Source organism: Mesoplodon mirus (assembly GCF_964341445.2).
Source record: "Mesoplodon mirus genome assembly, chromosome: 8".
Classification (NCBI taxonomy): domain Eukaryota; kingdom Metazoa; phylum Chordata; class Mammalia; order Artiodactyla; family Ziphiidae; genus Mesoplodon; species Mesoplodon mirus.
In genome coordinates, this window is record NC_138984.1 from 28,283,211 (window position 1) to 28,405,106 (window position 121,896).

Genomic DNA, 121,896 nt, shown 5'->3' on the forward strand with positions numbered 1-121,896 from the left:
CAGCTACGTAGTTGCTGCCTCTTCCACATAGACCCAAGATTTAACATATGTGCAATGAAGTTCCCCAAGCCAAGCCCAGCTGGACAGACAGCTTGAAACAGCACCACACTTCTTAGTCACACACAGATTAGGTCAGCCAACCATAAAAAAATGGCAGATTTATGAGAACAGGGGATTGTTGTTTTAAGCCCCTGGACTTGGGGGTGGCCATATTAAGCAGTATTTGTGAAGAAATAGCTAACTGGTACAGGTCTGAATGTAGAAATTAAATGCTTACAAGTATTTTGGAAGAACTGGGAAATCACTAAACCTTTAAGAAATGCTCAGAGAAGATGCAATCCAAACACTAGGGAACTGGTACAAATATCCAGATAACAGAAAACTTCAGGAAACCACTTCTCCACAGTGCCCCAACCAGGGAAATGGGGAGTTTTGTTGCCACATAAAATCCATGTCTGCTAAAACTTACTAGTGTCAGAGGAAAAATGACTGCTACCTCCCTTCTGCTTTCCATATCTTCTACTTTCAACTGGCACAACCCTTCTGACAAAGGAGTCAGGAAAACATAGTTATTGGATATTAGTCTTTAAACCATAGCCATTAGAAGAGACTGGGGATAAATGTGGACAGCCTGTGTAAATTTTCCAGTAGAAGTGTTATAATTATCTTGTCTACAGTGTTCTTGTAAAAACTTAGTAAACAGTATATACAAACCAATTTTAATTTACAATGATGTAACTATGATAAGAGGTTCAAAAGAAAATAGCACCATTAAAAATGGAACCTACCTTCAAACTGATTTCCTCATTTCAACTAATAATGCTTCTAGTTTGGAAAGGCCTACTTAAGGGCATTCTGTTTGAGAGTGAAATCCTGGGACAACTGTGGAACTAAGCAATGAATTGACAAAAGGGAGTTAAATTGCTTATTTGGATAAAAAAAACAAATTTGTAATTTGCTTCATGGGGGCTCAAGAAGGAAGTCGTGGTTGCTTGGGGATTTGGAGAAGAAAATGTGTGAGAAAGGTTGAGAGTGAAAAAAAAGACTGAAACTGAGGAAAGGAGTCCCAGTAATGGAGTAGCAGCCAGTGCTTGAAAAAGAAAACTGATTTTCTGGGAAGGAACTGAATAGCAAAATTCAGGATATTTGATATTGTTTTCATTTGTTTATTTCTTTAATATTTTTATTTTTTTTTTTTGCTTAAGTCCTTGCATTGTGTACAAACTTTCAGCAAAAGATGTTTACACAACAGCCCTGTGTCAGTGGTACTATAAGTCATGAAGGTAAAGAGGCCACTTGAAGAACAAGGCAAAGTGGGACAGCAACCTAGAAAGGTATCTATCATGACAGACAGGAATCAATAACTGAGTTAGGAAGAGAAAATTAAAGACAAGAAGTGATGGAAAACCACCAGGAAAAGATAAGTGCCATCTTTAGAATCTTGAAAAAAAAATAGACTAGGGGTTTGTGCTTTCCATTTTTATATGACATGAAGTTTGAGTTATGTCATTTAGACGTTGAAAGACAGAGAGATATCAGAATACTGGAAGACTTAGGGACTATTGGACAACATAAACTAGTACTCTAAAAGAGTATAGCAGAGCAGTCCCACTCCCTGCACCCAGAATGGAGTCCGTATTTCTGCAGAGCTGGAATTCCTGGCTCAGGGTCTCTTCCCTCCGCCATCACTGAACTACCCCGGAGCCCAATGGGAGGGGGGCCTTACTGAGGCTGCCAGCTCTGGAGGGGCCCCAGCAGCCAAAGCCGTGACAGTCCTGGGGACCACGGACCTGTAAGTCCCCTACATATGAACAAGTTATGTTCCAACTGTACATTTGACAAAGTAAGTTAAGCAAAATGAGAAGACAAAAAAAAAAAAAAAAAAAAAAAAAAAAAACCACAGCAGATGAAGGAGCAAGGCAAAAACCTACCAGACCAAACAAATGAAGAGGAAATAGGCAGTCTACCTGAAAAAGAATTCAGAATAATGATAGTAAAGATGATCCAAAATCATGGAAATAGAATAGAGAAAATACAAGAAACGTTTAACAAGGAACTAGAAGAAATAAAGAGCAAACAAACAGTGATGAACAACACAATAAATGAAATTTACAATTCTCTAGAAGCAATCAATAGCAGAATAACTGAGGCAGAAGAACGGATAAGTGACCTGGAAGACAAAATAGTGGAAATAACTACTGCAGGGCAGAATAAAGAAAAAAGAGTGAAAAGAATTGAGGACAGTCTCAGAGACCTCTAGGACAACATTAAACGCACCAACATTCGAATAATAGGGGTTCCAGAAGAAGAGAAAAAGAAAGGGACTTAGAAAATATTTGAAGAGATTATAGTTGAAAATTTCCAAAATATGGGAAAGGAAATAGTTAATCAAGTCCAGGAAGCACAGAGAGTCCAATATAGGATAAATGCAAGGAGAAACACGCCAAGACACATATTAATCAAACTATCAAAAATTAAATACAAAGAACAAATATTAAAAGCAACAGGGGAAAAACAACAAATAACACACAAGGGAATCCCCATAAGGTTAACAGCTGATCTTTCAGCAAAAACTCTGCAATCCAGAAGGGAGTGGCAGGACATATTTAAAGTGATGAAGGAGAAAAACCTACAACCAAGATGACTCTACCCAGCAAGGATCTCATTCAGATCTGACAGAGAAATTAAAGCTTTACAGGCAAGCAAAGGCTAAGAGAATTCAGCACCACCAAACCAGCTTTACAACAAATGCTAAAGGAACTTCTCTAGGCAGGAAACACAAGAGGAGGAAAACACCTACAATAACAAACCCAAAACAATTAAGAAAATGGTAATAGGAACATACATATTGATAATTACCTTAAATGTAAATGGATTAAATGCTCCAACAAAAAGATATAGATTGGCTGAATGGATACAAAAACAAGACCCGTATATATGCTGTCTACAAAAGACTCACTTCAGACCCAGGGACACATACAGACTGAAAGTGAGGGGATGGAAAAATATATACCATGCAAATGGAAATCAAAAGAAAGCTGCAGTAGCAATTCTCATATCAGACAAAATAGACTTTAAAACAAAGACTATTACAAGAGACAAAGAAGGACACTACCTAATGATCAAGGGATTAATCCAAGAAGAACATATCACAGTTGTAAATATTTATGCACCCAACATAGGAGCACCTCAATACATAAGGCAAATATTAACAACCATAAAAGGGGAAATTGACTGTAACATAATCATAGTAGAGGACTTTAACACCACACTTTCATCAATGTACAGATCATCCAAAATGAAAATAAATAATGAAAACACAAGCTTTAAATGATACATTAGACAACATGGGCTTAATTGATATTTATAGGACATTCCATCTAAAAACAACAGACTACACATTCTTCTCAAGTGCTCATGGAAGATTCTCTAGGATAGACTTTATCTTGGGTCACAAATCAAGCTTTGGTAAATTTAAAACAATTGAAATCATATCAAGTATCTTTTCTGACCACAACGCTACGAGACTATATATCAATTACAGGAAAAAATCTGTAAAAAATACAAACACATGGAGGCTAAACAATACATTACTAAATAACCAAGAGGTCACTGAAGAAATCAAAGAGGAAATCAAAAAATACCTAGAAACAAATGACAATGAAAACACGATGACCCAAAACCTTTGTGATGCAGCAAAAGCAGTTCTAAGAGGGAAGTTTATAGCAATACAATCCTACCTTAAGAAACAAGAAACATCTCAAATAAACAACCTAACCTTACACCTAAAGTAATTAGAGAAAGAAGAACAAAAAAACCACACAGTTAGCAGAAAGAAAGAAAACATAAAAATCAGATCAGAAATAAATGAAAAAGAAATGAAGAAAACAATAGCAAAGATCAAAACAACTAAAAGCTGGTTCTTTGAGAAGATAAATAAAATTGATAAACCATTAGCCAGACTCATCAAGAGAAAAAGGGAGACGACTCAAATCAATAGAATTAGAAATGAAAAAGGAGAAGTAACAACTGACACTGCAGAAATACAAAGGATCATCAGAGATTACTACAAGTAACTCTTTGCCAATAAAATGGACAACCTGGAAGAAATGGACAAATTCTTACAAATACACAACTTTTCAAGACTGAACCAGGAAGAAATAGAAAATATGAACAGTCCAAAGACAAGCACTGAAATTGAAACTGTGATTAAAAATCTTCCAACAAGCAAAAGCCCAGGACCAGATGGATTCACAGGTGAATTCTATCAAACATTTAGAGAAGAGCTAACACCTATCCTTCTCAAACTCTTCCAAAGTATAGCAGAGGGAGGAACACTCCCAAACTCATTCTACATGGCCACTATCACCCTGATACCAAAACCACACAAAGATGTCACAAAGAAAGAAAACTACAGGCCAATATTGCTGATGAACAGAGGCGCAAAAATCCTCAACAAAATACTAGCAAACTAGCATCCAACAGCACATTAAAAGGATCATACACCATGATCAAGTGGGGTTTATTCCAGGAATGCAAGTATTCTTCAATATATGCAAATCAATCAATGTGATACACCATAAAAAACTGAAGGAGGGCTTCCCTGGTGGCATAGTGGTTGAGAGTCCGCCTGCTGATGCAGGGGACACGGGTTCGTGCCCTGGTCTGGGAAGACCCCACATGCCGTGAAGCGGCTAGGCCCGTGAGCCATGGCCGCTGAGCCTTCACGTCCGGAGCCTGTGCTCGGCAACGGGAGAGGCCACAACAGTGAGGGGCCCGCATACCGCAAAAAAAAAAAAAAAAACTGAAGGAGAAAAACCATATGATCATCTCAATAGATGCAGAAAAAGCTTTCAACAAAACTCAACAATCATTTATGATAAAAGCCCTCCAGAAAGTGGGCACAGTCAGAACTTTCTTCAATATAATAAAGGCCATATATGACAAAGCCACAGCCATCATCATCCTCAATGGTGAAAAACTGAAAGCATTTCCACTACGATCAGGAACGAGACAAGGTTGCCCACTCTCACCACTATTATTCAATATAGTTTTGGAAGTTTTAGCCACAGCAGTCAGAGAAGAAAAAGAAATAAAAGGAATCCAAATCAGAAAAGAAGAAGTAAAGTTGTCACTGTTTGCAGATGACATGATACTATAGAGAGAGAATGCTAAAGATGCTACCAGAAAACTACTAGAGCTAATCAATGAATTTCGTGAAGTAGCAGGATACAAAATTAATGCACAAAAATCTCTAGCATTCCTATACGCTAATGATGAAAAATCTGAAAGTGAAATTAAGGAAACACTCCCATTTACCATTGCAACAAAAAGAATAAAATATCTAGGAATAAACCTACCTAAGGAGACAAAAGAACTGTATGCAGAAAATTATAAGACACTGATGATAGAAATTAAAGATGATACAAAGAGATGGAGAGATATACCATGTTCTTGGATTGGAAGAAGCAACATAGTGAAAATGAGTCTACTACCCAAAGCAATCTACAGATTCAATGCAATCCCTATCAAACTACCACTGGCATTTTTCACATAACTAGAGCAAAAAATTTCACAATTCGTATGGACATACAAAAGACCCCGAATATCCAAAGCAATCTTGAGAAAGAAAAACGGAGCTGGAGGAATCAGGCTCCCTGACTTCAGACTATACTACAAAGCTACAGTAATCAAGACAGTATTGTGCTGGCACAAAAAATAGAAGTATAGATCAACAGAACAGGATAGAAAGCCCAGAGTTAAACCCACGCACATATGGTCACCTTTTCTTTGATAAACGAGGCAAGAATATATAGTGGAGAAAAGATAGCCTCTTCAGTAAGTGGTGCTGGGAAAACTGGACAGCTACATGTAAAAGTATGATATTAGAACACTCCCTAATACCATACCAAAAAATAAACTCAAAATGGATTAAAGACCTAAATGTAAGGCCAGACATCATCAAACTCTTACTGGAAAACATATGCAGAACACTCTATGACATGAATAAAACCAGATACTTTTTGACCCACTTACTAGAGAAATGGAAATAAAAACAAAAATAAACAAATGGGATGTAATGAAACTTAAAAGCTTTTGCACAGCAAAGGAAACCATAAACAAGACCAAAAGAGAACCCTCAGAATGGGAGGAAATATTTGCAAATGAAGCAACTGACAAAGGATTAATCTCCAAAATTTACAACCAGCTCATGCAGTTCAATATCAAAAAAACAAAGAACCCAATCCAAAAATGGGCAGAAAATCTAAATAGACATTTCTCCAAAGAAGATATAGATTGCCAACAAACACATGAAAGGATGCTCAACATCATTAATCATTAGAGAAATGCAAATCAAAACTACAATGAGATATCATCTCACACCAGTTGGAATGGCCATCATCAAAAAATCTACAAACAATAAATGCTGGAGAGGGTGTGGAGAAAAGGGAACACTCTTGCACTGCTGGTGGGAATGTGAATTAGTACAGCCACTATGGAGAACGGTATGGAGGTTCCTTAAAAAACTACAAATAGAACTATCATACAACCGAGCAATCCCACTACTGGGCATATACCCTGAGAAAACCACAATTCAAGAAGAGTCATGTACCGAAATGTTCATTGCAGCACTATTTACAATAGCCAGGACATGGAAGCAACCTTAGTGTCCATCAACAGATGAATGACTAAAGAAGATGTGGCACATATATACAATGGAAGTTTACTCATCCATAAAAAGAAAGGAAATTGAATTATTTGTAGTGAGATGGATGGACCTAGAGTCTGTCTTACAGAGTGAAGTAAGTCAGAAAGAGACAAACAAATACCATATGCTAACACATATATATGGAATCTAAGAACAACAACAACAAAAAGTCATGAAGAACCTAGAGACAAGATGGGAATAAAGAAACAGACCTACTAGAGAATGAACTTGAGGATATGTAGAGGGGGAAGGGTAAGCTGTGACAATGTTAGAGAGTGGCATGGACATATATACACTACCAAACGTAAAATAGATAGCTAGTGGGAAGCAGCCACATAGCACAGGGAGATCAGCTTGGTGCTTTGTGACCACCTAGAGGGGTGGATAGGGAGGGTGGGAGGGAGGGAGACGCAAGAGGGAAGAGATATGGGCATATATATATATATGTATAGCTGATTGACACTGTTATAAAGCAGAAACTAACACACCATTGTAAAGCAATTATACTCAAATAAAGATGTTTTTTTAAAAAGCATTATATTTAAAGGGTAGTCTTTCAAAGGGCTATATTAACTATCAGTTGCTGTGTAAGAAATTAACCAAAATTTAGCAGCTTTTAACAACAAACATTTATCATCTCGTATTTTCTGTGGATGGGGAATCTTTTTTTTTTTTTTTTTTTTTTTTCTTTTTGCGGTATGCGGGCCTCTCACTGTTGTGGCCTCCCCCGTTGCGGAGCACAGGCTCCGGATGCGCAGGCCCAGCGGCCATGGCTCACGGGCCCAGCCGCTCCGCGGCATATGGGATCCTCCCAGACCGGGGCACGAACCCGTATCCCCTGCATCGGCAGGCGGACTCTCAACCACTGCGCCACCAGGGAGGCCCGGATGGGGAATCTTGACATGACTCATCTGGGTTCTCTGGCTTTGGGCTTTTCACAAGGCTGCCATCAAGATATTGGCAAGGAGATGCAAGAGGGATGAGATATGGGAACATATGTATATGTATAACTGATTCACTTTGTTGTGGGGCAGAAACTAACACATCATTGTAAAGCCATTATACTCCAATAAAGAAGTTATAACCCATAGACTAAAAAATATATATTAAAATTTTTTTTAAATAAAAAGAGTATAAGTAATAAAAAAAAGATAGATTCCAATAGGTCAGAAGTGCTGGAGTATGAGGCACAGACTATTTCTTATTTTTTGTTTCCTATTATTAAATTATATAAAAGGGAAATGGGCACATAATTAATATGCAAGTAATATTTATTTTATTGATGATTTAGGCATGAAAAGTACCAGAGATATCAGATGATATTTTAAATTTGTCCCATGACGCATCCTGGACTAATCTAAGAAGTAACATTACAGATCCCCTCTCTTTTAGATTATTGCCATAATTTTATCTCATTTGATATATTTTTTTAAAGTCCTAATTGCATTAAATAAGGCTTACACTGGAAAGATAGATCTTAAAAGGTTTCAGGTCTTGAACAACTAAACAAATGTGTCTTTGTACGTGGAACAAGGGGAAGATGGAAGGGCATTTTTAGCCTTCATTAAAAAGTTAGGAAATATAGTCAGAGGGATGTGCTACTAAGAATACAGTATGTGAATTATGACCCCATATCTTTAGATAACACACTATAAAGGTCACAGCTCATTCAACCCAAAGTGAAAAGAATAATTCTTCATCCCAGTTTTTAATTTAAAAATGTCTTGTTTGCTCTTTCCTGAAAGAATGACTTCTTGGAAGTAGATAAAGCAGTTGGGTGACAGCTAATTTTTCCTCCGGCTTCCACTCATTGGTATTAAAATTATATTTGGCTGTTGAGTGTACTTTGGGGTTCAAGAAATACTGGTCATAAATAAAAGGACAAAAAGCCAGTGTGCTCTCAAAACAGACAATAGGAGCTCAATGGAGAAGGGACCTTTCTGGAGAGATCCTTGTCCCATTCATAGTCCTTTCAATCATTCCTTGCACCTCAGTTCCAAATAAGTGTTTTAATGCCATCGTTTTTCTGCAGAGGAGATGAAACTTTCTTTGGTTAAACAAAGAAAAGGAAAGGAAAATGCTCTGTTTAGTCTTCATCTAACATTTACCACACACTGATTTCTCATCTTAGACATCCTCATTGTCTTCTACTTATATTTCTGTTATTATCACCCCTTAAAGGCACAGAGTTTTATTTTAAATCTTTTACCTCTTTGTCAGTGTTCTCTATACAGTAGGAACTCCAAAAATTTCTGTTGTTCAAGATGATGATCTTTGTTCTATTGTGTCATGGCTTCTTTCTGTCTTTTCCTACTCTCACCCTACTAGCCAAGAAAATCTTAAAATTTTCCACATCTGACATCTTGAACTCCTTCGTTTCTCTTTTTTTTTTAATCTTTATTGAAGTATAATTGCTTTATAATTGTGTGTTAGTTTCTGCTTTATAAAAAAGTGAATCAGTTATACATATAAATATGTTCCCATATCTCTTCCCTCTTGCGTCTCCCTCCCTCCCACCCTCCCTATCTCACCCCTCTAGGTGGTCACAAAGCACCCAGCTGGTCTCCCTGTGCTATGCGGCTGCTTCCCACCTTCGTTTCTCTTAATAGATCTTTGTACATCTGTATTTTTTAAAAGATACAATTCTATTTCAGTTCCATAGTTTGGTTTTATCAAAATATTCTAAAAAGTAAGTATATGATATAGTTGTGTGTTTTTTTGTAGTTGAAATCACATGTATTCATGGCAGAAGGAGTAAAAAATCAGTTCATTAACAGAGGGGGAGAAAAAATGCTGAATGTGTTCTTGTATTTTTTTTCAAAGATTTTTTTTCAGCTGTCTGCTATGTACTTATCTCAACCAATTTGGCAGGTAGTGATACCAAGTTCTTTACTGTAAATATCAGTGGCCTCTGGTGATAAGAAGAAAGAGGAATCTGTGCATCTCCTTCCCCAATAATCTTTCTGCTGTATTATAGTGAAAGTAAGTGTCAGAGCAAAGTCTGACAAACTTATAAACATTTACTAGCAAGAAGACCCAAAACAGTCATACAACTTATCATTTCATGCTCAGATGCTAAGTAATGTCTATCCATATACACTCCAACAAGCCCCCAACAGGAGATCCTTATTCTAAGGCACATAGAATAATACCTAACCATATCATCCAAATTCTTTGGGGACAAGAAACAAACAAAATGCAGTATACACACTACCGAATGAATCTCTGAGATCTACAACACTGCACACCATAAATGCTAGGCATCTAGGCTTAATGGACTCTTACATCTGGATCATGAAATGTGATGGCACCTACATCAGTGTTTTATAGGCAATCATGTGTCTTGAACTTCACTCATTTCACCAAAGGAAAGTTTTTTCTAACATTGCTGATGCTAATTAGTGATTCCTTTGGAGTAGACTACTATACTATTTAAAGAACGTATGCAAACACAATTGGAGTAAGAATTTCTAATCAAGGTCTTCGAAATGCTACTATCATACTATAGTTTATACAATACATAAAAGGTTACACATTAAAGTTAAAATACCCACTTACATCACACAATTCAAATGAAGTATTTTGAGGTAAATTACCACATAAACAATGTAATAGTCTAAACCCCAATTTGATATTGATCATCTTGAAGATAATAAGCATGTTTTCTATTTGTTCAGTATTCTGAGTTCAGCACCACGTTAATATATGAATGACAAACTATTACTGACTTAACATTTACTTAGGAATAGAATAACAATAAGGAAGAAGGAAGTGAAGAACAAGGATGTAAAACTTGGGCTGGGGAAAGATCTAGAGCCTCTCAAGGGGCCACAACAAAGCTTCTCATTGCAGCAATGTTTGTTCAAAAAAAGTTTCTCTTGGTAGCAAATATGGTCAAATGCCTCTCCTCTGGATTCTCTCTTACATCACTTTATGCTTATTTTTATTTTGCTTTATAATATCTGTGTTTTTTCAGCATTCACTGTTTTAAATAATTTTTGGAAATAAGGAATAAATGAATTTTAAAACTGATTTTGTGTGAGGTATCCTACAGTCAGAAACTGTACCTCTGGTTCCTCTGATCAAATCTTTGAGCTAGTTCACCTGCTGTTCTTCCTATGTAGAACGTTCTTCTTCTTTCATGTTGACAAACTGTGTACTTTTCTTCTTTCAGTTTCCACCCTCTATGAACATTTTACAAATTAACACTTCTCAAATATTTTGATTTTCTACTCTTGAATCCCAACACCATACTGCTCTCTTCTATCTTCATTTAGCTGTCTTCTTCAATAAATAATAAACTCCTCAAGGAAGGTGCAAATTTATTACTTTGGTTTTAAATTTCATCATAGCAACAATACATACTTGCAAAAACTGGTATTGAACGGCATGATCTAAAAGCAAGTTATTTGATTTTTTGGCTTTTTCACCAAAATATCTGAAAATCATCTTCACATATATTAAGGGTTAACACTAGGCATACTGATTGAGTGATATAATAATGGCTCATATAATTTTATATTTTACCATAAAAATAAAAGCAATAGTTTGACTTATTATCTTTGGATAAGCTAAAGCTTTTAAAGGTTAGATAATTTCCCTAAATCACAAAGATAGTCAGTGATGGGGCCTTGATGCTAACTCAGGTCAGATTCACTGCAAAGTTTATACTTTTAACAAACACTGGACACTACATCCCTAAGGAAACAGAAGGTTGCATCCTTGGAAAAGTATAATTTCTTTCTTAAATGAGAGAAATCCAAAAGCACCAAATATAGTTAAGAGAATACTTAGAAAGAACAAAATTAAATGCACTTGAGAGAAAGAGGTCAGACATAAACAAATTTAATGAAATTGGAGGTCAGAAGCCTATGACCAGCTATTTCTAAACAATTATGTAACCATGGAAAAGTTGCTCAGTCTTTGAGTTTCAATAATTTTATCTGGTAAATGAGGTAGCTTAACTAGATGAACTCTAAAACTTTCTATAACTGAAAGTCTATAGACTTTTTAAAGACCCAGCTGAGATATAGGAAGTGAAGATGTTTCCTCAGTGATTATTGTCAATTACTATATATATTCACCAAAACTATAAATCAGACTATCTCAGGAATTCTGTATATCTTTGTGTGATGTCAAAACTTGATGTTATTTTCCAACACAGATTTATGATTTTTATAGCTTAGTTCCTTACATTGCTCTCCTGCATCATTGAAACAATCATTTCTTTCTTCTTGCTTGCATTTTAGCTGAGAGACAAGCAAAATAAAGCTGAAGTTTAAAACACATAAATATTTGTCTTTTGGTAACACTGACTTTTGAAAATAAGATGGTGTTCTTTGGAATTTCTCTGACGATGTTATTAAAAATATGATTTCCGCTAAGAATGCTTTATCACACTGATGTAGGTGTTGACAGCTGAAGGTGAATTTAAATATACATACATATTGTATCAGAAAGGATAAAAAAACCCACCATATCTCTATCCACATTCTGGAAAGAGACAACTTATTCAGACATGGTTAAAGGACTAATGTATATTGTAAAGTTTTGAACTACAATGACAAATGAAACAATAACCCTATTCTTTCTATCTGAAATGATTATAACTACAATCGCAGTAAGTCAGCTTCATAAAAAAAAAATTAACCTAAGTTTTAATCAGTAGCATGTCCTGAAAATGCTATCTTTTAAGTGGATTACTATTTAAACCTTTAACTCTGACGTTCCTTGTTGAAGAATTTTTTTCCCAGTGACCATGGAAGTATCAATAATATTTTGAAAATAATGCTGACTTTCTTCTTGAATTTAATTCCAGATTTATGTAACAAATCAGTGATCACTTGTACTCTCAACATCCAGCTCACCAACCAGAAATACCCACTATTGACATTTTAACATATAGTCCAACCTCTCTCTGTGTTTTAGTTCTTTTCTCTGTGTAAAACAATATTTTATCCTGTGTGTTAAACTTAACGTGAGAGCATTTAAACTAATAAAGATAGGCTAGATTGTGCTGTGGAAACAACCTCCAAATCCCACGGAGTTATGACAACAAATCTTTATCTCTCCATCATGCTAGATCCACCATACTGGTCAGCAGGGGCTCTTCTCCCAAGGCATCTCCAGGACACGGGCTGAGGGAAGCTTTCATCATCTTTAGCTGTGCCATCTGGAACATGTGGCCACAGCAGTTGTCATTGCAAGGAAAAAAGGAATTGACATCATTCAGAGGCTTTCCACTTCCCCAATCCAGAAGTGAACACATCATTTCTGCTCATATGTAAATGGCACGGAATAGTCACATGGCCCTTGACGGGGATGAAAAATCTGGAGAAACACATCTGATGTTTGGTGAGCAGCACCAGTTTTTTGCCACAGGCATTTTCTTAGGTCAGTGAATGAATATTGACCTTTAGTGCTCAAGAATGTGTCATTGTTTGTGTAAAATTAAGTTTAAATTTCCAATGTAACACCTACCATTCCTATCTACATGGGAAAACAAAACAGAGTACCACCAGGAACCACTCTATGCCTCTGGTGAAGGACAAATACGGGGCTATCTACTGAAGTAAGGTCAAGTATTTCATGGTGATACAAGGATTTGGGCGGAGGGAGGGTAAGTTTTCTATTGATGTGTAACAAACTACTGCACATGTAATGGCTTAAAACAACACACATTTATTATCTCATAGGTTTCCTTGAGTCAGGAGTCTGCGTACCCTTAGCTGGATTCTCTGCTTCAGGGTCTCACTACCTGAAGTCAAGGTGTGAGCTAGGGTTGCATTCTCATCTGGGGCACTGCTGGAAAAGAGCTACCTCCAGGCTTCCCCAGATGGTTAGCAGAATTCATCTCTTTGCAGCTTTAGGACTGAGGCCCCTGCTTTTTTTTTTTTTTTTTTTTTTTCTGTCTGTTTTCTAGGAGCCACTCTCGATTCTTTCCACAGGCCCTCAGAACATGGCAGCTTACTTACTCAAAGCAAGCAAGGGGAGTCTCTCTACCCAGTCCGCTAAGAGGAAGTCTTATATAATGTAACTCAATCCAGGGGATGACATCTAATCACCTTTGCCATGTTCTATTGGTTAGAAGCAAGTCACAGGACTTACCCACACTCAAGTAGAGTAGCTCATATGAGGCTATGACTCACTGGGGGTCAATTTAGGTGTGTCTGCCACAAGAAGCAATGGACACACTGATAGAACCAAAAGATGTGCATCGTGCTCCCATGGAAAGTGAATGGACACATAGATATGGTGACTCTTTTCCCTTTTAGAGAACACCACCCAAGTCATGTTTCCTCTAATACTTTACCCATCTGAATGTCTCTGTGAACAGCTTCTCTCTTAATCTCTGTTCTCTAATTGCAGACAATGACTCAGAAGCTTAACTGTAAATTAATTGTGCCAGATGGCAGGTGCTCCCTACCAGCTGCTGTTGTATTGTTGTAGCAATACCAAATACCCAACTGCACTGTGAGAAACCATTTCTCTCTATGCTAGATAGACTTCATTTATAGTTTGAAACATTTCCAAACCCCAATAGCCACCCTTAGAAAAAAAACTTAAGTACAGCATATGTATAAATAGAAGTCTGAAATTTGTCATTTTAAGAGGATGAAATTTGTTACCTTATCTTGGGTGCCCACTACATAAGATCAGCCTTTCTATCCAAATGTGTTATTGATTTCTGAGAAGAGATTTAAATTCTCTTCATTAAGGCTGTGGCTGGGGAGATACCTTGTGTTGAGAAATCATTTGGTTTCATCAGAAGATTCTCTGTTCTATCACCAGTGTATCTTCAGTATCTAAAAGGTCAATAAATATTTCTGTGACCTATCAATGTGAAGTAATGAAATCCTATTCAGGATTTTGAAATGTACCTTCAATGCTATGTTTAAATGTAATTGTGAATAATCAAAAGAGTTCATTCTTATCTTTGAGGACTTTAAAATAATTAAAAATCAGGGGAAAAAAGCTCAGAGAAAGAATTTTTAAATGACATAAGAAGGGAGAATTAATATTTGAATCTTACTGCCAAATCACTGGGCTATGATGGCTTGGTTATAATACTGCCTAAGGCCATGAGGGTAACACACAACTTTTCAAAATTACCTCTAATCCACTCCCTCACAGAATTGGAAGTGTTTAACTTGCAAATCAATGCAGAAAAAAAGTTTTCTCTGGTGGTTTGCATCTATAGCATGACTTTGTTTTTACTTTTGTTTTTGTTTGAATGTTTTTAACTTTCACATTGAAAAAAATTCAGACAGAAAAATGTTGAAAAAATAGTACAAAGAATTCCTGCATACACTCCATCAAGATTACTCAAATATTAATATCTTATATAATCATAGGATAGTTATCAAAATTAGGAAATTAATATTGATTCAATAATATTAGCTGATCTAGAGACTTCATTCAAAGTTTTCCAACAGTTCCACTAATGTGCTATTTCTGGTCTAAGATCTAATCTAGGTCCACCATTGCATCTATGTGTCATGTCTCATTTGTCTCTTTTAATCAGGAACAATTCTTCATCCTTTCCTTGTCTTTCATGATATGCCTTTCATACTCATATATGAAGGATACTAGCCAGGTTTTTAAAAAAAATAGAATGTCCCTCAATATGAATTTATCTGTCACTTCATCATTATAAAATTCAGGTTTTTCATTTTTGGCAAAATCTCACAGAAGTGATATTGTGTCTTTCTTGGTACATTCTATAAGGAGAGCATAATGTCCATTTGTTCTATTACTGGTCATGCTAACTATGATCACTTAGAGTTTTGTATTAGTTTGCTAGGGCTGCTGTGACAAAATATAGCAAATTGATTGGCTTAAACAACAGAAATTGATTGTCTCAGAATCCTGAAAGCTAGCAGTCTGAGCTCAAGCTGTTGGCAGAGTCAGTGTCTTTGAGGGCTGTGAGGAAGGACCTGTCCCATGCCTCTCCCCTAGCTTCTGGCAGTCTGCTGGCAACGTTTGGTGTTCCTTGGCATATAGAAGCATCACCTTGATTTCTGCATTCATCTTCATGTGGCATTCTCCTTGTATACATCTATGTTTGTCCAACTTTCTCCATTTTATAAGAACACCAGTTATATTGGATCATGTACTGCCATCCTGCTCCAATATGACCTCCCCTTAATTATATCTGTAATGACTCTATTTCCAAATAAGGTCACATTCTGAGGTACTGAGACTTCAACTTATGAGTTTGCAGAGAGAGAATGCAATTCAACCCACAACAGGTGGTGTCTGTTTGATTTCTCCATCATAAAATTACTCCTTCCCTTTGTAATTACTATGTATCTTATGGGGAGATAAGTTAACACTACACAGTCTCAATATTTTGTTTTCTATCACACTTTCAGCGACTAATTTTAGCATCCATTGATGATTCTTGCCTGAAGCAATTATTACTGTATTTGACAAATGGAATTTTCTATTTTCATCATTCTCTACATTTAATCTTTGGAATTTTTTTTGGTTATTCTTCTTGTTACTCCTTTTCTAAGCTATCTTTTTTTCCAGAAGAGCAGCATGGTACTTTCTTTGCACAACACTGGAAGCCTCTCACTCTAAATTTTGATTCAGTAAATACCATCAAAATATGTGACATTAGGACAATGCCTCCCTCTTTAAAATAAGATCAATATTTACTTATTTGTTTGGCAAATATGCATATTGTAATCATGGGTCAAGTATGAAACAGTAAAAAGGAAATTATTTTAATCTCTCTTCACCCTGTCTATGTAACTCTAGAATCATGTTTGGCTTCATAAATGAAGTCTTAGGTACAATTCAAAAGGAGAAAATATAATTTGACTGTCACAGCCACTAAAAGGCAAATGGATAATATCCTATCAACACACAAGAACAAGATTAGCCACTCCTTTTTTAGAAGCTCTTCATCTATCCATTACACTATATTCACCTTCAACTTCATTACATCTAATTATCCATAGCTAGTAAGCATCAACATTAGATCTTAGTTGACAATCAAGACTTCTGGGCTGGTAGCCCTGTTAAATTTGAAATACTGATCCACTTTCCCAGACGTTTGGAAAGTATCATGTCTTGCTGCTTTCTAGTATACACTGGCTGTAATGGCCTATTTAATGGCTCTCCCAAGCTTTGATGAGCAGATTGCTTCTGCAAGAGCTCTACAGAGTTAAAGGATAGAAGCTGGCTTGAGAACTTAAACTTCCACAACTTATGAGAGAAGTTTAAGTTTTCCTCCATTAATCACAAGTGCTTTCTGATTCTGAATCTAGTTTTTACCATACTAGAAATTAATACTGTGGCATTTAAAAATATTTATTTAAACTCATTGAAAATAATAGTAGTATACATATTCTCTATAGTATGCATAATAGTAAACATTTTAATGAAAAATAACTATATTTTCCAAAAACAAAAAAAAAAGAGTGAGAGTAGCATTGTCTTACATTTTTGTAAAATGTATTCAATGTCTGGTTTAACAGAAGACAGCTGGATTTTCATATCTGCTTTTACATCCAATTTGCTGTGGTGTGCTATTTTTGATTGCGGTACACAAAGAAACTATGGCCTCACTCAGATACGTAATTGGAAAAAGAAGAACCTCATGGGCCCTGAGAAAAGTCGTGGGGATGCTCTGGTGGTCCTGGAAACACACCTTGAGAAGAGCCATTCTAAAGCAGACCAAACACTTGAAATGGAGGAGTTACTGTGATACAAAAATAAAGAATGTTTTCCGTACCTGGAGTTCTGACTAACCATTTCAAATTCTCATTTCAGTGGTAAATTGTGTTACTGACAGCAAAATTAGAAGGCCTGTATTTGCCCACATTGTAGTGGTAGGTGGGAGCAATGTTTGCATAATTCCTGCCCTTTTAGTAAAATGCCTGCTGAAAGAGGGGTGTAGCTGACTAAAACATATGCTTTTTTGTTTCATTAACTTTCACAGTAATGGGAAGCAATGTTGTCGCACCTATATGAAGAGAAATTGATGAAGAGAAAGCGCACAGAAACAAAACAACCCACAGACAGGTAAATATAATCTAAAAATTGAATTATTGGGCAATTTTACTCGTTAGGGAAAGTGCATTTAGGAGCATGGTAAAATATTGTAGTAGGTGTATGCTGAAACATAGATATTTCCAGCCTTCATACTATCACAGCTTCACCTTTGTAATGCAGTTTCTGCTGAGAGGGTTATAATGAACTCTCCCTAAGAGTTCTTTAGCTGATTCATAGTAAGAAGAAAAATTAAAATATTGACAGATGCTTAGAAAAAGTGCACTAAAAACCTATATCCACATGCCCTAATTTCCTGAGGGACTTTCCATTTTCCCTCACACTTTAAAATCACTTTCTTCCTTGATTTAACAAGCTTTTAAAACATGAGGCTTTTAAAAAATAGAGACTAGGGGCTTCCCTGGTGGCGCAGTGATTGAGAGTCCACCTGCCAATGCAGGGGGCATGGGTTTGTGCCCCGGTCCGGGTAGATCCCACATGCCGCAGAGCGGCTAGGCCCGTGAGCCATGGCTGCTGAGCCTGCGCGTCCGGAGCCTGTGCCCCGCAACGGGAGAGGCCACAACAGTGAGAGGCCCAAGTACCACAAAAAAAAAAAAAAAAAAGTGATATAAAAATATAGAGACCACGTTTAGCTTTCCTTAATTTTTACAATAAAATATTACTGAGGAGGGCAACACCAAAAGACAAATGGCTTTATGATAGAGAACACATATAATTATACACACCTATAATTTGGTCTTATTAATCCATTTACAAAATACTAAGCTTTTTTTTTTTCACCAAGGACCAAATAAAGAGCTAATCAAAGGTATAACTAAAATTTACAGCAAAGATAAGGGAAACCAACCTTATCTTCACCCCGTTGAACCTAGTATTAAACATGACCACTTTGCTTTGAAATGGAATCTTGACAGCCCCGTTTTCTAGGAAGTGGTGTCAGAGGTTTTCTCAGTGAGTTTTCAAAAGGAAATCACTTTTTTGACATGTTAGTATCAAAAGAAGAGATTCACTGCTTCAATAGAAAACGTATCAATTCTATGCACTAATATCACATTCATACCTTAAACATTATCACTGATCTTTGTATCAAGAAATGTTCTGATTATATTTGCATTTTATTAATTTTTAAATTAAGGCAACCAACTATATCTGACAAAGAGTTTAATTATTACTTATATATGGAGCACTGGGGTAATCTAAAAACTAGACTAATGACTACAGGGGAGCAAACCAAATATTTCAAACCTCCCGGGCTATTGTGTGATTGCCACTGCCTGACAGAGTCAAAGTGCCCTTGGTTGCTGCCCAGGTGTGCAGCAGACTGTGCTGCATGGGAATGCCTGCTCTAGGCTCCTGGAGGACCCTGATTTCACCCAGCAGTTCCCCACTGTGGTAACCAGTAGTGAAAAATCAGGGCGGGGAGCGGGACTAGTCTAACAGGGGTCATGACATAACACCATAACAGTGCTGACAAAAAAACACACTGCTATATTTGGGATTTTCTCAAATTGTTTTCTAAACGGAAAGATTAAGTATTATCCAGATAGAATAGTTTTAGACATGAAAGATTTCAGATGGGAAGTTGGAGTATTTGCCCACCTGTTTTAAAACAGAATATCTTGCAATCTTATGGGGGCTGCAGGGCCGGATTGCTCCAGGACTGAATTAGAACAAGTCCTGTGAATCCCAGCCCTGAATAACTTCCACTTAAATGAGGTTAGTTCTTTCTTTTCTGGTTGAATTCCCATTGAAAAAGGAATTAGCAATTACAGCAAATCAATGATCAATGTGAACGTTATTAATAACCTGTGGATAATGAACTTTAAATCCTGCCTGGTTACTCTGTGGGCACCAATTTCATTACGGTAAAGCAGGGCTGTGGTGAGGATTAACATGGGTAAAACACAAAGCACCTGGCACAAGGTAATTTCTCCATAAGTGGTATTTATTGTTTACAAAAGAAATATTTTATTCAAGCTATAGATAAGATCCAGTGGTAACTCATGTAAACAATGATGTTAAAGAAGGCAATATTTCATGTCTCAGCAGCTGCTCCTTAAAATCTTGAGCTTTTATGTCTAGTGTAGAACTCTGAACCCACTGAGGATCCAATAAGGGCAGATTAAAGAAAGATGATAAAAATATTATGTTCCCTTTCCATATAGACATACTGTCTGATTTAGGGACTTTCTGCATGAGGCACTCATTGGTCATATCTCTTATATTTAAATATATTTTATATTTTATTCCCTATTCACGTTCAGGCACTTCATTTCACCAAGGTTTCATCGTTTTCTGGAATGAATGGGCAACATGAAAAGAAGTAGCTGACCAGCTCTTACTATATCCTCATTATTCTGAAATGTCTTGATTAAATCCCATTACTATTATTCAGGGATAATGACTCCATTTTTTTATAGATTCTTAACGTCCCTGAGTATGAACCTGAACATATATTCTTGTATTCTACTTTAATTCCCTTTTTATATTTTAATGGTATCTTTCAGTAAGCCATTAATTTACCATCATGCACATTATTTGGTGAGGACATTTCATTTTCCAATCTAGTATCATTGTAATATGTTCCAGGTGCTTCAGATGTTTAAATCTAAGCAGAAATTTTAAAACTAATCACACTTACTATGGAAATATTCTCTCTGAGTGTGACAGCTCATAAATTAATTCAAATATATTTTTGTGTTAATTGAGCTTTCTTTGGTTATTTTTCAATTTTCAACTTTTAATAAAATCACTATGTAAATTATGTCAATGTTATTATCTGTACCCATATCTCTCCCACCACCTTTATTCAAAAGCATACAAATACAGACACACACTCTGATATCTACACACACACACACACACACAGTTAAAACGAGGAAGAGGGAAATGTTTTATGCCTGTTTCCTTAGTATCTGAGTTTAGTTTTTATTAATTTTGGGTCATGGCTTCTTTCCACTACTATAATGATTATGTGTTCTTTTTCTATTACTCACAAATAAGTGCATGGATTTTGAATATGCGACATCACTAGATATGGAGAATGAAGTGGTGCTCCTTGACATTTCCCAAAACCTCTTCATCACCCAGGTTCCTAGTTGATATTGAAATCACCATTCAGTTTTAATATATGATATACCTACTCTAATATGAATTATACATCGTTTGAATGTAATTATATATCCATGTTCATCTTCAAATTCTAAAGGCACCTGTACAAATTTTAATTCTTCACTTTAATGTAGCTCAGGACACCTAACTTACTAGTAATCAATCACCGTGACAGTATATTTGAAGAAAAAAATAAAACTTGTCTTATCTTGTTTATTATCTCTGAGTGAAGGTTGTGTGAGAGATTAGTATGAACCGTATAATCATGTATTTTCTTGATTTGCAATTCCATGCCTCACTAACATTCAATTCCTCTCTTCAACTAGTTTTCATTTGAATGTTTAAAAGAGATATTTTACTGGTTACATCGCCATTTTTGCTACTTCCTTTTCAGGAAAATTATGCTTTTAAAAAGGTAACTATGGTTACACATGAGTCAGTAGCCAGGCTGTTTTTTTTAACTTGATATAAACCAAATAGGACTGAAATTTACAAAGTGGATGGATCCTCACAATTTAGAATTTTTAGGCAACGACTCTTTCTCTGCAAAATGGGTATAACTGCTTGCTGTTTACTTAACTCTTTCTATTCTACAGTGCCTAAGTCCTACTCTCAGAAAGTTCTTCCCAACTACTAGAAACATAGTATGTCTTTCCCTGGAACCCTCTTTGGAATTTTTTCTGTCCATTATTTCTCAAAGGGTGTCACTTTCTCATAAGAAGCACCTGGTATGGTTGCTAATTATGCCAATTCTTAAGTTGCACCCTAGGCCTAATTAACTAGAACCTCTGCTGTGGAATATGGTAATCTAAATAAAATATTTAACAAATGTCCAGAAAATTAATATGCACACTAAGGGTTTTTTAAAAACAAATTTTTATGGATTTTTTGAAGTAAAATTCCACATATGTCATAAATCTCACAATATATTATTTTGTGCTTTAACCATCAAATAGGATTTAAAGAAATCTTATGTGTACAATTTCAACAAGTATATACACCTGTGTAACCTATACCCTTATCATGCACTAAAACATTTCCATGACCCCCGAAAATTCCTTCATATCCACTTCCTGTCAGTCTCCCCTCCCCCAGAGCACTGCTCTGATTCTGTTGTTTTTTTATATATTTTATGTGATTTATATTAATGCATTTGCCACCTGAGATTGTTTATCCTATTGATGCATAAGATAAAAGCCACTCACACAACTTCCAAGCATATGGTCCTGGCTTTTCCCTGACTGGTGGGAAAAACTGCTCCCATTCAAAATAAAAATTTAATTAAGAACTGAACGATTTTTAGCAGCTATGGAAGATTCAGGTGCAAACTGAGTATGACTATACTGTTCTTCAAAAATTCTACCACACCTACTTCCTTAATCATTTCCATATGAATATCACATAGATTATTAATTAAGGGATGGGTGTATTTTAACGTTAAAAAGTATTTTCCTGTGAGATCCTCAAAACTCCTATCAACAGTGTTAATGTGTGCCTCAGTGACTAATATTACTATATTCTATGACTATTGATACAAATTTTGATATAACTCTATAATCCCTGTAATTGACTTTTTAAAAACAGACTATACATTCTTTTCAAGTGGATGTGGAGCATTAACAAATATAGGCCATTTAATGCTCCATAAAATAAGTCTCCATAACCTGTGGTGGTAGTACACAGGTATATGCTTTTATCAAAACTCACTGCACAGTCTACTTAAAATAGGTATTTAAAATAGGTACATTAATAGGTACATAAAATAGGCAAATGATAAGATTGATAAGGGATTAATATTCAACATATATAAACAGCTCATATAATTCAACATCAAAAAAGCAACCTTATTAAAAAATGGGCAGGGCTTCCCTGGTGGCGCAGTGGTTGAGAGTCCGCCTGCCGATGCAGGGGACACGGGTTCGTGCCCCGGTCCGTGAAGATTCCACATGCCGCAGAGCGGCTGGGCCCGTGAGCCACGGCCGCTGAGCCTGCGCGTCCAGAGCCTGTGCTCCGCAACGGGAGAGGCCACAACAGTGAGAGGCCCGCGTACCACACACACAAAAAAAAAAAAAAAAAAAAAATGGGCAGAAGAACTGAATATATATTTTTCCAAAGAGGAAATACAGATGGCCAACAGGCACATGAAAAGATGCTCAACATCGCTAATAATCAGGGAAATGCAAATCAAAACCACAAAGAAGCATCACCTCACACCTATCAGATGGCTCATTGAAAAGAACACAAATAACAAATGTTGGCAAGGATGTGGAGAAAAGGGAACCCTTGTACACTGTTGGTGGGAATGTAAGTTGGTGCAGCCACTGTGGAAAACAGTATGGAAGTTTCTTAAAAAACTAAAAATAGAACTACCATATGACCCAGCCATTCCACTCTGTGGTAGAATATGTGGTGGGAATATATCCAAGAAAAGCAAAAACACTAATTCAAAAAGATACATGCATTCATAGCAGCATTATTTACAATTGCTAAGATATGGAAGCAACCTAAGTGTCCATCAACAGATGAATGTAAAGAAGATGTAGGGGACCTCCCTGGTGGTCCAGTGGTTAAGACTTCACCTTCCAATGCAGGGAGTATGGGTTTGATCCCTGGTCAAAGAGTTAAGACCCCACATGCCTCGGGGCCAAAAAACCAAAACATAAAACAGAAGCAGTATTGCAACAAATTCAATAAAGACTGTAAAAATGGTCCACATCAATAAATAAATAAATACAATCTTGTTTAAAAAAAAAAGATGTGCTATATATAGAGAGAATGGAATACTACTCAACCATAAAAAAGAATGAAATTTTGCCATTTGCAGCAACATGGATGGACTTGGAGGGCATTATGCTAAGTGAAATGTTAGACAGAGAAAGACAAATACTGTATGATATTGCAAAAATTCTGTAAATTTCTGTAATAATGTCTGCTTTTGTTTACGATAATACGGAGACAAATGCTTTTAAGTAAAATGATGTTTCAATCACAATGGTATCCTTTGGGGAGAATAACAATTTGATCATAAAGAAAATAGACTGTAGTATCTCATTAATAGTGGGGGGTTCAGATCACCAAGTTCTTCCCTCATCCTATTAGCATATGTCCCATCCCCAACCAACCAAGCAAGTCTATCATCATAGAGGCATAGACCACATATCTGAAGCAGTATTGATAGGTCATGCTATGAGTTGGCATATTTTGATTTATCTTTCTTTTTTCTTTCTAACTTGACACACATTTTTAATGGACACACAAATTCAGTAGCTATCCAACTTTAGCTTTTGTTTCATGATTTACGTGATTCATTTTATATTCAGTATTTCATGCTTAATCACCTTTTGGAGAGTTACATGTTATTTCTTTCTTTTGAACATCACTATTTTTCATTGTGATGTGCCTGTTTGTGATATGCCTTTCATTTTCTCACACTTTCTACAAGAAAAAAACAATAAAAGAGGTGGCATTTAAGTTAAAAAAACTATTAATTAAATATATCTATCTACACACATAAAACTCATAGTTATATATCTATATGCATACTACTACTTGATGACAGTTTCTTAGAAACCTAAGGAAAATTAAATAATAAAGGAGGGAAAGTAAGGTGAAGCTAATTAAATTTATATTCATTTTCCCACTAGGACAGTGATTAGAGGTTGGTGTGAAATACTTGTCTTAGTATTCTGAATGACTGCCTGAAATAAAATTTGGTATGTCTAAGCTTTCAAACTTTTCAATATTTGAAACTGTCTTATGATTCCTCATCATTTTGCCTTCAAATATTATTTTCATAGTTACAAAATTATGTCCACTGAATAGTCCAATGTCAACCTTGCTTCAGTGCTTTGTATAAAATAACTTGATAAATATTTGCCAATGAAAATTATCTTGTTTGCCTTTATCATTGCTTTTCTGGTATTCTCTTTGTTATTAATATATGAAGTATCTTCTGGATGATAAATATTTAAGCCTGCTTCTCCTGAGTCTCCTAATTTAGATGGCAGATTTTTGTGTGTGTGCCAACTTCTCTAGTTATTTTTCATCACCTATCTGCCAGTCTGGCTTTACGTTTCTTAAGAAAATTTATAGAAAACCTCATAAACATATAGTCTTCATTAACATCATTAGAATAGTCATAGATTCTGTACAGAATTCCTGAATTTATTATTGCAAATGAGGCTGTCTTAAAAAGATATACTATAAAAATTTACATTAACAAGCATGCATGTAGTAAGACCACAGTAACTACAACAAATTATATACCAAATTTGATGACATTTGTGCTATTTAATAGCACATAAGGCTTTGCTTTAGAAAACTACTTACAGCCCAGCAAGTGGGGAGCTCAGAGGTAAGCAAAGACATTTAGGTCTGAGACAGTAACATGAAAGATAGTGTGGGATACAGGGCAAGAAGACAGTGCTTGGTTGAACTGGTGACGAATGTGAGGAGGTAGACTTCAAGCTCAGGACACTGTGATGTCAACACAGAACCAGGAAAGTGCATGAGATTCTAGAGGCTGTGAGTGAAAAGAACTCTCAAAGACTTTGAGATCCTCTGGAATAGGAATTCTGAGGTTTTCATCCCTTTATTTGCTGTATCTACCATAGAGCCTGGCACATAAAAGGCCTAAGTGTTAGTTGAATGAATAATATGTGAATGAAGTAGAAATCCATTTGGGTTAAAATAAGGGGTAGGATTTGTTTTTTTTTGGGGGGGGGAGGACACCAAGCTCACCTCTCTAGTCACATCTTTCTTTCTTACTCATTATCTTCAAATAATACTGATTTTCATTGCATTTTTAGAATACTCAAAGGTCTTCCTTGCTGAAAAATTTGATCTTTCTGTGCCATCTTCCTCAAACATATTTCCATAGCTGGCTTTTTGGTCTCAACTCAGAAGCCACATCCTCAGAAAAAGACCTTCCCTGACCTACTGTATCTTAAGCATCTTCCCCAGTATTACTCTCTGCCACATCACTCTATTAATTTTCTTCACAGCAGCTAACTTAATCTGAAATTACCTCATCTATGTAAGACTTCATTTGTTTACTGTCTATGCTCTTTTCCCAAAGAATATAATCACCTTGAGAATAAAGACCCTGTCAATCTTGTTCACTGCTTTAATCCCAACTCCTTGAACACATGGCACATGTGAAATATTTGTTGAACGAATAAACTTCTGAATAAAGTGTGACTTTTTATATCAATATACTTTGGGCTGAAAAGGCAGGAAAACCGCAAGTGGCAAAAAAAAATAAGGAATTTATTGCTTTCATCATTAAAGAGCTCATACATGAAGTGAAGGGATTCTTACCACAAAACAATGTCACCAGGATGCATGCGTCAGCTTTGCCTCTTTGGGGCCAGCTCCATTGTCAAGCTCTGTACGATGGCGGCTTCAATAAGGGGGTGAGCTTCTTTTCCCCAAGAGCCCAACCTATTTCTTCTTCGTTACACCCTTGTCACCAACCCAATAACCTGCCAGAAGAAAGAGGCTGCTTAATTGAAACCTAACAGGTGGCTCTTGGAAGTCACAAGTGGCATCAATCCCACCCAAACCACATGCCTGAGAATGGCAGAGGGGTGGTTTCCCAAAGGAAATTTGGAGTATTATTACCAGAGTGAAAGAGAACAGATGCTGGGCAGCAAACACAAGATGCTCTGTACAGTACCTTTCTTTGAATCCTTTAATTGACATCAATGATAGCTAGAGTCAAACCTAGCATTTTATTTGAATGTTATTTAGTTTTACACAGTGCTGCTATTTCTGATCGGAATAAGGAAAATGGAAAGGAGGGCAGAGGCTATGTTACTTAATAGTCCTTTCATTGTTCATGAATATTTCTACAGCTCCTAACAGCTGGTTACCACTCTGCCTTAACACCTCCACAGGGAGGGAGATCACCATCCCCAAAGAGGCTCATTCCATCCTTTATCAGCCTTAAATTATGGGACCATGACCCTTTTCTTTTAGCTGAAACCCGACATATAATACTTAGGAAGGTCTCAGTGGTACAGCCTGCCAAGCTCTGGTTGCTAGAGCCATGGCAGACAGTAATTCCTTTGCCTCGGAGGACATTTCCTCTGCCTTTCTTTCTGCTCTCATCCTCAGGCTACCTTGACTTAAAGAGCTCTCAAATTCAGCATGTCCAACACTAGAACTACCAGCTTCTCTCAGTAGTACTTCTGCCTGCCTTCTATGTTCTAAATACAGGTTTTCCCCCCGCTATCCAAAAGTAGAGTGTTTTTATGATAACTTTCGTAAAATGGTAGAAAGCAAGGAAGCACGTACCTTAGGACACATCTTGCTAAGTAAGGGATGCACACAATGAATTGAGATAAAACACAGACTCTCAAACCCAGTTCAAAGCTCTGGTGACTTTATGCTGTGATGCTGAGTGTAGTTCCAGGTAAGCAGCTTGGAGGTCCCACTTTCATTGCTTAGGGTGTGTGCTGCCTCTGGCTGGAAAACAAAAGCTGAACGTTATTTTTGCTTTTCGCCTTTTTCCATAAAAGCAAAAATTCTCTTTAAATTTCTTTCAGTTAACGAAAACAGTTAATGTAGGTCTTTCCTGATAACGAAATGGCCTATAGCGAACTTTCGAAGGGGGTGGGGGAATACCTGTACCTTCTCTCCATTTTCACTGCCCTTGTCATACTTTAGACTTATGTTGTATCTCATCTGTGTCATTGAGTCACCTCCTAACTGCTTTCTTTTCTCCTACTTAACCTTTTGTAGCTCATTCTCAGACAGTTTGAGAGTTATTTCAAAAATACACACCTGCTTCTTTCCTGCTTACTATCTGTTAGAGATGCCTTATTCCCTTTAGATTATAGTAAAGGATAAAAGCCCTTCCAAGTATCTGCCCAGCCTCTCTCTCCAGCCTCAGCTCCTACAGCTACTCCTTCACAGTTCACACTTGATCATGAAACCCTGGAATCTCCCTGGAGGTATCGCATTCTCCCACACTTTTGTGGCTTTTCACCTGCGGTTTCAACTGCCTAGGACACCTTCCTTCCTTCTCTGACTGCTCACTTCTGCTCTTCTTTAGAGATTCTACTTTACTTCCCAGAAAGCCTTCTCTTCACTCTGTGTCTGAACCAAGTGCCTCCTCTTTGTGGCCCCATAACTATCTTCTCTCATAACAGTCTTTACATTTGACTGTGAGCTTCCTGAGGGTAGGAATAGAGCCTGTTATTTCTGTATCTTACACTTAGGGTTTTTAATCAGAGTTCAATAGATGTTGGTTAAACAAAAGAGTTGACAATCACTGTTGCTCAGTTGGAAATTTCCAAGATTGTAGGGGCACAGCCTAAAACTTGACAAAGAAGAAATTCCACACATTACTTAACTCCAACTCTAGTCAATCAATGTATATATGTATAACAATTATGGTGAAAGGAAAACATGGAATTATTGTGATTATTTCATTACAAAGGGGAATATGTAATCTAGATTGCATTATAGAAACTGATACTTTCATAAAAGGGAACTTGCCAAAAGGAAACATACAGAAGAGTACATATTAAGTGCTCAATGGTGTCAGAGCTAATATAATAAAACTACCGGATTTGAGCTCCAAGTCTGACCTTTTAGCAACTCTCTTCAGTGTAACAGAAATTCAACTAGAATAAAAACAGCATTCAAAAGATGGGAGGAGAAGCTTTACCAGAGAGAGAATGGTGATAAAATAACAACTCCAAAAGCTAAGGCCTCCAGACCACACTTTCACAATTTACTGTTTTTTTCCAAAGCTTTCAAAAACCTTAAGGTTCGATTGTAACTAGAAATTTTACATTGTAATTACTGAATGTGAAAGAGGTAAAAGGTTTGAGATGGGAACAGTTAAAAACAAACATTTAACATTTTAAGATAAAGGCATTCAGTAATTATTAATTATTCACAAAAGCGGGATTAATATTAGATATATATTTATAAGCCAAAGGACCCTGGTGTGTGATTTTTGTTATATGTCAACTTATATTAAAAATTCAAGGAGGAGCTTCAAGATGGCGGAAGAGTAAGACGCGGAGATCACCTTCCTCCCCACAGATACATCAGAAATACATCTACACGTGGAACAACTCCTACAGAACACCTACTGAACGCTGGCAGAAGACCTCAGACCCCCCAAAAGGCAAGAAACTCCCCACGTACCTGGGTAGCGCAAAAGAAAAAAGAAAAAACAGAGACAAAAGGATAGGGACGGGACCTGCACCAGTGGGAGGAAGCTGTGAAGGAGGAAAGGTTTCCACACGCTAGGAAGGCCCTTCGTGGGCGGAGACTGCGGGTGGTGGAGGGGGAAGCTTCGGAGCCGCGGAGGAGAGCGCAGAAACAGGGGTGCGGAGGGCAAAGCGGAGAGATTCCCGCACAGAGGATCTGTGCTGACCGGCACTCACCTGCCCGAGAGGCTTGTCTGCTCACCCACCGGGGCGGGCGGGGCTGGGAGCTGAGGCTCGGGCTTCGGTCGGATCCCAGGGAGAGGACTGGGGTTGGCGGCGTGAACACAGCCTGAAGGGGTTAGTACACCACGGCTGGCCGGGAAGGAGTCCGGGAAAATGTCTGGAGCTGCCGAAGAGGCAAGAGACTTTTTCTTCCCTCTTTGTTTCCTGGTGTGTGAGGAGAGGGGATTAAGAGTGCTGCTTAAAGGAGCTCCAGAGACGGGCGCGAGCCGCGGCTAAAAGCGTGGACCCCAGAGACGGGCATGAGATGCTAAGGTTGCTGCTGCCGCCACCAAGAAGCCTGTGTGCGAGCACAGGTCACTATCCACACCTCCCTTCCGGGGAACCTGTGCAGCCTGTCACTGCCGGGGTCCCGGGATCCAGGGACAACTTCCCCGGGAGAACGCACGGCGCAACTCAGGCTGGTGCAACGTCACGCCGGCGTCTGACGCCGCAGGCTTGCCCCACATCCGTACCCCTCCTTCCCACCGGCCTGAGTGAGCCAGAGTCCCCAAATCAGTGGCTCCTTTAACCCCGTCCTGTCTGAGCGAAGAACACACACCCTCAGGCGACCTACACGCAGAGGTGGATCCAAATCCAAATCTGAACCCCGGGAGCTGTGCGAACAAAGAAGAGAAAGGGAAATCTCTCCCAGCAGCCTCAGGAGCAGCGGATTAAATCTCCACAATCAACTTGATGTACCCTGCATCTGTGGAATACTTGAATAGACAATGAATCATCGCAAATTGAGGAGGTGGACTTTGGGAGCAATGATATATATTTTCCCCCCTATTCTCTTTTTGTGAGTGTGTATGTGTATGCTTCTGTGTGAGATTTTGTCTGTATAGCATTGCATTTACCATTTGTCCTAGGGTTCTGTCTGTCCGTTTTTTTGTTTCCTTTTTTTTTACTTAAAAATTTTTTTCTTAATAATTATTTTTTATTTTAATAACTTTATTTTATTTTACTTTATTTTATTTTATTTTATCTTCTTTCTTTCTTTTTTTTTCTCCCTTTTATTCTCAGCCAAGTGGAGGACAGGCTCTTGGTGCTCCAGCCAGACATCAGGGCTGTGCCACTGAGGTGGGAGAGCCAACATCAGGACAATGGTCCACAAGAGACCTCCCAGCTCGACGTAATATCAAATGGTGAAAATCTCCCAGAGATCTCCATCTCAACACCAGCACCCAGCTCCACTCAACGACTAGCAAGCTACAGTGCTGGACACCCTATGCCACACAACTACCAAGACAGAAACACAACCCCATACATTACCAGGGAGGCTGCCTAAAATCATAATAAGGCCACAGACACCCCAAAACACACCACCAGACGTGGACCTGCCCACCAGAAAGACAAGATCCAGCCTCATCCACCAGAACACAGGCACTAGTCCCCTCCACCAGGAAGCCTACACAACTGACTGATCCAACCTTAGCCACTGGGGAGAGACACCAAAAACAACGGGAACTACAAGCATGCACCCTGCGAAAAAAAGACCCCAAACACAATAAGTTAAGTAAAATGAGAAGACAGAGAAACACACAGCAGATGAAGGAGCAAGATAAAACCCCACCAGACCTAACAAATGAAGAGGAAATAGGGAGTCTACCTGAAAAAGAATTCAGAATAATGATAGTAAAGATGATCCAAAATCTTGGAAATAGAATGGAGAAAATACAAGAAACGTTTAACAAGGACCTAGGGGAACTAAAGAGCAAACAAACAGTGGTGAACAACACTGTTCACTAAATGAAATTAAAAATTCTCTAGAAGGGATCAATAGCAGAATAACTTAGGAAGAAGAACAGATAAGTGACCTGGAGGATAAAATAGTGGAAATAATTACTGCAGAGCGGAATAAAGAAAAAAGAATGAAAAGAACTGAGCACAGTCTCAGAGACCTCTGGAACAACATTAAATGCACCAACATTCAAATTATAGGGGTCCCAGAAAAAGAAGAGCAAAAGAAAGGGATGGAGAAAATATTTGAAGAGATTATAGTTGAAAACTTACCTAATTTGGGAAAGGAAACAGTTAATCAAGTCGAGAAAGCACAGAGAGTCCCATACAGGATAAATCCAAGGAGAAACACGCCAAGACACATATTAATCAAACTATCAAAAATTAAATACAAAGAAAAAATATTAAAATCAGTGAGGGAAAAACAACACATAACACATAAGGGAATCCCCAAAAGGTAAACAGCTGATCTTTCAGCAGAAACTCTGCAAGCCAGAAGGGAGTGGCAGGACATATTTAAAGTGATGAAGGAGAAAAACCTACAACCAAGATTACTCTACCCAGTAAGGATCTCATTCAGATTTGATGAAGAAATTAAAACCTTTACAGACAAGCAAAAGCTAAGAGAATTCAGCAGCACCACCAAACCAGTTTTACAACAAATGCTAAAGGTACTTCTCTAGGCAAGAAACACAAGAGAAGGAAAACACCTACAATAATAAACCCAAAACAATGAAGAAAATGGTAATAGGAACATACATATCAATAATTACCTTAAATGTAAATGGATTAAATGTTCCAACCAAAAGACATAGATTGGCTCAATGGATACAAAAACAAGACCTGTATATATGCTGTCTACAGGAGACCCACTTCAGACCTAGGGACACATACAGACTGAGAGTGAGGGAATGGAAAAAGATATTCCATGCAAATGGAAATCAAAACAAAGCTGGAGTAGCAATTCTCATATCAGACAAAATAGACTTTAAAACAAAGACTATTACAAGAGACAAAGAAGGACACTACATAATGATCAAGGGATCAATCCAAGAAGAAGATATAAAAATTGTAAATATTTATGGACCCAACATAGCAGCACCTCAATACATAAGGCAAATACTAACAACCATAAAAGGGGAAATCGACAGTAACACAATCATAGGAGGGGACTTGAACACCCCACTTTCAACAATGGACACATCATCCAAAATGAAAATATATAAGGAAACACAAGCTTTAAGTGATACATTAAACAACATGGACTTAATTGATATTTATAGGACATCCCATCCAAAAACAACAGAATACACATTCTTCTCAAGTGCTCATGGAACATTCTGCAGGATAGATCATATCTTTTTTTTTTTTTTTTTTTTTTTTTTGGTAAGGTTATACACACCTTACTTCTTTTTTTTTTTTTTTTTTTTTTTTGCGGTACGCGGGCCTCTCACTGTTGTGGCCTCTCCCGCTGCGGAGCACAGGCCCCGGACGCTCAGGCTCAGCGGCCATGGCTCACGGGCCCAGCCGCTCCACGGCACGTGGGATCCTCCCGGACCAGGGCACGAACCCGTGTCCCCTGCATCGGCAGGCGGACTCCCAACCACTGCGCCACCAGGGAAGCCCCAGGATAGATCATATCTTGAGTGACAAATCAAGCCTTGGTAAATTTAAGAAAATTGAAATTGTATCAAGTGTCTTTTCTGACCACAATACTATGAGACTAGATATCAATTACAGGAAAAAATCTGTAAGAAATACAAACACATGGAGGCTAAACAACACACTACTTAATAACCAAGAGACCACTGAAGAAATCAAAGAGGGAATCAAAAAATCCCCAGAAACAAATGACAATGAAAACACAACGACCAAAAACCTATGGGATGCAGCAAAAGCAGTTCTAAAAGGGAAGGTTATAGCAATACAATCCTACCTTAAGAAACAAGAAGCATCTCAAATAAACAACATCACCTTAGACCTAAAGCAATTAGAGAAAGAAGAACAAAAAACCCCCAAAGTTAGCAGAAGGAAAGAAATCATAAAGATCAGATCAGAAATAAATGAAAACGAAATGAAGGAAATGATAGCAAAGATCAATAAAACTAAGGGATTGTTCTTCATCTACTAAGTTTGTTTTCCTATTTAGCCATTTAAATCATTAATCAAATGAGCCACTTAAGCCACCCAAATGAAATGTGGTTTTGGAAGAGATTAAGGGTCTAAGTGGGGGCTGAATTTAAAAGCTAAAAGCATTAAATTAAGAGTCGGTGAAATAAGGACATTTACCATTTTGCCTGGCTCTACACCATTTACAGATACTTCCATTGCTGTGAGTGATTTTTATAATAGTGAATAAATAGAAGCTCTACATAAAAGTTCTTTTTAAGTGCCAGAGAGATGAGTAATCTAAAGGTAAACTTGTTCAAAGTCATTTTTGCAACAATATGGGGGCAAATTTTCCATGGTCTCATGAGGCAGCTTAATAGGACTTAGCTATTATCAAGATTCTTTACCTATATACACAGGATAGAAACACTTATTTAATGGCTTGGAAATCTGTGTGTCAAATATGAAAGTAAAAAGAATGTTCCTTATGTTTAAAAATATATTGTATGTTCAGAAAAGAAATACATCATGGGAAGCAGATCCTCCTCTTTACATATTTACTGAAACTACATTTCCTTTAATAACTTGAGTTATTGATGTTGCACTTAATACTTTATAATAATAATACTTTATTTTTCCCAGGATTGAAGAATCCAAAAGAAAACATGGTCTGTGACCTTTCTCTGGGTAAAAAACTGGGATTTCATTGGTAAAATAAGTAACTAAGAACAGATCATGTGCAAAGATTGGAGCACTGCATGTTAACTGGTGACGAATAACTGAATTCCTTAGGAGTCAGAGCTTTTAGAGACGCTCTTCTGCATTTTGTGCCTTTAATTATATGACCTCTTTTTTTTTATCCCTCCTTACTGTTTATAATGTAAACATTAGCTCCTACATCAAGGTCAGTAAGTTTTTAGAAGGGACCAAAGAGTAAAAATTTTATACTTACACAATATTGAATTTATCATTTAATAATTTGACTTTATTATAATATTTATTACTACCTTCCCTAACAATATAGGTTAACAATATAAAATTGTCATTACTGTGAATCAAAGTGTTTGAATATATTAATAATTTTAACTATTAATTCCAAAGGAAGACTTTAGGAAAACAGGGATCAGCTATTTGGTTAGTAAATAAAATTGTCACTTTGAAATCCATTTTACTCTAAAATATATGCTGATACTTGTTATACAAATTGTTTCTGAAAAAGACCTTAATGAAATTCAGTTCCTATGTTTTCTTCTGTGGGGCATTAAGGGAAAATTACCTTGTTTACTGTACACCAAATTAAAAAGTTAACAAAATACTACTTTACATACCAACTGTCAATAAACACAGTATGTGTATGTTCTTTAAAAAATAGGATTTATGGGCTTCCCTGGTGGCGCAGTGGTTGAGAGTCCGCCTGCCGATGCAGGGGACACGGGTTCGTGCCCCTGTCTGGGAAGATCCCACATGCCACGGAGCAGCTGGGCCCGTGAGCCATGGCCATTGAGCCTGCGCGTCTGGAGCCTGTGCTCCGCAACGGGAGAGGCCACAACAGTGAGAGGCCCACATACCGCAAAAAAAGAAAAAAAGGATTTAGACCTTTATAAACTTAAGTTAGATATTTTGGGTGAAATTTTAAAAAGAGCTTAGAGTCAAAAGTTGTTTTTTTTTTTGATAGTCATGAAATACTGGGAGATAAAATGCTTTTATTAAAAACCATAATCATGTTATTATTTCTTTTTTTACATTCTGTAACTATTGCTAATTCTACCATCAAAATAGTTGAAACTAAGTCTTTTTTATTTCCTCATTGACTTGCCATACTATTAAGCTCTTGATAAAGTAAGTAAGCTAGGGCCACATGGGTGAGAGGACAATCAGGGGCATTGGAGTCAAACTGAACTGGGTTCAAATCCTGACTCAGCCACTTTGATCTGGAGCAAATCATTTAACTTCTGATTATCATGACATTTTTGAAATGGTGATAACTGCATCATAGTGTGTGATGAAGATTATATGAAAAAATATACTGAAAATACTGAGCACAGTTCTTAAAACAAAGCCAGTGTATATTGACTGTTTATCTATGCTATTTCTAAACTGCCCATCTGTTCAGCATAGAACTTCCTGGGAAGAGCAGGTTAGAGATTTACTGAGCAATTGCTTCCCTGTGTGTCTTAGGGAGAGGGTCCAAGAGTGGAGGACATAGGCAGAACAGGTCTAAAGAGAGAAAAAATGAACTAAAATATTTAATAACTCATTAGAAAAGATGAGACTGTCCTCCACAGATTTTTGAATAAACTCAACCATATAAATATTTACTTTTCTAAAATGAAATAATCGCTGGTAAGAAAGTGAGTTCTAATGACCATACTACCCAAGACAACCTATGGATTCAATGCAATCCCTATCAAACTACCACTGGCATTTTTCACAGAACTGGAACAAAATAAGTTAAAATTTATATGGAAACACAAAAGACCCCGAATAGCCAAAACAATCGTAAGAAAGAAGAACAGAGCTGGAGGAATCATGGTCCCTGACTTCAGACTATACTACAAAGCTACAGTAATCAAAATAGTATGGTACTGGCACAAAACAGACACAGAGATCAATGGAAGAGGATAGGAAGCCCAGAAATAAACCCACACACCTATGGTCACTTATGACAAACAAGGCAAGAATATACAGTGGAGAAAAGACAGAATGTTCAATAAGTCATGCTGGGAAAACTGGACAGCTGCATGTAAAAGAATGAAACCAGAACATTCTCTAACACCATACACAAAAATAAACTCAAAATGGATTAAAGACCTAAATGTAAGACTGAATACTATAAAACTCCTGGAGGAAAACATAGGCAGGACACTCTTTGACATAAATCATAGCAATATATTTTGGATGTCTCCTAGAGTAATGAAAACAAAAACAAAAATAAACAAATGGGACCTAATTAAACTTAAAAGCTTTTGCACAGCAAAGGATACTATAAACAAAATTAAAAGACAACCTGTGGAATGGAAGAAAAGATTTGCAAATGATACAACCAACAATGGACTAATTTCCAAAATATACAAACAGCTCAATATCAAAAAGAAAAAAAAAAACCCAATCAAAAAATGGGCAGAAGACGTAAATAGACAGTTCTCCAAAGAAGACATACAGGTGGCCAAAAGTCACAGGAAAAGATGCTCAGTATCACTAATTATTACAGAAATGCAATCAAACTGCAATGCAGTATCACATCACACCAGTCAGAATGGCCAACATTAACAAGTCTACAAATAATAAATGCTGGAGAGGGTGTGGAGAAAAGGGAACCCTACTACACTATTGGTGGGAATGTAACTTGGTGCAGCCACTATGGAAAACAGTATGGAGTTTCCTTAAAAAACTAAAAATAGAGTTACCATATGATCCAGCAATCCCACTCCTGGACATATATCTGGAGAAAACTCTTAACTCGAAAAGATACATGCACCCCAATGTTCATTGCAGCACTATTTACAACAGCAAAGACATGGAAGCAACTTAAATGTCCATCAACAGATGAATGGATAAAGAAAATGTCATATACACACACACACACACACACACACACACAGTGGAACATTACTCAGCCATAAAAAAATGAATGAAATAATGCCATTTGCAGCAACATAGATGGTCCTAGAGATTATCATACTAAGTGAAGTAAAAGTCAGAGAAAGACAAATATCATATGGTATCGCTTATATGTGGAATCTAAAAAAAAAATTAGACAAATGAACTTATTTACAAAACAGAAATAGACTCACAGACATAGAAAGCAAACTTATGGTTACCAAAGGGGAAAGTGGTGGAGGGATAAATTAGGAATTTGGGATTAACAGATACAGACTACTACATATAAAATAGATAAACAACAAGGACCTACTGAATAACACAGGGAGCTATATTCAATATCTTGCAATGATCTATAAAGGAAAAGAATCTGAAAATATATATACACATATATATGTATATGTATAACTGAATCACTTTGCTGTACACCTGAAACATTGTAAACCAACCACACTTTAATAAAAGAATAAAAATTACAAAAAAAAGAGTTCTAGTTTAATGGCAATCCTTGGTAAGTGCTCAATATTTTACTTAATAAAATCAATACACAGGTATAACTTACAGTCCTAGCTGTCTAATTGGATGCAAACATTATCAAAACCTAGAAGAAAACATGTGTGTACACAGTTGAGATAAAGAGTCCTAGCAACTGAGGGGTTGTTTGTTCCTTGAAGGAGTAGACTATGCCCTACTTTTTGTTATGTCCCTAGCACATAGCATAGTATCTGTCACATAATAGGCTCTAAGTAATGTTTACTCAATTTGTGAATGACTAAACTTTGAGTCACTTGGTGACTCACTTAAACCTTGGTGAGTCTGAGGGCTTTATTCGTACTTGTTAGTGTAAAGAAATAGTGGTCTAGCCTTGGAATTTGGGGGTGGCTTAGAATGTTCTCCATATTATCAAAATCTATATATTCTTATAATTATTATGTTGCAATGACCAATGAGTCCTTTTATAATATAATGGGGCAATATGAAATTTAAACAGTAAACAACCTAAACCAAGTATCAATATTTGTATGGAATTTTTATTTTACAAAGTGCTTTCAATATGTGATTTCTCTTATCGCCTGAACATTTCTCTAAGGTAGGCAGATATCTTCATTTTAAAGATAGAGAACTTGAACTACAAAGAAAGGTAAGTGATTTATAAAGCCTTGCACAAAAGTAGCAATGGAACTGAACTTAATCTCTGGCTCAGCCCATGATGGTTCTCCTAACAGGGAAGTAGCATTAGTATGTGACAATATAGTGTTGAATCAAATGAATTAAGTATGCACAATGGCACCTTCATAAACAGGATGGGAAGGAAATGACTTCTGTCTGTCACAGAGGAGGAAGGAAAGAATGAACATGAAAGAAAAGTGCAATATTTTTCAAGAGGGCATGTAGACATCAGAGTACCTTTTTCATCATAACACTATTTGCATATTTAAACCATTCAGCAAAGTGAGATGGATCAGCTTGACCGGTGTCATTTCACCTAAAAACACATTACTCTGTGATGTTTTCATTTCCTATATGTATTTGGCTCTCCCATTAGAGTGGAAACTTCATGAGGGTCAGAGGCTAGACCATACTACAATAAGAGTTCCTAAAGCACTCTCTACCCAGAAGGAATTCATTTATTTTTTTGTGAATGGGCAATATATACACTGGCAACAGTATGCATATGGCTAAGAACATGGGACTTAAAGTCAGATCTGTGTCTGAAACCGTGTTCTCTCAATCACTAGCTGTGTGACTTTGGGCAAGTCACTCCACCTCTGTGAGTCACGCTGTTATCTGTAAAAAGGGGGATGGCGATAAGACTTACTCCATAACTTTGTGGTGAGGATTAAATAACTTATTGCTTGTAAAAACCTAGCAGGATGCTGGGTACCTAACATGCACTCAGTAAATGTTTCACTACTGCAATACACTGAAATTTCAAGCTCAGTGAAGTTCTGGGGCTACATGCTGATCTCTGTAGATGTGAAGAAGAGACATTTGGTTGATTCCCAAAAACAAAGTTAGGTGCTAAGAGAACATTTTAAAAAGTGACCCAAAATATATTTTTAAAACAAACTTTTAATTTATCCCACATGCCATTTAGAATAGAGTAACAGAACAAAGAAAAAAAACATAGAAGCAGTGTGACTATCACTATAAATGATTACAAACAAAATCAGCTTGCAGACACAAGCTCACTGACTAAGAAAATCTTGTGACATGTCAAGGTTTACAAAAGAGTGAAGACTTGAGATTTGGCTGGTCACAGAGGGGACATTCAAAAAGAGGAATATGTGCAATATTCTTTTTTGAGTAATTTTCCTTATTCCTAGAAGGGAACAAGTTTCTCACACATTTATTATTTTAACAAAGTCCAGCCAGCTTATTTTCCAGTGTGTACTTGTTCCAAGATCTTTAATCTTTCAACGTACATTTTCAGATCCTAATTGCTCCGATGCACAGGCTAAATGAATGCAATGATAGAGGTCCCTTAAAGTGAGAAAGAGAATACTAATTTGTTAAAAAGAAAATGACACATACTAAATGATCTCTATCATATTTCGAGTGATATTTATGAGAGAAAACTAGAGTCGAGCAACTGAAACGTTTGTTCTGCCCAAAAGTAGCAGAAAAATGAACAATCACAGAGCAAGTACTACACATCAATTCAGAAGAGAACGTGATGCCAAAATAAGGTAATTTTTCCACTGACACTTCTCCCTTTGTGGCTTTAGTATTTACAGGAGCCAATTCATGGAGCCTAAAAAGGCTGTGAACACTCGAACCCTGACTGTTCAGCTCTGGGGCTCAAGCAGAGGGACGCTGGCCAAGCTCCTCTGCCACAGCCAGATGGATCAGCTCCTTCAAGACACAAATGTTGATTCACAGAGCATCCTCGGTTTCTCCTTTGCTTCCTTCGGGGTCTGGGTTAAATTCTAATGGCGTGGATGACTCCTCCATTGGAATTGCATCTCCCTGCCTCCTGTCGCTTTCCTTCGTCTCTGCATGGATCAAGTGTGGCAAGCAGGCCTGCTCCGAGTTACTCCAGACGTAGCCGGGTAAAGTCACGTGGCTGTCGGGCGGCCGGCTGGCCGTCTCGGCCGCTTTGCGGGAGATGAGCACCATGCGTGTGCTGGCCGCCATCTGCGACTGGCTGCTGGTGCTGGGCGTCACGGTGGTGAACACGGAGCAGTATCTGTGGCCGCCGCATGGGGGCGTCCTTTTCCAGTCCACGGAGAGATTCCACCGACTCCACATCTTCTTCACCTCGGACTGAACCTAAACCGCAAGGACCGTATTGTGCATCAGAAACCATCAGAGACCCTGGAATCTTGTTAGATGGATGTCTGCCTGATTTCAATGATAGTAATAATCACTAAGGTTCCACTGTGCACCAGGGACTTTATATATACAGTTGACCCCTGAAAATCCCCTACGACTTCACAATTGGCCTTCTCTATCTGGGGCTCTGCATTGGTGGATTCAACCAAACCCAGATGGTGCAGTACTGTAGTACATGTTGAAATGCAGCCAATACATATATCTGACTCATGGAAGAGGAAAAGAGGACACGGGGTTGGAGGAGAAAATGGGATAAATAGCGCCAGCTAAGGCTGTGGAAGGGCATGGAAGGTACTCAGCTGGAAATGTAACTGTAACACCATCGCTCTGCATGGGCATACTGAAGGGGGGAAATTGAGAAAAGGATTGGATGGTGAAAAGTGGGTGCTGCAAGGGGCATTCGTTGTAGGGTGGGGCTCCTGTTTCCATTCTTGCTGCTGAAGATTCAATTCTGCTATTGCAACTTTCCAGAAGGGAGCTTTTTGAAAGTTCCATTGGAAGCAGTGGAAACCTGGTAAGCTGATGTCATCTATAAGATCGGTACCATTCTTTCTCTCCAGCCAACTCCTAAATGAACTGAAATTGTCCCATCACCATCTTGTAGTTTAAAAAATGTCAAAATGTTCTAATGGATTATTCCCAGGGAAAGTTATATTTGAGTTTCTTATAGAACTTGAAATAAAATATAAGTTGAAGCATTGACTGGAATATGAAGTTTATGGTCCTTCCAAGTATCAATCTGCGTTCCAGTTAAGTTTGGTTTTTGATATCAAGGGTTGCAACTGAATTGACATTGAAAAGTGCTGGAAGAGGAAGACCTTGGCTTATTTACATGAATTCTTCCTTTCCCCAAATAATTTATGATTAAAATATCTCCCTTCTCTGTGTCCATTTTGTCCTGTAACCCCTGAGGATTCTAAAGAGATTCTGGTCACATTGTGATGGCCATTTACAAGCTTACTCGGAGCTAGATCTGCAGGAGGTATGGGGTTCCTTCAAACTTACCTCTCCATTGCAGTAGCAGTAGATGATAGACACAAAGAAACCCTGAAGGAGAAAATAGAATGCTTTAATTAATTAATTTTAATTATGAAGATCACAGCACTAAAGTGTCTTGTGCCACAATGCGTAAGTTGAAAAACTGTGTTCTTTTTTAATGATTCCTCCAGAAAATTATGCAAATTATCTCTCCTAATATTTCAAAATCCTCAAATATACATGAAATTTGTCTGAGATCTTTCCTTGGTGTGAACTGAACCACATAACTAAATAAAACACTCCAAGATACATGAAGAACTGATTTCTGTTACATTCGTTTCATGTGTTGCCACCCCAGGACCACAGAACATCCCCCAGCTAGTAAGTGAAATTTTTACACTGTGAATGCTGGAAACTATAGACATAAGGTCTTATATGGTGAAAACACACAGAAACTTTTTTTTCACTCATTCAAAAATATTTATTGAGTTTATACAGTGTCAAATGCTCAGCATGACGGTGATAAACAATTTAATCAAGACAGACAAAGTCCCTGTTCTCTTAGGGCTTAGATCCTAGTAGGAAATACAGAAGGATAAAATATCAACAAATAGGGGCTTCCCTGGTGGTGCAGTGGTTGGGAGTCTGCCTGCTAATGCAGGGGACACGGGTTCGAGCCCTGGTCTGGGAGGATCCCATATGCCGCGGAGCAACTAGGCCCGTGAGCCACAGCTACTGAGCCTGCGCGTCTGAAGCCTGTGCTCCGCAACAAGAGAGGCCGCGATAGTGAGAGGCCCACGCACCGTGATGAAGAGTGGCCCCCATTTGCCACAACTAGAGAAAGCCCTCGCACTGAAACGAAGACCCAACACGGTAAAAATAAATTAATTAATTAAAATATAAACAAAGAGCCACAGGAGAAAAATGTAATATAATAAGATAAAGGCCAAGCAGGCAAAACAAGTGGTATTGAAAAAGAAGATGGAGACGATTTATCAAAGGGGGAACTCGATGAAGACCTCCCTGAGGGGGAGACATTTAAGCTGGTTTGAGTGAGAAGAAGAAGCCAGGCCATGTGAATATTAGAGGGAAGAGCATTCCAGGCAAAGGAAACAGCAAGTACAAACCCCTGAGGCAGAAATGAACTTGAGGAACAGAAATCGTGGAAGAGCTAGTGTGGCTCAAACTGAGTGGGCATCAGGGAGCATGGTGTGAGGTGAGGTCACAGCTGGGCAGGATCCCTGCCAGAAAGGGCTGTGCACACCAGGAAACTGCATTTGGATTTTATTCTGACTGCAATGAGAAGCCTCTGGTTATGTTCAGCAGTTCAGTGACATTATCAGATTTATTTTTATTTTATTTTATTTTTTTTTGGTACGGGGGCCTCTCACTGCTGTGGCCTCTCCCGTTGCGGAGCACAGGCTCCGGATGCGCAGGCTAAGCGGCCATGGCTCATGGGCCCAGCCGCTCTGAGGCATGTGGGATCTTCCCGGACCGGGGCACGAATCCGTGTCCCCTGCATCGGCAGGCAGACTCTCAACCACTGCACTACCAGGGAAGCCCTATCAGATTTATTTTTAAGATTCTTCAGACTATTGTATGGATTCTAGATTGAAGGCAGGAGGTGGCAGCAAAAGAGTAGCAGGAAGAAGAGTTAGGAGGCGCCTGTAACCTCCACGTGAGGGATAATTGTATCATGTTTTCAAATGAGATCAAATATAAGGAAGCAACCTCTTCCTCTTACTTGTCTCCCTTTCTCTTTTTTTTCTCTCCCCTGCCTATCCCTTCTTTTGCTTTCATTGACTTTCCATACACACACACACACACACAGATTCCTGCTCTGTAGGTGTCACATATTTTACAACAATATGCTTTCTTGTCTCATAGTCCAAGCTTGTCTGTGAGAAACAGCTCCTGCTGTGGTCAGAGGTTAACCTGACTGACCCCTGCAGGATAGAAATGCACAGGTGCCAGAAAATAGCCCCTTTCCTGGACCTTGGGAGACAGGTGTGTGAAAGCCAGAGGGAGGGGCAGAGAAAGGAAAAAAGCAAAATACAGGAATCAAATTATGAGTAGCACTCTCTACCTGAAAGGAGTTGAAAAAGAGCTCACAGTGCATCCGGATCTCCCACCCAAGCCCAGCAAAGGAGTGGGGCAGGCACACGAACACGATGTAATGCACTCCGAAGACCAGCACCAGCACCAGCGTTGATTTGGCGAGTTTCCTGGAAGAGAATGGCAAGCCTTTTAATTAGTCAACGTAGAGTGCCTTTCCATAGAGACAGCTTGCTGGAAAAAATAAAGCTTATTTAGCAGAGCTACCAGGGGCTGACGTTCCCCCATCTCTTTGGATCCACTGCTTCTGCTAGTTTTTTTTTCTCTCCCTCTTCTTCCTGTCACTTCTATACTAAATCAGGTAGTTTATTCTCACTTTCCATGATTACTATCCCCTAAGTCTCTTTAATCTCATTTCCACTCTTCTTGCTTAATGGATATTATTTTCATAAAATTGTAAAATGCCTTTTTTTTTTCTGTCCTAAGTCTTCTTTAACTTCTATGTTTAAGACTTAAAGAGGTATCACCTCCATCCTCAATAACTGTCTTTACTTTCACAGGCAGCATTTCGGCTTGTTCTGTTCATTTTAGAACCAACTACTCCCGGTCTCTTCTTACACTTGGATCTTCATTTATCATTTCATATTTTCTTATGAGCTACATGTGGTCAATACGTCTTGCCTTCCCTAAATATTCTCTGTCAAATATTCTATCTCAAATTATCTGTAGTTGTAGGTTGGTTTGTTTGTTTACAAACTAAGCAATGTGATTTTATTTCCTTTCACTGCTTCTTCATACACATTTTCTTGTGTATTTAGAGGAATCCCAGTTTCCAATATAATGGATTGACTCTAACATGGCCCCTAATGATTCCCGACCTTCTGGTATTTACATCCTTGTTAATCCTCTCTGCTTGAGTGTGGGCAGGACTTGGGACTTACTTCTAACCAATCAGTTATGGCCAAGATGGTGGGATGCTGCTTCTGTGACTATGTTGCATGAGAGTGTAACATACATTTTAGTAGCAGACTCTTTCCCTTGTTTGATTCAGTGAAGCAAGTTGTGAGCTGCTCTACTGAGAGGCCCATGTGGCAAGGAGAGGTGGCATCTGACCAACCCAGCAAGAATATAAATCCTGTCAACAATCACGTGAGCTTAAGAGTGGATTTTTCCCCAGCCCAACCGACATCCCAATTACATCCTTGTAAAGAGACCCAGAAGCTGAGGACCCAGCTAAGCCACACCCAGATTTCTGACAAACAGAAACCATGAAATAGCCAGTGTGTTGTTTTAAAGCCACTAAGTTTGTGGTAATTCATTTTGCAGTAATAAAGAGCTAGTCTATGACCCAAGCACATCATTTTCTAGTTAGGTTTTTTTTTTTTTTGCATTTTTTATCCGAGAAACAGCCAAATCAGGCTTCTTTATTTCTCAAATATCCCTCTTTTTCTAAGAATCATTAATGCCCCAGTAATCTCAAACGTTTGTAACCTTCTTCCTTTCCTCACTAGTCTTCTCTTCAGTTTCTTTCTTCCTTTCTTCCTCCCTCCCTCTCTCCCTTTCCCTTTTTCTTTCTTTCTTTCTTTCTTTCTTTCTTTCTTTTCTTTCTTTCTTTCTTTCTTTTTCTTTCCTTCTCTCTCTCTCTCTCTCTCTCTCTCTCTCTCTCTCTCTCTCTTTCTTTCTTTCCCTACTTACTTAGTTTTTTTTTTTTTTTTGAAAATAAGCTGTCTATTCTGTCTCGGTTTAAAGATAATCCACTCCTTGTTCTCTCCAGAGTTTCTCAAATCTCTGGAGCAACTTTCTACTGAAAGTATAATTTCACATCATTCGGAAATTCTAGAAATTAGTAGCTTTTATTCAGAACTATAGAAATAAGTAGCTTTTATTCAGAATGAGATAAATAAGTAGCCTTGATTCAGAACTAGAGAAATAATTAGCTTTCAAACACCACTGCACTTTTTCATTTTATGAAGAAGAAGGAAAGGCTACTTACATTTTCCATTTTTTATCATCCTTTGACCTTTGTCTTCACCAATGGAATGTGACATGAGACAAGCTATTCTAGTATAGCACAGACCCTTCACTGTAAACACAGGCATGATTTTAATACTACCACTTGCAGCATATTGAAAATAACTGGAGCTAGCAGCTGATGGTTTGTTCATACTGTGCATCCTATTCTAGACTTCAGTCCATCTGTATCTGTACTCTTTTCTGCCTGACAGTAAATGCTGCCTACACGGTGCATGGGAATGATTCCACAAAGGACTTAGAGAACGTTTGTGAGAGAAGATTGAAATGTTGACTATGATTTCTTCCTTTCTGTGTCTGCGATAGCATTTCATGACAATGTGAGGCAGAAAGAAATAGATTCTTGTTTGGGGATTACAAAAACTAATCCACATGCACCTGACTAGTGGTGCATATGTTCAGGTAGATAGAAGCCACTTACAAAATGATTCAGAACTTCCAAAATGATCATTGGGAGAAATGGACACACTCTTAAGATAGTCTGATAATGATTATAAATACTTAATTTGTCCTTTTCTTCAGCAAAGACGGAATAATAGACCTCCTTCAATCAGTACATTTGAAAGTTCTTAAAAATCAATATTTGAGGGCTTCCCTGGTGTCGCAGTGGTTGAGAGTCTGCCTGCCGATGCAGGGGACACGGGTTCGAGCCCTGATCTGGGAGGATCCCATATGCCGCGGAGCAACTGGGCCCGTGAGCCACAACTGCTGAGCCTGAGCGTCTGGAGGCTGTACTCCGCAACAAGAGAGGCCGCGATAGTGAGAGGCCCGCGCACTGCAGTGAAGAGTGGCCCCCGCTTGCCGCAACAAGAGAAAGCCCTCGAACAGAAACGAACACCCAACACAGCTAAAAGTAAATAAATAAATAAATTTATATTTTAAAAAATCAATATTTGGGAGGTACCAATTTGATGAGAAGATTGGAAACAATATAGCAAATACACTTTCTTGATTTTTTTTCAGTTATGACATTATTTTAAGAAGGCAAGTGAAATTGTCTGCCAAGATCATCAACAAGAGATTACATAGTTACATAGGTTACATAGTTAATGGTAAAATCCCCGCTGCTAAGAACAGATTTTTTTTTAATATATTTAGAATTTAAGCATATTGGGAAGGTTTGTTGTTATTTATATTTTCCTAAAATATATATACTATTCTGATAAATAGCACAAGCACAATTAAACCAAACGAAAATACACATTCACAATTCAGTCTCTTAGAGACATTTCAGATCAACTGATATCTGTCCTTTACTCTAAATAGTAACCAAAATATTTCCTCTGATGGATGTCTGTCCTGGAATTACCTGTATTGTTTTCTTGTGTCATGCCCAACCACATTCGTCTCCCAAATTTTAGTAGCCAGAACTCTAACGGTATTCAGAAACAGAATAAAATTCAGCTGAAAGAGAAGATAATATTAAAAAGAATTATTAAATTAGTCTTCAAGTTGTTTGTAAAAATTTACATAAATTGCACTTCTTTGTATTCAAAGACTGAACATTACCCATTCTGTAAATGTGAATGAGGAAATCTGAGGTAAGATATTGGAAAGATAGGTATTCTTGATTTGCCCTCATGAAAACACAAAGAGATAAAATTTCAACAGCACTAGAAACTAGAAATACCAGAGGATAATCTGCCAGAATCCATGGGGAATTTCCAAACCAAAGTTCAGAAGTAGTTCTGTGGCAGACTTGCTGGATAAAGGATAATAGTTATTATACAAATGTAATTGACAGCCCTTTTTGAAATGAATTCCCAGCTTCTGTATCTATTTTAGGGAGAAGAATAATAGGGTTGCTTTGGGGATGATGTCTCTCTTATGATGTATGAAAAGCACTGGGTGAAGTATACAAGGTTAAAAAAAAAACCAGGTAAGATGCTGTATAAGAAAAAGTCTCAGTGTAGGCAATTAAATTTAGGTGCGGGCACCACCAGACAATCACGTTCTGGCTTTAAAAAGGGGGAGGGAGGGCTTCCCTGGTGGCGCAGTGGTTGAGAGTCCGCCTGCCGATGCAGGGGACACGGGTTCGTGCCCCGGTCCAGGAGGATCCCACATGCCACGGAGCGGCTGGTCCCGTGAGCCATGGCCGCTAAGCCTGCACGTCTGGAGCCTGTGCTCCGCAACGGGAGAGGACACAACAGTGAGAGGCCCGCGTACCGCAAACAAACAAAGAAAAAATAAAGGAGGGGGAGGGAAGGGAAAGTATTGGTGGGATAAGACATTTTATGTCCAAGGGCCTCAAGGATCAGTGAAGAGGTCCAAAATGAAGAGGAAGAAAAGATCTCCAGGTCAGGGGTCATAAGGAGGTAGAAGCCCGAACCCCTTAATTCAGGGAGATGTCTACAGTCCAGGAAACGCTAGTACTTAGGAATAATGGAATTGTGGATTGCCAAGAGTGGGTTTCTGTTAATGCCAGAGCAACAGCTAGAAGAGAGGACCCATCAACTCTGCATTCCTCGGGATAAATTATCCTTCAGAGTCTCCAATCATTTCTGGAATTTGGAGAATTCTGGTATTGGGTGATTCATGTGCCCCACTACCCAATCTAGTTGATTATCTGCATCAGCCCTGAATTCCTACCACCTTCTTGGCCATCCTACCACTGACTACCCCATAGGCAACTCTCACCAATTTCACAGCCTCCTACAAGAAATGGGGGCTGGTTTTCAATAAGTGGTGCTGGGAAAACTGGACAGCTACATGTAAAGGAATGAAATTAGAACACTCCCTAACACCATACAGAAAAATAAACCCAAAATGGATTAAAGACCTAAACGTAAGGCCAGACACTAAAAATCTCTTAGACGAAAACATAGGCAGAACACTCTATGACATAAATCACAGCAAGATCCTTTTTGACCCACCTCCTAAAGAAATGGAAATAAAACCCAAAATAAACAAATGGGACCTAATGAAACATAAAAGCTTTTGCACAGCAAAGGAAACCATAAAAAAGATGAAAAGACTACCCTCAGAATCAGATAAAATATTTGCAAATGAAGCAACTGACAAAGGATTAACCTCCAAAATATACAAGTAGCTCATGCAGCTCAATATCAGAAAAACAAACAACCCAATCCAAAAATGGGCAGAAGAGCTAACTAGACATTTCTCCAAAGAGGATGTACAGATTGCCAACAAACACATGAAAGAATGCTCAACAGCACTAATCATTAGAGAAATGCAAATCAAAACTACAATGACATATCACTTCACACTGGTCAGAATAGCCATCATCAAAAAAATCTACAAACAATAAATGCTGGAGAGGGTGTGGAGAAAAGGGAACTCTCTTGCACTGTTGGTGGGAATGTAAACTGATACAGCCACTATGGAGAACAGTATGGAGGTTCCTTAAAAAACTACAAATAGAACTACCATATGACCCAGCAATCTCACTATTGGGCATATACCCTGAGAAAACCATAATTCAAAAAGAGTCATGTACCACAATGTTCATTGCAGCACTATTTACAATAGCCAGGACATGGAAGCAACCTAGGTGTCCATCGACAGATGAATTGGTAAAGAAGATGTGGCACATATATACAATGGAATATAACTCAGCCATAAAAAGAAACGAAATTGAATCATTTGTAATGAGGTGGATGTACCTAAAGACTGTCATACAGAGTGAAGTAAGTCAGAAAGAGAAACACAAATACCCTATGCTAACACATATATGTAGAATCTAAAAAAAAAAAAAAGAAAATGGTTCTGACGAACATAGGGGCAGGACAGGAATAAAGACGCAGACATAGAGAATGGACTTGAGGACACGGGGAGGGGGAAGGGTAAGCTGGGACGAAGTGAGAGCGTGGCAGTGACATACATACACTACCAGATGTAAAACAGATAGCTAGTGGGAAGCAACCACATAGCACAGGGAGATCAGCTCAGTGCTTTGTAACCACATAGAGGGGTAGATAGGGAGTGTGGGAGGGAGACGCAAGAGGGAGGGGATATGGGGATATATGAAAATATATAGCTGATTCAGTTTGTTAAACAGCAGAAACTAACACAACAATATAAAGCAATTATATTCCAATAAAGACTAAAAAAACATAATAACTGGGGGCTGGGTCTTGAGCCCCATACCCTAGAGGAAGGACCGAGCTGTGCTGTGAAATTGTGGAAGAAGGATGTTTTCAGGCTAATAAGAGCTACTAGTTATTGAACACTGTCTAGTTTAAACGTTCACATAAATATGATACAGGAATTTTTATTATGACCATTTATTATGAATGGAGAAACTCTAGCTCAAAGAGATTAACTGATTTGACCTAGACTACCCAGCTATCAGCTGGAATTTGAACCAGGCCTATGTGAGTCTGTATTGTGAATTCTTAACCACTACCTTTATTTTTTAATTAAATTTAACTTTTTATTTATTGAGGTAACATTGGTTTATAACGTTATATGTTTCATGTGTACAACATTTAGACTTCTGTATATACTACATCATGCTCACTACCAAAAGGTAGTTTCTATCCGTCCCCTTTACCCATTTCGTCCTCCCCACACCTTTCCCTTCTGGTAAACACTACTGTGTTCTCTGTATCTAGGTGTTTGTTTTTATTTGGTTTGTTCATTTATTTTGTTTTGGGGGGGGATATTGTTTTTGTTTTTATATTCCACATGTAAGTGAAACCATACAATATTTGTCTTTCTGACTTATTTCAGTTAGCATAATACCCTCAAGGTCCATCAATGTTGTCACAAATGGCAAGATTTCTTCTTTTTATGGCTGAGTAGTATTTCATTGTGTCTGAATAGATAGATAGACAGATGATAGATAGATAGATAGATAGATAGATAGATAGATAGATAGATAGATAGATGATAGATAGATAGATAGATGATAGATAGATAGATAGATAGATACACATATAGATATATAGATACAGATATAGATACAGATATCATACCTTCTATACCCATTCAATGGGCACTTAGGTTATCTCCATATCTTGGCTATTGTAAAAAGTGCTGTGATGAATATAGGGGTGCATATACTTCGAATTAGTGTCTTTGCATTCTTCATATAAATACCTAGAAGTGGAATAGCTAGGTCATATGGTAGTTCTGTTCTTAATTTTCTGAGGAATCTCTATACTGTTTTCCATAGTAGCTACACCAATTCACATTCCCACCAACAATATGTAGAGTTCTCTTTTCTCCACATCCTATCCAACACTCGTTATTTCTCATTTTTCTTGATAATAGCCATTCCATGGGCATGGAATGATATCTCATTGTGGTTTTAATTTGCATTTACCAAATAATTAGTAATATTGAACATCTTTTTGTGTGCTCATTTGCCAACTGTATGTCTATTCAGCTCCTCTACCCTACTTTTGTTGTTGAGTTGTACAAGTTCTTTATATATTTTGGATATTAATCCCATTATTGGGTATATGATTTGCAAATATCTTCTCCCATTTGGTAGGTTGTCTTTTTTATTGTTGATAGTTTCCTTTGCTATACAGAAGCTTTTTAGTTTGCTGTAGTCCCATTTGTTTATTTTTGCTTTTGTTTCCCTTGCCTGAGGACACATATTCAGAAAGATATTGCTAAGACCAATGCCAAAGAGTATATTGCATATGTTCTCTTCTAAGAGTTTGTGGTTTCAGGTCTTACATTTAAGTCTAATCCATTTCGAGTTGATTTTTGTGTGTCGTGTGAGAGAGTGGTCCACTTTCATTCTTTTGCATGTGGCTGTTCAGTTTTCCCGACACCATTTATTGAAGAGACCATCCTTTCTCCATTGTATATTCTTTGCCCCTTTGTTTTAAGTTAATTGTCCATATATGTGTGGTTTTATTGCTGGTCTCTCAATTCTGTTCCATTTATCTGTGTGACTCTTTTTCTGCCAATACCATGCTGTTTTGATTACTATAGCTTTGTAATACAGTTTGAAATCAGGGAGTGTGACATCACCAGCTTTGTTCTTTTCTCTTGGGATTTCTTTGACTATTCAAAGAAATAGCCAAAGAAATATAGAGCTTTTTGTGGCTCTATACAAATATTTGGATTTTTATATTCTAGTTCTTTGAACAATGTCCTTGGGATTTTGATGGGGATTGCACTGAATATGTATATTGCTTTAGGTAATGTAGACATTTTAACAATGTTACTTCTTCCAATCCATGAGCATAGAAGTTCTTTCCATTTCTGTGCATAGCCTTCAGTTTCTTTCAGGCTGTCTTATAGTTTTCAGTGTACATGTTTTTCACCTCCTTGGTTAAATTTATTCCTAGGTATTTTATTCTTTTTGTTGCAGTTGTAAATGGGATTGTTTTCTTAATTTCTCTTTCTGCTAGCCCATTGTTAGTGTATAGAAATGCAACAGATTTTTGTATGTTGATTTGTATCCTGCAACTGTACTGAATTTGTTTATTAGTTCTAACAGGGGTTTTTGTGGAGTCTTCAGGGGTTTTTATATATAAAATCATGTCATCTGCAAGTAGCATCAGTTTGACTTCTTCCTTTTTAATTTGGATGTCTTTTATTTCTTTTTCTTGCCTAATTGCTCTGACTAGGACTTCCAATACTATGTTGAATAAAAGTGGTAAGAGTGAACATCCTTGTCTTGCTCCTGATCTTAGATAGCTTCCAGTTCTTCCCTGTTGAATGTGTTAGCTGGGATTATGATGTTGTCATATATGGTCTTTATTATGTTGAGGTATGTTCCTTTTATACTCATTTTATTGAGAATTTTTATCATAAATTGGTGTTGAATCTTGTCAGTTGCTTTTTCTGCATCTACTGAGATGATCATATGATTTTTATCTTTTATTTTGTTAATGTGGTGTATCATGATTGATTTGTAGCCATTGAGTCATCCTTGAATCCCTGGAATAAATCTCGCTTGATTATAAAATATGATAATCTTAATGCACTATTGTATTCAGCTTGCTAATACTTTGTTGAGGATTTTTGCATCTATGGTCATCAAAGATATTGGCATGTAAGTTTTGTTTTTGTGTGTTGTCCTTGGTGTCAGGGTAAGGTTGTCCTCATAAAATGAGTTAGAAAGCATTCTCTCCTCTTCAATATTTTGGAAGAGCTTGAGAAGGATAGGTAATAAATCTTCCGAGTGTTCACTAGATTTCACCTGTGAAACCATCTGGTTCTGGACTTTTGATTTTGGGGAGGTTTTGATTACTGTCCCAACCTCCTTACTAGTGATCAGTCTATTACAATTTTTCTATTTATTCATGATTCAGCCTTGGAAGGTTGTATAATTCTAAAAATTTGTCCATTTATTCTATATTGTCCAATTTGTTGGCATATAGCTGTTCATAATATTCTACTTTAATCCTTTGCATTTCTGTGATATCCATTATTTCTTCTCTTTCGTTTGTGATTTTATTTATCAGAGCCTTCTCTCTTTTTTTAAGTGAATCTAGCTAAAGATTTGTTAATTTTTTAAAAACTTTTCAAAGAAACAGCTCTTAGTTTCATTAATCTGTTCTATTATCTTTTTAGTTTCTATTCATTTCTTTCCACTCTAATGTTTATTACCTCCTTCCTTCTGCTGAATTTGGGCTTCATTCGTTTTTCTTTTCTAGTTCCTTTAGGTGTAATGTTAGATTGTTTATATGAGATTTTTCCTGTTTCTTGAGGTAGGCCTGTATTGCTATAAACGTCCCTCTTTGTACCTCTTTTGCTGCATCTCATGGATTTTGGAATGTTGTATTTTCACTTTCATTTGTCTTAAGGTATTTTTTAATTTCTACTTTGATTTCTTCTTTGACTCAATATTTGTTCAGTTGCATGTTGTTTAGTCTCCACATATTTATGATTTTTCCAGTTTTCTTCTTGTAGTTGATTTCTAGTTTCATCAGAAAAGATGCTGTTATTTTTTCAACCTTCTTAAATTTATTGAGACTGGTTTTGGGTCCCAACTTTTGGTCTGTCCTTGAAAATGTTCCATGTGCACTTGAGAAGAATGTGTATTCTGCTACATTTGGGTGGAATGTTCTGTATAAATCTATTAAGTCTACCTGATCTAATGGTTTTTGGCTGCTGTTTTGCTTGTTAAGTTTCTGTCTGGATGATCTATCCATTGATGTAAGTGGGGTGTTAAAGTCCCCAACTATCACTGTGTTGCTGGCAATTTTTTCCTTTTGGTCTGTTAATTTCTTTATATATTTTGGTGATCATATGTTCGGTGCATGTTGGTGTTGTCCCCTTTATCATTATATAATGTCCATCTTTGTCTCTTGTTACCTCTTTTGGCTGGAAATCTATTTTGTCTGCTATGAGTATGGCTACATCCACTTTCGCTTGGCTGCCATTTACTTGGAGTATCATCTTCCATCCCTTTGCTAGAGTCTATGTTTGTCTTTAAAGCTGACATAAGTCTCCTGGAGACAGCATTTCATTGGGTCATGTTTTTTTAATCCATCCGGCCACTTTGTGTCTTTTGATTGGTTAATTGAATCCATTTTCATTTTGGGTGATTATTGATAAATGAGGACTTAGCACTGCCATTTTATCTTTTATTTTCTAGTTGCTCTATATCTCCATTATTTCTTTTTCCTTGTGTTTCTGACTGCCATTTTAGTTTGGTGGTTTTCTATGATATTTTCTCAGTTTCCTCTTTTTTATGTTTCATGTCTCTGCTCTAGATCTATGCTTTCTGTTTACCATAATGTTTGTTTAAAATTCTCATAGATACAATTGTTCTTTTTCTGCCCATAGCATCTTATCTTCATTTGACTACATGACTCCTGTATTTTCCTCTTCCATTTTTATGTTTCTGTCATCTCAAATTATCCCTTTATGTGTTGTGAGTTTGTGACCAACTTGAAATAGCTATAGTTGTTTTTACTGCTTTTTTCCCCTTTAACCTCTGTGTTATTCTGATATAGAGTGGCAATTTTCTGATTCTATTGATCACCTTACTCAAAGTTTTGCACACTTTTACCTTTTAGTTTAGGAAAACAGCTCCTTTCAACATTTCTTACAAGGCAAATCTGGTACTAATGCACTCCCTCAGCTTTTGTTTGTCTGAGAAATTTTATTTCTCCTTCATATCTAAATGATAACTTTGCCAGTAGAGTATTTCTGGCTGATACTTTTTATCTTTCAATATTTTGAGTACATCATTCCACTCTCTCTTGGCTTGTAGAGTTTCTGCTGAGAAATCTGCTGATAGCCTAACTGGGGTTACTTTGTAGGTTATCAGTCTTTTCCCCTGGCTGCCTTTAAAATTCTTTCTTTGTCATTTATTTTGACAGCTTTAATATAATGTGTTGTGGAGAAGGTTTTTTCACATTGAAGTAATTAGTTGTTCTCCCAGCTTCATGGACTTCTATATCCAGTTCCTGCCTCAGGTTTGGAAAATTCTCTGCTCTTATTTCTTTAAATAAACTTTCTCCTCCCTTCTTCCACTCTTCTCCTTCTGGGATACCCATTAACATAACTCTGCTCTTCCTAATAAAGTCAAATAGTTCTCAAAGAATGTTTTCTTTTTTTTAAGATTTTAATTCTCTCTTCCCTTCTATCTGTATCATTTCTAGATTCCTATCTTCAAGCTCACTAGTCTCTCTTCCATATCATCTGCTCTATTTCCAGTGCTTTCTTCATCTCATTTATTGAGTCCTTCAGATCCAGAGTTTCTCTTTGGTTCTTTTTTAGAGTTTCAGTCTCTTTGGTAAAACATTCCTTCTGTTCATCAATTTTATTCCTGAGCTTATTGAACTGCCTTTCTGTATTTTCCTTTAGTTCACTGAGTTTCTTTATGACAGCTATTTTGAATTCTCTATCAGTAAGATTGCAATATTCTGTGGCTCTAAGTTTGGTTTTTGGAGAACTGTCGCTTTCTTTTTGTGATACAGTGTTACCATGGTTCTTAATTGAGCTTGATGAGTTGTTCTTCTGCCAGCACATTTGAAGTAGAGAACACCTTTCTTCTTTAGGTAAAGCTTTAAAAAAAAAAAAAACTTGATTCAAAAGATTCAACAGATTAGTAACTAGAGACCTCTCTTGTTTTCTAGCAGGGGTGATATAGCACAAGTTTTTGGTCTCTTATCTGAGCTGCTTCTGGTTATATTTGAGCATCAGCATTTTCCACTCTCCACCACCTCTGTCAGAGGTGTCATCCACTGCCCTGGTTGTCGCTGCTTGTGCCTTTGGGGTCATTAATGCATTGCTGCTGCTGGCATCACTACCTGGGACATTGAGTGGTGGGTACTTCTACTATGTCCAGGGGCTCAGTCTCCACTACCCCCCCCACGGGGTGGAGAGGGTAGGTAGCCAGGGTCCCAGGTGTCCTTACCATGTCCAGGGTTCTCAGGCTCATAGGCACTGCCACTGTGGATAGGGTCAGGCAGGGGGAGCCAGAGTAATAGGCATCTCCATAACTGGAAGGACAGGGTCATAGGCCCACTGTCACTGTTGCCTGGATCTTTTTGGCCAGGGGCACCACTTTGGCTGGAAGGCTAGAGTCATATGTTCTGCTTCCCCTGATATTACCAGGTTCTCTGGGGCTGCAGGCTCAGTTACCATGGCTGAGGGTCCAGGATCACAGGCACCACTTCTGCTGTTCTGCCTGGTTCTGCCTCTTCCATGTGTTTCAGCCCACCCACATTTAGATGTGTGGAATTCTCTGATGTCCTGCTGTGTTGAGCAAAGTCACCTTTGTTGAGTTATGGATGTTTTTACTGGTTGTAGATTGAAGGGGAAAGGCAAAGAGAGTGCCACACACTGCCATGATGCTGATGTCACTCTTAACCACTATCTTATACTTTCTTTTCAGGAGGATAAAAAGATGCAAAACATGAGAGTTGAGGATTTTCATTCATCCTCACCCACTACAACACCTGATTCATGTCCACATAATCTTTTTCAATAAGAAGGTGAGAAACTACTACTTGTCTATCACATGAGTGCTACTTTCTGAATGGCCAAACTTATTTCATGCTTCATTAATTCCTCTCTCCCTAAGACTATACTCCCTAGCAATACAAATGCAGCTGGGAGTGAAAATAGTGGGGAGTGATGCTGTGTAACTACTGTGTGAAGGACCAAGTGCTAGGAACTGAAGCTGGCAGTGCTGTGGAAGCAATGTTAGCTGGGTATTGTCATTTGCCATTCCTTATTCCTGGAAAAAATAAAGAATTACAAATGGCTTCAGATGGGCCAGCCTTAAACTCTGTCCATATTAAAATGCCCATGACCAGAGACTCTGTACTCAAGTCAGTAGACCATATTAAGTAGATACTGCAAACTCTCAGAAACTTATTAAAGAAGACACACACCAATCAGTCCATTGGTTTTATAATTCAAAGGACAGCAAAGTGGATTATGGAAAGAATTAAGAATTAAGAAAAATAGAACTTGCTGCCTTAAAAGATAGGTAAACAAAATACACACACACACATGCACACACACATATTGATACATGCAGTAACAGTTGAATGAATTTCAAAAAAATTATTATAAATAATTTAGGAAAGTATAGAATATAGGTTAATTAGAAACTAACTTATTTACTACTTACTTACTATTCTAAGTGTTTTAGGTGAATTGACGTTTAGTCTTCACGGCAGCTCTATGAGATAGGCATATTGCCCCCATTTTACAAATGAGGAATCTGAGTCACAGCTTACACAAACTATGCATGATCACACAGCCAGCAAGTGGCAGAGCCCTAATGAGTCCCATGCAGCCTGGATGCATAGCATGGACTCTTAACCACTGCACCATGCTGCCCATAAAATAGAGTTGAGTTAATAGCAGATTGAGATGGAGACAGAAATTTTTTAAAGAGCAGGATGAATTAAGAAAAGATTGTAAAGAATCTAACTTATAGCCCAGTTTTAAAGTCAGTATTAGAAACCTAAGCATTAGGTCTAACAGAGCAGGAAAGTGGATTTAGCAATTTAGAAGACACTTGAAGAATCTTCCCTAATGAAAGGATGAAGAACAAAGACTTCTGTGATGAGGGATACATGCTTACATGGAGAGCACGGAATTCAGAGTCATTATGAAGATCATTTATCTTTCTGAAGGAAATGATAAATAGAACAAATCAATAAAGACATAAAAGAAAAAATCCTGCTCTAAAGAAAGATCCAAGTCTGCAGAAGGAAAAATGACTCTATATATGGGGAAATGGAATGAAAAAGAACACATTCTGGTGAGATTTTTTTAAATTTTTTTTAAATGAAATATCATTCAGAGAGAAAAAAAATCATTTAGAGAGTCCTTGCATATCTCAAGTAATCTTCTTGGAGGGAAAATTTTGCTTAAAGCTGTTAATAAGCCAGTAGCACATAGACTAAATTTTATGCAAATGTGGTTTTAAAATAATGCAGATATAAACATTAGAGTCTCTCTCAATTAAATTTTTAAAGATTTATTCAAAGTGAACCACAGATGAGTTTCAAAGTCAAAATTTCAGCCATGAAACCTCTGGCTCCTCAGGCCATCTCAGAGACTGCTCCTAGAATCACCTCTGCCTGGATCATTCTCCCTACTCCCTCCACTCTCTCACCCTTACTAGGACAGCTCATTCTCAGGCTTTAAGCTGAATGTCACTTCTCAAAAGCTATTCCCCACACCCCAGCCCCACCACAGAACTTGTCACATTTTAATGTCTGTCTCACCCACTATGCTTAAGTTTAAGGAGAAATTGATGCCTGTTCCCCCCCATCTCATCCCCATTGCCTCACACAGCACCTGCCATGTTCTTGGTGTTTAATCAAGATTTGTTAAATGAGTGAATGAATAAATGAGTGAATGAAACGTGCACTCTCTAAACCCTACTTATATTGAGGTAAATCAGCATATCCTCCTTCAATGTAGAATTTTCACTTCTAGGTGTCTATCACAAAAGACATAAGTAGAGAAAGAACTCAAAATTTATGTACAACGAATTCCACTGTTATAAAATATCTTTAAAACTATCTATTTACACTTAAAATTTTCATCGATGACTTTGGATACACGATGGGAAAGATTTGCTATCTCCCCTTTCCTTATATTTCCTCCCAGGGAAGGTAGGTCAACTGATGTGCACTTCTGTTCTCCCTACTCCCCCTTACTGTCTCCAACCCTGGAGAAGATGGATTGAAGTACTTGGTGAGTGAATATGGGACAAATACTGAGTTTGCTTAACTCAGCTCATCCTTCTTTTCTTTGGGAGCTTGCAGTGAGCAGACTTTCTCTGCAGCATCTCCAGGCTTAGGAGCCTGCCCCTCAGCAATCTGTGCCTGGGTGGGCAGATCCTGCCTAATTATAGGGTTCTTCAACTGGCCTACTTGGCTAACAGACCGAAGATCACACCTTCCAACCCAGACTCTAACAGCTATAAGGGTTTTGCTTTGTTTCTGTCTCTCCTCCTTTGTTTTATATCTCAACTTATTTAGAATCTGAGCAGTAAAGAGGGATGCTATGTATTAGCTGCCCTCAGAGATTCTCTGAATACATCACATCTCACCCCATATATTGGTTTCTTTTTCAATATCATGAACATGAGACACATTTTTGCTTTGTTTATATGTGTATCAATTCTAAATTTTGAACATTTAAATAATAGATAATAAACTCCTTAATCTATATCAGCTACAATAATTTGATTATCTGTATAATAGATATGAAGACAAAATATGTAGTTCACTTCTTATCCGTTGGAATTCAATTTATAACTTAGGGGTAAATGTTAGAGCTTTAATTTCACTCAAGGTTCTATAGCTGACTGATTTAGAAGAGGAAAGAGATTATAGAGCAGAGATTTTCCGCTTGGTAAAAAAAAAATTTTTGTATTTGCAATTCCATCAAAGATCAGAGACTAAATTTTATCCATTTTACTTAAAACTTCTCCCTTACCAGTCAGCCCTCTCATGCTCCCTTCTTGTGCTTCATGATCGAGCCTCCTTTAATAACAACTGGGTGGAAATGAATCACTGACTCAACAGCAGCTGAGAAGCTTATGTTCTGTTTGTCCCCTTCTTTTCATATTTTATAAAGTGCACTGGATATGAATTTTTAAACATATTGCTTTAGAATTTTTCTTAAAGGAATTTATTAGAAGTACCATCTTATTCCATCTGCCAGAATTCCCTGAGATATCCTTTGACAGGTACATGGAACAAAACATATATAAGAAAAAAATTGAAAGTCTGGAGCTCTCCATTTAATGCACTCTGAGTAGCATGCAGTCTCCTCAAGGGCCACTACTTAGTCATTCAAATTAGACCGTTATTCATAGAATGAGCAAGCCCATGACAAATACCACAAACTACCTGTTGACCGCAGACATTAGTCCTTAGCTTGGGTACACAGTGGTGCTGTAAGCCATGGTAGACATCTAAAAACAAGCAAATATACCAATAACAAGGAAGAAAGAAAGAAAGAAAGAAAGAGATAGAGAGAGAGAGAAAGAAAGAAAGAATGAACGAATGAAAGAAAGAAAAAGAAGGAAGGAAGGAAGAGAAAGAAAGAGAGAAGGAAGGAAGGAAGGAAGGAAAGAAAGAAAGAAGAAAGGGAGGAAGGAAGGAAGGAAGGAAGGGGGTGGGAGGAGGGAGTGGGAGGGAGGGAAGAAGGAAGGAGGGAAGGAAGGAAAAGAAAGAAAGAAAGAGAAAGGAAGGAAGGAAGGGAGGGAGGAAGGGAGAGGAGGGGAGGGGAGAGGGAAGGAGGGACGGACTATTGCCCTGTATTTTCCTAAAATCCATCAACATATATAAAGCAAACTATAAACTCTCACAGTTATAAGTTCTCTGTAGGGTTCTTTAAAGCTCAAAAATCTCTGCAATAGCGTTGCCAGATTAACATCAGGCAAGAGTCCCCCAGAATGCTTCCCAACATGGACATTTTTTGATTCTATGGCTTACTTTTGAGAAGCTACCAGAAAATGAACTACTGCCTATAGAAAAACAAGTACATAAATTCTAACGTCTCCGCGAGTGACTGGCCCTGATTTCCAATTTCAGTGTCTTTAATAAAAGCTTTGGGTTGGTTTAAGACTGAATCCTGGATTTTCTATTTTACCACTCCCACTGTATAAACGTTGCTTATATGTATATACTATAAGAAAAGCAACTCTGGAAGAGATTTCGACCCTCCAAGTATAAAAGGTATATTATTAAATAGTAATACATTAAAATTAGTAATTAAATTAGTAATACATTTACATTTTTATTGATGATATTTACCTTGTCTTGGTACCTTTAAAAAAATAGTTCTTACTGCACATTTGCATTTTAGTTCAGCTAAGGTGAAGCAACACATTGTACAGAGAAATATTTTGGGAGTTTGTGGTCTCTCCAAAGGAATGGATTTAGATGAATTGAAGATATGGGCTTGACTCCTATCAAAAGAAGAAAAAAACATGGATTGCTGTCACCCTGCTCATGGTCACCAACTGCTGAAGCACTGATGTCCCTTTGTTGCTCACCTTAGTTTAACACTGTTTATGGTTGTTCCAATTTTAAATATTTATTTATTTATTTGGCTGTGCCGGGTCTTAGTTGTGGCACGTGGGATCTTCATTGTGGCATGCAGGGTCTTTAGTTGCAGCATGCGGGATCTTTCAGTTGTGGCATATGGGATCTAGTGCCCTCATCAGGGATCGAACCTCGGCCCTCTGCACTGGGAGAGCAAAGTCTTAACCATTGGACCACAGGGAAGTCCTGGTTGTTCCAATTTTAATGCAACTCTTTAATTCCTGTATCTTTCTTTGGAAGCCTGCATCAAGAAAATGACCTCTCATATAGAAATCTGAGGACCTTTAAAATATCATAATTGATGTCAGAGTCAGTCAGATAGAATTATGTACTTAAAAGTGAATAACGAGGGCTTCCCTGGTGGCGCAGTGGTTGGGAGTCCGCCTGCCAATGCAGGGCACGCAGGTTCGTGCCCCAGTCTGGGAGGATCCCACTTGCCGTGGAGCGGCTGGGCCCGTGAGCCATGGCCGCTGAGCCTGCACGTCCGGAGCCTGTGCTCTGCAACAGGAGAGGCCACAACAGTGAGAGGCCCGCATACCACAAAAAAAAAAAAAAAAAAAAAGTGAATAGCCAGGGCTTCCCTGGTGGTGCAGCAGTTGATAGTCCGCCTGCCGATGCAGGGGACACGGGTTCGTGCCCCGGTCCAGGAAGATCCCACATGCTGTGGAGCGGCTGGGCCCGTGAGCCATGGCCGCTGGGCCTGCGCGTCTGGAGCTTGTGCTCTGCAGCAGGAGAGGCCACAAGAGTGAGAGGCCCGCGTACCGCAAAAAAAATTTAAAAAAAGTGAATAGCCAGGATTTCCCTGGTGGTGCAGTGGTTAAGAATCCGCCTGCCAATGCAGGGGACACGGGTTCGAGCCCTGGTCTGGGAAGATCCCACGTGCCGTGGAGCAACTAAGTCCGTGCACCACAACTACTGAACCTGTGCTCTAGAGCCTGCGAGCCACAACTACTGAGCCCACGTGCCACAACTACTGAAGCCCGCACGCTACAGCCCGTGCTCCACAACAAGAAGCCACCACAATGAGAAGCCTGCACACCGCAACAAAGAGCAGCCCCTGCTCACTGCAACTAGAGAAAGCCTGCGTGCAGCAATGAGGACCCAATGCAGCCAAAACTAAATTAAAAAAAAAAAAAGTGAACAACCAATAGATCTCTTAGACAGATGTCCATACCTCCAGACTAGTTCATTTAATCCCCGTTCCTGATTTTTTCTTCCAGGGAAGGCAGCTCAATTGATGTGCATGTCTGTGCTCCTCACTCCCCCTTACTGTCTCCATACCTGGAGGGGATGGGTTGAAGTATTTTATGAGTGAATGTGGGAAGAATACTGAGTTTGCTTGACTCAGCCTATCCTTCTTCATCTTGGGAGCTTGTGGTGAACAGATTTTCTCTGCAGCATCTCCAGGGTTAGGAGCATCCTGTGCCTGGGGCACCATCCCCATAAGGCCAAAACCCAAATCTAATCAGATCACTATCCTGCTTAAAATCTTTCAATGTCTTATAATTTTAAGGAAAATTCCAATGTCCTTATAGCACAGAATACGAGTCCAATCATGATTCAACCCCTATCCACTTCCAGTCTGATCTCCTGCATTTTCCACAGATGCACCCATCCTTTCAGCCACAGAAAACATGACCTGTCCATTTATACCCTTAACGTTCCTGAACACATGAAACATATGTGACCTCCCACAACCATGTGGACACTCACTGGTTACACTGGTCAGGCCTTTTGCAGTAACTCCAAATTTCATTGTCAAAGGAACTGATCTAGTTCAGTGTTTTCCAAGTGGCTTAGGGTGTCACCACCATGATTTTGGCCATATCAATATTATTCATCTACTATTATTACTTAATACCCTTCTTCAAGCAATCCACTTTTATTAAATTATTAAAATTTAAATTTCATATCATTACCATCAGTGGAAAACCAATAGAAGCTGCTACAAGCAAGAGGCAACTGTAAAAATAAATACAATGGAAACAAGTCATATGAAATTTTACCTAGACTGGGTTGCCTGTCCCCCACCTCCATCCCCCAAAGGAAGACACCACACACATTAGAAAAGTGTTAAAGACCAGTATCAAAATGAGACCTCCGAGATGTGTTCAGAAGGGTTGGAGAGGGACCAATATTCTCAATGTTAATTGATTTTACTTAATAACCTTTCATGCACTACCTAAATCAATCCTCTCATTCACCAGGGTATGTGCTCTCACCCTGGCAAACACTGGCAGAGCTTAAATTCAATTACCACAAACAGGGAAAACTGTGGGTTCTGGAACCACGCTGCCTGAACCTGACTCCGACTTCAGCACTTTCTAAATATATATACCTAAGCTAGTTACATAACTGCTCTTGGACTCAAACTAAGAATAATGAAAATACCAATCTCAAAGTTGTTTGAGGGTTAATGAAGGAAAGGTTTTGAGATAAAACATGAAGCAAAAAAACGGACCCCAAAATACTTATTCATCAAATGATAAATAGAAAGAGATTTAACTCTGTCAAGGGACAAAAGAAAAGACATTTTGGTAAAAATGAAATTGAGCAGGGACTAGAAAGACCATTTGATCACACATCAGAGGATGATGAATGAAAGGATGGAGGGATGAAGCAGACAGGATGAAGGAAACAAGTAAAGACAAATACCACAGAGTTTCTGTTTTTCTTTTCCCTAACCTGTAAATCCAAGATCTCAGATTTCTGCTAAGACCAAAGCTCTCTCCACCCCATATTACTGGCTTCTTCAAGACCATCTTGTAAATGCTCATGAGCAAGTCTGCTCAATTTTACAATCTGTATTTTTATGTCTGTGGTTTTATTTCTCTTCAGCTATTATAGTCTCTTCTGGTTGACACCAGTGAAAACGTAGGTTCTCGTGTGTCAGGGGGCAGTGTCCTGCTTGGTTGGGATTTATCACCTCTGCCAACTTCACCTTCACCACTTCTAATCCATCCTGCCCTGCCTGTGGCTTCTCCTGCTCTGTGGGCCAAGCACACTGTTCCTCCTAATGCTGCTCTGGGAGGCCTAGACCAAAACAATGCTTCATGTCCCGTTGTCAATTAGGAAATATTCCTTTCATATTTTTTTAATAAATTTATTTACTTTTGGCTGCATTGGGTCTTCATTGCTGCCGCAGGCTTTCTCTAGTTGCGGTGTGCAGGCTTCTCATTGCAGTGGCTTCTCTTGTTGCAGAGCACGGGCTCTAGGCATGCGGGCTTCAGTAGTTGTGGCACGCGGGCTCAGTAGTTGTGGTGCACGGGCTTAGTTGCTCCGCGGCATGTGGGATCTTCCCGGACCAGGGATCGAACCCGTGTCCCCTAAATTGGCAGGCAGATTCTTAACTGCTGCACCACGAGGGAAGCCCATTCCTTTCATATTTTAATGCTATATAGAAGAACTTAAAATCATCTTCAAATCAACAGCAGGATGTTGAGGGTGATAATTAATTATATTTAGAGACATTTATTTTCAGAACAAAAATTAATGTTTCGCATGACCCTAATTCTCTTAAACATAATTTTGCCACATATGAACAAAACACAGAAAACCATAGTGCTACCATTTTAGACTCTATGATTCCAAAATCAAGTTGTTCCTTCCAAATTTGTACTAAAGTCTGTGATTATCTCTGAAATTCAATCCTCTTGATATGACTTCTTCAAGTTAGAACCTATGAACGTTCATCCATACTATGAAATGCAAGACTAAAAAACAAACAAACCTTTTATTCTAAAGTTAGCATATAAAAAATTATAAATGTAGCCATAAAATTGAAAAGATTATTTTCCCATAACTTCAAGAAAAAATTTTGACATGCTTTGGAATGTAAGTGAAAAGAACATGGTCCAAAAATGCAGGTTATAGTCTTTGTTTTGTCACACTGGCTGTGCGACCTTTATCTGTGTGGGCTTTAGTTTCCTTCTCTAGAAAATAAAAAGGTTGTGTAAGATGGACTCAAAAGTTCTGTAATTATACTGGCTTTCTGCTCTTATTTCACTTCTTCCCTCTTGCCGTTTCCCAGAATATTTACTTTGTATGTATGTTTTATTTTTTCAGCAAGTGTTTATTGAGTGTCCACTCTGTGCCAGGAAAATTACAAGGCATTAGAATACAGAAGTTGAGAAAAATATGATTCTTGTTCACAAAAACCTTTCAGTTTAGTGGCCAAGATGGACATTCAACAATCAGAAGCATTATACTTGATGATGATCTTGAGAAAGAAAAACCTCATCATGCTCTGGGGGTTATAATAGATGACCTAATTTTGATTGGGGGCAACAAGAAAGCCACAATGAAGAAGTGACATTTAAAGTGAGGAGTAGAAGGAAGCATATCCCAGCCTTCCAGGGGTACAGGGCAAAGTGAAGAATAATCTTGAGGGGGCAGCCATGGACAAGTTCAAGGAACCGAAAGGGAAACAACGAGGCTAAGGCAAAGAGCATAAAGAGGTGCAGGCATGAGTGACAGGGTCTCCTATGGACTATCAGGGATGTTGCCTTTTATTATAAGTGTGGGATGTAAGCTCTTTATTATAAGAGCTCACCTTATTTACTGTGAGCTCACTAGGTAGGGACATTGACCCTGAAATTAGAATCTGAGCTCCACCACTTACTAGCTGAGTGACCTTGAGCAGTTTCCTCATTTAACGTTATTGGGAGGATTAGATCAATCAATGTAAATAAAGTGTTTAAAACAGTGCCCAATGGTGGTAAGCACTTTGCTGTGTCTGTTGTTATTATTAGCATCAATCTTCCTGGCTTCAGGACACAGAAGAGCTCAGAGGAAGGAGTACTACATTCCAGGTGCTGAGACCAGGGCTCCAGGTGCATCTCTTCCCATACAGGCTGTTTCCACAGTAAAGTGAGGAAACCTTAAAAGGAATTTAGATAACCCTGAATTGTAATAAAGAAACAAAAAGGTAACTTTAAGTGAACAGAAAGGTGTTCTTGAATCTCTTCTGTGATTTTTGAGATTAAATGGATGTTGTAATATTGGAAAAATATTTAAGAATTCTTGCTTCGCATTGCTCATAATATTAGTTCTAGAAGACGAAAATGGCATCCCACCTAAGCTTCCTTCAAAATTTATTGAGTGTACCATCATTTCTGGTTCTCTTTCATCAGTGGTGAATTTTTCAGAACCTCTATAATCACCTAACTGCACTGTTTCACACTGCAATTTAGAAACCTCAGCAAATAAACTTCTCATCCACACTGGTGATGTAACTAAGATCTGTAAATAAACAACAAAGCTTTGGATAAAAATCAACTATTTCAATGGAAAATGTCCTATGATTTACTTTTTTCTCCACTGTTCTTTGCTTCAATTCCTTTTACAAGGATCCCTTGGATTTTAATAAGCCCTTCCTTTTCATCAAATGAAAACACAAACAATGTTCTTAAATTTGCCTCATTTTTATAATATTTAATTACCTCTTATTTATCAATTCAAGTACAAGGCACTGAAGACACAAAAAGTATTAAGACATGGGTTATCCCTTTAAAAAGATGGTAGTAAGAGATGGAGGAGCAAACATAATAAAGGAGGAAGAGAGAGAAAGGAAAGTTAAAGGCTTGGAAATGCAGATAAGGTTAGCATATCAGTGCATAAAAGGGAAATCAGAGTAGTAAACCCCAGTTAATTTATAAAGTTAATTATCTTCTTTAAGTTTATTGATAATCTCTCAGGGATATAGTTTATCACTAGGTTTGATGGGATGGTTTATCACTACATTAATACAGCAGCACTTCATTAAAATTAATATGAGTTTCTAAACTGAAGTCATTCATTCATTCATTTATCCACAACGCATTTTTAAAAATTTTATTGAAGTATAGTTGATTTACAATGTTGTGTTAATTTCTGCTGTATAGCAACGTGACTCAGTTATACATATATCTTCTTTTTCATATTCTTATCCATTATGGTTTATCATAAGATGTTGAATATAGTTCCCTGTGCTATACAGTAGGCACCTTGTTGTTTATCCATTCTATATATACAATAGTTTGCATCTGCTAATTCCAAACTCCCAATCCTGCCCTCCCCCACCCCCTCCCCCTTGGCAACCACAAGTCTGTTCTGTATATTTGTGAGTCTGTTTTTGTTTTGTAGATATGTTCATTTCCATAATCCATTTTTGAGCTTCCCCTAAGACTTAGAATTGGGTCTAATTTGATAACAGGCTGCTATAGCAAGAGTACAAACTGGCTTCTCTAAAACTTCTGTACTTTATTTTCTCCTCTAACTATTTATATCAATGAGCTTCTGAAGTGAAGATTCCTCTTCAATCTCTTCTACTTTGCTCTCGGTATTTTTCCTATGAGATAAATAAGCTTTTACCTGACTATCTGGATAGATCTTACAAAACCTCAACCACATTAATAGCTGTCCTTCTGGATCTATCATACCAACATGCTGACACACCTTGTCCAAAAGAAAACAAAATGAGAAAAGTAAGAAACTGGAGAACAAAGAAAGACTGAAAAAATTGGTTAAAAATCAGGCTGCTACTATTTACAACAGCCAAGACATGGAAGCAACCTAAATGTCCATCAATAGATGAATGGATAAAGAAGATGTGGTGTGTGTATATATATATGTGTGTGTGTGTGTGTGTGTGTGTGTGTGTGTGTGTGTATGCATATATATATATGTGTATATATATATGTATACACACACAATGGAATACTACTCAGCCATAAAAAAGAATGAAATAATGCCATTTGCAGCAACATGGATGGTCCTAGAGATTGTCATACTAAGTGAAGTAAGTCAGACAGTGAAAGACAAGTATATCACTTATATCACATAGGATATCACTTATACATGGAATCTAAAAAAATGATACAAATGAAAATATTTACAAAACTGAAATAGACTCACAGGCATAGAAACGAACTTATGGTTACCAAAAGGGAAAGGTTGGGGGGGCATAAATTAGGAGTTTGGGATTAACATATACACACTACTATATATATAATGGATAAACAACAAGGACCTACTGTATAGCACAGGGAACTATATTCAATATCTTGTCATAAACTATAATGGAAAAGAATCTGAAAAAGAATAGATAACTAGATAGATAGATATAGATAGATTTGTATTACTGAATTACTTTGCTGTACACCTGACACTAACACAACATTGTAAATCAACTATACTTCAATTTAAAAAATAGACAGAAAAAAATAAGGCTGCTATATTACTTTCAAATTATTTAACATTTAATATTGGGACATCAGTCCTTTTTTAAAGATGTTTATAATCTTGGGTTAATACATGAAAACCAGGAAAACACAAGGTGGTATAATTTCTTCATCAAACCACAGAGAAGCTAATACCATAAACTCTTCAGGGAAGGTCAAGAGTAACATTTCTTTTCTTTTTAAAAAATTTTTATTTTATATTGGAGCAAGTTGATTAACAATGTTGTGTTAGTTTCAGGTGCAGAGCAAAGTGATTCAGTTATACATATACACATATCTATTTTTTTTAATTCTTTTCCCATTTAGGTTATTACAGAATGTTGAGCAGTTTGGTGAGTTTTGTTAGACACAAAGTGTGTGATTTTGTTTTCTTTTGTAACACAGATGTAAATAAAAAAAATATGCAGGCAGATAAGTCCCATTCAATATGACTGCCAACTCTAGTCTTTTTTGGACTAGAGAGTCCAAAAGAGAATGGAATCCTCTTAACTCCTTGGGGAAAGTATGTGAAATAAAAGCTTTAGGCAATGTTTTATAATAAATCACACTATCATTTTTCTCTCTCAATAATTCCTCTGTTCTCTTGCTATTCCATCTTTGCCCCCTTCTCCTACCTATTACCAGGTGATCAGGTGGTCAGAACTTTATAAAATAATGGCTGAAAAGGGGGAAGAGTTTAAGGACCACCCCAACTGCTTGAACCTATAAACGTTCATAGATATTTTGAAGTCCCTGAATTTTCCCTACGTGTTAGCAGATTAAAGGGAGGGTATGCACTTTCTTCATGGATCGCAGTGTCAGCCATGAATAAGGGTCTGATCCCCAATCCAGACTTTCCCAACAGCTATTGCTGTAATGTGAGGTTTAGGAAACAAAGTGACAGGCAAACTTCCTCTGGGTTTTAGCAGTAGTTTAATTATGCATCTTTTTCTTCTTTCTTTAAACTATACAGGTTTTTAAACTTACCCCGATAGCTGCTAAGATTGGGGCTTGATAAATCCACTTGATGTCTCCAGCACTAAGTTCCCAGCATCTGAGACATGAAAAAGAACTTCCATTAAAGAATCAGCAAAGCAAATAAGCAGTGAGATGTAACATTTTGTTTTACCAAAAATTCCAGACCCAGGTTTCTGATTAAGAAACAAGTAGACAGGAAAAAAATCTCCTAAAATACCCAAAACAGTAAAAAAAAAAAAAAAAAAAAAAAAAAGTGTAACAGTCCTGGTTTCCATACTATTAGCTACCCCTTGGGGATAAGTAAAGTATTATAAATAGTGGTTTATTATTTTTATAAAAGAGTCAAAACTATGTTTCTAGAGCCACAAAAAAATTAGTCTTCTAAATGTGGTACCACTGATTCTTTATTTTTGTTATCACTGGAAAGATCCATAACATTTAAACCTTGTTGATAGAGAAAGTCCTCTCACTTTCAAAATTTACTCCATTGGTTGTAGAACATTGACATTAGTACATTTTTATCCACAGAAATGCAACAGAAAACTGACAATCATGTAAATGATTCTTGTTGATAGGAATGTAGAAGAAAACTGAATGCAAATGATTTTTGTCCATAGAAAGGAAAATTAGCTGTGTTTGGTGGAATGTAATTGCTCAGTGATCTGTGAATATTGACCAGTTTTTACATTTATTTGTAAAATTATTTCATTGTACATATTACTAGATATAAACATGTAATTCTTTTATTTCTCCTTTGAACCAGTTATAACATCTTACTGGTTTCCTCATTAATTAGTGAGTTAAAAAATCTTGATAGGTGTTCATTTTATATTTGCATTAGATCATGATTTTATCTTCTATTTTAAAAAGTTAGTTTTTAACAGTACTTAATAAAAACACTACTTGATTTACTTATTTGTTATATTTATTTTCTGCTTCCTGCTCACTCCAACTAGAATTTAAGTTTACATAGGCAGGGATCATTGTTGGTTTTGTTTTCTGTTACAAGTGCCTAGAACAGTACATAGCATGTAGGTAGTCAATAAACATTTGTTGAATTGAATTGAATTCAAAGTAAGTTAGACTCAACCTCACCCAATATGGTTTGTGGTAAAGGTCTTACACTAGAATAAATGGAACAGAGTTAAGAAAAACTAGTTCCACTTGAAACTTTAATGTAGCACTTTAAATGGTTTTTATAAATTAAAGATACATAAATAAAAGCCTTCAGTTTCTTTCGCCTTAGACAAAACCTAGCATTGATTGTGGCAACAATAAATGAAATTTTATAAATAAATTGTAATGATATAATGATAATTTTTAAATTCTGGATAATAAACTTATTAAGAAAGCTATTTTTAAATTAATGAACAAATTATGGATAATAAAAAGCTATTTCAACTATTCCTTGAAGGTAAAACATTTTCAGTACACATGTAATAACAACATATTTTTAAAATATAATTTTGTATATAGGCAATACATTCTCATTTCAAAAAACAAACTATATAAAAAGATAGACATTGAGACATCTCAGTCCTCCTCATGTTCTTGTATACCTCTGACTTTGCTTTTCCCCTACAGGTAACATCTTTTATTACTTTATTGTATATGCTTTCAGTATTTCTTTATGCATATACAAACACATACAAATATTATAATCTTATTTTCCCCATCTTACAAAAATGCAATGTACACTGTGTTCTGTAACTTGCGCTTTCCTTTTAATAGTATATTTTTAATTTCTTTCCATATCAGTACCAAGAGAGCTTAGTAGCCCAGCATTCCACTGGAAGGAGGTACCACAGTTAAATCAAACAGACCCCTAGACCAAAGTGTAATTCTGGTCCAGCCGCACTGAAATCTGCAAAGTCAGTGGGCTTGAAGACTGAATAAGAATGGAAATCAAACACAGGGACATTTTATACTTGCATACACCTTACTTGTTTACACATTATTGAACATTGCCCATATTATTTGTATGCATCTATTTTCCACATTGTTCAGCCAGACAAGAAAGATAAAAGTGTTACTGAGTCGTGCAAAACATCTATCACACTACGCTAAAAAGGCTTCCCACTGTAAGGAAAGTGGCACATATTGTGAGCATATAAATTGAACATTGATTCACTAAATTTTGGATTTCATAAATTTGGATTTCATAAATTTTCTTTTCAGCTTTGACATCTGGTAATATCTTCATAATCTTCTCTCTTTGCTTCAATGACATTTCATCGTGGTGTCTCGTAACACACTGGAATTCAATTACACAATTTCAACTCTACAAAATACTTTTATCTGGAAGTAGGTCAAACCAGCTACTTCTAAAAACAGGAAAAACTTGACTGATCATTTTCAATGTCAAAGTTTCAAATTTGCCCTTTGATAAGAGGCAACTGAGGTTTCAGATATTTTAAAGAAAATGTTATTAATCCTTATTTTTCATTAATTCTTCAATGTCCCAGCTCACACCGTGTTTGTTAACATGGCTGAGAAACTACCCTCTGTCCAGATTTTTAAAAATAAATTTTAACACTCTAGGAAATGCAGGACTAAATGTCGGTTAAAACATAGTTCTGAATGGTAGAGCATGAAACACAGTAGCCTGTATGCTGAATGGTAAAGCATACAGACTAGAAAGTAGGATTTCCTGCAGCCAGGACTGGAAACAGGAAATGCATTGTTCCACCAGAGGAATCCAGGGAATTATATTGATTGAATACTGTATTGTCTCAACAACTCACACTCTGATAAGAGTAGAGGAAGTGAAGTTCCCTGAGAGCCATGCAGATTTCCTAGGGATGATGGAGTGTATCTTTTCTTGGTCCTTTCAATTGCAAGCCCTAACTGTTCCTGCTGGCATCTCATCTCCTTTGAATGAGCAGAGAGAAGGCAATAAGGTATCTTGTAAGGTGTTTTTGCTTTTGTAAGTAAAAAGAAAAACAAAATTATTCACTTTTTAAGTCATTTGTCCAATCTTAACTACCCAATTATCTTACCCTACCTTAGTCAAATAACACTTTGATAGAATTTTAGAACTGGAAGAGACTTCTTTTGTATATTCTATAGAGTTTAGAGTACCTTCTAAAACTGGGTCTTATCTGCTTATCTCTAAATGTCCAAGATACAGAGAAAATCAGAGTTCTAGCTTTGAAAGGCCAGATCAGAAAAAGATAAATCACAACTATAAGAGACATGAGCAGGGGCCCCATCTGTCCTTTGGAGATGCTCCAAGTCTGCTCTCTCCACTTGAACTTTGTGACACGGCACTATACATAGGTCAGATGACGACGCTCAAGAAAACCCACAAAAACTTTTTAATTTAGACAAACTGAATTTCATGAGAAATCAAATCTGGCAATTATAAAATCATGCCATGAATGTGGTAATACAGTTTTATTTTCTATGCAAAATAAATATAAAATGACCCCTTAACCCAATTATCACACTCAGATCAGGGCACTATAGAATTCAAGATTTTATTCTAAGTAAGGTAGGAATAAATATTTTATGCAGAAGAGTCACATGATCTAACTTATATTTAATATTTTTACATTAATACATCTGGTTTAGAGCAATATTTAGTATCAGTTGTATTTTTTCAAAGTATTACATACCTAATGGATTTTTTTCTCAAAAATGATAAACATGTATTTCTTATTTTTTCAGCAAAAAGACTTATGATTATTAATGATTTAATATCTAGTTTATGATTTATTTAAAAATGCAAGATAACTAAGAAAACTAATTAATTCAATATAAAATGTACTATGAATATATTTGCTTTCTTTCCTTGCTCAAGGCCTGGAATAGCTGTTGAATGGATGAATGAGTCAAAATTGCTGCAGGCTAGCTGTAGGCTTTGGAGATGTAACCTGCTATCTCTGGGTCTCATTCTATTCATCTCTCAAATGTGGGGATTGGACCAAACAATGCCTTCGGTTCTACCTTCTCTAAAATTCCAAATCTAAGTGATTTGGTTACACATCTCAGGGTAAAATTATTTAGCATTATTTAGTACCTCTTTACTGACTCAACCTCCTTCCCTCCTCTAAGAAATCAAACAGCAATGCTGCAAGTTTTCTTTGAGATTTCCAATATTGCTGTGTAAATGTAACAATAAAGATAACAATGGAGATAACTTTAACCCCAATTGTCAACAAATCCAAATGGCATAAAGAGATAAAGTAAGTAAAAATGAAAACCTGCGGGACCCTACTGGGTACAAGCCCCTCTGTGTCCCCACTTCTTGTTTGTAGAAAAAAGCTTTAGTCTCCAAGGGTTTCCCCAAGTTCCAAAGAGCAGACTCAAACAGTTACTAATTAGTGAAGTAAGAGAATGCAGAAACAAAGGAAAAGCAGTCAAGCAAGAAAAGTAATAATAGCTTGAAGAGCAGAGTCACAGGACTCCTAGTTCCTCCTGAACGGATACAGGTAACAATCTGATGCATATCTTTGTGTTGTTCTGCAGAAACTAAGACCCCTACCCTGTGGAGGATGTTGACTACATGCTGACCACAAACATGTAGACCCTGGACTGGTTGGAACCAGAAAACTGATGATTAAGATCCCTAAAACATCACCCTGTTACCTCACCACCAACCCGGCAGAAGAATGTCCATGAGCTAACCATGCACCTGTGACCCTCACTCCTAATGTTGCCTTTAAATACCCTTGCTCCAAAGCAACAGGGAGTTCAGGTCTTTTGAGTATTAGCTGCCCATTCTTCTTGCTTTGCATCCTGCGAATAAAAGCTGTACTTTTCCTCACTACAATCCAGTGTCAGTAGATTCGCTTTGCTGCTCATCAGGTGAGTGAACCCAAAGTTCAGCTCAGTAACAATAATGCAAAGCCACAACCTAAGTGTCCATTGACAGATGAATGGATAAAGGAGATGTGGCACATATATACAATGGAATATTACTCAGCCATAAAAAGAAACGAAATTGAGTTATTTGTAGTGAGGTGGATGGACTTAGAGACTACCATACAAAGTGAAGTAAGTCAGAAAGAGAAAAACAAATACATATGCTAACACACATATATGGAATCTTAAAAAAAATGGTTATGAAGAACGTAGGGGCAGGACAGGAATAAAGACACAGACATAGTGAATGGACTTGAGGACACGTAGAGGGGGAAGGGTAAGCTGGGACAAAGTGAGAGAGTGGCATGGATTTATATACACTACCAAATGTAAAATAGCTAGCTAGTGGGAAGCAGCCGCATAGCACAGGGAGATCAGCTTGGTGCTTTGTGACCACCTAAAGGGGTGGGATAGGGAGGGTGGGAGGGAGAAGCAAAGGGAGGAGATATGGGGATATATATATATGTATAGCTGATTCACTTTGTTATGAAGCAGAAACTAACACACCATTGTAAAGCAATTATACTCCAATAAATATGTTAAAAAAAAAAAAAGCAAAGCCAGTAAGTTCTAGAACTGAGGGAAAGCTGATGAATGGGGAGTTCTGGAGCAAGGCTGCACCTAAAGATAATGATCTGTAGACTTCAGATTTGGGGGAACAGTGGTAGGTTCTTTGTAGAATTCCGGTGCTCACATAATGTGGCATTTTTTTCACTGCACAACTGACAAAATGATTCTGAAGGAAATAGTGACTCAAAACAAATGTACAGGCTCAATGAAAGAAAGGAGCAAACAAAAAGGTGTTGCTGTCAGGAACGGTACATGATCTGTGGATATTAAACTGTATTCTGTTAACAGGGAAGAATGCTCAGCATTACTACATCTATAAGTTAAAACTGTCTCTCTTTAAATCGCCTTTTCATGTATCATAAGTGTATTAGTCTGCTCGGGCTGCCATAACAATATAGTATAGACTGAGGGCTTAAACAGCAGACATTTATTTTCTCACAGTTGGAGGCTAAAGTCTGAGATGAAAATGCAAGGCACTGTCATCTTGCTGTGTGCTCATAAAACCTTTACTTCATGTGCATACACAGAGAGAAGGAGCTCCCTCGTGTCTCTTCTCATGAACACACTAATCCTATCATATCAGAGCCATACCCTTAGGATTTCATGTAACCTTAATTACCTCCTAAGGGCCGTATCTCCAAATACAGTCACACTGGGGATTAGGGCTTCCCACATATGAATTTTGGGGAGACACAATTCATTCCAAGCAATAAGTTTGACCATGAAAGCAAAGAGCAGGCACTGAATGCTTCTCCATGTTCTCCTTTTCTTTCTTTGACTCACCATTACTAAAAACAGAAATAATATGAAAAAATGAATGTTTCAGTATCCATTCATCATGTAGCACCCAAAGAGAAACAGACAAATGGGGGGCTAGTGATTCCCTAGGATGGATTCCACTTCTAATGTGCATTTGTTTTATCATTTAAGAATATTTAATTACACCATAGAAGACAAGAGAACAAATGGGGTGGATTAAACCTAGAGTTTGCATTAAATGTAGATCAGAAGTTAGTAAGTAGAGCACATAAGTGTTAAGCACAGGTACTAAATATCTGGGGCAACTGAGCACTAAATATTCATGATGCACTAAATATATAAGAGGCACGAAGTATCCCCAATATGCAGGAAGTACTCGGTAGTCTTGATGTCTTAATTCTGCCACTGATTGGTGGAACCCATGGCCACATATCCTTTGCCCAAATAACTCAAATAAAACCCAGAGCTTCTCAGCAGGCTAAGTGGCAAGCTAGAGCCATGGCCAGGTGAACTTGCCCTTATATCTCTCTGAGACAGCAAGTGTGTGTCTCTGGCACAAGGCACCTTCTGTCTGTGGGTCCCCTTGTTGCAACCACATTTCTGGTTCTCATAGCCACACCATCAGTGGGGAATGCTGATGTGGCAGAGAGAGTGAGAGAGAGACAGAGAGGAGATATGAGCACTGCCCATCCCAGGACTCAGGTAGTGCAGTCCTTTCACCAGTGTGCATGATATCCTAAGTGTGTTAACTTACCCATCTCTTTCCCCTTGCTTCTCACTGTATGTTTCAAATTGATTTCATAAACCATGGAGTTTATGACCATCCTAATCGGGTCTGTGAGTCTTTCTGTCCCATGACTCTGGGATGGATAGCTTGCTGGTAATGTATCAGAGGCTACAAGGTAATTTCCCACATAACATCCCTAAAGGGTAATGTCATCTAGAACAGCAGCAAGTCTTGAGAAAATCCCAGGCTCTTGCTTTACCTCCTTTTGTTTCCACTCACCTTGCATCAGCCAGAGTTGCTCGTGCCACAGCCCAGGCTGTAACAAATGCTGCCGGGAACCCTGCAATCAGAAAAGGATTCAGAGACCATATTTCTTTTAAGATTAAGGGATTTTTTCTTATATTCATCACATAAAAATATACTATTAAGAGGTGAGAGAGAAAAACAGGCATGAAAAATGTTGCTATGTGAATATGAAAAGTCCACTTAATTTTCATCTTGTCCATTTGAGAAGGGAGGTGGTATACTGATGTTATTCATTCTCAAAAGTCTGAAGATGAAGACTGGCTCTGTTTTCCTTTGAGGGGTGTAAGGTTAAGCCATGTATGGAGGGGACTGAAGTTCCTGGGGTCAAAAGCAGGCGGTGGTCGGTGCATCCAACTTTGCCTCTTGAAATGCCAAAAGCCACATGCTTACCAAGAGGAGTGAAGCAGCAAGAGGGACTCATGAGAAGTGGCAGGAAGGCTGTTGTTCTAAAATACTCAAATTTTCTCATTCTAAAAGTTGAAGGCATAGAGAGGCTATACTGCAAGTTACAAAATTAGGAAGTTTTGATCAGTTTAGCCCTTCTTTTTTTGTTCATATCACCTCCAGACAGAAGCATTTGCAGGCACTGAAAGCTTAGCAAAGGGTGGTGCTATATTAGTATGATGATTTGAGAATATTTGTCCTTCATGAACTATAAACACCTATGAGCTTGCAACATCAACTCTATTATACTGACTTTCCATGAGTCCTTTGCCCCTAGTAAAGGTTGACTGCTCAGTTCACGCTATACTTGGACTCTGACATCACAAAAAATCACAAACCATTACTTTTATGCAGCACTGCAATAGAAGATCGAAGGATTTAATGGATAACTCTTCATTATGTGGCCTTTTAGAAAGAAGTTTAAAAAAAAAGAAGAGAAACCATAGGAAGCACCTTACAAAGAGAGAAAAAACTAACTCAGAACATTTAAAAGAACACAATATTCTTTACCTTTTAAAAAACACATTTCTAAATTTTCAGATATATTTTCTAAGCAAAACAAGTAAACATAAAAATAGCTTCAGATGAAAAAAATTTCAGAAAAAATTAAAATAAGGTGATATCCCACAAAAGGGAATTTCTTTGGTCTCCTTAGTGATCTAATTGAATTTAACCTCAGCCTGCCTGTGTGGCTATTTAATTTTATGACTCTATATTCCAATTTTATTTATTGTTTTTATATAACTCCTTTTTAAAAAATTCTGCTCAAATTCTATGTTCTTCTAGGAAATTTTTGTCAAAAGAGATCTACCCAATTCTGGTTAATTGTTAGGTTCAGCTTGCTATTCTATCTATCTATCTAGTCCACCTATCCATCCATCTGTATAAACATATATCCACTAAGCACTTATTAAATGCCTTTTCATTTGTTAAGAACTGTTATAGTCTCAGAAGATTTAAAAAAAAGAACAGAATAAACAATATCTCTGTTTTCCTGAAACTTATATTCTGGTATGGGAGGCAAAATTAATAATACAACTTCAGTTATCAATTAGTGCTATGAAGAAAAAACAGGAATGATACTGTGTAATGGAGAGAGCATGGCTCCTTCTGACAGAATGGTTCAAAAAGTTCTGATATGGATCCCTTTGCTGTTCTACTGCCTTGGTTATCTTTAAAAAGTGCCTGCCTTTGATCAGAATGTTCACATTTTCTCATTTGCAGGTCTTCATCTTCTGCTTCCTTTACAATCTCCTGATCAGGCAATTTCCTGAATGATGTTCTATATATAGAACATTGATTAATGGTGCTGGATTTGGAATTGTGCTTTAAATGATAATTATAGCAAATACTTTATATCAGACACCATGTCTTAATGAAATTGCTTTTCTCATCCTCTTGGAAGACCCTCATTCACAAGATGAGCACAGAGACAACCATGGAGGAATAAAGAACAGAAACCACCTTGAGGCTTTCTAAGAATTTTTGGTCACCAATCTTAGTATCACATTATTATGTAATTGAGAACACATAAATAAAGGGAAAAATCTTTGAAATCTAGACGTTAGTTTAAATTTAAGTGTTACTTTAAGTAAATTTAATGTAAATTGGAATGTTATTCTATATTTGCATTTATCTTAAGAGCTGAGTTATTTTCATAAAATACATCAGTATAAATAAGTGATTCTGAGAGGGAGGCAATCTCTGGTCTAAGAATAAGTAGACTCGAGTTTTGGTGTGGCTTCATTACTATTCTCCCTTAAAATGAAGGTTTGGACTAATAGTAGTAAAGAACTTTAGCAATTAAACACTTTCTTCAAATAAAAACTTATATAGCAGCCCACCGCATAAGCCAGAGATGCCTTGAAGCCAAAGTGGGGTAAAGGGTCTTGCCATATTGGCCCATGTAATTTTATCTTGTTTTGGACACTTCAGAGCCTTCATAGAACCCAACCTCAGGCTTACCCTCCTCCTAAAATGCTACTGTGGTATTGCAAAGTCATAGCTTGATCATAAAGTGTAGAGTTAACCCTAAAAATTAGAAACCCATCATGACATGGGGATTCCCAGATTTGCTACAGACATACAATGTCTTACCAGAAACCTTGATTCCCCTGGGAATCCAGTCTATGTTGACTGGTCAGACATAAAGCTCCAAGCTATGTGTTCAGTTCCCTCTCTACTCACTGCAGGATGCTGGAATTTAGTATCTATCACTTGCTGATTCATTCTTTGAGGAACCTAGAAATTCATCTATATAATTTTGATAGAATTATTCTCAAGTCTCATAGGACTCTAAGGCCAATACTGAATGAGTCTTTCCTCTCTGTAAGGAAAACTGCAGAGCCTTTAAAGTTTTCCACTGTTACAAAGGTGAGTGTCTATTTATGAAACTTCAGAAGAGTTACCCTCCCCTGAGATGGAATTACTACAGTAAACAAAAGAAATCTTTAAAAAATATATCTAATTCATAATCTAAAATCTGCTCTAGAAGAAGAGTAAGGCATTACGAAAAAGGATCAATCTAAAATAGAAGAGCTACAATGGAAAAGAAAATGTTTACTGAATTAAATATTGCCAGTGGGCAGAAACTGTAGAACATCAATTGGTGGAGAGGAGGTGGAATCTTGAAACCGGGTGAACCCACAGAGATAAATCTACATAATGGTTACAAATATAAATTTAAATTTGACTATAATTTATTTTCTTTTAAACAGATAATAACCTGTAGAATTTTTTAATGATAAGTAGTAAAACCCCAAATTACATCTTGAAGGTCTGGAAAAAGTAATAAGCAGGGAGAACCAAATTCCTTATCTTTCATAAAGTAGGGCCAAAATATAGATCTCTTACTGACTCTAATGGTTAAATGTAATTTTAACTTTAAAATAACTTTAAGGTAGAATTAATAATGGCATTAAAAGTCATAGGGCAAGGGAGAAACAGTTTTTCTAGATTTTTAAATTCAGCTTAAAGCAAACAATGAAGATTTTTAATTGTATAAAGGTGTTATATTCACTATCATAAATAATTTTATGAAGAACAGATTTTATAAATTAAATATTTTGAATATAATACATATGATGAGAATAGGCCTACAAAAAATAAAATAACCTAAAGGGTCAGACTCCATGCTTCTTGTGTGCTGGGACTTAACATATATCTTGTATTTCAATTATATATACTGCGAAATGGATGACCAAAAAATGTTTGCTGGATTGAAACAATTTTATACAGAGATAATAAAACTAGAAGTGTTTTCTGATTATTTTTCTCCTGATTATTTTAAGATAATACAAAATATGAAAATATTCTACAAGAAAGCTTGGCAACAGGGACGTGACTACATGGTATAACCAGGATAGGTGCTTTTATATGAAAATACGTACATTCTGGCATCTCATCTGACAGGTGAAAATTAAGAATGGCTGCTAATACAGAGGTAAATTACCACATTCAATAAGGATAAAGAAGCAAGAATGACACTTTTTTTCCTATTATGTTGTATATTATATCCCCAGTACTTATTTATCTTATAACTGGAAGTTTGTTACCTTTTGACTGACCTTTTAAATATAGAATTAAATATATTTTTAAAATATGTAGTTGGAACCGAGAATAAAGTGCCTTATTCATGAGAAAATTGAGCAGGGATAGGAAAAATTAAGAAAATGGTTAGTTGAAAGAAAAGAAGCATAGTCATCATTTGAATTTGCCTTTACTCCTCTATACATCTTGTTTTGTGATAAAGATAAACAAAAAAGTCATTTTAAATATCTGCCTTCAATTTACTAAGGCAGACATGGCATATGTTCCTCTTTAGACAGTAATTTCCTTCCCTGCCAACTTATTATTAAGAACCAGCAAAATCAATGTAAATAATGCAACTCCACATATCATTACAAAGTGAGTAATAAAGTGCTGAGTATTTACCTAGCTAAAGAGAGCTTAAAGTTATAATAATTGGATCCAAATGAACAACAAAGGAATCCAAGCAAATTCTCTTCTCTAGTGAAGCCAATAAATCACTGGAAGAAAGTCTGAAACTGGGTTCACTATGGATTAGTCTAGCAAAGGATCCTGCAAAGCAGCTATAATATTTTGATATTTATTTTTCTTATAGAAAGTTGGAAAAATGAGTCTGAAATAAAAATGATATTTTAAAATCATACTCTCAGTGTTGAGATAAGAGAAAATAGTCTATTAATCAAATAGACTTGGATATTTACTTCAGTAGCAGAGAGAAATTCTTAAAAGAATATTACTATTTTGAGGGGCTTCCCTGGTGTCTGCCTACCGATGCGGGGGACGCGGGTTCATGCCCCGATCCGGGAAGATCCCACATGCCGCAGAGCGGCTGGGCCCGTGAGCCATGGCCGCAACGGGAGAGGCCACAGCAGTGAGAGGCCCGCGTACCGCAAAAAAAAAAAGAAAAAAAAAAGAATATTACCATATTTTAATTATATATGCCCTAGCCTAAAACATTTATTTTTTTTGGAGTTGCAAAGAGAGAAGCCAGAAGATAGACCAACTATAGCACCATAACTCTGTAAAGATTACTTGTTACTGTTTTAATTGTGGTTAATTACATAATATTGCATATAAGATGCTTTTTGTAAAGTGATCTTCCATGTAGATACTACTTGCTTTCATGCATGTTCTTAAACCATTTGGTGAAATGAAGATTTCAAGTTGTGATGCTTCTCTACTGTAACTGTCACTCTTACGACAAAGTTTTGTGGACAAATAATTAAAGTTGTAAAGGAAGGTGAGAACCTCATACTTGTATAGAAGCTCACTGGAACCCTCTCTGTTTTTTTAATTCTCATTTTCATAGAAAGATTTGAAAACGAGTTTCCTGGGTTTCAGTGAGGCAAACTCCTGATTTTACAGAGCGACAGACTGAGTGATACAGCCCAAATACGAGCTGACAGGGGAATTTGCTATCAAACCAATATGTAAATAAAGAAAAACAAGTTTATTACTAGTGTGACCAATGTCATAGAAAACCAAAAAATAAAATGGAACTCAGACAAATTCATTGTTGAATTTTCTATCAACATCTTTACTAACTTCTAGTAATTATGTGGGTACACAGATATAATTTTGCCTTGAAGGCAAACTACCAAAAACTGTTGAGAAAATTTCCAAAGTACCCTAAACAAATAAAGTATCTTTTTTTATTTTAGTAACTGTTAGTCAAAGATAAGGGAGAACCTAAAAACAGACTGCTTTCAGAAACTTTTATTCACAACAATTATTATTTCATAATAAATAACGCTTGACAGTAAATTGACCCTTTGTCTTCTTAAAGGTTATTAACTAACAGGAAATTCAATATCCTTTACTTTATATTTTCAAATGTTAAGACAATATTAAGACAAAACAGGCCAAAAAATTCTTACTTTGATGGGAAAAAAAATTTCAAATTTTATCTTGAGCCACTTAGTTGATTTTTTTCCCTGTGCTGAGTATGTCATAATTTGGATATTAAAATAGCTATTGTTAATATTGAGACTTCTTAATTTTAACCACATATGAGTTTTAATTTTTCTTAAATTATAACAAACAAACAACATCCTTTCTCCACACCATATTGAGTTAGTGCCTAATCCAGTAATCCCTCTAGTACTGACAAGGCATTTTGGGGATGTGAGCTGAATATCCTTTTTTTTAAATTATATATGCCAAAAGTAATTTGAATTATTTCCTTCCAAAAGACATCTATGTAATTAGTTTGTAATTTGCATTGTAAAATGCAGTCAAGATGGTCCTATAAATTCCTTTCTGGCATTCTCATCATATGACCTAGAATTACAAATCAAAGATGGATCATTATAGCTTAGAAATTCAAAAATCAAAATTTTTAGGATGAAATTATTGTTAAATCAAGACATTGACCTAAGATACGATGAGCACAGCAGTTCTAAATGTGCATGACTAACAAGGTATTTCCCCCAAAGAATCCTCTCAAGAATCTGGCCTAAGAACACTAACCCTAAGTTAAAAGTGAAAAGTTTGTTACCACTGGGAGGATTATAGACTTGATCTTAATAAATTTCCTGAATAATTAAAGAGAAAGAAAGGATAAAGATAGAATAGGGAGAGATTATTTCAGGAAAATGACAGAAAGAATGCTAATGACAGGCAAGACAGAAAGTCCTACAATCCATAATCCAGTTGAAAAGGAAAGGAGACAGAAATGCCTTACCCCAGCCTATCAAGGTGAAGCCCCACAGGTACTTGGTGTCCGAAAAGAATGCCACAAAGATTAAACTATGCAGATAGAGGCCTTCCACCAAGATCCAATAGTAGTTTGTAGCCAAGAAGTAAATAAACATCACAACTGCAATCTTGCACCCAATCTGTTACAAATAAACCAACATTGCACCATATTAGAATTCCTAATTGTACTGGTTCCAACATTAGACCACTAAAAAGCAGTTCCTCCATTTCTTTTTTATAACCTAGTATCTCTTGTACCTGGGAAGGCCAAGACTTTTGAAAGAGATCAGAACAAAGTTATTTTAACATAGCATTTCTAAGACGGCTGGTTTGATTCTATTTTTAAAATAAGATTTTTATTCCTTTAGAAGTTACAAGAAATCACTTTTCCTTAAGTTTTCTTGTTTATAAAAATACTTGATCATCAGAGAAAGTTAGGAAAGTAAAGAAAAGCATAAAGAGGAAAACTTAACCATCATTCTACCATGAATTTATTTTATTCTGGTCTTTTTTATGCCCTAAAAGTTAATGGGTTAAAATGATAAACATTTAATATGTCTTATGAATCAATGGATTGGCTAGATGATTCTGCTGATTTGGGCAAAGCTCAGCTAATCTTGGCTAGGCTCACTCATAGAGGTCTACCCTCAACTGACACACCATCACACCTACTTCATTCTAGTTCATTTAAAAAGTCACAAAGCCAATCCAGAATTAGAATCAGCAGAGACAACAATGAACTACAGGGCAAAGGGCAAAGATACCAACAGCATTAATTCACACCATCAATACAATCAATCTATTCTACCTAATTTCCAGATATATTGCTTCAATGGTGATAATGCTTCTCATTAACTGAATTATTGGGTGATCCTACTTACTAAATAACAACAGGACATTTAAGAGCAGAATCAAGTACCATGGAATCTTATTTGGGAACAAGTCTTTGAGTCTACAATAAAGGAAGTAAATGCCCTGGGTTTTTAAATCCCAAGCTCCTAGTCTTGCAAGTGGGCTTTTTACTTTTGAAAGTGGTGAGCCATGCAAGGGTTCATGGTGAAAACACTTACATATTGTGATTTGTCCACAGGAGGCACTTCTACGGAACTTTGTAGGTCATTTTGCATTATCAGGGACTGCAGCTCCTTTACTCCTATGTGAGCATGGACCACTCTGTCCTTGACAAAGATGCTCACAGCTCTCAGCATGAAAGACACAAATAAGTGCATGTGGATATAGTTCCTAGTACAATGCAATCGTCTATGGAGAGAAAATATTCAGTATTTAGATTTGAATAAAATTAGAAATGGAGAAAGAAAATAAATAAATGAGCTCAAACTCCTCCCAAAAAAGAAGAAATATAATAAACCTGAACAAAGACAGAAACAATTGGGGTCAAAAACTAAAATGTAGCTTTTTGAGCATTAATTTCAAATTTATCCTGATCAGCTACCATGGTTATCCAGATTATGCAGTGTTAAATATTATGCTACATTATACTATAGCATTACATTATATTATATATTAAGGTAATAAATAATTGATGGAGAACCACCTTGAACAGGGATAAGCCTTATTAAAACTGGAATGTTAACATTTTCAATATATTCTCTATAAGAAAAAGTAAGATATTTTGATAGAATTACAGTTTTATTTCCTAGGAATGTCAGAGAAAAAACAAGCTTCCTTTAATATAAAAAGCTTTGGAATTATAAAATGATCTTAGACACAAGTTAAGTCAGTAACATACTCAGGAGTAGATATAGCAGCATCAACTAGTACAGAAAGGTAACTCCAAAAAAAAAAAAAGATTCCTTTTAAGTTTGATTAAAACAAAAACAAAAACACCAGGAAAAGGGATGTATAATCTGGTCAAAAGGCCCAGCTCTACCATTGCTTGACTATGAAAAAAGCTGAGCTTTCGTGTACAATGAACACATTGATGCTACATCTCTTCCTGAAAAGACAAAGTACTCAAGTATAAGGAAGTAAGAAATGTTTTAATCCGGTAATATATTTTTATATTTCATCATATAGAAAGAATCTACTGTTAAATACTCTGATAAACTATTATGTAAACTGAGGAATTATTACTTAGTCATTTGTATCCTCCTGAAATTTCACGTAACTTTTATTCTCATAAATATCTATTTATTATTCTGAGCAACCACAGCTAAGTTTGATGTAATGGAATGAACTCTGGATCCGAGTCAGAAGATGAAGGTTCTGTTTCCAGCTGGACCACCTATGACCTTGTGACTTTGAACACTGAGCTTCAGTTTCTTGTCTCTCAAATGAGATCATCCCTGCCAAGCCAACTTCACAAGGTTATTTTGAGGAATCCTTCTACAACCCCACAAATGTGATTGTGTTACCCTTCTGCTTAAAAACTTCATTGGCTCCCTGTACACTACCAAGACAAAATTCAAAGCCCTTGACAAGAGCCTGTAAAACCTAATGCTACAAAATCTAGTTTCTCCCTGGCCATTCCCATATGGCCACTCCTCCCTATGCATCAAATGCTGCATTCATATGGGACCCTTCTATATTCCCTGTGTATACTCTGCTCCTTTGTGCCTCTGACCTTTGTACATTCTGTTCCCATCATTTGGAATGTGCCAAATTCCTTCTCATCATTCAGTATCAGCTCACACACCAGTTGTTCTGGGAAATCTCTCTCCCTTATCTTGTTAGTTTTAGACTAGTTCCTTAGTATTCCCAAAGCCCTTTATGAAACCTGCATTACAGTACTAATAATATTTTAATTGATAATCATCTAATGTGTCAGTTTCTCTCAATGGTGTACATACTACTTTTCTGGTCTTCAACATGTCTTAACTTGGCCTCCATCAATACCAAAAAGGGACTATCACATGATAGAGAAAAATGCTTGTTGAACCAATGGACTAGTAAATCAATAAAGCAAAAGCTTTGGAAATATAAACTACACCACTATACTACTACTATATGAGAAACTGTTGGAAGTGGTTGGAATATTACAACTAGTCATTATTTATTAATTCACCAAACATTTACTGAGCACCAGGACATATCAAGTACTACTGAGAGTGCAGCAATGAGCAAACAGAAAAAAATAAATGCCTACTCTTGTGTGGCTTTACATTCTAGAGGGAGAGACACAAAATAAAAAGATAAATAAGTAAAACATCAGATAATACATTAGACAGCTATAAATCAGAGGAGAAAAGTAAACTAGGAAATAGGTATGAGAAGTTTCAAGGAAGAGAGGATTGTAAGATAATAGGAAACAAAATATAAAATTTTTCTTTTAGTTATACTTTCTGTTAATTTCTAAATCCTCTGTTTCCATTTTCTAATGTATCATCTAACCTCACTCCTTCTTTTCCTGCATATAATTTAGCACTAAATTTTTCAATTGTACAATCTTAATTTAATATATCTCAAAACTGTCCATTTCTATCCAATCCCCAAGGCCACTGTCCTAGACCAGGCCACCATCTTCTTGTCCTGGTGACTCTACTAGCATCTTCCAAATGGGCTTCCTACCACCAGTTCACACTCCACCTTACAATGCACATTCCATGTCACTGCTCTGCTTAAAATCCTTCATGGCTCCTCACTGGCTCTTAAGGTGAAGGTCAGATTCCATATACAGGTCTCAATACCTTCCCAGCCCTGCTTACCTCTCTAGCCTCAGTGTCCATCACCTGCCTACAGCAAAATTCTCAATTCTCAGATATTCCATGCTTTATCTTGAACTAAACTTAGGTTTGGAACTCTCTCCTCAGTCTCCTCTTTTGGTTAAATTTTGTGTATATTCATGTGTCATTTGGGAAGTCTTCTCTCTTGTCCCTCCTCTGTCCTCCCAAATCACTATAAGCCACCTGAATCACAGCATTTCTCAAACTGTACACTCATTGTTTTCTCAGCTATTTGTGTCACAAACCAGCTGCAAGCATCAGCTTATACACATAGTTCTCTGTTTTATCTCCATATTGGTGTTCAAAATTCTGTGTTGATTTAGATTAAGTTGAATTGAATTAGACAAAGTTTAAGAGGATAAAAATTAAACCACAGCAAAAGCAATAAATACTATTTCTTTATATATGATATCAAATCAATTAGAGATTATTTAAAATGAATTTCTGTCCCATGGCACCAAAATCACTTGGGAAAAGTGAAATAAGTCTTTATATCATGAGTGAAAATTTTTGTAACTCACTTGACAATAGTCTGTGTCACTTTGCAAAAATATACTACAATGCAAATCTATTGGCTTAATGGTTTCATACTGCTTTGGTGCTTTAAGTTTTTAAACAAACAAACAACAAAGAAGAACCCTGAATTTTTCATCAAAAATAAATTGTCAAAGTCAAGTAATTTTACACTACAAAGTCAAATAATTTTACACTAGACTGAATTCAGAAACTTGTGTTTGGGAAAAGTATTTGGAGGTACAGATTATGAGAGGTCTGTGTCTTTGATGAATAAGAAACAGAACTGCCCCTTCATGGAGAAAGTGATTGGGAATCACTCACCTGAAGTAACCAATGATGAGAATAGCCACGGCCAGAGATCCAAAGGAGACAGAGTAACCAATAGTGTACATGACATAGAGGCGTTCAAAGAATTCTTGCTGGAGGGCAACAGATTTAATCAGAAAAGCAGGTTTGAACAAATAATTTGATGTAGATAAACTTAAAAATCGTGCTTTTAACCTCTTTAAAGATAGGCAACGTGTGACCACATTCGTATAATATACAGGTTATTTTTCTGGCCTTCCTTTTGCTCCCTAAATTCAAGTCAGGGTTAAAGATATAATTAAAATATTTGGCATTTCTTCTTGCTTAAGTGAGGCCAAATTCAACGTTACAAAATTTACTTCATGTATTTTTACAGTGTTCATTTTAACTAATTGGAACTGTATACCTAACATGTGATATTTGGAGTAAATAAAACACATGTTACAGACTATTTTAAAACTGGTAAAAAAATATGTCACTTTGGAATATTAGTTCTAGTTTTCTTTAGCTTTTTTATTGAGCTGTAGTTTACATGAAACAAAATGTGCAGATTTAAAATGAGCAGTTTGATGGGTTTTGACAAACCAAGTTTGTTGTGCCACTTGCTAGTCAAAAATCCACCCACCATCCACCCCCAGGTAACTACTGTTCCAATTTCTGTCACCACAAATTGGCTTTATCTGTTCATGTACTTCGTATATTTCTCAACTGTTCTTATACTTCTTGGAATTATATAGTATATACTCTTTTTGTCAATATACTGTTTTGATATTCACTGATATTGTTGCATGATTCAATGGTTCATTCCTTTTTTTTTTGTATTTTAAAATAACTCTAGATTCAAAAGAAATGGAAAAGATAGTAAAAAGGGTCCTATGTACCCTTCACGCAGTATCCTCCAATGCTTACATCTTACATAAGTTCACTAAAATATCAAACCAGGAATTTGGCATTGGTGCAGTTCATGTGTTTGCAGTTTTGTGTCATTTTATTACATATGAAAATTTTTGTAACCTTCTCTGCAATCAAGATACAGAACTATTCCATCACCACAAAGATGTTCCTTGTGCTGTTTCCTTTACAGTCATACCTACCCTGTTCCTCTCCACCATCCTTATCACCTGCCAAACATTAATCTGTTTTCTATCTCTATAATTTTGTTATTTCATAAATGTTATAGAAATGAAATCATACAGAACATGATCTTTGAGATTGTTTTTTTTCACTCAGAGTAATAACCTCAAGATCCATTCAAGTTGTTACACATACCAAGTTTGTTCTTTTTTATTGCTGCATAGTACTGCATGGTATGCATGTAACCTACATATACCATATTTGAAATGAGTTTCAAACTTTGTAAATAACATACAAAGTTGGGTCATGTTTTTTATAGACTCTTTCAATCTCTGTTAATTGGTATATTAAGACCATTTGCGTTTCATATAATATTGATATGTTAAGGCTAAGTCCATCATTTTATATTTTTATTTTCTGTTATATTTTTCATGTCTGTGTTTTGCTTTTCCTGCCATCCCTGGTTACTTGAACATTTTGTAGAATTCCATTTTGATTTATATTTTTGTATAGTGCTTTTGGTGGTGGCTCTCGGTATTACATTATATAGCTTAATGTGGAAGATTTGATCATTGAATTTTCACCTTTCTTCTATTCTAATTAAACATTGAAAAGTATAAATCTTTCTCTACACTCTGCTTTCGCTGTTTCCCACAATTTTTTATATATATTGAGCTTTCATATTTATTCAGTTCAAACTTTTGCCATTGGTCACATAATTTCCAACTATTTATGAATTGCATACATATTTTAATTTCTTTTCAATTAATTATTTTGTGGTCAGAGAACATACTCCATAAGATTTTAATCTTGAGATTTATTGAAACTTGTTTTATAGCCCAGCATATGTTCTATCTTGATAAAACTTTGGTGAGTACTTTAAAAGAATGTAAATTTTGCAGTTAGTGTGAATGCTATTCTATAAATGTCAATTTATTCAAATTGTTTGAAATATATTCTGTAGAAGGTTTTGTCCAATTGTTCTATCAATTACTAAGAAAATGGCATTCTTTAAAATGTCAACATGCTGGAATTTGGTTATTTCTCCCTTTAGCTCTGACAAATTTTGCTTCATGTAATTTGAAGCTCCTAAATGCATGTATATTTAGGATTATTTCCTCTTGGTAAATTGATTCTTTATAATTTGAAATGTCCCTCCGTCTTGGTAATTACATTTATCTGTATCTTTATATTTAGAGTACATTTCTCAAAGACAGCAAACTACTGATTTTATTATCCATTCTGACAACCTCTGCCTTTTAAGCGAAATGTTTAGTTCACTTACCTTGAACACAATCATTGTTATGGCTGGGTTTAAATCTAACATATAGGTATTTGCATTCTAAATGTCCTATCTTTTCTTTGTTCCTCTGTACCTACTTCCTTACCTTTTATTGAGGGGTAGGGGATGGGGAAATCAATCAAATAATTCTTAGTATTTCACATGTGGGTTTGCCTTGTTTTGTTTTGGGGGGCAGCTTAAGGGATCTTAGTTCCCTGACCAGGGGTTGAACCCTGGCCCTTGGCAGTGAAAGTTTGGAGTCCTAACCACTGGAATGCCGGGGAATTCCCAAAACTTGTGTTATTTTTTAGCAGTTACTATAGAGACTTGGTTATGCATCTGAACTTATTAGAGCCTACACTTAAGTAATATTGAACTATGTCACCATATAAATAGAACTTTATAATCATGTACTCAATTTTGCTCCCCTAGCCTTTGTTCCTTTTAGATTTTGTTCTGCATAATTTATAAACCCCAATAAGAGGCTATTATGTTTGCTTTAAGCAGTCAACAGATTTTAAATGAATTAAATTATAGATATAAAGATAGATATAAACATAGCAATAAATAAGGATAGGTATATAGTTTTGTTTGTTATTTTAGCCTGCCATTTTTATCCACATATACACCTATTCTGGTACTCCTCATGCCTTTCTGACAATCTATGCTTCCATCTGGTATATTTCTCTCCTGCCTAGAGAATTTTTTTGAGCATTTCTTATACTGAAAGTCTGATGAAGATGACCTGTCTCAGATATTTTCTGTCTGAAAAATATCATTATTTTGCCTCTGTCTTAATGAATATTATCACTTTAAAGATATCATTCCATTGTATTCTGGCCTCCACTGTTTATTACTAAAACACAGCATCTTTTTAGTTGTTGCTCCCCTGAATATAATGTGCCCTTTTTCTATCACTGCTTTTACGATTTTCTTTTTACTTTGATTCACAGCAGTTTAACTATGATGTGTCTAAGTATGGTTTTCTTTTTATTTACCCTGCCTAGGGTTTGTTGAATCTCTGGAACCTGTGGATTGATTTATTTCATCCATTTTAGAAAATTATAGGCTATTGCCTTCTCAGATATTTATTTTGTCCTATTCTTTCCCTCTCCCTTTACCTCTAATTTCACATATGTTTAGACAATTACATATTATCTCACAGTCCCAGATAGTTCTGTTTTTTTAATTTATTTTTTCTCCTAATGCTTCAGTTGGATAATTTCTACTGACCTCTCTTTAGGTTCACTGATCTTTATCATGCTGTGTCCAGTTTGCTGTTGAGCATATCAAATAACTTCTTCATTTTTTAATTGAATATTTCAATTCTACAATTTCCTTTTTCTTTAAGTTTTCATTTCTCTGCTGGTTTTGCCATCTGTTTTATGCACCTTTTTCACTAAATCATCTAACATATTTATAATAGTTATTAGCAAGTCCTCATCTGCAAATTACAACATCTGGATCATCTGTTTCTTCCTGCTTTTGTTTTTACTCTAGATTTTGGGTCCTTACCTTGTAATTTTTATTACACTACAGGCATTGTAGGTAAAACAAGAGTAAGGACTGGAGTATGTAATATTAACAGCCTGAAAAGGGCAGTCCTCTTCCTCTACCAGGCTTCTTGGGTTGGGAGGATGGATTACTTTGTTTTTAAACTGGGATTGAGTTTGTTGTAGTGCTTTGGTTTTGTTTTTGTTTTTATGATTCCTTTTATCCTGATTTTAGGTTTTGAGAGCAGATTCGAGACTTTTCCTTCAGCAGACCATGGGATCTGAGCACCAGCAGCCTCTAGTGGCCAGTATATGAGTTTTAGTCCATCTGACAGTATTCCAAGCTACAGAAGGACTCTTTCTGCTTCTTGAACCATCCATCAGCTTTGGAGCTGCTGGAAATTTCACTTTGCTCTCCAGCTCTGCCCTGGGCTTTCTGCGTCTCAGAAGATGTCACTCCATTATGCTGCTCTGCTCCAGTTCTCAGCTAGCCACTGCCTTGCTTTGGATGAAGACCTCCTGTGCCTAGGAAAGATCTTTCTCAGCTCTATTTTGTCAGGCTGCTGCCTTTCACTTAGTGAGATTTGTCATCTTGGGGGTTTGTCTCAGCTTTCCTGCCCTACCCCTGGTCTATGAGCTGCAGCAGTCCTGCACTTAGAGAGAGCCACAGATACCCCAAGAGATGTCTCTTAGCTCCTCTGTTCCATCCCATGCCTTCAGCTAACAGCTACCTCTCATTCTGTGAGGGTCCGATGCACATCTTGGGAAATTTCTCTTGGCCCACCTGCTACACCCCAGCCTTTGGCACACTGGCTCTAGACACTCAGTGAAGGCTTATGGGAAATAATTGGCTGATGGGTAATAGCTCACTGTGACTGGGGTTCATTCCTTGGAATTCTAAGCCCTTATTCCAGTCCTTGTCTGATAAACGTTGTTTTAAAAGTCTGGTTCTTTTCTTTTTATCCCCTTCCATAGCCTGGTTGCTCCTCTTCTGGTGCAGAGCCAGGGATAAATGCAGTCATAGGTCTTTTCTCTCATAAGAAGAGCTTTCCCACTTCTGCAATTAGGTTCATTTAGATTTCTTGGCATCCTCAGCTTACTGATATGTTTTTACAAATTATTAATTTTGCATCTTACTCAACTTATTCTTATTGTTGCAACTTCCCACATCCTGACTTTGACTCTTGTTCCTGTTTTAAAACATTTATTACATATTATTTTCTCTTAACAAAATGTTAAACTTTTTATAGAAAATATCTGGATAATGTGTAAAATACAAAAAAGAGAAGGAAAAAAATTCTCTAATTCCCACCAAGCAAAAAGAAACACTGTATTTCATGTATTTCTTTTCACTCTATTTCTATGTATCATTTCCTACTGTTTTGAATATTTGCATTCCCAATTTATATACAAATTTATTATCTGATTTTTTTTTCTGGGTAACTGTATAACAAAGGAATTTCCCAAGACCACAAACTCTTTACACAAAATATATATTTGAGCTTATTTAACCATTTCTTCATTGGAAATTTAAATTCTTCAGAATATCCAATATAATAATTAATGGTTCAATGAATATTATTCCATTCAGTTCCCCCCACTTCAAATTTTTATGCTTGAATCTTAGAAGTATAATTATAAGATCAAAGGATATGACCCCCTTGAAATTTCTTAATATATATTGTTAAATTACTGTCCAAAAGTCCATATAACATTTAGACATGAGATATATGGTAATTTCTACACTATGCTACTATTTAAAATATCATACTCTAAAGAATTTAACAACCTCATGGCCCATTATAAGAGTTTCCTTGCTTTTTTTATTGAAAGTAATTAGCTCATTTTGTCAAGTCAATGATATGGAAATTATTTAAAGAACAAAACAATAGATGTTTTAAAAATCTTTACCTTATTTCCCCTATAAAGATGTGGCATTTATTCTAAATGCACTTTTTCATTTTTACCTTTTTTTATACAAAAACTCTGATTATAAGTATTAATAATTAATATCTCATAAGTAATATCATTTTGCCCACACTATATCAAAACTTTAGAAGGTATCCAGTTTTCTTATTAAAAGATATTTACATTTCTTAAGTTTTCTCAAATTATTGCTTAAGGGTTGTAAACAATGGAAAACACTCTTTATATTTTTGATTAAGGAGATAAAGTTACTTACACTAACAAAATTAATCAATTTTTTCAGTTAACTTTTAAATCATGTTTACATAAAATAGTATATATTTTGGGCATTTCACCGTCCTTAGCTATTTTGACTCTTGGAATACATAGTAATTAAAAAGAATGGTTGTAATATTCTGAATAGAGTTCAGTGTAAATAAAATCATGATATAATTTAATGGCCATTTAAAAGCTGTGAAGACTTGCCCTTATCATCATTTAATGCACAAATTCATAGCAGAGTATACTAAATATTGTTAATGTTTATTTATATCAATGAAATTGAAATTATTTTGAAGTATTTTATATTAACTCATTGTTGGCTTTGGTTCCATTGTAGAGTACATAATTGTCTCCTCACATTGACTAATTTTATCTAAGAAGCATGTCAACAATGAAATACAAAACTGAGGTCTTTTGGCAATTTACTAAAGAGTCATTAAGGTGGTAGTGCTTTGTGTTAGAAAAAAAAGTTAAGAAAAGAAGTTCTGACTATTAATGCAAAATCAAACAGGGACTTCCCTGGCAGTCCAGTGGGTAAGACTCCGCACTTCCAATGCAGGGGGCGTGGGTTTGATCCCTGGTCAGGGAAATAAGATCCAACATGCCATTCAGTGCGGCCAAAAAAAATAAATCAAACGAAGAAAACTCCAATTTACCACTTCTGCCACTGCTCTCCCTCCCTCCCCACCAGAAAATAAATATCATCAAGCATAAAGAAAAATGTCTAATGTTAGGAGAGTTATGTATTATGACTGTTCTCAGGATCCTCATAAACTCATTTATACATCAACTTACCATGTTCATTCCTAGCATCATATGCTTACAGCATCACACATTTTACTGATGAGATCTACGTGATAGGAGTTTAGGTATAACTTTTAATCCACCACATATAACCTAAAAGTAACTATCTAGAAGTTTTTGAAATTTACATATGATTACCATACTGGAAACAGCACTGATCCTGCCATGATCTAGCTGTGTCACTTTGACCAACACTTAAACTTTGGTTCTGAACTGACTCACACATGTAAAATTAAGGTATTGTGTGAGAAGACCTATAAGACACCCCTTGCTCCTCTTTAATTCTGAAACTCTAATCTTTCATATACTAATGAAATCACCTGCTGGCAAATCTTATGATATGGAAAATACATCTCTAAAATACAAAGCTCCTCCAGGAATACAGAGTGAGATGAGATGTAGCCATTCATAGGTAACCAAGAAAAAAATCATGTTGCTGACTACCAATTTGAATTTTTATACATAAATAATGTAGCATCATATAGTGTAATGTAAACATAATATAATACAACAGACACATATTTATAAGTATATATGCATATATCTTAGCCAGGTCACTCTAACCTAAAGAAAATATCAAAATGTTTCAGGTCCTAAAATAGATAATGAATGAGAACCTACTGTATAGCTCAGGGAACTCTACTCAGTGCTGTGTGGTGATGTAAATGGGAAGGAAATCCAAATAAGAGGGGATATATGTATACGTATAGCTGATTCACTTTGCTGTACAGTAGAAACTAACACATTGTAAAGCAACTATACTCCAATAAAAATTAATTTTTAAAAAATAAAATAAAGGACTTCCAGGGAAGATGGCAGAAGAGTAAGACGCAGAGATCAACTTCCTCCCCACAGATACACCAGAAATACAGCTACAGGTGGAACAACTCCCACAGAACACCTACTGTACGCTGGCAGAAGACCTCAGACCCCCCAAAAGGCAAAAAACTCCCCCACGTACCTGGGTAGAGCAAAAGAACAAAGAAAAAACAGAGACAAAAGAATAGGGACGGGACCTGCACCAGTGGGAGGGAGCCGTGAAGGAGGAAAGGTTTCCACACACTAGGAAGCCCCTTTGCGGGCGGAGACTGTGGGTGGCGGAGGGGGAAAGCTTCCGAGTCGCGGGGGAGAGCGCAGCCACAGGGGTGTGGAGGGCAAAGCGGAGAGATTCCCGCACAGAGGATTGGTGCCGACCGGCACTCATCAGCCCGAGAGGCTTGTCTGCTCTCCCGACGGGACGGGTGGGGCTGGGAGCTGAGGCTCGGGCTTCCGTCTGAGCACAGGGAGAGGACTGGGGTTGGCTGCGTGAACACAGCCTGAAGGGGTTAGTGCGCCACAGCTGGCAGGGAGGGAGTCCGGTAAAAAGTCTGGACCTGCGGAAGAGGCAAGAGGCTTTTTCTTCCCTCTTTGTTTCCTGGTGCGCGAGGAGACGGGATTAAGAGTGCTGCTTAAAGGAGCTCCAGAGACGGGCGCGAGCCGCGGCTGAAAGTGCGGACCCTAGAGATGGGTGTGGGACGCTGGGGCTGCTGCCGCCGCCAAGAAGCCTGTTTGCGAGCGCAGGTCACTGTCCACGCCCCCCTTCTGGGGAGCCTGTGCAGCCCGCCACTGCCGGAGTCCCGGGATCCAGGGACGGCTTCCCCAGGAGAGCAAACAGCGCGCCTTGGGCTGGTGCAACATCACGCTGGCCTCTGCCGCCGCAGGCTCGCCCCGGACTCCGTGCCCGTCCCTCCCCCCGGCCTGAGTAAGCCAGAGTCCCTGAAGCGGCTGCTCCTTTAACCCTGTCCTGTCTGAGCGAAGAACAGACGCCCTCCGGCGACCTACACACAGAGGTGGTGCCAAATCCAAAGCTGAGACCCGGGAGCTGTGAGAACAAAGAAGAGAAAGGGAAATCTCTCCCAGCAGCCTCAGAAGCAGCGGATTAAAGCTCCACAATCAACTTAATGTACCCTGCATCTGTGGAATACATGAATGGACAACGAATCATCCCAAATTGAGGAGATTCTTGGTGCTGCTGTCAGGAGTCAGTGCTGTGCCTCTGAGGTGGGAGAGCCAACTTCAGGACACTGGTCCACAAGAGACCTCCCAGCTCCACATAATATCAAATGGCGAAAATTTCCAGAGATCTCCATCTCAACACCAGCACCCAGCTTCACTCAACGACCAGCAAGCTACAGTGCTAGACACCCTATGCCAAACAACTATCAAGACAGGAACACAGCACCACCCATTAGCAGAGAGGCTGCTTAAATCATAAAAAGTACACAGACACCCCAAAACACACCACCACACGTGGACCTGCCCACCAGAAAGACAAGATCCAGCCTCATCCACCAGAACACAGGCACTAGTCCCCTCCACCAGGAAGCCTACACAACCCACTGAACCAACCTTACCCACTGCGGACAGACACCAAAAACAACGGGAACTACGAACCTGCAGCCTGCCAAAAGGAGACCCCAAACACAGTAAGATAAGCAAAATGAGAAGATAGAAAAACACATAGCAGGTGAAGGAGCAAGATAAAAACCCACCAGACCTAACAAATGAAGAGGAAATAGGCAGTCTACCTGAAAAAGAATTCAGAATAATGATAGTAAAGATGATCCAAAATCTTGGAAATAGAATAGACACAATGCAAGAAACAGTTAACAAGGACATAGAAGAACTAAAGATGAATCAAGCAATGATTAGAAACACAATAAATGAAATTAAAAATACTTCAGATGGGATCAATAGCAGAATAACTGAGGCAGAAGAACGGATAAGTGCCGTGGAAGACAAAATAGTGGAAATAACTACTGCAGAGAAGAAGAAAGAAAAAAGAATGAAAAGAACTGAAGACAGTCTCACAGACCTCTGGGACAACATTAAATGCACCAACATTCGAATTATAGGGGTTCCCGAAGAAGAAGAGAAAAAGAAAGGGACTGAGAAAATATTTGAAGAGATTATAGTTGAAAACTTCCCTAATATGGGAAAGGAAATAGTTAATCAAGTCCAGGAAGCACACAGAGTCCCATATAGGATAAATCCAAGGAGAAACACGCCAAGACACATATTAATCAAACTGTCAAAAATTAAATACAAAAAAAATATTAAAAGCAGCAAGGGAAAAACAACAAATAACACACAAGGGAATCCCCATCAGGATAACAGCTGATCTTTCAGCAGAAACTCTGCAAGCCAGAAGGGACTGGCAGGACATATTTAAAGTGATGAAGGAGAAAAACCTGCAATCAAGATTACTCTACACAGCAAGGATCTCATTCAGATTTGATGGAGAAATTAAAACCTTTACAGACAAGCAAAAGCTGAGAGAGTTCAGCACCACCAGACCAGCTTTACAACAAATGCTAAAGGAACTTCTCTAGGCAAGAAACACAACAGAAGGAAAAGACCTACAATAATGAACCCAAAACAATTAAGAAAATGGGAATAGGAACATACATATCGATAATTACCTTAAATGTAAATGGAATAAATGCTCCCACAAAAGACACAGATTAGCTGAATGGATACAAAAACAAGACCCATATATATGCTGTCTACAAGAGACCCACTTCAGACCTAGAGACACATACAGACTGAAAGTAAGGGGATGGAAAAAGATATTCCATGCAAATGGAAACCAAAAGAAAGCTGGAGTAGCAATTCTCATATCAGACAAAATAGACTTTAAAATAAAGACTACTAGAAGAGACAAAGAAGAACACTGCATAATGATCAAGGGATTGATCCAAGAAGAAGATATAACAATTGTAAATATTTATGCACCCAACATAGGAGCACCTCAATACATAAGGCAAATACTAACAGCCATAAAAGGGGACATCGACAGTAACACATTAATAGTAGGGGACTTTAACACCCCACTTTCACCAATGGACAGATCATCCAAAATGAAAATAAATAAGGAAACACAAACTTTAAGTGATACATTAAACAACATGGACTTAATTTATATTTATAGGACATTCCATCCAAAAACAACAGATTACACATTTTTCTCAAGTGCTCATGGAACATTCTCCAGGACAGATCATATCTTGGGTCACAAATCAAGCCTTGGTAAACTTAAGAAAATTGAAATTGTATCAAGTATCTTTTCCGACCACAATGCTATGAGACAAGATATCAATTACAGGAAAGTATCTGTAAAAAATACAAACATATGGAGGTTAAACAATACACTACTCAATAACGAATTGATCACTGAAGAAATCAAAGAGGAAATAAAAAAATACATAGAAACAAATGACAATGGAGACAGGACAACCCAAAACCTATGGGATGCAGCAAAAGCAGTTCTAAGAGGGAAGTTTATAGCAATACAATCCCACCTTAAGAAACAGGAAACATCTCGAATAAACAACCTAACCTTGCACCTAAAGCAATTAGAGAAAGAAGAACAAAAACACCCCAAAGTTAGCAGAAGGAAAGAAATCATAAAAATCAGATCAGAAATAAATGAAAAAGAAATGAAGGAAACGATGGCAAAGATCAAAAAAACTAAAAGCTGGTTCTTTGAGAAGATAAATAAAATTGATAAACCATTAGCCAGACTCATCAAGAAAAAAAGGGAGAAGACTCAAATCAATAGAATTAGAAATGAAAAAGGAGAAGTAACAACTGACACTGCAGAAATACAAAAGATCATGAGAGATTACTACAAGCAACACTATGCCAATCAAATGGACAACCTGGAAGAAATGGACATATTCTTAGAAATGCACAACCTGCCAAGACTGAATCAGGAAGAAATAGAGAATATGAAACAGACAAATCACAAGCAATGAAATTGAAACTGTGATAAAAAATCATCCAACAAACAAAAGCCCAGAACCAGATGCCTTCACAGGAGAATTCTATCAAACATTTAGAGAAGAGCTAACACCTATCCTTCTCAAACTCTTCCAAAATATAGCAGAGGGAGGAATACTCCCAAACTCATTCTACGAGGCCACCATCACCTTGATACCAAAACCAGACAAGGATGTCACAAAGAAAGAAAACTACAGGCCAATATCACTGATGAACATAGATGCAAAAATCCTCTACGAAATACTAGCAAACAGAATCCAACAGCACATTAAAAGGATTATACACCATGATCAAGTGGGGTTTATTCCAGGAATGCAAGGATTCTTCAATATATGCAAGTCAATCAACATGATACATATTAACAAATTGAAGGAGAAAAACCATATGATCACCTCAATAGATGCAGAGAAACCTTTTGACAAAATTCAACACCCATTTATGATAAAAACCCTGCAGAAAGTAGGCATAGAGGGAACTTTCCTCAACATAAAAAAGGCTATATAGGACAAACCCACAGCCAACATCGTTCTCAATGGTGAAAAACTGAAACCATTTCCACTAAGATCAGGAACAAGACAAGGTTGCCAACTCTCACCACTCTTATTCAACATAGTTTTGGAAGTTTTAGCCACAGCAATCAGAGAAGAAAAGGAAATCAAAGGAATCCAAATTGGAAAAGAAGAAGTAAAGCTGTCAATGTTTGCAGATGACATGATACTATACATAGAGAATCCTAAAGATGCTACCAGAAAACTACTAGAGCTAATCAATGAATTTGGTAAAGTAGCAGGATACAAAATTAATGCACAGAAATCTCTGGCATTCCTATATACTAATGATGAAAAATCTGCAAGTGAAATCAAGGAAACACTCCCATTTACCATTGCAACAAAAAGAATAAAATATCTAGGAATAAACCTACCTAAGGAAACAAAAGACCTGTATGCAGAAAATTATAAGACACTGATGAAAGAAATTAAAGATGATACAAATAGATGGAGAGATATACCATGTTCTTGGATTGGAAGACTCAACATTGTGAAAATGACTCTACTACCCAAAGCAATCTACAGATTCAGTGCAATCCCTATCAAACTACCAATGGCAATTTTCACAGAACTAGAACAAAAAATTTCACAATTTGTATGGAAACACAAAAGACCCCGAATAGCCAAAGCAACCTGGAGAATGAAAAACGGAGCTGGAGGAATCAGGCTCCCTGACTTCAGACTATACTACAAAACTATAGTAATCAAGATAGTATGGTACTGGCACAAAAACAGAAATATAGATCAATGGAACAGGATAGAAAGCCCAGAGATAAACCCATGCACATATGGTCACCTTATGTTTGATAATGGAGGCAGGAATGTACCGTGGAGAAAGGACAGACCCTTCAATAAGTGGTGCTGGGAAAACTGGACAGGTACATGTAAAAGTATGAGATTAGATCACTCCCTAACACCATACACAAAAATAAGCTCAAAATGGATTAAAGACCTAAATGTAAGGCCAGAAACTATCAAACTCTTAGAGGAATACATAGGCAGAACACTCTATGACATAAATCACAGCAAGATCCTTTTTGACCCATCTCCTAGAGAAATGGAAATAAAGACAAAAATAAACACATGGGACCTAATGAAACTTAAAAGCTTTTGCACAGCAAAGGAAACCATAAACAAGACCAAAAGACAACCCTCAGAATGGGAGAAAATATTTGCAAATGAAGCAACTGAAAAAGGATTAATTTCCAAAATTTATAAGTAACTCATGCAGCTCAATAACAAAAAAACAAACAACCCAATCCAAAAATGGGCAGAAGACCTAAATAGACATTTCTCCAAAGAAGATATACAGACTGCCAACAAACACATGAAAGAATGCTCAACATCTTTACTCATTAGAGAAATGCAAATCAAAACTACAATGAGATATCATCTCACACCAGTCAGAATGGCCATCATCAAAAAATCTAGAAACAATAAATGCTGAGAGGGTGTGTAAAAAAGGGAACCCTCTTGCACTGTTGGTGGGAATGTGAATTGGTACAGCCACTATGGAGAACAGTATGGAGGTTCCTTTAAAAACTACAAATAGAACTACCATATGACCCAGGAATCCCATTACTGGGCATATACCCTGAGAAAACCATAATTCAAAAAGAGTCATGTACCAAAATGTTCATACCAGCCCTATTTACAATAGCCCGGAGATTGAGACAACCTAAGTGTCCATCATCGGATGAATGGGTAAAGAAGATGTGGCACATATATACAATGGAATATTACTCAGCCATAAAAAGAAACGAAATTGAGCTATTTGTAATGAGGTGGATAGACCTAGAGTCTGTCATACAGAGTGAAGTAAGTCAGAAAGAGAAAGACAAATACCGTATGCTAACACATATATATGGAATTTAAGAAGAAAAAAAATGTCATGGAGAACCTAGGGGTAAGACAGGAATAAAGACACAGACCTACTAGGGAATGGACTTCAGGATATGGGGAGGGGGAAGGGTAAGCTGTGACAAATCGAAAGAGAGACATGGACGTATATACACTACCAAACGTAAGGTAGATAGCTAGTGGGAAGCAGCCGCATAGCACAGGGAGATCAGCTCGGTGCTTTGTGACCGCCTGGAGGGATGGGATAGGGAGGGTGGGAGGGAGACGCAAGAGGGAGGGGATATGGGAACGTATGTATATGTATAACTGATTCATTTTGTTATAAAGCAGAAACTAACACACCATTGTTAAGCAATTATACTCCAATAAAGATGTAAAAAAATAAAATAAAATACTAACTTCTTAAAACAGGAAAAAAAATGTTTCAGATCCTAGACCTTTCCTTAACTAGGTATCTGAAAAGATTCCAAACTTGCTTTTATCTTTTTTGATCTTTGTGTCATATAATATAAGGATTTTTATAATAGTGGTTGACAATCAAGAATTGTATAAAAACTTTTGCTTTCCCTTAGGGGTTCACAAATACAAAGATACCATTACCTTTCCTATGCTGACATCTGGCTGCAGAAAGCGAAGGCAGTCTGAATAATTAGCCCATGTTTTATTTAAACTGTGCATAAAATCCCATGTTCCATTGGGGTTACAGTGTCGGAAAGCAACTCCTGTGAAGACATGAAGAAAAACACTGAGATTGCTCAGTTCTTGTAGAGTCCATCATAAAAAAATAATAAATTTCTAGTCCAAATTAATCATTTCAGAAAAATTCAATACCTTTATGATTGAAGTCATAAATATAAGGAGGGCATGGGACAGCCAACATTTTCCCCACTGTTCCTCTAGGCCAACAGATGAGTCCATCCCATTCTGGGAAACAATTTCCCTCTGATAAGGAAAAAAAATTAAAAAGCAAATAAATAAAGATGCAGTTAGAAGCAGAGAATGAATGCATTCAAAATACAAAATCTCAGGTCACTGCCTATGTAAAACACAGGCATTGTAAAACAAATCAGTAGCTTTGGAAACTAGAATGGGGTAGATATGATGCAAATACCCCAAAACTCATCCACCTAGCCTCATCAAAGGCCCATTGATAGGAACATTTGATTTGCATAAATTAAACATATTTTAGTGACTCCAATATATATGAGTTATATCAATTAATATATAAGAAAGACACAGACCAACTAGAGAATGGACTTGAGGATATGCGGAGGGGGAAGGGTAAACTGTGATAAAGTGAGAGAGTGGCATGGACATATATACACTACCAAATGTAAAATAGATAGCTAGTGGGAAGCAGCTGCATAGCACAGGGAGATCAGCTTGGTGCTTTGTGACCACCTAGAGGGGTAGGATAGGCAGGGTGGGAGGGAGGGAGATGCAAGAGGGAAGAGATATGGGAACATATGTATATATATAACTGATTCACTTTGTTATAAAGCAGAAACTAACACACCATTGTAAAGCAATTATACTGCAATAAAGATGTTTAAAAAAAAGAAACATCAGAATTCATTGAGAACAATTTCTTTTTTATTAATTTTTATTGGGATATAGTTGCTTTACAATGTTGTGTTAGTTTCTGCTGTACAGCAAAGTGAATCAGCTACACATGTGTATATATCCCCTGTTTTTAGACTTCCTTCCCATTTAGGTCACCACAGAGCACTAAGTAGAGTTCCCTGTGCTGTACAGTAGATTCTCATTAGTTATCTATTGGATAATATCGCTTATATGTGGAATCTAGAAAAAGGGTACAAATGAACTTATTTGCAAAGCAGAAATAGAGACACAGATGTAGAGAACAAACGTATGGATATTAAGAGGGGAAGGGGGCGGGGTGGGATGAATCGGAAGATAAGAACAATTTCTGTTAGTAAAAGTCTATCATAGTTGTAGCTACATTTTTTACCCTAGATTTTTTTCATTACTGTTAAAAAATATGACACATGAAATAGATTGAGCTTCACAGGTAAGCTCCAAGATTTGGGTTCGCCTTTTTACCAATTACTAGTAATTTCTTTGAGTCTAACACTCATCTTAAACAAAATTCTCAGAAACTCTACTCTCCTCGAGATGAATCCAGAACCCTATTACTTCTCACAATGTCCACCGCCACACCCCTGGTCCAAGCCACCACATCTCCAGACTAAATTATTGCAATGGCCCCCAATTGGTCTTCTTGATTCCATTCTTGTTCTCCTCTCATTTATTCTTCATGCAATAGCCCCAAATCCTCCAAAGGCTTCCCATCTCACTCTGAGCAGAAGCCGAGTCTTTCCAAGGCCTAATGCCCCCTCAGGATCTTCTCTCTCCCCGGCTTATTCCCCACTCACCCACCCCAACCCGTACTCCTTATCCCCTTTCCTACTATATTTTTCATTTGAGCTCTCATCACCTTCCACTATTAAGTGTTATTTTATTATCATTTTCTTAAACCATAGGATTTAAGGAGCTTGAGGGTGAGGAATTTTGTCTGTTTTTTAAATTAATTTTTATTGAAATATAGTTGCTTTACAATGCTATGACAGCTTCTACTGTACAGCAAAGTGAATCACCTATACATATATCCCCTCTTTTTTGGATTTCATTCCCATTTAGGTCACCACAGAGCACTGAGTAGAGTTCCCTGTGCTATATTGTAGGTTCTTATTAGTTACCTATTTTATACATAGTATCAATAGTGTATATATGTCAATCCCAATCTCCCAATTCATCCCACCCCCGCTTCCCCCTTGGTATCCATATGTTTTTTCTCTGTGGCTGTGTCTCTATTTCTGCTTTGCAAATAAGATCATCTATATGATTTTTCAAGTTTCCACATATATGCATTAATATATGATATTTGTTTTTCTCTTTCTGGCTTACTTCACTCTGTATGACAGTCTCTAGGTCCATCCACATCTCTACAAATGAACCAATTTCATTCCTTTTTATGGCTGAGTAATATCCCATTGTATATAATGTCCCACATCTTCTCTATCCACTCCTTTTTTCATGGACACCTAGGTTGCTTCCATGTCCTGGCTATTGTAAATAGTGCTGTAATGAACATTGTGGTACATGACTCTTTTTCAATTATGGTTTTCTCTCAGTATATGCCCAGGAGGGGGATTGCTGGGTCATATGGTAATTCTATTTTCAGTTTTTTAAGGAACATCCATACTGTTCTCCATAGTGGATGCATCCATTTATATTCCCACCAACAGTGCAAGAGGGTTTCCTTTTCTCCACACCATCTCCAGCATTTACTGTTTGTAGATTTTTTGATGATGGCCATTCTGACCAGTGTGAGGTGATACCTCATTGTAGTTTTGATTTGCATTTCTCTAATAATTAATGATGTTGAGCATCTTTTCATGTGCCTCTTGGCCATCTGTATGTCTTCTTTGGAGAAATGTCTATTTAGGTCTTCCACCCATTTTTTGATTGGGTTGTTTGTTTTCTTGGTATTGAGCTGCATGAACTATTTGTATGTTTTGGAGATGAATCCTTTGTCAGTTGGTTCCTTTGCAAGTATTTTCTTCTGTTTTGCTTCATGCGTTTGTCACTCTGTGTTTTTCAGGACTCCCCTCCATTAGTTGTGTATGAAACTTTCAAGAAGAGAGCCTATCAGCCATGTCATATTCCAACTTACCCAAAAGAGACTATTTTTAATGAGTGCTGTATTCATTTTCCATTGCTTCCATAACAAATTAGCACAAACTTAGCAGCTTCAAATACCCCAAATTTATTATCTCACTATTTCTGTAGGTCAGAAGTCTGGTGAGCTCAGCCAGACCTCTGCTTATAGATTCACAAGGCTGAATCAAGGGCTGGGCAGCACTGTGATTCTTTCTGAGGCTCTGGGGGAAAATCCACTTCCTTACTCATTCCAGTTGTTGGTAGAATTTACTTCCTTGTAATGATAAGACTGAGGTTCCCATCTCCTTCCTGGCTGTCAGCTGAGGGCTATTCCCAACTTGCACTCCTTGGCTCATGGCCCCCTTCCTCCATCTTCAAAGTCAGCAAGGGAGGTCAAGTCCTTCTCACATTTCAAGTCTCTCTTCCATTCTTTTTTTCTATTACTGACTATTCCACCTTCCTCTTTCACTTTTAAGAACCCATGTGATTACATTAGTCCCATCCAAATAATCCAGAATAATCTTCCTATTTTAAGGTCCACAACCTTAATTCCATCTGCAATGCCCTTTTGCCCTGTAATATAACATACACAGGCAGAACACCAGATATTAGGGTTTGGACATCTTTGAGGGGACATTATTCTGCTACCACAAGTACCATTACAGCTCTCTCAATTTTTTAGTTACCAATTACACTAACTGTAGCTGAGGATTTTTGTTATAGCTAACATTCATTATGTCGAGTTGTTCAGTTTTGAATAGTCAGCATGATAGAACCTCATGCAAACACCGATTTCTACAGAAAAGAATTCAGCATAAACCTGAAATTAACTTGCTAGTATCCACCATATCACATGGAAACAAGTACTTGATTTGCTTTGTGAATTGCTGAAGCAATAAGAAAAAGAAAATATCTTCCCTCACCACATTGTTCTCGTACAAGAGAACGTTTATTGGAAAGAGCCTCACTTTGCTCTCATAATAAAAGCCTGGGCTTTGCATATTGGAAGTAACCCGGGAACTCATTACGCTGGCTCCTGTTTCTGGTATACGGCTTCACCTGCTTCTTTCCACCATGACCTGCTTTTTGTGTGTTTATCTTCCTTCTTGTTTAAACAGAGTGTAATGAATCAATCTCTTCCATAAACTTTGCACTAGATACTCTTCTACGTCTTGATAGCATTCCATATGACTTCCCATCCATTCACTTTATCTTTAATAAATCATGCATCCTTATTTATCTGGATCCAATCTTCTACCAGATACAGTATCTATGGTGCAATCTACATAAAATGGACCCAGACACATATTCCTGTGTTCTTGTAACTAGTTGTCCCTCTAAAATGTATGCTGCAACGTCACGTGAGATTTTCTGACAAGAGTTGATCATGTGATGGACTAAGGTCTTCACAGAAGTCTAAAAGCCAATGATCAGTTTATTTTATAATTATGTAGTTTTTAAACTTCAATAAAGAACATTGCTGATATTTTCCTTATGCTTTAAAAGGAATTGTTTTTTTGTTCCCTAAAAGATACCAGTCCAAATATACATACAGTTCAATATCTAAAAAAAAAACCCAATCAAAAAATGGGCATAAGACTTAGATAGACATTTCTCCAAAGAAGATATACAGATGGCCAACAGGCATAGGAAAAGATGCTCAATATCACTAAATATTAGAGAAATGCAAATCAAAACCACAATTAGGTATCACCTCACACCTATCAGAATGGCTATCAAAAAGTCTACAAATAATAAATGCTGGAGAGGGTGTGGAGAAAAGGGAACCCTCCTACACTGTTGGTGGGAATGTAAATTGGTGCAGCCACTATGGAGAACAGTATGGAGGTTCCTTAAAAAACTAAAAATAGAATTACCATATGATCCAGCAATCCCACCCCTGGATGCATGCACCCCAATGTTCATTGCAGCACTATTTACAATAGCCAAGACATGGAAGCAACCTAAATGTCCATCGACAGAGGAATGGATAAAGAAGATGTGGTATATATATACAATGTAATATTACTCAGCCATAAAAAAGAATAAAATAATGCCATTTGCAGCAACATGGATGGACCTAGAGATTATCATACTAAGTTAAGTAAGTCTGACAGAGAAAGACAAGTATCATATGATATCCCTTTTATGTGGAATCTAAAAAGATGATACAAATGAACTTATTTACAAAACAGGAATTGACACACAGACATAGAAAACAAGCTTATTGGTTACCAAAGGGGCTTATTGGTTACCAAAGGGGATAGTGAGGTGGGGGTGGGAGATAAATTAGGAGTTTAGGATTAATATATACATACTACTATATATAAAATAGGTAAACAACAAGGACCTACTGTAGAGCACAGGAAACTATACTCAATATCTTGTAATAACCTATAATGGAAATAACATATATAACATAGATATATATAAAACTGAATCACTTTGCTGTATACTTGAAACTAACACAACATTGTAAGTTAACTATACTTCAATTTTTTAAAGTTTTAAAAAATAAAATAGAATAGCATGTCCTTTAAAAAAAAAAAAAGATACCATCCCACACACATACACACACAGACATATTTCAAAATTCAGAAAACCAACACTCCCCCAGGATAATGTTTCCATAGATTGTAATCATCTCTCTGGTGGCTCTTTGAGAAAGAGAATAATCAATATTCACAAAATGTTGAAAAGATTGTGAAAGCCATGCCCTCATACAGCTAATACAGAGATCCTAAATAACATTTCTTTGATCATCATTTCACATTCTATGCGAGTAAATACTTTCATTATTTAGCAAACTAATTAATTGCCTAATGAGTCACCAAACTCCCTTTATAAATTAACACCATTAATTACACTCCCTGTAATCTTTTGTGTGTGCCAGGACAAACTGATCATTAGTGAAACTTGTCAAACCATGATATTTACACAGAGCAATCTAAAATTTGGAGAATATAACTTTGACTCTTTTTCGTTCTACAGTTACCCATAACATAATACAACCATACAATTGTGAAATAAAACTGGGATGATTAATATTTTGGGTTTTGTTCTTAAATACCTAAATAGTTGTATAATGAGGTATTTGCATTTACGTTTTCTTTTCTTTCTTTCATAGACAAGAAGAAAAATTATATTTTATTTTTATTATAAAATTTTTTCAGAAATAAAAGAGGATATTATATACCCACAATCTAGAATTTACAGTTGGTAATATTTTACCATATTTATTTCATCTAAATGAATGCTATGGTATTTTAAAGTAAGTTGCAGGCAGCATAACAGCTCACTCCTAAATATTCTGATATGCATCTCTCAATTTTAGGAGAATTTTAAAATGAAAACTTCTTAAATTAACTAGTGAATTCAAAATGTCATTTATCTTTTCACACTTGTAAAGTGAAGAAACGCTGAGTCAATTTACTTATATAGACATTTTTCATTGAAAGGGAGGCCAAAGTTTGACCAGATTTAATTCTATCCTATTGTATGGAGAAAGATCTCAAAGAAAGTGCCTTTTCTCTTTTAATATTTATTCATCTACACATTTCACATGAGTTGCACCATCACAAATTTTAGATGTTACATAAGTTTACATCCAGATCTTTTATTCTTTTTAACTCTTGTGGTGTGTGACTGATTCCCAGTTGTTTGTCTTTGCCGACCCTATTCCCTCTGCCAGGAATGTCTTTTTACTTCCTCCTGTACACATCTAAATCCTACTCCTTTAATTTCAAGATTGCTCCTCCAGAAAGCTTTCTCTGATTCCTCCCTGATGAATTAAGATGCTTTTTCAGTGGTTCCATAGTTGTGCTCCTCTGTTGTTACACTTACACACCATCTGAAAGGTGTCTACTTCCCTTATTAGATCATCATTTCCATGGGGTAAGGACAGACTTTGATTCATTTCTTCCAGTGCTTACTACAGAAGCACCACACTGTAGGCACATAATATCTTTGTTGAACTGTTAAACGGACAATAAAGATGATAATGTTGGACTAGATAGTGTCTAAGATATCTTCCAGCTCAAAATTTCATGAGACTTCATAGAAAATAGTTCATTTAGCCCTCCTAGATAACAATCTTTATAAATTCCTTCATGACAGTGTTGCTCTTTGTTAGTAGACCTACATGTTTGAGATATCAGGGTCAGTGTTCTTTAAAGGTAACGTAAATGATTCCCTTTCCTGACATTATTAGTCTAGCCATTCAGAGAACTCTTTCCTAGTATAAGACACCTACAAAGGCTGAATTAATATAAAAACCTTCTTTGTTAAAACATGGCTTAGCTGGCTACAAATTAAAGGAATAAATCTGAGACCAGAAATTATTCCACAGAATCAGTAGGCACTGCATTTGGGGCTTATGTTAGAGGCCTCTACTGACTTATTGGCTAAGAGCTTAGATTTTTATTGCATTCTGGTAACAAAAGATGAGTCTGAGACCTGATGCAGTGGGAAACTGGACTGGAAACTCCTGTATAAGGTCAGGATCCCCAAAATATGAACCCCTTAGTGAGTGAACAAGAAACAAAAGTATCTTTCAAAAAGAGGTTGGTTTGTTTCACTCCTGGTTGCATTTAGAGTTGGACTAGGAAATAATGGAGAAAAAGATTCTTCTCTGACAATTTCTAACCACAAGCTCACATTCATGTGTGGTCTAATATGTGGTCTTAGTTTAAAGTGGAAATAGATCAATAGTTCCACTAGGCACCTTACAGAAAACAGAAATTTTGGAAGAATGCACATTACATGAGTACCTTATAAGTTCTTTATCATAAGTCATTAGACACACAAGGAAATAAGCCCCCATGTGTGGTAGTCAGTATTGACAAGCAAAGCCTGTGGTTATTTTAATATCAAATGCAGAATATAAAATAGGTCTAAGAAGGAAAAAGAAAAGAGATTAAAATGATATTTAAGATAAAGAAACTATGAAAATTAAATGGAAAGATCCCAAAAACTGAAAAATAGAATAATCAAAATTAGCTTAATGGATGGATTAAAGAGCCATTAGACAAAGTTGAACAAAGAGTTGGTGAACTGGAAAATATATTTGCAGAAATTAACAAAACAGCAGTAGAAAAACAAAGAAAAGGAAATCATATAAGACATAAAGATACAAAGGGTAATGTGAGAAGTTCCCATACTTGTCTACTTAAAGTTCCAGAAACAGAGAATAGGAGAATACGGGAGACCAAATTTTCAAAGACAAAATAGCAAAACATTCCCACCACTGAAAAAAGACACAGAACCTTAGACTCCAGAAATCAAATGAACTCATACCTAGATACAGAATGAAATTGCAGAACATCAAAATCAAAGAGAAACTCTTAAAAGGAGCCAATGAGAAAAACTAATCACCAAAAAAGACTGAGAACTGATTTGTCAACAACAACAATGGAAGCCAGGGTGGAAAAGTAAAACAATATCCTTAGGAGCTAAAAGTAAACAATTCTCATCCAAGGATCATAAGTCCAGAAAAAGTATCTCTGAAGATTGAGACAGAAATAAATACCTTTCAGACAAACAAAAACTGCGAGAATTCACTATAAGTAGATTCCAATGTAAAGAAATCCTTTAAAAAGATGTATTTCCGGAATGGCTTCAAGATGGCAGAAGAGTGAGATGCAGAGATCACCTTCCTCCACACAAATACATCAGAAATACATCTACATGTGAAACAACTCCTACAGAACACCTACTGAACGCTGGCAGAAGACCTCAGACCTCCCAAAAGTCAAGAAACTCCCCACGTACCTGGGTAGAGCAAAAGAATAAAGAAAAAACAGAGACAAAAGAATAGGGACGGGACCTGCACCAGTGTGAGGGAGCTGTGAAGGAGGAAAGGTTTCCACATGCTAGGGAAGCCCCTTCGTGGGTGGAGATGGTGGGTGGTGGAGGGGGGAAGCTTCAGAGCCACGGAGGAGAGCAGAGCAACAGGGGTGCAGAGGGCAAAGCAGAGAGATTCCCGCACAGAGGGTCGGTGCCGACCGGCACTCACCAGCCTGAGAGGCTCGTCTGCTCACCCACCGGGATGGGTAGGGGCTGGGAGCTGAGGCTTGGGCTTCGGACGTTGGATCCGAGGGAGAGGACTGGGGTTGGCTGCATGAACACAGCCTGAAGGGGGCTAGTGCAACAGAGCTAGCCAGGAGGGAGTCCAGGAAAATGTCCGGAGCTGCTGAAGAGGCAAGAGACTTATTCTTGCCTCTTTGTTTCCTGGTGCGTAAGGAGAAGGGATTAAGAGTGCTGCTTAAAGGAGCTCCAGAGACAGGCGCAAGCCACAGCTATCAGCACGGACCCCAGAGACGGGCATGAGACGCTAAGGCCGCTGCTTCCACCACCAAGAAGCCTGTGTGAGAGCACAGGTCACTCTCCACACTGCCCCTCTCAGGAGCCTGTGCAGCCCGACACTGCCAGGGTCCCGTGATCCAGGGACAACTTCCCCGGGAGAATGCACGGTGCGCCTAAGGCTGGTTCAACGTCATGCTGGCCTCTGCCACACACTCGCCCCACATCCGTACCCCTCCCTCCCCCAGGCCTGAGTGAACCAGAGCCCCCGAATCAGCGGCTCCTTCAACCCTGTCCTGCGTGGGCGAAGAAAAGATGCCCTCAGGAGACCTACATGCAGAGGTGGATCCAAATCCAAATCTGAACCCCAGGAGCTGTGTGAACAAAGAAGAGAAAGGGAAATTTCTCCCAGCAGCCTAAGGAGAGGCAGATTAAATCTCCACAATCAACTTGATGTACCCTGCATCTGTGGAATACCTGAATAGAAAACAAATCATCCCAAATTGAGGAGGTGGACTTTGGGAGCAATGATATATATACTTTTTTTTCCCTTTTTCTCTTTTGGTGAGTGTGTATGTGTATGCTTCTGTGTGTGATTTTGTCTGTATAGCTTTGCTTTTACCATTTGCCCTAGGGTGCTGTCTGTCCATTTTTTTTTTGTCTTTTTTTTTTACTTAAAAGATTTTTTTCTTAATAATTATTGTTTATTTTTATTTTTATAACATTATTTTATTTTACTTTATTTTATCTTATTCTTTATTGCTTGCTTTTTTTTCTCCCTTTTATCCTGAGCCATGAGGAGGACAGGCTCTTGGTGCTCGAGCCAGGAATCCGGGCTCTGCCACTGAGATGGGAGAGCCAAGTTTAGGACACTGGTCCACAAGAGACCTTCCAGCTCCATGTAATATCAAATGGCAAAAATCTGCCAGAGATCTCCATCTCAATGCCAAGACCCAGCTCCACTCAACAACCAGCAAGCTACAGTGCTGTACACCCTATGCCAAACAACGACCAAGACAGGAACACAACCCCATACATTACCAGGGAGGCTGCCTAAAATCATAATAAGGCCACAAACACCCCAAAACACACCACCAGACGTGGACCTGCCCACCAGAAAGACAAGATCCAGCCTCATCCACCAGAACACAGGCACTAGTCCCCTCCACCAGAAAGCCTACACAACCCACTAAAACAACATTAGCCACTAGGGACAGACACCAAAAACAACAGAAACTACGAACCTGCAGCCTGCAAAAAGGAGACCCCAAACACAGAAAGTTAAGAACAATGAGAACACAGAGAACACACAGCAGATGAAGGAGCAAGGGAAAAACCCACCAGATGTAACAAATGAAGAGCAAATAGGCAGTTTTCCAAAAAAGAATTCAGGATAATGAGAGTAAAGATGATCCAAAATCTTGGAAATAAAAGGGAGAAAATACAAGAAACGTTTAACAAGGACCTAAAAGAACTAAAGAGCAAACAAAGAGTGATGAACAACACAGTAAATGAAATTAAAAATTCTCTAGAATGGACCAATAGCAAAATAACTGAGGCAGAAGAACGGATAAGTGACCTGGAAGAAAAAATAGAGGAAATAACTACTGCAGAGCAGAATAAAGAAAAGAGAATGAAAAGAATAGAGGACACTCTCAGAGACCTCTGGGACAACATTAAATGCACCAACATTCGAATTATAGGGGTCCAGAAGAAGAAGAGAAAAAGAAAGGGATGGAGAAAATATTTGAAGAGATTATAGTTGAAAACTTCCCTAATACGGGAACAGAAATAGTTATTCAAGTCCAGGAAGCATAGAGAGTCCAATACAGGATAAACCCAAGGAGAAATACACTAAGACACATATTAATCAAACCATCAAAAACTAAATACAAAGAACAAATATTAAAAGCAGCAAGGGAAAAACAACAAATAACACATAAGGGAATCCCCATAAGGTTAACAGCTGATTTTTCAGCAGAAACTCAGCAAGCCAGAATGGACTGGCAGGACATATTTACAGTGATGAAGGAGAAAAACCTAAAACCAAGATTACTCTACCCAGCAAGGATCTCATTCAGATTTGATGGAGAAATTAAAAGCTTTACAGACAAGCAAAAGCTAACAGAATTCAGCACCACCAAACTAGCTTTACAACAAATGCTAAAGGAACTTCTCTAGGCAGGAAACACAAGAGAAGGAAAACACCTACAATAACAAACCCAGAACAATTAAGAAAATGGTAATAGGAACATACATATTGATAATTACCTTAAATGTAAATGGATTAAATGCTCCAACCAAAAGACATAGATTGGCTCAATGGATACAAAAAGAAGACCCGTATATATGCTGTCTACAAGAGACCCACTTCAGACACACGGACACATACAGACAGAAAGTGAGGGGATGGAAAAAGATATTCCATGCAAATGGAAATCAAAAGAAAGCTGCAGTAGCAATTCTCATATCAGACAAAATAGACTTTAAAACAAAGACTATTACAAAAGACAAGGACACTACATAATGATCAAGGGATCAATCCAAGAAGAAGATATAAAAATTGTAAATATTTATGCACCCAACATAGGTGCAGCTCAATACATAAGATAAATACTACCAGCCATAAAAGGGGAAATCGAAAGTAACACAATCATAGGAGGGGACTTGAACACCCCACTTTCACCAATGGACAGATCATCCAAAATGAAGATAAATAAGGAAACACAAGTTTTAAGTGATACATTAAACAACATGGACTTAATTGATATTTATAGGACATTCCATCCCAAAACAACAGAATACACATTTTTCTCAAGTGCTCATGGAACATTCTCCAGGATAGATCATATCTTGGGTCACAAATCAAGCCTTGGTAAATTTAAGAAAATTGAAATTGTATCAAGTATCTTTTCTGACCAAAAGCTATGAGACTAGATAGTAATTACAGGAAAAAATCTGTAAGAAATAAAAACACATGGAGGCTAAACAATACACTACTTAATAATGAAGTGATCACTGAAGAAATCAAAGAGGAAATCAAAAAATACCTAGAAACAAATTACAATGAAAACACGATGACCCAAAACCCATGGGATGCAGCAAAAGCAGTTCTAAGAGGGAAGTTTATAGCAGTGCAATCCTACCTTAAGAAAAAAGAAACATCTCAAATAAACAACACAACCTTACACCTAAAGCAATTAGAGAAAGAAGAAAAAAAAATCCCAACATTAGCAGAAGGAAAGAAATCATAAAGATCAGATCAGAAATAATTGAAAAAGAAATGAAGGAAATGATAGCAAAGATCAATAAAACTAAAAGCGGGTTCTTTGAGAAGATAAAAAAAATTGATAAAGCATTAGCCAGACTTATCAAGGAAATAATGGAGATGACTCAAATCAATGGAATTAGAAATGAAAAAGGAGAAGTAACAACTGACACTGCAGAAATACAAAGGATCGTGAGAGATTACTACAAGCAACTCTATGCCAATAAAATGGACAACCTAGAAGAAATGGACAAATTCTTAGAAATGCACAACCTTCTGAGACTGAACCAGGAAGAAATAGAAAATATGAACAGACCAATCACAAGCACTGAAACTGAAACTGCTATTAAAAATCTTCCAACAAACAAAAGCCCAGGACCAGATGCCTTCACAGGAGAATTCTATCAAACATATAGAGAAGAGTTAACACCTATCCTTCTCAATCTCTTCCAAAATATAGCAGAGGGAGGAACACTCCCAAACTCATTCTACATGGCCACCATCACTATGATACCAAAATCAGACAAAGATGTCACAAATAAAGAAAACTACAGGCCAATATCACTGATGAACATAGATGCAAAAATCCTCAACAAAATACTAGCAAACAGAATCCAACAGCACATTAAAAGGATTATACACAATGATCAAGTGGGGTTTAACCCAGGAATGCAAGGATTCTTCAATATATGCAAATCAATCAACGTGATACACCATATTAACAAATTGAAGGAGAAAAACCATATGATCACCTCAATAGATGCAGAGAAAGCTTTTGACAAAATTCAACACCCATTTATGATAAAAACCCTGCAGAAAGTAGGCATAGAGGGAACTTTCCTCAACATAATAAAGGCTATATAGGACAAACCCACAGCCAACATCGTCCTCAATGGTGAAAAACTGAAACCATTTCCACTAAGATCAGGAACAAGACAAGGTTGCCAACTCTCACCACTCTTATTCAACATAGTTTTGGAAGTTTTAGCCACAGCAATCAGAGAAGAAAAGGAAATAAAAGGAATCCAAATTGGAAAAGAAGAAGTAAAGCTGTCACTGTTTGCAGATGACATGATACTATACATAGAGAATCCTAAAGATGCTACCAGAAAACTACTAGAGCTAATCAATGAATCTGGTAAAGTAGCAGGATAAAAAATTAGTGCACAGAAATCTCTGGCATTGTATATACTAATGATGAAAAATCTGAAAGTGAAATCAAGAAAACACTCCCATTTACCATTGCAACACAAAGAATAAAATATATAGGAATAAACCTACCTAAGGAGACAAAAGACCTGTATGCAGAAAATTATAAGACACTGATGAAAGAAATTAAAGATGATACAAATAGATGGAGAGATATACCATGTTCTTGGATTGGAAGAATCAACATTCTGAAAATGACTCTACTACCCAAAGCAATCTACAGATTCAATGCAATCCCTATCAACTACCACTGGCGTTTTTCACAGAACTAGAACAAAAAATTTCACAATTTGTATGGAAACACAAAAGACCCCGAATAGCCAAAGCAATCTTGAGAAAGAAAAACGGAGCTGGAGGAATCAGGCTCCCTGAATTCAGACTATACTACAAAGCTACAGTAATCAAGACAGTATGGCACTGGCACAGAAACAGAAATATAGATCAACGGAACAGGACAGATAGCCCAGAGAGAAACCCACACACATATGGTCCCCTTACCTTTAATAAAGGAGGCAAGTATATATAGTGGAGAAAAGACAGCCTCTTCAATACATGATGCTGGGAAAACTGGACAGCTATATGTAAAAGAATGAAACTAGCACAGTCCCTAATACCATACACAAAAATAAACTCCAAACGGATTAAAGACCTAAATGTAAGGCCAGACACCATCAAACTCTTAGAGGAAAACATAGGCAGAATGCTCTATGACATAAATCACAGCAAGACCTTTTTTGACCCACCTCCTAGAGAAATGGAAATAAAAACAAAAATAAACAAATGGGACATAATGAAACTTAAAAGCTTTTGCACAGCAAAGGAAACCATAAACAAGACAAAAAGACAACCCTCAGATTGGGAGAAAATATTTGCAAATGAGGCAACTGTCAAAGGATTAATCTCCAAAACATACAAGCAACTCATGCAGCTCAATATAAAAAAAAAAAAAACAATCCAATCCAAAAATGGCCTGAAGAACTAAATAGTCATTTCTCCAAAGAAGATATACAGATTGCCAACAAACACATGAAAGAATGCTCAATGTCATTAATCATTAGACAAATGCGAATCAAAACTACAATGAGATATCATCTCACTCTGGTCAGAATGGCCATCATCAGAAAATCTAGAAACAATAAATGCTGGAGAGGCTGCAGAGAAAAAGGAACCCTCTTGCACTCTTGGTGGGAATGTAAATTGATACAGCCACTATGGAGAGCATATGGAGGTTCCTTAAAAAACTACAAATAGAACTACCCTATGACCCAGCAATCCCACTCCTGGGCATATACCCTGAGAAAAACATAATTCAAAAAGAGTCATGTACCAAAATGTTCATTGAAGCTCTATTTACAAGAGTCAGGACATGGAAGCAACCTAAGTGTCCATTGACAGATGAATGGATAAAGAAGATGTGGTACATATATACAATGGAATATTACTCAGCCATAACACGGAATGAACCTGAGTTATTTATAGTGAGGTGGATGGACCTAGAGTCTGTCATACAGAGTGAAGTAAGTCAGAAAGAGAAAAACAAATACCATATGCTAACACATATATATGGAATCTAAAAAAAGAAAAAAAATGGTCAGAAGAACCTAGGGGCAAGACGGGAATAAAGATGCAGACCTACTAGAGAATGGATTTGAGGATACTGGGAGGGGGAAGGGTATGCTGGGACAAAGTGAGAGAGTGGCATGGACATATATACACTACACTACCAAACATAAAGTAGATAGCTAGTGGGAAGCAGCCGCATAGCACAGGGAGATCAGCTCGTTGCTTTGTGACCACCTAGAGAGGTGGGATAGGGAGGTTGGGAGGGAGGGAGATGCAAGAGGGAAGAGATATGGGGACATATGTATATGTATAACTGATTCACTTTGTTATAAAGCAGAAACTAACACACCATTGTAAAGCAATTATACTCCAATAAAGATGTAAAAAATAAATAAATAAAATAAAATACTATTAAAAAAAGATGTATTTCAGGAAGAAGAAAAATTATAAAAACATACAGTTAAGATAAAACTTTATGATAATAACACATAATTTGCAAGCAAAGTATTTCAAAATGCATTATTTGAGAGAGGGAAGTTATTGATAACATTAAACTTTCTTTAAAATACATGAAAAAATTCTAGGTTAATCACTAAATAACTAAATATAACATATATCTTCCAAACTAGTAGGAGGAGGGAGGATGAAATAAGGAAAAAAGTTTCAATCAATTCAAAAGAACAGAAGGTGGAACTGGGGAGTAGAAGGGACAAACAGGAAGAGCTGGTGAAATTAAAAGCCCAAATAAGATGGTAAAATTAAATTCAAATACTGTATATTCATTATCATAATTAATGTAATTGGCTAAACTCTTCAGTTAATAGACAAAGCATAACAGAATAAATAACAAGAAGTCCACCTGTGTCTTGTTTATAAAAGATACTACCCAAACATAAGTAAACAGAAAAGTTGAATAGAAGAAAGGGAAAAGATAAGGAATTGCTGTTTAATGGCTTTAGAGTGTAAATTTTGCAAAATGAAAATTTTCTGGCGATTGGTTTTCACAACAATGTGAATACACTTAAAACCACTGAACTGTACATTTAAAAACATTTATTATGATTAATTTAATATTATGTGTATTGTATCATAATTAAAGACTTTTTAAGGATGGGAAAAGATGTGCAAGGCAAATACCAAAGAAGAAAGAACTAATGCTGTTTATTAAATATTATTATTTTAATATAATAATTTTATATTATATATTAGTTAATATTTTTAACAGCTTTATTGGAGTATAATTGCTTTACAAATGTGTGTTAGTTTCTGCTTTATAAAAAATTGAATCAACAATGACTAATGAAATAATGATCCTTTTTTTCCATTATATGTAGAGTGAGATTAATTACTGCCCAAACGGTCTCAATACACTGTATGTGTTTACATTTTAAAAAAAAGAAATTGAATCAGCTATACATATACATATATCCCCATATCTCCTCCCTCTTGCATCTCCCTCCCACCCTCCCTATCCCATCCCTCTAGGTGGACACAAAGCACTGAGTTGATCTCCCTGTACTATGCAGCTGCTTCCCACTAGCTATCTATTTTACATTTGGTAGTATATATAAGTCCATGCCACTCTCTCACTTCGTCCCAGCTTGCCTTTCCCCCTCCCGTGTCCTCAAGTCCATTCTCAATGTCTGCACCTTTATTCCTGTCCTGCTCCTAGATTCTTCATAACTTTTTTTTTTAGATTCCATATGTATGTGTTAGCATACAGTATTTGTTTTTCTCTTTCTGACTTACTTCACTCTGTATGACAGACTCTAGAACCATCCACCTCACTACAAACAACTCAATTTCATTTCTTTTTATGGCTGAGTAATATTCCATTGTATATATGTGCCATATCTTCTTTATCCGTTCATCTGTCGATGGACACTTAAGTTGCTTCCACGTCTTGGCTATTGTAAATAGAGCTTCAATGAACATTGTGGTACATGACTCTTTCTGAATTATGGTTTTCTCAGGGTATACGCCCAGTAGTGGGATTGCTGGGTTGTATGGTAGTTGTATTTTTAGTTTTTTAAGGAACCTCCATACTGTTCTCCATAGTGGCTGTATCAATTTACATTCCCACCAACAGTACAAGAGAGTTCCCTTTTCTCCACACCCTCTCCAACATTTATTGTTTGTAGATTTTTTGATGGGCATTCTGACTGGTGTGAGGTGATACCTCATTGTAGTTTTGATTTGCATTTCTCTAATGATTAGTGATGTTGAGCATTCTTTCATGTGTTTGTTGGCAATCTGTATATCTTCTTTGGAGAAATGTCTATTCAGGTCTTCTGCCCATTTTTGGATTGGGATGTTTATTAGTTAATATTTAAAAGAAAAGTAAACTAGAAATAAAGAAGGCTGCTTCATATCAATGGAAGGTTTGATTTACTAGGAAATATAACATTTATAAACTTGTATATACCCAATAACATATTTTCAAAATATATGAAGCAAAAAAATTCATCCTCAGAGTGGGATATTTTAAGATATACATAGCAGAAAAGAATAGGTCAAATAGATGAAACATCATAGATACAGAATACATGAACCACACACCCAATAAGCTTAACCTAGTGGACACTATAAAACACTGTACTCAGAAACTGGACAGTACACATTCTCTTGAAGACCATATAGGATATTTATCAGAACTGACCCCGATATAAGCCATTAAGTCTCAACACACTTTTAAAAATTAATATCATGCAGACCACATTCTCTGATCATAACCAACTGAGAAATCAATCACAATTTTTTTAAAAGCATAGCTTTAAGGACATTACCTACTTCATTCAGATTGTTGGGAATTTAAAGAGTTCAGTAAATAGCACCTCCCTCTTTTTTAAAAATGTCTTTGAATATATTCAACTATCAATGCAAGGCATTTTGCTATATAAAACATTATAATCTTCCCACTACTCCAATTCAATAAATGACTTTACTCAGTGGCCCCATTAAAACTGTGAGTGATCATCAGACCCCAAGGAACACAGGCCACAGGCCCCTGTGCAGCTGCAATGGTAGAGGTGCACAAGAGCACCAACACTACCACAAGCTCATCTGCAGCTTTGTAGTTTTGTTTTTGTAGTTTCCCACTTGAACTTGGAACTAACTGAGAAATTACATAAGGAGTCAGGCAGATGAAGATAAAATAATCATTTTATTAAGCAGAAAGTTTTTTGGAGAACATGGTCTATGTACGTATCAATGGGCTTGCTTATTGGCTCCTTTGAATTTTACATACTACCTAAAACTGCAGGTGATACCCACAAGTCCAGAGCCTGCTCCTCCAAGCTTACTGCACAGTCAAGGGCAAAATAATATGCATGCTCTCTGCAGACAGAGATCCCAAAGACAGGTCTGAGGAAGACGCTGATGTGCACGTGCCTGGTCAAACTCACAAACCAGGCAAGTCACTCATCCACAGGGAGCGGAGAGCTGGTAGGTTAAAGAGATGAAAAGCTGCTACACAGCTCTCCACATGGAAACATGGAATGATTGATGAGGAACTCCTTAATACTCACTAAGGAGGAAATTTGCATTTTTGTGAAGACCAGGGTGAGACACATGGGGAACATGGTGTTCTCAGCATCTTTACCTCCTTCCTGGAGCTGGGCTGTGATGTTGAGTTCACACTGCGCTTTAGCTTTCAGCACAAGGACAATCTGCTCTTCTATAGTAACAGTGCCATCAGAATCCAGCTGTCGACATGAAAAAATACAAACAGAGAAAAACATGCCTGTTACTTTTTTTTAAAGCCACAATACAATCTTTCATTATTTCACCTTCTAATATAATTAAAAATTAGTTTTGATGTGAAGCTATCTGAAATAGTTCTTTATCTGAATCAAAATTCAAAAATCCATCAACGTATAAGATTTTAGAATAATCATACTTTTACCTGATTAGCCTAAAGAAAAAAATCCCCTTTGTTAAAAGCTAAAAAACTCCAGAAATTTTTTATTTAATTAGTTAAGTCTAATAGATATAATCAGAAAAAATAATAAACATATTGAAAATTTCCTGAAATGTTACAAAGACCAATATTTATTAATCCTCTTACAATATGTCAGTTATGGCACATAGAAAGGAGAAATGGACTAGAAGACTATGCTTAGCTCTACTGAAAATTTACCAGTGAAACTGGGCAAATCATTCCATGTTTTGGGGCTTTGGTTTACTCATCTATGAAATAAGAGGGTTACACCAAATGGTCTCTAGTTAATTTTGCTATTGAGATATTATTGACAGGTAACATAAGTGAGTTTAAGGTGTACTATGTAATGACTTGATATATTTATATATTGTGAAATGACTACCACAATAAAGTTAGTTTAACACCTCCTTCCCCCCACATAATTACCTTTTATGTGTGTGTGTGATGATAATATTTTAGATCTACTCTCTTAACTTTCAAGTATATAATAAAGTACTGTTAATTATAGTTACCATGTTATACACTAAATCCCCAGAACTTAGTCATCTTATAGCTAGAAGTCTGAATGCTTTGACCAACGTCTCCCTATTTCCCCCACCTCCCAGACCCTGGCAGCCACCATTCTACTCTCTTATTTCTATGAGTTCAGCCTTTTTACGTTCCAAACAAGTGAGAA

The 121,896-nt window shown here is 37.1% G+C and overlaps 1 protein-coding gene across 1 annotated transcript; it reads right to left on the reverse strand.

Annotated features, from left to right (window-relative positions):
* Nucleotides 1-39,618: 39,618 nt before the first annotated feature.
* PTH2R (parathyroid hormone 2 receptor) lies at nucleotides 39,619-120,901 on the reverse strand (the record flags this gene model as incomplete). The annotated part of the gene is made up of 12 exons (XM_082631225.1): nucleotides 120,882-120,901; nucleotides 102,088-102,198; nucleotides 101,857-101,978; nucleotides 87,203-87,300; nucleotides 83,753-83,942; nucleotides 82,669-82,822; nucleotides 75,987-76,047; nucleotides 68,795-68,861; nucleotides 46,451-46,545; nucleotides 43,142-43,280; nucleotides 41,083-41,124; nucleotides 39,619-40,014 (listed from the first exon to the last, which is right to left on the reverse strand). Exons 2-12 carry the CDS (start codon nucleotides 102,134-102,136, stop codon nucleotides 39,619-39,621), a joined length of 1,413 nt encoding a protein of 470 aa, XP_082487351.1. The 5' UTR covers nucleotides 102,137-102,198; nucleotides 120,882-120,901.
* Nucleotides 120,902-121,896: the final 995 nt, after the last annotated feature.